At 51.3% G+C, this 123,197-nt stretch overlaps 2 protein-coding genes across 2 annotated transcripts; one reads left to right on the top strand and one right to left on the bottom strand.

Annotated features, from left to right (window-relative positions):
- The first annotated feature begins 7,717 nt into the window (after positions 1–7,717).
- GADD45A (growth arrest and DNA damage inducible alpha) lies at positions 7,718–10,719 on the top strand. The gene is made up of 4 exons (XM_031968905.1): positions 7,718–7,810; positions 8,246–8,347; positions 8,595–8,829; positions 10,337–10,719. Exons 1-4 carry the CDS (start codon positions 7,767–7,769, stop codon positions 10,448–10,450), a joined length of 495 nt encoding a protein of 164 aa, XP_031824765.1. The 5' UTR covers positions 7,718–7,766; the 3' UTR covers positions 10,451–10,719.
- An 8,439-nt stretch (positions 10,720–19,158) lies between these two features.
- Positions 19,159–122,601, bottom strand: GNG12 (G protein subunit gamma 12). The gene is made up of 4 exons (XM_031968904.1): positions 122,488–122,601; positions 76,445–76,496; positions 25,073–25,189; positions 19,159–24,083 (listed from the first exon to the last, which is right to left on the bottom strand). The coding sequence occupies exons 3-4, from the start codon at positions 25,163–25,165 to the stop codon at positions 23,958–23,960; spliced, it is 219 nt and encodes a 72-aa protein (XP_031824764.1). The 5' UTR covers positions 25,166–25,189; positions 76,445–76,496; positions 122,488–122,601; the 3' UTR covers positions 19,159–23,957.
- Positions 122,602–123,197: the final 596 nt, after the last annotated feature.

The raw sequence follows: 123,197 nt of genomic DNA, 5'->3' as shown, positions 1-123,197 counted from the left end.
GCAAGTGTTTACCTACTCCCTTAAGTACTACCCACAATACTAAGTATTATTTGAAGCAGCACCCACTTGTTAAGTACCAGATCATTTTTTTCCTGCACTATACAAGACACTGGACATTCAAATACAGAGACTGAAACCTTGCCTATCTTTAATGAGCTTAACGTTCTAATGAGAGGCAGCGGTTATAAAAATATACTCCATATATATTTTACATATTATAGATTTTGTATATAATATATATTAAATATATACATATTTATAATATATACATATTTACATATACATATAAAATATATACCTACATATTTTACATGTTATAGAATATATATATGTAAACATATTTGATAAAAGACAGTTAATAAATACAAGTAGACATAAAGTCATTAAGCACACGATCCTTTGGGAAGAAAGGGACAAGTGTTGGAAGGCTTGAGAAAGGCTTCCTGGAGAAGCTGGAGCCTGAGCTGGATCTCCAAGAAAGAGAGAAGTTTTGGGAAGGAGGTCGAGATGAGGGGAGAGCGCACACCAGACATGAGAGCTAGCAGTGCAGAGGGATAGATAGCAATCAGTGGCCAGCCTGGGGGATCTATTGCTGAGATCATGCTCACAGACCTTTCCTTTGGCAGTCCTCTCTTGGAACAGCCTTTGAAAACATCATTTCACCTCAATGGCAGAGGGAGACTTTTTGGAGGGGCCAGACAACAGCTTGTGAAAAAGCTGGGATCACCCAAAGGCCAATGGAGGGACATTCAGGAGATGCATGTGGCCTAAAATGTAGCACTAATGAACAACCCAACTAAAGGGACATAGGACCAGAAAAGGTGGTGGGTTGGTGAGCAGTGAGCAGGGATAACGTGGGGACACTCCCTCGGTGTCTATCTCATGGCAAGAGCCTGGAGGAAGCCTCTTAGTGCTCCCAGCTGATCCCCTGAAGAGGGTTTATTACAGTCACAGACACGAGTCTTGCAACACAAGAAGGCTTGGGACAGTTGAAATCTAGCTGGAAGGAAGAGCCACTTGAAAATGAAGGAAAAACATCATTTTCTTAAAAGCCTACTTTGCGTCAAGCCCTGGAAGATACGGATTGGAGCAGCAAAGTCTTTGCTTTCTAGATATTCCTGTTCTCGTTGGGGGAGGCCAGGATGTAAGACTGGCCCATCAGGTGGAAAGTCCCGGGACACTGACAGACGGTGAGAGGACAGGGCAGACGCCAAGACCCAGGGGTGCTGGGGGGCGCTGACCAGAGCCATGCTTGAGATCAGACCCATCAAATGACCCAAGTATGAAACACCCGGGAATCCCCCTAATGGGTTGTCGGCGTCTGCATTGCATATTGTAGTGGAGTTCTCCCAAGTGGCCCAGGGCACTCCCACAGCTACAGTGCCAAAGCTTAGGCCCCAAGTCTTAGACAAACAGAGCAAAAAGCGGTTTTAGCTGGGGGAGGAGGGTATGGAAGGAGAATAAAGAAATGCAAAAGGGTGGGGCTGCCTCAGATTATGAGGAGATAGCCGCTGTTCGCCAAAAGTAAATAACAGCCCTTGCCAATATTCAGCTCTCCACTGGGGGAAAAGGCTTAAAAGAGCGTATTGGTGGGAGTTTTGCGGAGGTCCCTCATTCCCACTTATTCCATGACTGAGGACCTCTTGCCCTTTGACCCATGCAGAGACTTCAGCTGGGAGTTCAACCAGTCACCCCCCCTCCCCTTGGTTGTTCAGTTGAATAACCTAGCAGCTTTTTATAAAAAATACCCAGTCCCTTGGCAAGGTAGCGGTTTGGGCAGAAGGAAGGAAAGTCCTCTGCCTGTACAAAAAATCACAGGAGACGCCCAGCCTGCTCCTTGGTGGAGGGGAGCTCCCGGCCCACAGAGGAGGGGTTCCTCCACCGGGGGAGATCCGGGCCGTGGGGTTTTAAGGGAGTTTTGTGGCCAGACCCAGATGGGCTTCTGTGGACAGTTTGCCTCCGAGATCTAAACCTGATCCTGCCAAAGCAAGTTGGGAGTCCTGTTGCTAGGGATAATGAGAGCAGCGACAAATTAAGCAGACTGGATTCCGACTTGAGCCGGCCGCTGAACAATGACCGCACCTGGGCTGCCAGTCGGGCCATCTGCCGCTCGCCCTGCGCCCGAAGCCCGCGTTCCCAGCATCTCCCAGGTGGGTGGCCTGCACGCGGCTTGAGTTGCCCCGCAGGACCAGCACGCCCTCCTTTCCTAAGCGGGCGGGGGCTCGGGTCCTCAAGCTGCGCTCCATGCAACAGGCCGAGCATCCAAAGAGCAGAAATTTTGAAACTTTCCATCAAAATAAGCCAAGAATCCAGTGAAACTGTTCACGAGGGAGGAGCACAATTAATGGAAAAGCAGCGTAGGGGCAGCTGGGTGATGCAGTGGATAAAGCCTGGAGTCAGGAAAATCACACTATCTGTTGTCACTTTACTCACTTTGCCTCAGTTTCCTCATCTGCAAAATGGCCGGAGAAGGAAATGGCAAAGCATTCCAGGATCTCTGCAAAGGAAACCCTCAATGGGATCCCAGAATCAGACAGGATTTAAAAATGACTCAGCAACAACCACGTGGGTAAGCTCAGTGGGTAGAGAGCTGGGCAGGTAGGGGTAGAGCATTAGCACTCCCGCTCCTAGAGGGGATTCCCGTGTCAGCTTTGTAGCTTCCTAACTTTGTGGCTAGAACCGCTGAGGGCCTAGAATAATTGGCTTCTGAGCTGTTCAGTGACTTGAGACCCAGGGACCGGGAAGTTTGAATTCTGCCCTGAGGTAGAGGCACCCGGCTGCCTCCACCCACTCTCTGGGACTTGTCCCCGATCCCAGGAAGGGAGCGGGAAGGGACCTCAGAGAACTAGCTGAAGCCCCTCCTTTTGGAGAAAAGCATGGAGACCCCAGGAACATCATATGAGGTGGCCAGAGTAGGTAGTCCCAGGATTCTAACTCCTTCCTCTCTATTCTGCTGCCCCAGAAATAGTCTTGTGAGATAAATATTCTTATAGATAAATTATTATGTCATTATATATTCTGACAATATAATAATAGATCGATATTATTAATTGCTATTAAATAGTATGACTTTATTCACATTAATAATTACCTAATAAATAATGATACATATTATTATAGATAAAAAAATGGAAGGGAGAGAGGTGAAAGTACTCTTGGCCAGAGTCAGCTCAAGCCTGGGGCCAGAAGCAGGCCCTGCTGCTCGGGTGTCGGGATCTACACACCAGCCTCCTCAGTTTACAATTTACTTAGGCCGCAGTTGGCCTACATTGCACGCCATTTCTGAAGTGCCACCGATAATTGGCCACGCCTCCTACACAGGTCAAACTATAAACAGCAAACCCCACTAAATTAGCTTTCCAAATCCCGGGCTCCTTCAGCTCCCATAGTGCAGCTCTCGGTGCAGGGGAGGATGGTGTTCTGGTGGCGGCACCAGCTGAGAAAGCAAAACCGGACACATTTCTGATTAGGGCTCAGCGCTCCTAATAAGGCCTCCCTTGTACGTCCTCAGGGGGTGAGCCGGAACATATGGCAAAAAGCCTCACGGGTCAACCTCGGACCGTCCTCCACAATCCATCACTTGCCAGGGGCCGATATCACTCGTGGAACTCATAACGGACTGTGAGATACACTCCGGACCCCGCATTCTCCTGCCACTCCAGATGACGGATGGTCTCTGTCGGCTACGTCCAGCTGGACCCGGCAGGGCGGTGGACGGCCAGGCCGGGAACCGTCCTGGATCCCAGGCAGACTATCTGGGTTCTTGTCAATCATCAGGACATGTGTCTTACAGGATATTTAACAGGTTCCAGACCCCGAGCTTGAAAAGGGACCAGAGATCCAGGTGAGGTCAGAGGAGGTCTGTCCATATAACGTCATATCTCCAGAGAAAGGAACGTCCTAAGGTTTTCAGGTGATGGAATCGGCTGGTACGAGTCAGCCCTGAGTAAGGCCGAAGACTGACAGGAGGCCCAAACCGAAGGGATAGTCAATGTACTCATTGTACAGAGGAATGGTTTTTTAATTATGTCAAACGTTCCCAGATCGGTGATTCCTTTTCCTAGATATCCTTCCTGGAGACCTGCGAGGGTAATCAGCTGGTGCATAAAATAGCGCCTTGTCAGCACTGAGCAGAGTATGACTATCGGTTATATTTTAAAACAAAATGAGATTCTGATTTTGCCATCCCCAGGAAAGGCAGGGTGGACTAATGGCTAGCAAGCTGATCTTTGGGCCAAGAAGAATGAGTTCAAGTCTACCCTCTGACTCATACTGAGCGCGTGGCTGTAGGCACTCTGGCCAAGACGGGCCGCTGGGTGGACAGCACAGAGAATAGAGCATTGGACCCACAGATGGGAAGATGTAAACTGATTTAGCCTAGGGATGGAACCCCCTGGGCAAGTCACGAAATCTGTCTGCCTCAGTTTCCTCTTCTGTAAAATGAAGATAATAATAGCCCCTAGCTCCCAGACCTGTTGTGACAGGGAGATAATCTATGTAAAGCACTATGTAAATACTGGCTAAGATTGTTATCATTATTTGATATTATGCTTTCAAACTCTAGCTTATGGATATTTTTAAATGCATAAAATAAAATACACGGATTTACAAATGAGACAGTGATATAAAAATACACTGATCAGAAGATCCATCTTTTTTAGTTCTCAGATCCCCAGGTTAGGGACTTCTGTGCTCCAAGGACCTGTTCTGGTCCTGTGAGCTTCCTCATTCAGGATTTCCCAATACCATGAAACCACACACCCTGTTGCCAGACTATTCCCATCTTAATTCACCGCCTTTCCAGAAACCTGCAAGTCTTATCTTATTTCCTTGTCTCAGCCCCTTCCTGTTTCTTTCATGTCACCACTAAAAAACAATTTGCATTTCTCTCTTCCTAAATTCCCCAAGAACCTCAGTCCTGGGTTTCTTCATCAGCTTTCATATTTTTACACTTGCATGGTCCTGAGATATTTGCTCGTGGCACAGATTGCAACCCGAGCACGTCCCTTCCTTCTTATGCCATCTTCCCATAATGCTCCCGCAGAGGGTGTTTTTATGGGAAGAGAAATCATCAATCCTTAACTTGCAACTTACAGAAGTTGCTTTCTCTAGGGTGAATGACGCTCTCGAAGGTGAAACGATGTTGTCAGAGTGAAGGCGCTCCGCCAGGGCGGATCACTGCTCCCTTGAGACTTCATCCCCAAACAGTCTGTGAGTCTTCCCTGGAAGGCAGGGATCCCCCTGTCTCTGTAGCGGCCTGTTCTATTTTTGGCCAGCTGTAATAGATGGGAAGGACTTCCTTCCTCAAGGACGAAACCTGCCTCCCTAAACCTCGGCCAGCGGGGGTCAAGCAGAGAAAGTGGATTTAGATTCAGATCTTCCTGACTGGACCCAGAGTATTGACCCACTCAATGGCTGGCTCCTCCCAAGTCATCCCCTGCCCCGGTGAAGGTTCCCCCTGGCTCCCCCTGCCCCTAATGTGATATAGATCATTCAGTCAAGTTCCACCCTCCGTGACCCCATTTGGGATTTCCTTGACAGGGATACTGCAGCCGTTTGCCATTTCCTTCTCTGGCTCATTTTGCAAAAGGGGAAACTGAGGCAAACAAGGTGAAGTCTCTCAGGACTCATTGCCATCATTTAGTGAAGTGGGTTTCTCCGAGACCCCAAACAGGGCATGTATTATTGGTGGACTGAACCACAAACTGGGCACAGTTGGCTCCTTTGTAAAACGGGTATCCTAACAGCACCCATCTTCCAAGGATGTTGTGTGGATCAAAATAGATAATATATGTGCAAACCTTAGCGCACCATAAGGATGCCCCCTGACACTTAGACCATCCTGTGAAAACCGCTATGTGAATCAGGAGGCAGCCGAGCGGGGCACAGCGCCTGGCGCACAGTAGGTATTTTAAAATGCCTGTTGGAACCAATGGAATCGGCTCGGACTCCAAGTCTCAGACACACTACTCCCGGTGACCGCGGGCTGACAAGTCACTTAGCAATCCCAGGGACTCAGTTTCTTCATCTGTTAAAAAACGAATGGGACGGATGAGAGGGTTCTCCATACTTTAGTTACTGCCTCTCAGCATCTGTGAAATGGGCACGATAATAATAGCACCTACAGAAGGGGAGCTTGTTGGGAACAAAGAGGGGCATCCCCGGGGGGGGGGTTCGGTAGGAAAGGGGGGGCCCAGGCTGGACGAGTGATGGCCGGTCCACTCTGGGCAAGTCGCATCCCCTCAGTCTGCCTCAGCTACCCTATCGGTAAAATCAAAATGGCAGGTGTGCCTCCCTCCAGAGTCCTTCCTCAGGGGCTTAGTGCTCGCCGATATCATTGAGACAGGGGTTCACACGCCACCCCTGACACTTCTCAGCTGGGCCGGTCCCTTCATCTCTCCCAGCCTCAGTTGGCTCCTTTGTAAAATGGGCACCATCTTCCAGGGTTGTTCCAGGTGGATCAAAGCGGACGATGTATGTGTTTTGCAAACCTTAGAGCGCCCTAAAAATGCCCCCGACGCCAGCTGCCCGACTTTGCCGTTATTATTATGGGGTAAACAATCTGTGTGAGTGCCGCGGGTCAGGTCCCCCGCCGCCCCTCCCCCAGGCTCCCCGCAGTCCCACCGCTTCATGATTCAGCGCCGGCCATGGCAACGACTGACCGAGAGAGCGGGCACTTGCCCGGCTGTGCCCTGCGCGGGCATGTGCGCCCCCCGCCCCCAGGGGCGGCGCGGGAGCGGCGCTCACGCACGCCCGGGGCTCGGCTGCCCGGAGGGGCCGGGCGTGCGTCCCGCGGGGGCTGGCCTGCCGCAGCCGGCCCGGGGAGCTTGGAGGGCCAGAGGCGCCCTGGGCCGGCCCGGCCCGGCTCCGCATGCACCTGGCCCGCCGCTCTAGGGTTACGAGCCCGGCGGCTGGGCGGCCCCCTCCCCACCGCCCGGGGGGGAGCTGGCCCCCGCTCTGCGGCGCCCCCCGACGGCCCGGGCGCTCTGCAGCCCCTCGGCTCGCTGCAGCCTTCCCAGAAGCAGCCCTCGCTGCAGCCCCCGCGGCCCCAATCAGCGCCCCACCAATGAGCCCCCTCGCCCAGGCCGGCCGCCCCCTCTTTCTTTCACGTGGGACCTGCCCTAGGCTCGGGAGGCGGGGTCCGGAGAACCAGCCTTGCAAACAAAAGGGAGCGAGACCGGCCCCAACGTGCGCCGGCCAGCGAGACACCTGAAGCCTGAGAGGCTGCACTTTAATTGACAAGCCCCACCCCGCTCCCGGACCCCGCCTCCCGAGCCTCCAGGGACCAATGGGAAGGCCGAGGCAGCGGGGCTGCCCACCTCTTCCCGAGGCCTTCGGCTCCCTTGGCCCCACCTCCTACGGGCCCCGCCCCCTTCCGCCGGGCTTTCTCTCTCCGGCGGATCCTCGGCGCGAAGGTCAAATTGCCCGAAAGGGTTGATTTGCATCTTCCAATGGGCCCGTCCCATGCAAATGAGGAGGGAGCTGGTTGGCTGAGTGTCGGCAGGATAACTCCGGCGAGCCGGGCTCTTTGTCCTTCACTGGCTGTGGGGCCGCTGCAGTCGGTGGTGCGGCCCGAGGGGCTGGGGAGCCTGCGATCCGCCGGCGGCGGGGAGGGGGCGGCCCGGGGGCGGCCGGTGCGCGGCTCCGGGAGGAGGACAGCGCCGAGCCGGGGCCCCGGGGCTCCGGGCGGCGGCGGCGGCGGCTGCCGCGGCGCACGCCGCGCCGCGGGGGAGGGGAGGGGACGGGACGGGACCTGCCAGTGCAATATGACTTTGGAAGAATTCGCGGCCGGAGAACAGAAAACGGAAGGGTGAGCGGCTGGCGGCGCTGCCGCCCGTGGCCGGGGCCGGGGGCCGCGGGGGCGCGCGGGGCTGGGGGGACGGAAGGTGAGGGCGCCGGGAGGGGGGACCAGCCCGGGGCGGCCGGCGCGGGCCCCCCGCCCCCTCCCGCGGTGGCTTCTGCGGTTTGCAGCGGGGGGTGTGGGCCGAGCTCCCAGGACGGGAAGTGTCCCCGGGGCGGGGGCGGGGGGCGGCGAGTGGGGAATGGCACTTTTCTCCCCGGGCCAGTGCGCGTGGGACCCGGACGCGGGCATGCTTGCGCGGGGGGGCTTGCAGAAGTTGGGTCCCCCGGGGAGGCCGGGCGGCGGTCTGGCCGGGGAATTCTGTGCGGGGGCCTGGGGAGGGGGCGTGGGACTGGACGTGCCCCGCGGTGACTGACGGCCCCGCGTCCCTTTGCCCACTGTCAGGATGGACAAGGTCGGGGACGCCCTGGAAGAAGTTCTCAGCAAAGCCCTGAGTCAGCGAAGCATCACGGTGGGGGTCTACGAGGCGGCCAAACTGCTCAACGTGTAAGTGGCGTGGGGGCGCGCACCTGCCCCGTCCCGCGCCGCGCCGCGCGGGTCCCCGCTTGTTCGCTCTCGGGGGCTCCCCCGGCTTGGCGTCTTTCCCCGATAGGGTGGCTCGGTGCGCGCGTGTCCCCGCGTCAGGGAGCCGGCACCTGCGCGGGTGTGTCCCGGGAGCCCCGGCGGGGAGGGGGGCCCGCGGCCCGGGAGCCCCCAGACCCTGACGGGCTGGGCGCCCCCTCCCCGGCCGCAGGGACCCCGATAACGTGGTGCTGTGCCTGCTGGCGGCCGACGAGGATGACGACCGCGACGTGGCCCTGCAGATCCACTTCACCCTGATCCAGGCCTTCTGCTGCGAGAATGACATCAACATCCTGCGGGTCAGCAACCCCGGGCGCCTGGCCGAGCTGCTGCTGCTGGGCCCCGGGGGCGCGGCGGCGGCCGCGGGGGCCGAGCCGCCGCCCGACCTGCACTGCGTCCTGGTGACGGTGAGCCGCGGGGGGAGGGGCCGCCCCGGGGGGGGGGGTCGCCTTTGCCCCGCGAGAGGGGCCGGTTTCGTCACCCAGGCTTTGCCGGTCCGGAACATGCCCCGACAGGTTCGCTGCTCCGCAGGCCTGTCGGGAGAGGTCCCGGCTGGGCATGAGTCAGCACCCGGGCTGCAGCCTCCATCTGTCTGCCCGGCCTCCCTCCCTCCCTCCCGTGACTAACTCCCTTAGCAGCGCCGATTAGATAACGCCAAATAAATTCCTGGCTCCCCCTCATTAAGGAGTCACCTCCATTCTCTGCCAGTCCGAGCTATTAATAGGCTCGCCGGGGAGGGGAGCGAAGGGGCAGACGTTGCTAATTCCCTGGAAGTCCATTGGGGAGGACAGTGGAAAATTTCCCTGAAAACGTGCATTTTTTGAAAAAGGGCCGTGTTTTTTTAAACCTCGATGCCTGTTGCAGTTGGAGTTGAGAGGGAAGATCAGAGGAGTATGAATTTGGAGCTGGAACTGTAACCTCCGCCCTCCTTGATCTGGGAAAGGGCTGCTTCCCACTTATTGGGGGCCTTTTAAGTACCAATGTTTTTGAAGCGGGCCGGTGGGTAAACAGCTCGGCCTTGGGCTGGCTCGGCTTAGATTCACTTCCCCTCCACCCCCCCTTCTTAAGTGCAGGAAGCAGGTATGGAGCTTGACTAGTAGGAAACGCAGCTAATGCTTTGAATGTGTGAACTCAGGCGTGGGGCCGCCCTCTCCCCAGTCCCTAAGGAGAGACTCGGAACTCGTCTCCAGGTGCCTTGGGGGACCTGAAAAAGAGCCAGCTCCCAGGCCCCGGCCCGGCCAGCTCCCAGGCCCCAGCCCGGCCAGCTCCCAGGCCCCGGCCCGGCTTTCATGTGCAAAGGGAGGGACCACCTAGCACTTGAGTCCCGGCTCTTGTTGTGTAAAAGGAGGTCATTCATATGGACAGATACTTATCACTGTGGCCAAACCCTCTGCCCTCCGTGGCCTCTGCGTTGCTTGGAGCCGCGCCAGGAAAAGCATAACGCTGGCGGGTATTTAGGTAGTAGTTTGCAAGGGCTGGGAGTGGAGGGAGTGGAGGCCAGCCTCGCCTTCCACTCCTGGATTTCCCCTCCGCCTGGAAGCCCCCTGAGAATGGAGACTGGGACACAAGGCATCTGGGAGTTTCCCATAGTCACCCCCGCGAGGCAGCAGGGTGGGCGGAGAATTGTGGCTACCACCCCCTCCAGCCTGATGTTAACTTACTGTGACTCTGGAGGAAATGGACCTTTCCAGGTTCTTCCCCCTCACACCAATGTCATGGTTATTATTAGCAAGCCGGGGTTTGAAAAATGCATCTCCGGTTTTGAAATAAAAGCATTCCTAATGTTATTAGACATGAATATCATCACGTTATTCAAAATAATATGATGATATTATTAAGTTTTACAAAGTATTAATAAGATAATAATTGGATGAAAGCATTCATGATTGAATGAAAATATCCATCTCTTCCCAGAATCCACATTCCTCTCAATGGAAGGATCCGGCCTTGAGTCAACTTATATGTTTCTGCCGGGAAAGCCGATACATGGATCAGTGGGTCCCAGTGATTAACCTCCCCGAACGGTGATGGCCTCCCACTGACAGTAACCGAGTCCAGTTGCACTGAAGTTTTGAAATCCCTTTGTAGTTACTCAAGCAGTTACTCCCTACATTGATGCAAGGATTACAGAAATTGATGTTCAGTAGGCTGACTGAGTCCAACTACAGTTCTTGGGGACCGGAGACTGATGACTTTGCAGAGGGAAAGAGAAGAGATTGAAGACAGAAAGCTGTTTGGAAACAAGTGAAAGTCAAAAGGAACCAAAAAAAAAAAAAAAAAAAAAATTGGCAAAGAACCATGCTGGAAGGGGGAAAAAATGTATTCATTTAGGATGGTTGAGTTACATTGCGATAAACCAAATATGCATTGTTGCAGTTTAAATGTACAGCAGTAGTTTGGGTATTTTTTGGTTTATATGCCCTTAAAATGAAAGCGCAAAGGGGATAATGATATTTTAAAAACCATATTTTATTGTATTTTGATGGGATGTTTAAAATCTTGGAGTTTTATTATGAATTGTACTAAGTTATTTTATGACATGAAAGGTTATTTATGCGATACATTTTTGGAATACAGTACCTGCAATAAACTGGTATAGAGTAATTGCACTATTCATGTTTTGGACTTGGTTTTTGTTTACTGGATTTTTGCTGGGGGAGAGAGAGTCAACTCCTCCCCCCAGCTCCAACCCGAGGAGGAGGGGTGAGGGTTGTATCTTTGAAAAAGTAGCTAAGTACAGGACTTCCGGCTCTAGCTCTGGGCTTAATCTCACCGGTTGCAGGGTTGGTTTATCTCGGGAACATTAGGGCCTAGGGGTAGCCCTGGCGAGGATTTCTGGGATTTCTGGGCCCTGCAGCAACTGCTTCCAGATCATCAGCCCTCTGCCCTAGCAGCTGTGTGCATGGGCTACAGGAGCTTTGGTTAAATTATATGTGCTGGGGGAGGAGGAGGGAGCAAGACTAGAATTGGAAAGACTTAAGCCCCCAGATCTCCACTGAGTTTGGGGAGTAGAGGTGAGCAGGCCCAAACTGACGCTAGAGAGTGACTCCCAAACCTGCCCGAGCACTGAGCTCATGCAAACTGGTGCTGGAGAATACCTTTGGAACCTGAGGGAGCTCGGAGCTAGTCCAGACTGATGCAAAACAACACCTCCCGAACCTATTGGAGCTAGTCCAAATTGAAGCAAAAGGATGACTTCCAAATCTCCGGGAGCCCTGAGCTAGTCCGACTGGTGCAAAAGAACAACTCCCCAACCTGATCTCTGAGCTAGTCCAAAGATAGAAAACAGCTCTGGAACCTAATTGAGCCCTGAGCTAATCCAATCGATGCAAAAAGAACAGTTCCCCAACCTGAGCTCTGAGCTAATCCAACTGGTGCAAAAGAACAGCCCCCCCCCCCCCACCCTAACTGAGCTCTGAGCTAGTGCAAACATACAAAACAACTCTAGAAAATAATTGAGCTCTGAGTTAATCCACTGGGGCAAAAGAACAGCCCCAACCTAACATCTCTGAGTCAAGTCCAAAGATGCAAAACAACTCTGGAACCTAATTGAGCTCTGAGCTAGTTCAACTGACGCCAAAGAACAACTCCGGAACCTATCTGGGCTCTGAGCTCATCCAAAATGATGCTAGAGAACACCTCCCGAAGCTGACCAAGCTTCCCAATTAGCCTGAGGGTGGCTGTGAGCTTGGGCTGCTGGGTACTTCAGCCCAAGGAGGCTGTAGCCTTGCAGAATAGTCTTTCCCCCATTGCCCAACCTATGTCTCTCTGCTCCTTTTCCCTCAAAAAAAAAAAAAAAAAAAAAAAAAAAAAAAAAGCTTGAGGAGCTGGGACTCGCCAGCAAACAGCAGCTCCCCGCCAGGCCCCCGCCTCCCCGCCCCCCTGCAACATCAGCAAAAACTTGGGCCTGCGCTGCTCCCCTCCCCCGTGCACATGTTTCCACGGCTCACATCTGCTGTAAAGCAGGCTTTCTTCTGTTGATCGTAAACTCAATTAGTACAGGGTCATACCCAGAGCTGGTGCTTGGGGTATCCTGGCGGTTTCTTGCAGTTTACTTATTCCCAGGTGATTAAGGCCATAAGTAAATAAAGCAGCTGACGTTTTTAACCTATGACTAAATCGAGCAGGCTCCATGTTTAATGTGGAAGGGCCTTTCCCCCAAGGCGGTGTTCCCTGTTGAGGTGGAAGGGGTGTGTGTGCGGGGGAGCAAGACACTTCATTTTTCTTATCTAGAGCCGGATTTCATGGTAGGGCAATCCCAGTGTGGAAAATCCCTCGACCAAGGCCAATCGTTCATCTTGGTGGGATCCAGATTTGGAGGTGGATGAGACCTTAGAGCTACCCCCGAGAGAGGAGGAAATGGGTCCCAAGTCACAGCTAAGGAGAGGCAGAGCTCAGATTCCAAAGCCAATGGTTTTTCTTTTTTTATTTTTAATGGATCAAATTAAAACTCAAATACAAAACAGAAAAAAAGAGACAGAAAAAGCCAATGGTCTTTCTTTTTTTAAACAAACGCAAAATAGAAAAAAGAAAAAGAAAAAATAGACAAAGAAAAAGCCAATGGTCTTTCTTTTTTTAAACAAATGCAAAATAGAAAAAAGAAAAAGAAAAAATAGACAAAGAAAAAGCCAATGGTCTTTTTAAAATGTATTTTTAAAAACCTCAAATTACAAAATAGAAACAAGAAAAAGGACAAAGAAAAAGCCAATGGTCTTTCTACACTGCCCCTGCTTTCCGGCTTAGAGTGATGCCCAAAGACTCGAGGGGAATCATATCAACAAATACATACATCACACAGCGCTAAGCATCTACTGTGTACCAGGCATAAGGCAAAAGCAATATCTCTGACCCAGGAAGTTGTCTTGGAATAGCAGAGAAAACGAGCCAACGACTAGATAAAGTACATACGGCATAAGTGACTTGTCTAGGGTCATACTGCTAGGATATGTCTGACTCAGAACTTGAACCCAGGACTCGACCCTCCAATCATAAAGTTACCCTGGATAGCTCAGAGGAGAAATTAAGACTTTATCAACGATTGCTTAGAAAAGACAGTATTTGCCATTTTTGTATTTGGCCCGGTTTATTTAAGGACTGTTTCAATAGTTATATTTTTTACATTTCTTTCAGTTCGGCACTCGTCCTCCTATTTCTTAGTAAGAGCTGAGGAGACTCCCAGCCCTGAGTAATCTCCTCCAGCCAGCGGATGGTAAACACGGCCACAAAAGATTGCCTATCTCCGGGCTGTCGCTCCGAAAATCATTGCCCAAAGCCGAGGGGCGTCGCGGGCACTTAAACCCTTCTCCCTTTTTAATCCGGGCTGGGAACCCAAGTCAGGACCCGAATTCCTAATTAGTGGCGGACTGTAAGCAAGCCCCAATCAGTCCCGTAGCACTTTCCCCTGGTGGGTGATGCAGCGTTAATGCTTCGGGTTAATCTCCTATTTCTAATGGGATCCAGTCCAAAAACGTGTCTTAATTAAAGCAGCCCAATGGGACGGTCTGTGCCCTGGAGGAGCCTCTGCGAGGGCAGAGTTTCCCAAGTACGGACAAGAGGGGCGTCGCTGTTCCCTGCGGCTGGGAGCTTTTCCAAGGCTCTCCAGCTTGGTCCAAGAAGACTTTGCTGGAATAAAAGCCTTGGGAAAGGCATGATCCTAAATCTGAAATCCCCTGGGCAGGAGCTGCTGCTACTCTGGTTCTGGCCTTAGATGGGGCTTCTTCTGCAGGACGGAAAATGTCTTGGATGAAAGGGGGGTGACTCTGCTCTGGGCGATCCCATTTGGCAGACATACTGGAGTGGCTGGCCATAGGAAACTGAGGCAGATAGAGTTAAATGCCCAGCGACACGCAGCTAATAAACATCTGAGGCTGGGTCTTCACTCCAGGGCCAGAGCTCCATCCACTGAGCCACCTGGCTGCCCTTGGGCTGCAGTCAGACTTTTGTTAAGTATTAAGATCTGCTAAGGGAGCAACAGATCTTGGGGAGAGAAGCAGAGGAGACCACATAGGCGTATCTGTCCTTAGAGACTGTAATTTAATAATAATAATTTCATTTAGAGACCTGTGACCCCAAAGCATCACTGATTTAGGCAAGGAGGAACCCCTGAGGTCCACCTCACCCCCTCATTCTATCCAGGAGGAAACTGAGGCTCAGAGTAGGGCCCAAGTCTCTGGGGCACACCAGTGGCACAGGTAAGAAGGGAAAGGTCTGAGATCAAGGCCTCTTGGCTCCCAGTCAGTACAAACTTAAATCTTTTAAAATTTATTTATTCATTAATTTAAAAAAAATACTACCTCTCCATCCTTCTGTCCCCCAAGAAAACCCTCCAAAGAAGCCCCTCTGGACAAACTCCCCCAGAGGCCATTTCTAAAAGGGTCGGTGGGCCACCTTCACTCGTGCCATTTCCACCTTCTGTTGATGTCCCTGCTCCCTCAATCAGCACACCTTTATTAAGAGGGTCCCAGGGGCCAGCATGTCCCTTTGCCAAGCCCAGGGATGCCAAGAAGAAAGGCCCTGGGGTGCTCCCAGACTTCCAGAGGGGCACATGTGTGAATCACAGAGGTGTTAGGTACAGTGAGAGAGGAGGCCTTGGAAGTTTGGGGCTGCAGCCAGGCCTCCCCAAGCCAGGGGACTGTGCTGCAGGTCTTTGCCATCTGTCTGGGGTCCCAGGCACAGGTGCTCCAGGCTGCCCAGCTGGGGGCCTCCCGGACCTCAGGCTCGGCAAAGGGCGGCTCCTTATCAGCCCCTGACTTTAGTCTGGCTCTTCCTTCTTAGTTTCATTCTTTGCACATGCAGGGAGATACAGGAGGGGTGGTGATAAGGGCCGAGAAATGCTGACTGCCAGTTTTTCATTTGCAGAGAGGGTGCTGGACTCCACCGGGCTTGGAGATCCCCTTATCTGGCCTCCTTTGATTGCCTTTAGCTGCATTTTTAAAAGATTCCCTATGTACACGGCCAGCTGGGAGCAAGAAGGGAGGGTGGGCTCAGTTTCCCCTTCCCACGTCCTCATCCTTCCCTCAGCCCCCAGTCCGCTCCCTTAGCAGCCCCCAGTCTGCTCCCTTAGCAGCACCCCCCCCCAACCTTCCTACAGAGAAAACGGGGCTGTCTCCAGCCTCCGGGAATGTGCATTTCTCTGGGGGGGGGGTGCACCAGGATGAACCACAAGCCTGTTTTTTTTTGGGGGGGGGCGTTCTCCGTGCCAAGCTGCTCCTGCAGGGATTGGGGGATCAGAGGAGGAACCCCCCTCAGGGCATGGCAGAAAATCCAGTGGGGGGAGGGGGCGGAGAGGGGGAGGGAGACGGGGGTTGCACGCCTGGCCCCACTGAGCCTGCCTGGAGGAGTAAGCGGGAAAGCCAGGGAGATTTCCAGTCAGCCCAGGGGAAGAGGGAAGCTGATTCCGGCTAATCTAGGGCAGATAAGAGGCTGCTGGGAGGCCGGCCTCCAGTCCCTCCTGGCTCACCAGGCCCTGGAAAAGTAAGAAATAGCACTGGGCTGTTGGGGAGGGCCTGCAAGGGACCTGGGCGGCCACCTGCACCCCCTTTTGCAGATGAAACAATCGAGGCTCATGAAGAGCCTTCCCTCACCCCCCTCAAAAGCCCTCTTGCTTGGGAAGCCCCTTGCAAGCCTTAAAGCCCAGCTAAATGCTGGATATATTCTGCTATGAATGCCCAAGAGCACCTGGGAGGAAGTGGCAGGTCGGGATTTGAACCCAGGGCCACCATCTCCCGCCGAGTTCTGAGGTCTGAGACACAACCTTGCTCTCCTCCGGAGGAGCTCCATCCCGCCTTCCTTGGCTCTGACGCACATAATGGAGAGCCAGCAGCGGGCATGGAGACCCCTCTTTCTGGTTCTCTCAGCCAAGACCCCCATGAAACTCCCCCTTGGGGGGCACTTATTATACACTTGCTGAATGACTGCGGGACCACTGGGGGAAGAGGAAGGTAAAGTCCCGTCCGCAGCCTCCTGGGGTACCGGAGACGGGAGGGGCGGGGGCTCGGCCGCAGGGCTCTCCCTGGGCCCCCTCCCCTCCCCCTGGGCCCGAGCTCCTGCCCTGCTGATGATTCGGTAGCAGAAACGTCGGGAAGTCATTCTTTAAATAGCTTTGCCAAGCCCATAATTACACGCTGCCGAGTACAGAGCCTTCTCTCACTCGGCGTCCCGAGCTCTGGGCCTTCTGGCCCGACGTTTGGGGCCGGCCGGGCGGGGCCAGCGGGGCCCTGGAAGCCCCAGGGACGGCTCCATCCTCGGAGAGCCGTCCCCGCTCACCCTCCGACGTCCGGGGGACTTGTGCAAGGTCGCCGCGGCCCCCGGATGCTCTGCTTGCTGGGCACCGCCCGGGCACATCCCAGGGGCACCGAGAGGCGCGCGCCCTGGATTTGGGACAGAGCAGCAGAAGCTGCACCGGGCGGAGTTCGAAGCCAGCCTCAGATACCTCCCAGCTGGCTGACTAACCCCTGTCTGCCTCGGTTTTCTCCTCTGAGAAATGGGGATTCTAAGAACCGCGCCTGCCTGTTGTGAGGACAAAAGGCGGCTTTCTTTAGCGAGCCTCTGCAGAGCTTTTACGTGCCGGGAAACGGGTGTCTTTGTTGTCGTGGTGACCAGGACGCTGGCTTTGGGGTTGGACACCGGGGATCAAGGCCCCACTCTCCCCCTCGCTAACTGGGGAGCCCGGCGGGGAAGGCCCTTGGGTGTAAAAGGGGGGGAAGCGGGCCAGGGTCCCCTCCAGGCTGGGCAAGGCCCCCGGGGGGAGCAGTGAAGGCTGGAGCCCTGCCCCCCCCCTTACCCTTGGGCCTTCCCGCCAGGACATAGGGCATAAATGGGGATGGCGCAGACTCCCCGAAAGGAGGCTGGAGTCAGAGGCTCGGGGCTCCTGCCTTTGCAGCTCTGGGACTCTGGGCAAGTGCCTTCTCTTGGACCCAGGGATGGGAGAGGCTTGTTCAAAACAAGGCCAGGAGGAGGGGGCTGGCGAGGCCGGAGAGCTCCCTGTGAAGGAAGGGCCGGAGGCCGGGAGACCTCCGGAAGGCAGGGGGACTCGGCACGTGGAGCTGGGGGAGGCTCACTTGACAGAGGGGGAGCCCGGGTTTCAGTGACTGGCCGGGCTCACAGGGAAGGGGGTTCTGAGGGGTTCTTGAGCCCAGCTCTCCCCCTTGCTTCTTCATTCTGCACCCCCCATGGCAAAGGAGGGAGCCGTTCCGTGGCAACGAGGCTGGCTCGGGATCCGGGGCCTGGCCCCCAGAAGGCCTTGGGGAGCTGCCTGATACTGCAGGGGAGGCCTGGGCTCGCAGGGGCCCCTGGGGCTGATTCTGTGACTCTGCGACTAATCCAACAAGAAGCTTTTCCCGAGGGGGAGGGCCGGGCCGGGGAGAGCTGCCGCCCCCTCCCAGGCAGTGACTGACACGTGATCGCAGGCTGTCGAAGGGGGGTTATGCTGAGGGGGGAGGGGCAGCTGCTGCCGCCCAGGGTGGGGAGGGGCAGGGGGCCCGGGCAGCCATCAGGCCGGCCGTGGCGAGCCAGAGGAGCTGGTCCGGCCCTCAGGGCTCTGGAGCAGGGAGCGGCGGGCCGCTGGAGGAGGCGGCCCTGGAAACTGAGGCAGGGTGGCTCTGGGGAGAGCTCTCCCGCAGTCAGCCCCGGGGCATGGGGGCGGGAAGGGGGACGGACGGAGGAGAGGGACCTTGTGCTGGGAAGCTTGAAAAGCCCCGGCAGATGGCTGGCTCCGGGGGGAGGGGCCGAGATCCAGGGCCGGGGAATCGGCCCGGCCTCGGGGCGCTGACAGCCTGGGGGACGGGGGGGGGGGGCAGGGAGCGCTTCCTGAGTGCCGGCTCTGGGCCGGGCCCGGACCCGCTGATTCCCGGGAGGCAGAAGCCGGGGCAGAGCTTACGTTTCAGGGTCCCTCCCCGCGCGGCCACCCGCTCCCTAAGAGCTTCACAAAGGCCCCAGGGCCTGAGCCTCAGCATAAACATCACGGGGGTCCCCCTCCGAGAGGCCGCAAGACCCGCTGGGGATTCAGCCCCGGATTCGAATCCTGCTTCTGATCCCTTGTGACTTAGCCCCTCCCGTGGGGGCCGGTAGGAAAGTGCTCCGGAGTCCTCTCCAGCTACAAAAATGCCATTGTTCCGCTTCCCATTGTCACTGCCCAGTTACTAATTTTAGCAAGAAGTGTAACTGCCGCAAGTCCCCTCCCCCCCCCCCCCCAGCTGGCCTTGTCCATCAGCCACAGTGAGTAACGGGCGCTGGGTTTCAGGAGGACCCGAATTCAAATCCCGCTTCTGTGTTCGCCATTACTTGTACCAGCCGCGCGAGCCCGGCCCTGCCCCCGCTGGCTCTCCCAGAGGTGAAGGGCGTCCATGCCAGCGCCCGTCTCCGGGGCGGCCGTGAGGTCCCGGGGCAGCGGGAGCTGGAATTCCCAGGAGACCCCGCCGCGGGGCCCCCCGCCCGCCTAAAGTGCTGCGGGGACACGCCTGGCACGTGCGCGATCTGGGTGTTGCCCCCTCCCCACCGGCTTGGAAGGAAAGCGGGAGGGGCGATTGTCTTGGCTGCCCGGCCCGGGCCGCGCTCAAAGTGGCCTTCTCCCCCAGGGATGGAAGTGGGGGGAGAGGCTCCGAACCACGGGGGAGGGAGGAGGGATGGTCCCGAGGGCGAGGGTTGCGGCCTGGGGCCGGTCCATCTGTCAGCCCCGGGAAGGCCAGGGACCCCTCCGAGAAGCGCCGGGAACAGAATGAGACAAGCGGAGGCCGATGCAGAATAGAAAGCCGTGATGTTTTAATTCGTTTGATTGGTATCCGTGCTATTGAACATAGGAGCTGGGAGAGAAACGCTTCCATCTTTGACAGTCTTTCGGACGATGATCACAGCGTCAAGGTTACGCACGACACAACATACAAGGGGCCAGAGAAGGCTCTGACACGGCTGAGTCTCAGGGACTAGAAATCAAAGGCAAATTTTCGGGGACACCCAAAGGACACGCAGGGGAGTCACACGAACAATACAGAGAACATTAAGCAAGTCACGGAGTCCACAAAGTCGGGAGGGAACAAAACACCATCATCGCCACGGGAGTAACAAAGGCAGGTTTTCCAACTGTGAGAAAATAGCGGCAGGAGAAACACTTTCGGGGGCCGTTAGCGCGGGCGACGTGAGAGGGGAGCGACATTTAGATAGCAGCAGCACAGCGAGGCTCACAGCACGAAGATGGCGGCGGGAGAGCGAGGGTCGGGGGGCCATGGAGCTGTCTGTCCAGTTGGAACGACCAGAAGTCACCCGGTTCGCCCGTCCTTTCTCAGCCCGGGGGACTGGGGCCGGATCGGGAAGCGAGTCACCCGGTGCCGGGCAGTCCCGGCTCGCTATCCTACTGCCTTCGACTTTGGAACCCTGGGAAACCTCTCTGAAAACAGTGCTTTAGAGCGCGTGCCCGGGGGGCACCGAGGATGCGGCCTGGAGCCCTGGCTCAGGGGGCTGGGGAGGGAGAATCAGATTTATTCCGTTTGGCCCCGGAGGGCAGAAGACAGATCAGTGGCGGCCGGAGGCCGGGAATCTCTTCCCACCACCCATCAGAACGCTCCCAAAGCGGAAGGGTTCGCCTGGGAGGCTTGCCCGGTCGGGCAAGGACCGGGTGACCACACTTGGGGATGTCGTCCCGGAGCACTTTTTCCAGTACGGCTTGGCCGAGATGACTTCTGGGATCGTTTCCAACTGAGACAGTTTATGATTCAGAGAAAAGGATGGTTTGATTAATTTCCGTACCACTGCCAATAAGCCAGGAATTATAGATTTCGATCTGAAGTTTCCAGATTCGATTTTCTCATAATTATTCGAATTAGAGCTTTGAGAATTGTTACTCACTCACTTAGTCATATATTCATCTTTTGGTATAAGGGCGGACAGCAAGGAAGGATTAATTTATGTTAGAATTCACTTCCTAAGCCCATGAATCTTTTCGAAGGTTTTAGCTCAAAAGAAAAAAGAAATTCAGGGTAACCGGATCGCTAAATGCCATTTTTCTCGTTTCATTTAAAATCGAGAAAGTTAGCTATAACAGAACTGAAAAGACAGCTGAACATATCCTCCACCATTTGTTTTTCTAGCCTCTGCCTCAGGTTTAAAGATGCCTCTGCATTTCCATAAATCTCTATGAATCTGTTAAAACATATGCACATTTATATACACTAAAATATTGGTATAAATTTTTCTTCTGGTGGTTTAGATGAAAAAAGTATAAAAATTGTCTCAATTGGGCTGAAAGCAAACACCAGACCTTTTCTCTAAAAGGTGAATATGGCACTTTTGATTTTAATTCGCCCAGGGAACTTAAAAACCAGATTTTGTAGGAAAAAAGAGCAAGCAGACACAGTGTATCACTTGTTAATCGATTATCTGGTACATAAAATATTTCCCCTGTCCAAAAGGTGTTTCTGTAAAAGATTTTGGGACCAATAAATTCTATTTAGCACATGGTCATGGCACTGAGACCTCGAGTTTAAATAAAAACTGTACAGACGTGTTGGAATGATGGAGGGAAAGGGACGAACCGAGAAAACAGCATATTGGCAAAACTACCATCAAAGTTCATACGTTGAACCCACGCTGTAGAAAGTGCAGTGATAACCAAGCCAGAGGGTTACAGTTTATATATACACATCTGTGGGCGTATATCTCTGTCAACATTACGGTGTCATACACCCAGACATCTGCCCCAAATCATCACAGCAGCTGCTCCGAGAGCGGCTGAACCTTACAAGGGGGATCGAGCCGGTTAAATAAAAGGGACTTCTGTACTTCTGTTTAGCATAGACATATATATTATCTTTCCTCATATAATCTTTTTGGTTCTAGGTACATCAACAATGTTTTTGGTTCTAGGTCCGTCAACACTGAATTATTACTTCGGTCTTGGTCCAGAAGCCAAGGTCTAGATCTGGGGTCATTTGGCTTTGGCTGCTGGTTGGGCAGCTGAGCCCATGCTTGAAGGCCTGGAGGCTCTCCAGCAGGCCAGGGGAGGAGCAGGTGGAGCGGGGTAGAGGGGCCAGACCTGGCCGGGGCAAGCCCAGTACTAGAAATAAGAGATTAAAGGATCCGTTTAACACTACGGAGTAAGGGGCGACTACCCTCAGTGGCGGGGTCCCCATGGAATCAAGCTCTACTGCACTTTTTGCAACAGGCTGCATTCTACATGATTAGTGGTTAAAATCAGATTGGAAAATACGGATTAAGTTGGGAAATGGTCGTTACAAAAATAAGATCATTGAAGAAGAGGAGAGTGTGAGGAGGGGGTCGGGGCCGGGAGAATGGTTTTTTCCCCATCTACGCAGCCGAGTTAATGCTTTGGAAGGGGGGGGTAACCCTTTTGCTTTGGACATGGGGAGGGGAGGCCCTCCGTTTACTTGGGGATGGGACAAACCATAGCACTGAGCAGCGGTTTTCAAAGCTGGTAGTGAGGGGTGATGGCGAATCCCAGGCACGAAGGGCAAAGCTCCCAACCTCCACAACAGTCGCCACAAGAAGGCAGGGGAATCTGTCTGATGGCCACGATCAATCCAGATGTGGAGGGTTTTTCTCCCAGATAGAACAAAGCACTCCTCAAAGGGGCTGCTGCCTCCAAGAGCGTCTGCTAAGGGCCCATTAGACAGAATCCCCTTGGCTGGCTTTCCGGAGCAGCGTTCGTGGCCACTGGGATTCGTAAAGAATTTTTCTAACAAGTCGCATTTCTGGAGAGCCTCCAAGGCTCCCAGCTCAAGCCTGTGAGGGGTCAGAGTGCATCAGCCTCCCAGAGTGACAGATGAGGGAAGGGGAATTGCCATGCGTCTAGCGCAGTCAGTGCACAGTCTGTGTCCATAAGGACCCTCCTGACCTGCCTGGAGGGGCTGGGCCCAGAGGGGGCCATTTAAGTCCAGCCAAAAGTCCCCAGGACGTCCTCTGCTCAGCTCTGCAGTGACCTGAGTGGGAGGGGGAATGAAAGGTGACTTCTTTACTTTGTATTTCTATTGGGGGGGTTGCCTTCTCTCACACTGCTTAGTCTTGCCTCCAGGAAGAGCAGGGCAGGGTGGGCTGCTAGGAATGGGACACTCCACCAACATCTTGGGCCTTTTCTGCCCGCGGTTCTACAAACTGGGATTAGGTAAGGGGAGGAGGAGAGGAGACCCACACACAGGTAAGATTTAGGGAAGAGGAAGGGAGGGAGGAGAGAGAATGGATGGACCTACAAGAGGAAGGAGGCGGACTCCCCCAATTAGCAGGCTAATTGATTTCCTTTTTTGTAGAGAAAACCACATTCATGCAACCTCCCTTCTCTGGTCACTGGGCCCATGAATACACTTCCCCTCCTTCTGCTTGACCTTGGAAGGTTGAACGAGGAGCAACAAGGGGAAGCAAATTTAGGTTTGAGGTTAGGAAAAATCTCCTAGCCCTTTGGGTTATCCCAATGGGTCACCTTGCGAGGTTCACCTTTATGGAGGTTTTTGAGCAATGACCACTTCTTAGTGTAGATGGGGAATGGGCTGGATTAGACCGGGGTTTTAACGAGGGTCCATAAACTTGTTTTTTTTTTCCTATTTTGATAATTTCGGTATAACTGCTTTCCTTTGTTGTAATCCTATAAATTTTATTTTATGAATTAAAAACAAAACTCTGAGGTGTCCGTGGTCTCCGGCAGAGCAGGCGGATGACCTGTCCGGAGGGGTGACAGAAAGGATACGTGTTTAGGCACGGGTTGGACAATCCGGCTCTGGGATTTTGAGATTCTGTATCCTGACTGCGCTGGGTCCGTAAAAGCAAAGGGGGCCCTCACAGCGTAGCACCTCGAATTACAAGAGGGGTTTGTTTTTCGCTCTCTTAAATTGGCACCGTTTATATTTAGGCCGTGAGGGCCAGAGAAGCAAACAAGAGGGTGACGACGATGAGAAAGTGATCAGAATTTGGTATCGTGAAAACGACTCTTGGGGGGCGGCCGTCCCCGTCACCCCGAAGCCGTAGGCGGAGGCCTTGGTGGCCGGCTAGAGGCAGAACTCGGGGGCGGGGGGCTAGAAAATCTGCACTTTGAAATGTATATATACAAAGTCATATATACACGCCAAACACATGCGAGACTTGGGGACTGTACAGAGAGGCACCGGGCCGATTACGGGTGCTGAGGGGGCAAGCGTTTTAGAGACCCGCGGGCCTGGGGGATCTGGAAAGAGGAGGAGGCAACTTTGGTCTTCCCTCAAATCAAAAAGCAGATCACTGGACAATGGATTTACACAGAAGCCGAGCCCAACCAGCATCCCTCAAACCGAAGCCGACCTAAGAGAAGAACCACCTGGAGTCATTTCAACTGAAACCAAGGACAAACGGACCGATTCCCATCCATTTTGTAAAGGGTATGCTCTAAAGAGAGGGAGACTTTTAAAAACAAAGGCTTTAAAACTCATTTTTTGTTTGTTTGTTTGTTTTTACAAGTTAAAAGCATTTTCGTTTTTAGCAGTGGTTACCAAGTGAGCGGAAGGTACGTTTCTTCATGGAGCTGCTTAGATCATGGGGGCGGCACCGGGGGCTCCCCAACGCCCTATAAGATGATGCACGTTTTTTTATCCTTGAAGGGGTTTTCTGAAGTCGGGATTCCCATGAGCAAAGGATCCCCCCGGGCATGCTCCTCGCAGTAGGACATGAGGTCCGCAGACGCCTTGGACACCTGCAGGACACGCGAACCACAGGGAGAGGAAAGAAGGAAAGAAAGAAGTGTAGAAAAAAAAAAAGTCAGTCTTCAAACTTGTAAAACTCGTCTGGATCCGGGGCAGGAGCTGCCGAATTAAAGACAATGCGGCCGGTATGTGGGCCGGAGTTCAAAAAAATGAAGGTTTGGGCCCAGAGCCAAGTTACCCAAGGCCTGGGTACAGTACAGAATCCGCACGGAGGCACCAGCTGAGCCAGGCCCGCTGGGTCCAGGCGTCCCCCCAGGGTGCCCCGGATCCCACTGGGAACGGGCCTCCCGACCTGGGTCTCTGGCTCCAAGGCTCCCGCCTCCCTGGCTTCCCAAGATGATGCGTTCGGATCCAGCGACTGCTCCTGGGGCTCGTCCCCACCGGGGACCGCGGGACCCCAGACTCTGGCCCAGCCCCAGAGTGTGCAGGTGAACAAAGCGAGCAGGTTTGTGCCCGAGTCACACGGGGGAGACCCGCGCCCCTGTGCCTCTGACGGGAAAGTCCTATGTTTCCACTGCCGCCGATTCTCAATGGGAGGGAATCTCAGGTCACCTAACTCAAGATGGAGAAACTGAGGCTCGGGGCCATGGGGCAGCAAAGTTAGGGCTGGAACCCAGGGTTCTGAGCCCTAAATCCACACCTACAGAGCCTCTCATTGGGCGGATGAGGAAACTGAGTCTCAGGGTGGTGAAATCACCTGTACAAAGTTACCCGGGGAATGATCCTGGCATAGCCAGGAGCTTTTAACCCTCACTATTCCCCCCATTGCTTCTGAGGGGGTGGGGAGCAGGGACCCCCGTATTCCAGCCTTTCTGGGGGAGCCCCCAAAATGGCATTCATGAGATGAAAAGCCAGGGGCGGAGACCACACAGTCCCCCAGACTGCCGGGGCTTCTTCCAGGAGGCCCGCACCCTCGTGGGGTTTTGGGGGAGCTTTGGGGGAGAGCCGGGAAAGGCGGGCGACCCCGGAGCAGCCTTACCTTGATCCTCTCTATGGACGCCTCCAACCTCAGCTGCTGCACGGTTCGCCGGGCCTGGGCCACGCTGTTGGTGTTGGTGGTCTTGCTGGACATCTTCGGGGAGGTTCTGGACGGGATCTGAAGGGAGACAGGGGCCACAGGGCTTTAAAATGGCGAGCTCGCTACATTCTGCAGAATCCAGAGATGGCGGCATCTCTCCCCCCCGCACCCAGCAGGCGCCTACTAAGTGCTTTGCTGAATGGAAATAAGTGGCTCAAGCTTGCTTCCCACAAACCGAGGCTTCTGTTTTTGCATTTGGATTGGGACCCGGAGAACCCGAGCATGAAGCTTCCTGCGCTAACTAAGCAGCTCGGTGACCCTGGCTAGGTCATTGTGCATTCCCCAGGCCTCAGTTCCCCAATCTGTAAAATGGGGGTTGGTCTTTTAGGATTACTTTCAGCTCTAAGTCTAGGTGCTGAAGAGCCACCTCTATAGAAGGAGACCCTGTGGCCGGCAGACTTCCGAGTATTCAGGCCCGGAGAAGAGCCCCAGATGTACTCAGGCGAAGCCGGGGCTCCCCAGGGGCTGCCGGGAGCCTCAGACGAGGTAAAGCCCATAAAGGCCTTTAGAAACCTTAACCACCAGTTATCGTCATTTTACCCACGTGCCATCTGTTGGGATTTCATTCAAAAAACATTTATTCAGCGCCGGACGAGTCCTGGGGGGACCCGACCTCCAAGCGGGGACACAGAGGGTCCCAAAGCGGGGGGGCGGCAGCTTGGAGAACGAGACCCGGCCCCTCCTGCCCCCTGCTCTGGGGGCCGGCCAAGGAGTGGAACAGAAGTATCCTGGAGGCCCCTCCTCAGGGCCCTTCAAGGGGACCACGCCCTGCCCCCACAGGAAAGGTGGGACCTGGACCCCACCTTTGGCCCCATCTGCAGCATCCGGGGATTGGCCAAGGCTGCCAAGCTGGCTCAGGGAAGCGGGGAGTCCTTAGGTGGGGCTCCCTGGAGGCTGGGCCAGGAAGGAGCCAGCCAGGCAGGGCAGGGAGGGGAGAAAAGGGGGTGTCCCAGCGAGGAGGCTAGAGCAGCGCTGGGGACGCCCCGAGAGATCACCGGCTGAGGCAACCGGGCCACACGACCAAAGCTCCCACCACCCCGGCTTGGGCCTTGGTGGGTTTTTAGGGGTGGGGTGGTGTTAAAAGGCCCTTTCGGGAGGAAGAAGGTTTTGGGGCCCGGAGGAACAGGTTTCCTGCCACGGGGTTTTGGGTGTTTCCAATTGGGGGAGTTAGAGAAAGGTAGAAATAGTTTTGCCCTTAAGGGAGTTTAATGTTTAGCCTTGGGAGAGGTTTGGGTCAAGGTGGGGAGGGGAAAGGAGGTGTTTATGAGAAGGGTTTTGGAGGACGGGGTGGGGGGGAATATATATATATATATATATATATATATATAATTATATAATTTTTAATTTAAATTAATTGTTTTTCCCTTTTCTTTCCTTTTTTCCTTTTTTTCCCCTTTTTTTTCCTTTCCCTTTCTTTCTTTTCTTTCCTTTTTTTTTTTTTTCCTTTTTCTTCCTTTTTCCTTTTTTTCCCCCTTTTTTTTATTTTTTTCCTTTCCTTTCCTTTTCTTTTCCTTCCCTTCTTTTTTTTCTTCCTTTTCCTTCCTTCCTTCCTTTTTCCTTTTCCTTTTTCCTTTCTTTCGCTTTTTTCTGTGACCTTGATGTACCCAAATATTTCCAGCAGCTCTTTTTGTGGGAGCGAACAACTGGAAATCGCACGGACCGGAGACGCCGTCCATAGGGACGGACACATTGAGCTTTCTGATTGCCATGGAATGTTATTGTATCATGAGAATGAAGAGCAGGAAGGCTTCAGGAAAGTTTGGGGGTTTAATAACGGAAAAGGGTGAGAGAGTTTCAAAAGCCGGGAGACGGCCCGGGGAAATCTGTTTGATCAACACCCTAGTGGGAACCTTGGGGTTTAAATGCCAAGGGTTGCTGCCTTTCTGAGAAAGAGCGGCCGGAGCCAGAATGCAGTCGGAGCCCGGAGGCTAGAATTGAAACTTCCGGGGCTTGGAGTTCCAACACCCGGGGCCGAGCCCAACACCGGGGCCGGAGCTCCAAACTTGGGGAGCCCCGGAACACTGTGGGGCCGGAGCCTGAAATGTGGGCCGGGAGTTCAACACTGTGGGCTAGAGCCTGAATGTGGCTGGAGCCCGAACGCTGTGGGCCAGAGCCCAAACACCGCGGGGGTTTCAAACCAAGGGCCGGACCCCAATAGGGGCCGGAGCCAAACATCGGGCCGGAGCCCAACCACCCGGGCCGGAGTTCCCACTGTGGGTTAGAGCCTGAATGGTTGGAGCCCGAACACCGGGCCGGGAGCTCCAAACCGCGGGGCCGGAGCCTTAACACCCGGGGCCGGAGTTCGGCCACCGGGCCGGGGCTTCCGAAACCGTGGGCTAGAGCCTGAATGTGGCTGGAGCCCGAACACCGCGGGCCGGAGCCAGAACGTGGGCTGGAAGCGCGCTATCAGGGCTATATTTTTCTCTGGGTTTTCAGAACACTAACATGGCGATAGTCTTACTGCTTGTTTACAATCTGTATGAAACTGTTTACTGTCACACAGGGGAGGGGAGGGCAGGCCAGGGGAGGGGAGGGGGGGAGGGAGAGAACTGGGAACTGAAAATTTTAAATTTTAAAAACTGAAGGTTAAACAGCTTTTACCTGTAATGGAAAAAGGAAGGCGCTCGTGTGAAGCCCTAAGTGCAGAGGTCCCGGGACCTCGGGGGGGGGGGGGTTCCAGATGAGGAAGGACTTAGGGGTCACTGGCACCGAAAGGTTGGGTTCCCCTGCCCTGCCTCTGTCGGACAGCGCTGGCCCTGGGCCCCGAGTCCCCCCGGTTTCCTCATTTGTAAAATGCAGGCACTGGACTGAGTTCCTCTGGGGAGATTCTAACCCTCTGCTCCCAGCACTCCCAGTGCCCCCAGCTGGTCAGGGTCTGAGGCAGGATTTGAATTCAGGTCTCCCTGATTCCAGGCCTGGGCTCTCACTCCGGCTGCCCCTAATGCAGGAGACACAAAAATTAAAACAGATGCCCCGGGGAGCATCCAATGGGGAGGGAAAGGCAAAAACAGGGGGGCCCACCCTGGGATACATAGGCAGGGAGGACCCGAGGGAGGGCAGCAGGATTTGGGGGGCCCAAAGGAAGGGGTGGCAAACCCAGGGAGGCTGGGCCCCATGGCCTTAGGGAGGGGCACTTGCTCCAGGCCCGTCTGCCAGGAATCCTGCACGGCAAGCAGGCCGGGGGGGGGGGCCTGGCTCGGGGTCTGGGGTCCCAGCGTGCTGCTGGGGTGAAACGAAGTGCCCATGGCTCCTCAGCATCAGAAGCAGGACCCGAACCTGGGAAGCCGGGAAGCTGACGCCAAGGCCCAAAAGAGGGAGAATAACTCTCCAAGTTCCAGGGTCCGGCACACAGTAGGCGCTTAATACATGCTTGGGACTGCTCCACTGCTTTGCATTCTCCTCGGAAGGGCCACAGCGGCCAGCTGGCTCTGTGGCCTTCTGGAGGCCCTCTCTAACCCACGAGCTCCTCAGGGGCCCGGGTACCGCCGGGTGTGCCGGGAGCCTGAGGAGGAGCGGCGGCAGCCAGGAGGGGTCCCCGGCTTTTCTCAGCAGCGGCCGCCGGCTGGCTGCCGGTCCCCCGTGGTTAGCTGGCTCAGCACCTGCTCCGGGCTCTCTGAAAGCTGCCCGCGTGGAAGAACAGGCTGGAACATTCTCCCGGCTCGGAGCTCACCATGTGGCCCCCGGCAGCCTCCTGAACCGGCCCATGCTGCCCTCTCCCAGCCTCCTTCCTTCTCCCAGGAGGAGGCTGGAACTCCGGGGCCTTGGAAACCTCTAAACCAAAGAGAGCTAGGCTTTGTTACAGGAGGACGCTCCCAGCCCCCGTCCTGGTGCAGTCCCTGAGCTGCCGGGGTGTGGCAAGCAGCGGGATCGGCCCGGAGCCGGAGGTCCCAACCCAGGGGCTCCCGCTCTGCCACACTGAAGGGTTTCTTCATTACCTCCTTGGGCTCTGTTTGGGGTTAGTGACCGGGGAGGGGGCGGTTCTATGGCATTCCACAGCCTGAGCACCTGCTGGATGCAAGGGGCTGGGAGAGGAGGAGGCTGCATCCAGCTTGCAGCTGGCCACCTGCAGGGCACCACGTGGCTGCAGAGGGGTCTTCCAGTGCTCCGGCTGGGATCTGGTGCCTGGTACACAGTAGGCGCTTAATAAGTGCTTAGTTACTGATTCTAGCGCTCTCTCATGGACGTCTCTTGTAAAAGGAAGGCGGGAGGAGATCTCAGACTCCAGGGCTCAGAGACACAATCAGTCCCTGCCCTCAGGGAGCTTTTGGTCCAGCCCCAATTTGTACTTTGGGCTCTTCCAGTTCCACCCAAGCTATTTATAGCCTTTCATGTGGTGGTAAACAAAGTGGCCTGGCCACTGCCAGGGCTCCCACCCACCCCTGGGGCCGGGGAGGAGCGGCTCCCACTGGAGGACTCCGCTGCCCGCGGCCCACAGGGGGTCTGACCGCCTCCCGTCTCCCTGGCTGTGTGGAGCTCCAGGAGGTAATTATTATTTTTTTAAATAAAGCTTATTTTCAAAACCCAAGCCTAGTTTTCCAAAGGTTCTCCCCCTTGCCCCCAACGCGGCAAGTCGTCCCATATATGTCAAAGGGGTGCGGTTCTAGCCGATTCCACAAGAAAAATAAGACCTAAAGACCCTCTGTCGGGATCCGCACTCGGGCTGGTCTGGGTGCTCTCCCCGCCACGGGACCCCCGGCCCGAATCCAAGGACTGTAAAGGACGCCGCAGCCCTCCGAGGGCTCTCTATCTGCCCAGGTGTGGGTGCGGGTCGGCCCGCCGGCTGTGTCCCCGATAACCCCTGCTGACTCATCTACACCTTGCAGGGCCTCAGTTTCCCCAAATGTTCAATGGGGGAACAGGACTCTGTCTCTGAGGCTCTCCCTGCGGGAAACTGTGAGGCTGGGACGGGAGCTGCTGGGCGGAAATCAGACTCCACAGGCATAGCCCCGTCCCTGGCCCGCCCCAGCGCCGGCTCCTTCGTCGTTCCCGGGCGGCGGGCGCCAAGGAGGATCTGGGGGCGCCCGGGGGTGCTGGTAGCACCCCAGGTGTAAGTTAGGCCTGAGGCGGCTCTAAGTCGAGCCCTTCGTGGGACCGTGGCCCTGAATGTTTGGAAGATCCGAACCCGAGACTTCTGGGTCCGGACCAGCTCTGGGTCAGCTCAGCCAGGGATGAGAACGGCTCCGGGTAAGGGTGTCCAAGGCGACGGAGAAACTGGACGGGGCCACAGCGTCCCCGGGCTCGAGGCCGGCCGGCGGCTCCAGAACAAGGCCGGGAAGGCGACCTCGGGCGCCCACGTCTGCGACCCAAGTTTTCTACTGAGCTGCATTGGCTACGACACTCGCGTGTTCTGGGCCCCTCCTGGGAGCGGGGCCACAGGGGGCGGGAGGAAGGAAGCCGGCCCCGACCTTCTGGCCCAGGACCGGGCCCAGCCCCAAGCTGAGGCCTCCAGCCAGGACCAGGGAGGGGGCAGCAAGCCCTCTGGGGAGGAGGCCCAAGGGAAGGGAGAGCCGCGGGGAGTCCTCCTGGTACCCAGGCCCCCCGGGCCCCCACCCCGGCCCTGATGGATCATCCCTCCGACTTTCAGAAGTCCTGGTTCCGCGCTTGCCCAGACGACCACTGGGAGCCTCAGTTTCCTTATTTGTAAAATGAGAATGTGGGAGTGGGAAGTTGGACTAGATCATCTCTGCATCTCTTCACATGTTCCTGCATCTATTATTTATTTGTTTGTATAAAGAGACAAGAGAGACAGAAATAGAGAGAGAGAAATAAGAGATAGTGACAGAGAGACAGAGACAGACGCACAGTGTGTCCCACAGAGGGAGCACCATGGGGAGGGGGCTCCGGTTCCCCTGACTGGTCCCCAGAGGGCCCAAGGCCTGGGGAGAGGCGCTCCCTCCGTGGGACCTCCCTGCCCCTCTCTTCCCCTGGCAGGCCCCCCCCAGCTACCCCAGGGGCGGCCCCTACTGTGACCCCCCCACACACACATGCAGGGAATCCACAGTCACCGGACCGGCCCCGGCAGCTCTGACACTCAGCTGAGAAGGGCCCACTGTCGCTGGCCCTGGGTGGCCCTCTCTCCAGCCCCCGGCTGGGCCCTGGGGGAGGGTGGGGGGAAGCTTCTGGCCTCCGAGCCACCCGGGCTGCACGAGGAGGGGCCCAGCTTCCCCGGGATCTGGTGGAGGAGCCCCCGCAGCCCCCACCCCCCAGGACCCTGACCCGGCCTTGCCGCCGATGTGGAGATCCACGTCCTAAGGGCCTCCCCCGGCTGTGTCCCCGCCTGAGCTTTCCCACAGCTCCCAGGGCCCAAGGCCTCCCTGGGTGCCGCTCTGGCCCACCCTCCTGGCCACGGTCCCGAGCGGCCCCGGGCCTGGCGAGGCTTCCCCGTGTCCCTGAACCCAAGAAAGCCCCGCAGACGGCTCAGGGCCGCCCTCCGCAGCTGCAAGGCCTGCTCCCCAGCTCTCCCATCAGCACTTTGATGTCTCCTCCTTTGAACTCTGGGAGACGCCCAGAGCTAGAGCCGGGTGTAAACACTGACTGGAAGTCGGGCCCTTTGGGAGCTGGTCCACCAGCCCGTCCTCCCCCGGGCTCCGTGACTGCCCCACCCGGCCATGCTCTGGGGGTGCAGCCCCCTCATTGCCATGCCCCTCGCCGTCGGGCACACCGGCCGTCCTGTACCCCAGCTCCCCGGCTGTCCCCCCACTGGCTCTCGCTCCTCCTCGAGTCCTGGCTGAAGCCCCCCCAGTTGGGAAGCCCTTCTGTCCCCCCCCCAGGGCTTTCGTCCCAGGATCGGCCCCAGCCCGGCCCCCAGGCACCCCCGGGAGAGCTCGCCCCCTTCTTTGCTTCCCAGGCTCCACCTGAGCTTCCTCACCTGAACAAAGGCTCGGGCCGCGGGAGCTCGGGTCCTTTATAAGTGGGGCGATGACGATGGCTTTGCAATATTGCGCGCAGGGATGTGGCTGCCTCAGTTTCCTCCTCTGCGGCAGGAAGCAGCCATCATCCCCTCTGGGAGAAAGCCCCACGTGGGGTCCCGGAGGCGGAGCCCCCGTCCTGCCTCCATTCCCCTGCTTGCTCAGCCATCCTGAGGGCCGCCCGTGAGGGGAGCTGGTCACAGCCTCACAGCCGGCTACGGCCCCATTTCACAGAGCACAAGGTTGAGGCTCCGCTGCACTTGCACACCTGTATGTGGCCTGTTTACTCAGGAACAGGTTCCTGCCCCCCCTTCCCTCCTCAGGGCTCCCTGAAGCCCGGACGCTGTGGCTAGAAGTTAGTCACCTGCCCACTCTGCTTAAAAGCTGGGCCTGTTTTATGGGCCTGCACGGTGAGCCACCTTTGGGGAGCCTCCTGGGGGCCCCCATTCCAGGACTCTGTGTGCCCCCCAGCACTCACCGTGGCCAGGTCTGAAGGAGAAAGGCCCAAGGACACGGGCACAGGGACACCGCTTCTGGGGGCTGGGGGGGAAGACCCGGGGGCGTGATGAGCACCTTTGTGCCCCTGGGGGCGGGGGCAAACCGCTGCCTCTGCCACAGCCCTGTGGGTCTGGCCTGGGGGCTCAATCGTGGTGGCCCCGCTGTAAGGGAGGGAACCATGGGCCTGGGGAGAAAGCGGGGCAATCTGGCCCCAAACTGGCAGGTACCGGTGCTGCAGGGGCCTGGCCACGGGAAACCCGCCCACCCACTCACTTGCAGCCGCTCTGAGCTCACTGTTCTCATCTGCAAAGTGGGGATAACCATCAGGAGGAGGTTACTGAGACCCAAGGTCCGCATCATTACTAGGGTAATTATCAGCCACAATAAGAACTCGGCTTTTTAAGGGTCACAAACCCCTCTGTCTCATTCAGTTCTTGCAAACCCCCTGACTTAGGAAGCAATGTTCCCCCATTTAGAGACAAGGAGACAAGGCTCAGCCAGGGGACGACTGAGGCAGACGTTTCTAGTCCTATGGGAACATCTACATCAACACAGATCAGAGAAATGCAAATTAAGACAACTCTGAGACACCACTGCCCACCTGTCAGACTGGCTGGCATGACAGGGAAAGATAATGCAGAATGTTGGAGGGGATGTGGGAAAACTGGGACACTGATGCATTGTTGGTGGAATTGTGAACACATCCAGCCATTCTGGAGAATGATTTGGAACTATGCCCAAAAAGTTATCAAACTGTGCATCCCCTTTGATCCAGCAGCGTTTCTACTGGGCTTATACCCCAAAGAGATACTAAAGAAGGGGAAGGGACCTGCGTGTGCCAAAATGTTTGTGGCCGCCCTCTTTGTAGTGGCCAGAAACTGGAGACTGAGTGGATGCCCATCAGTTGTGGTATATGAATGTTATGGAATCTTATTGTTTGGCAAGAAAGGACCAGCAGGAGGATTTCAGAGCGGCCTGGGGAGACTTCCAGGAGCTGGTGCTGGGGGAGGCAAGGCTCTCTCCTCCTTCCTCCCCCCCCAAAGCTCAGCCCACTCCGCCGCCTCTCTCTGGGACACTGGCTCCTTAACCCACGGTGTTTGAAGCTGCTGGAACCCCAGGCTCCTTGTCTCCCCCTCCCCTATTCCTAAAAGCCTAAAGGGGCCACCATGGGGCAGACCCAGCCGGGTTGCCAGGAGCCCTGGGAAACCACCTGCCTGCTTCTTCCTCCCCATCTTCTTTCCTCCTCTTCCTTCTTCCTCCCTATCCCCCTCTCCCCCATCCCTGCTGCTGCCTTAGAAAATTGGGCAATGTGTGGGATGCTCCCATGCAGGCTGCGGGTGCCAGGGGCGGGAGGGGGCAGAGCTGTTGAGGGGAAATAGCAAGGGAGCAAAGGGCCTTCCCCAGCCCTGGGAGCTGCAGAGCCTTCTCTCCCTGAACTGCTTCTTGTTCTGTGGGCATGATGCTCGTGCAAAGTACTTGTGCACAGTACTTGTGGACAATGCTTGTGCACAGTGCTTATGGATATGATGATGCTGGATGTTTGTGCAAGGTGCTTGTGCATAATGCTTGTGCACAGTGCTTATGGATGATGCTTGTGCACAGAGCTTTGCCCAGTGCTCATCCATGGTGTTTGTGCACGGTGCTTATGGGCAGTAATAATCACCATGCTTGTGCAAGGTGCTTGTGCACAGTGCTTGTGGGTGATGCTTGTGCAAAGTGCTTGTGGACAATGATGATGCTGGATGCTTGTGCAAGGTGCTTTGCCTGGCGCTTGTGCATGGTGTTTGTGCACAGCACTCATGACAGTGATAATGCTGGATGCTTGTGCAGGATGCTTGTGCACAGTGCTTACGGATGATGCTTATGGTCAGTGATAATGCTGGATGCTTGTGCAGGGTGCTTGTGGATGATACTTGTGCACAGTGCTTGTGGGGGATGCTTGTGCTCTGCCCCGTGCTTGTGCATGGTGTTTGTGCACAGTACTTATGACAGTGATAATGCTGGATGCTTGTGCAGGGTGCTTGTGCATAATGCTTGTGCACAGTGCTTATGGATGATGCTTGTGCACAGAGCTTTGCCCAGTGCTCATCCATGGTGTTTGTGCACGGTGCTTATGGGCAGTAATAATCACCATGCTTGTGCAAGGTGCTTGTGCACAGTGCTTGTGGGTGATGCTTGTGCAAAGTGCTCTGCCCGGTGCTTGTGCATGGTGTTTGTGCACAGCATTCATGACAGTGATAATGCTGGATGCTTGTGCAGGGTGCTTGTGCATAATGCTTGTGCACAATGCTTACGGATGATGCTTATGGTCAGTGATAATGCTGGATGCTTGTGCAGGGTGCCTGTGGAGGATGCTTGCCCACAGTGCTTGTGGGGGATGCCTGTGCTCTGCCCCGTGCTTGTGCGTGGTATTTGGGCACAGTGCTTATGGACAGTGTTCGTGCCCGATGCTTGTCCACAGCCCTACTGCATCAATCTACCCTTCCATTGTGAGGCAGCTCCTCACCTCCCTATCTATCTCTGGCACTTAGCACAGTGCCTGGCACACAGTAGGGGCTTAATAAATGCCCACTGCTTGACTAGATGACTGCTCAGGCTCCTGAATTAGGTGGCGGTCAGTGAGTCTGACCCCCGGTGTTGCGCAGGAGGAAACAAAGTCCCAGAGGTGGTCCTGGATCAGGGCAGACAGCGATTCCAGACAAGCCTGGAAGAACTGAGTTCGAATCCTGCCTCAGGGGTTTCCCTACGGCCCCTGGGCAGCCACTTTGCCTCCCTTAGTATGATTACTTGTTAATCACCATGATCAAATAACACATGAACAGTAGGTTAATTATTAAGAAAATAACTATAAATTAATCATTAGCCTTAATGCCCTCATTAGTAAAATGGCGGACACCAGGGCCCCCTGCCTCGCAGGGAGGGGAGGTGGGTGAGCCTTAAGCTCCGCTCTTTATCTTCTCTTATCTTCCCGCCATTGTGGCCCTGGGGCCCCCGGGAGCCGCCCCCACCCCCAGACCGGTCCTTCAGCAGCTTTTAGCTGAGGGCATTAAAGAGAACGCCCTTAAATGGCCTCAGTTGCCTCCTCTAGCACTTCCCAATCACCGGGCAGGGGGCTCCCTCCGCACCTGCCCCAGGCAGACTAGGGTCCTGCTTAGCCCCAGAGCAGGGGTGGCTGCGGAGAAAGAGGAGGCACTCAGAGGTGGGAGGGGCTCCTTGGAGGAGGCGGGGCCTGGAGGCTGAGCAGTAACCAGGAGGCGGGGCCTGGAGGCTGAGCAGTAGCCAGGAGGCGGGGCCTGGAGGCTGAGCAGTAACCAGGAGGCGGGGCTTGGAGGCTGAGCAGTAATCTGGAGAACCCAGTGATGGCAGCTGCAGGCTTATCTAACAGCTGCGCAGGGACCTGCTGCACGCGGCCTCAGGGTGCGGAGGATCACTGCTAATGGCTGTTGCAGAGGGCCAACAAACACACAGAGGCTTGCACAGAACGCGCTGGGCGGAGGCTCCCCCGCAGCCCCGCGGCTGCTGGCCCCCCCCCCCCCCCGGGGCTTCCTGGCTCTCCCCCGGGGCGTCCCAGCACATCCTCCACTGTTGGAGCCCCCGCTGGGGCCTTCCCGCTCTGCTCCAGGGGAGGCAGGGGAACGAGCCGCGCTGAGCTTGGTCAGCCATTATTACGGGCCGTGGTTCTGGACGGAAGGGAGGCAGGGTCCCACCACAGAGCGGGTCGTGTTTGGCCCTCGGGGGAGATCTGCAGTGTTTCACAGACTGAGGCTGCGGAGGCGAGGCTCCTGCCAGGGTCCACAAGAGGCTCCGTCCCCGGGGCTTTCCCAGACAAAGAACGGCTCTTCAGGGGGGCGGGGCCTCTCCCCGGGTTATCTCTGGTTTCTCCTGAATGTATCGCCCTTATTTGCACGGTCTCTCTCTTTTCCATCTTTCACCCCCTTTTGAAGTTCTGAAGCCCAAAAGTCAGGACCAGGTCCGGGAGGGGAACGGGGAGAGTCTGCTCTGCTCCGTGACCTCCCACAGAAATAGGGGCTCCAGGAGAGACTCCCCCATGAGGGAAGGGGGCAGGGAGCCTTCTGGAGGACCTTTCCAGGGGAATCAGGCTGGCGGGCCTAGATTGACCCAGGGGGAGCAAGCTGGTGAGTGTAGACGGTTCCGAGGGAGTGGGCCGGAGGGTGTGGACCTGCACGCTGGCAGGTGGCAGATGTAGACCGGCCTAGAGCATGAGGGCAATCTCGGAATTGTGGGAACAGCGCCACCCAGAGAGCCCACCAAGGAGCAGCTGGGGGCAGGAGGATGGCTGTAAACAAGGACGGCGCAGCCAGGGCCGCCCTCAGTGGCTTTTGCTCTCAAGTAAGGCCGGCGGGTAGAGAAGGCAAGAGGTGCTTCAGCCAGAGCACATGGGCCAGAGAACTAACTCCCACGTGCAAGAAAGCCCATTCTTTTACACCAAAAGGCTCGGTGGGAGAGCCATTGCCAGGAGACCGTCCCGGCCCACGGAGCCCGTTTCCTGTGGCCCCCAATGCCCTGGGGAGAATTCCAAAGACAGCGGGAGAGATCTGGGTCCCTTCCACGGTCTCTTACTCAATCTCAGCTGGGCACTCGCTGCTTCACGGCGGTCCACGGCTGACTTCTTCCCCAATGACCCCTCTCCCATTCACCACTGGCTGTTCCGAGCCTTGTCTTCTTCCCTTCAAGCCTCCTGCTCCATCCCACCTCCCATTGTTTCAGGTGAGGATCTTGCTTTAGCTCATGACCCCTTGAAATCATTTCCCATAATTCCCTTCTTCACAATAGAATCTGAAGAAGTGACTTTTCTCTTTAAGGTCAACCCCTTAACCATAAAGTCAGACCAACAAGCATTAATTAGGCACCTGTTGGGTACAGGATCCTGAACCTGTGACCCCATGCCCTCCCCATCTTTGATCTCTCTTGGTTTCCAGGCTCGCCTCAATGAGCCTGGCGTCCCTGACGGGGCGCCCCCCCAGTGGCCAAGTCTCCTCTCCCCAGGAAGTAGTTCATCATTCTTTGTGTCTGAGCTGCCACAGCACAGTGCCTGGCCCGCAGCTGGTGCTTAATAATAAATGCTCACTGAATGATTGATAGGGCTGAAAGAGACCTGAGAAGCATCCGTCATCAGAGTCTCCCATCCGCCACAAGCATCCTCAATGAGCCTGGAGTCACTGACGGGGAGGGAGAGGGAGAAGGGCCTGAGCATGTATGAAACGCCTACTATGCGCCAAAAATCGTACACACACACCTTTACTAACACTTGTACGTGCTTTACAAATGTCTTATACATGATCCTTATGATGACTCTGTAAGGTGCTCCTGTTATCCCTGTTTTACAGTTGAGGAAACTGAGGCAGAGAAAGGTTGAATCACAAGCTAGTGAGTGTCTGAGGCCAGATTTGAACTCAGGTAAAGTTCTCCACATTCTCAGCCTCCCCTCCCACAAGCCTTCTCTTTGGGCCTTTTGCAGGGCAGGAATGAGTCCTTCGCCCCCCGAGGGGCACCCACTTTGGTTCGGGTCCCGTGCTAACAAAACCTGCCGTTTCACCATTTTTCACATGGGTAGCTTTGCTTTTTGCTCCCAGTCTCCAGGACAGGGTCCCCATTTTAGAGATGTGGTCACTGAGTCTCAGAAAGTCCCTGAGATGGCCAGTCCCAGGTGGGGCGGGGATTGGACTCCACACTCAGCCCCGTTCCCCCATGCTTTACTATATTTTCACTCTTGGTAATTTTAGCTGGTTCTGAAGTGACAGGGTCAACAGCTGGAGTGACAATCTGCACACCGCCTGTGAGTGTGAAAAGGATATAGGATTTCATCCAGGGGGACAGCCTGCGCCCATCCAGAGAGGGCCTCCAGGAGGCCCAGAGAAAACCCATAACTAAGGGCTCACGGGGCCCCAGAGCAAGCCTGCAGCCGGCTCCTGAGGGCCTCTGGGAGCCCCAGAAAAAAACCCATAACTAAGGGCCCTCTGGGAGCCCCAGAGCAAGCCCATGGCCAGCTCCTGAGGGCTTTCTGGGAGCCCCAGAGCCAGCCCACAGCTAAGGCCCACTAAAAGCCCCAGAGGGAGCCCCGGCCGGTTCCAAAACGTCCCAGGCACAGTGCGAATCCAAGTCTCCCGGGCCAAGCCAGTCTGGGGGTGGTGTGGAGCCCCCTCCTCCAGGCCCAGGTGGGGCAGACGCCAGGAGCTCAGGGCCTGAAGAGCCGGGGCTCAGCTTCCTGCCGGACACTCCCTGGGGAGCAGCCAGAGCCCGAGGCCCGCTTGCTTCTGGTCGAGCTCAGCTGGTGGCTTCCCGGGACAGAAGTGAGCTGGGACCCACATTGTAAGTGGGCAGCAGTCCCTCCTGACCTTCCCCCCCCCCCGCCTTCCCCCCTCTTCCGCAGCATGGAATGCCGGCTTGGGGGGCCCCCCAGGTCCAGGCCTCAGTCAGTCGGACAACAAACCCTGATGTGCCTCACTGAACTCTGAGGCCTGCAGGACTGGGCCCAGCCTCATCTCCTGGGGCTCACTTACATCCAGCCCACAGACCAGTCATCTTCCTTCCTGCCACTGGCCAGGACACCCTGTTTCTGCATCTGACAGGCGAGGGCGGCCCTCGGGGACCTCTGAAGTCCCACAAGTGACCTGGGAAGCTTTGGCTCTGGGATCCCACCTTCCTGGGCCTCAGTTTACCCATTTGTAAGAGGAGGGGGAGGGGGAGAAGGCCTGTGCTCCAGCTGGCCCTTCCAGTGCCCCAGAGCGAGTCGGATCCCCCAGAAGAGAAGGGCAGAGCTGGAACAGGGGTGGCGGGAGCCTGGACCCAACAGCCCCAGTAAAGTCCAGAGCTTAAAAAGCCCCCGGGTCAGCGTTTTGCAGGCTCTGGCAGACAGGCGCAGCGGCTGGGAGGGGGCTGGCACCCCTCCAGATGCCCTGGGGCGGCTTGCAGCCCGGCCAGAGAAGGGCCATTGTTTGCAGACAAACAGGGGGAGGAGGGAGCCGCCCTCCCCCCTCCCCTACAGCAATGATTAACCAGGACTTTAAAGTGCCACTTTTCCCAAAGAACTTTCCTTCCTAAGGCTGGGGAGGGCACGTGGGCCCATTTGACAGAAGAGGAAGCTGAGGCAGAGGCCGGACAAGCTGGGAGGGGCCTTGGGGCCAGCAGGTTATGGCCTCACGCCATGGGGCAGCTTGGGGCCGGCCTATGTGGCATCAGGTCCCGGCTTCCCCTCCTGTGCTCCCAGGTCTCCTGGAAGGGCTGCTGGGGCAGCCTGTCCCTCCCGTCCCTCCCCCTCAGCCTCTGAGCTCAGCAGCCTCAGTTTCCTCATCTGTAAAACAGAGGGGGGGCCAGAGAAGCTCAAACCAGTAGGGGAAATGATCTATATTCCGTCACATCCGTCTCTCCAGCCCCTTCCAGCCCTAACAGTCTGGGAAAGCAGGGCTCCGGGTGCAGGAAAGATGCTGAGGCGAGGCCCCTGCGGGCACTGCTGGACCCCGTGGTCGCCGCTGGCTCCTTGTGGGCACTGCCGGCCACACGCCGAGGCTCCCACCAACCCCAGCAAAGACGCTCCCGAGGCCGGATGCTAAGCAGGGCGTCCCTGGCTGCAAGGGCGGGTCTGCATCGCTCCATTCATCCGCTCAGCTCAGCTCTCCTCTCTTCTCTCCATCTTTCCCTTCCTTTCCCTTTGTTCTCTTCCTTCTCTCCATCTTTCCCTTCCTTTCCCTTTGTTCTCTTCCTTCTCCTCTCCCATCTTTCCCTTCCTTTTCCTTCCCTTCTTTACCCCCCGTCTATCTCTCTCTCTATTTCACAGGAGGAGACCTAGCCAGACTGTGGGACATTGAAGACAGAGAGATCTCGCACCAGACTCTGGTGCTCTGAAGCTTTGGACCAGTCTCTCAGCTCTTCCCTGCCTGTAAAATGAGGGCAGACCGTGAAGGACCCTGGGATTTCCTCGGTGGGACCGGTCACCTATAACTCGCCCTCTGGGGCACTGGGACAGTGAATGACCTTGCCAAGAGGGAGGGGAGGCAGGACGGGCGGGGCAGGACCGACCCCCAGGCGGGCCTGCTCTGCCCCATGTTACCTCACCTGGGGGCCTGGGTACCTGGGCATTTTATGCCCATTTTGCAGAGGGGAAAACCCAGGCTTGCAGATATCAAGTAAAAGGCTGAGCCTCTTGAGGGGATGCCCAGCGGGGAGATTCTAGAAGTCCAAAGGCTCGGAGGGGTGGGGGGTCTGCTGGGGGAGCTTCTGAGACACAATCAATGAGCTCTTATTATGGGCAAGGGGTGGACCCCGGGACTGCCCCTGGAAGGGCCCTCCCCATTTTACAGATGAGGGAGTAAAAGTCACCTAAGCAGTACAAAGTGGGGGAGGAGCTGGAACCACCACAAAGCCAGTGCCTTCCCCACCCCACAACCCTATCCCGGGGAGACACAGCCCAACCTCTGCCCAAGGACCCCTAGGGGTGGCCGTAACCCGAACCTTTTTAGGGTCTCGCCCCCCCGGGGCCCTTCCCCCCAGGCCCGGGGCCCCCAAACCCGGTTTAAAGAAAAGGTGGCTTGGGCCCAAAAAAGCAAAAGGGCCCGGGGCTTTTGGGAGGCCGCAAAGGGCCCGGGCTGGGGGGGGCCGGCTGGGGGCCCCGCTTTGGGGGGCCGGGGCCCTTTTGGGGGCTCTGTGAGGGCCCGGCTCTGTGGGGCCTTGGGGCCCGTGGGGCCGGGGGCCCCCTTGAGGCCCCTCTGGAGGCCCGCTCTGTGGGGGCCCCGGGCCTTGGGGGCCCCCCCGCTCTTGAGGCCCCGGCCGGAGGCCCCGGGGCCTTGGGCCCCCCTAGGCCCCTCTTAGGCCCGCCGGGGCCCGGCTTGTGAGGCCCGGCCTGGGGGGCCCGGGTCGGGGGCCCGGGCCCGGGGGGGCCCCGGGCCCAAGGGGGGCCGGGGAGGGCCCGGGCCCCGGGCCCGGGCCCGGGGGGGGGCTCAAAAGGGCTTGGGCCCGGGCCCGGCCCCCCCCCCTTTTCCCCCGGGCCCGCCCGGGCGCCGGCCCGTGTTGCCGGGAGGGTGGGGGGCCCCGGAGGCCCTTTGGGGGGGCGCTGGGGCGGGTTCGGGGCGGAAAGGGGGGGGTTTGGGGGGGGGAGGGGCCCCTGGGGCCGGGGGGGCCCGGGCTCCCGGGCCCGGCCCCCACCCCCGGGGGGGCCGGGAAAGGGCCCTTCCGGGGGTGGCCGTCCCAAACCCGGGGGGGAGGGTGGGGAGGGCCCCCGTCTACTCCGGGGGGGGGGCGCCGGGGGAGCCGGGGTCCCGGGGGCCCCTGCCCGGCCCGCAACCGGCCCGGGGTTTGGGGGCTCGGGCAAGCCCCTCCTGTTGGGGCTCGACTTTCGGGGGTTCCCGGGGGGGCCCCGGGGGGGGACGGGGGGCCGGGGGGGTCCCGTCCCTTCGGGGAAATTTCCACCCCCTCTTTCTCGGGGCGGCCCGGGGGGATCCTAGCAAAACCCCCGGACAAGGCCAAAGCCGGGGAACTGGGCAGCGGAAGACCCCGGCCCCGGGGGCCCCGAGACGCCCCGCCCGGGGCACCCCGGGCCCTGGGAGGGGCCCCGGCCCCGAGGGCCGGGCCTGAGGAAATGGGGAGGCCCGGGGCCCTTGGGACCCCAGGGCGCCCCCTCCCCAGGGCGGGGGGGCGCGGGCGGGGCCCTTTTTCCGGAAAGGGCCGAAGCCCCGGGGGGCCCCGGCCTCCGACCTGGGAAGGGTTCTCCCGGCCCCCCCCCGAACCGGGGCCCAAGGCCCACTGGAGAGGGGAGGCCCGGGGAGGCCCCCAGGGGGTCCCCAGGGGGGGGCCCGGGAAAGCCCAAGGACCTGGGCAGGGGCCCCGGGGCCCGGGGAACGGGAAGGAGCGGGGGGGGGGGGGCCCGGGCCGCCCCCCCATTTTCCCGAGGGGGCGGGGCCTGGCCGCCCTGGGCGGGGCTTCTTCCCGCCTCTGCTCCGGGCCGGGGATGAGTCACGGGGCTGCCGGGAGGCTCCGGGCGGGGCCGATGCGCCCCGTGTCCGGAGCTCCTGCAGCCTCCTCCCGGCTGTTTCCTCCCTCCGAGTCCTGTTTGTCTTGGAGACCAGAACCTGGGGGAGGAGGCGGGGTCGGGGCGGGGGCGCCCCCGGCTCCCCGCTTCCGGTGGGGTAAATGCCCGACAAGGGGAGGGGCCGGGGCGAGGCCGCTTCCGGACCTTCCTGGCCAGGCCGAGGCCTCCCGAGGCCCAGGGGCCCGGTGTCGGAGGCCGGGCGGTCCGGGAGGGTCCCGGAGCCCGCAGGGTCAGGCCCGGACGGTCCGGGAGGGGCGCCCAAGCCAGAGGGTCTGGGAGGGTCCGGAGGGTCCCGGAGCCGCCCCCGGCCCTGACCGTGCGGTCCGTCAGGCAGGAGAGCATTTATTAGGCCCCTGCTGCATGCCGCGCAGACGGGACCTGGCACAGAGCCTGCCCTCCCGGAGCTTACGTTCCACCCGAGGAGAGTGTGTGGGGACACGGGCGTCTACCCCGGCCACTACAGGCCGCAAATCCGCGAATGAAGCCCCCAGCGGCTCCGGGAAAGCCTTCCCCGGAAGGGGGCGCTGCAGGGAAGCTCCGAGTTCTAATCCCCCCCCCCCCCCCCTCCCCCCGACATTGCGGGGCAGTCCCGGCTGTGTCAGCGCCCCGTGGGAACACTCACAACTCCCCACTGCTCCCTCCTAGGCCCGGAGGCGGCAGTTTCCGCCCCACTGATGCACACATCCCCGTTCTAGCCCGGCCTCGGCTCACCGGTGACCCATTTCATGGAGAAGGAAACTGAGGCCAGGGCTGAGACAAGCCAGGGCAGGCCCCCTTGGTCCACAGTCCGTTTTGGGTGGGTCTTCCGGGCGAAACCGGAAGTGGATCTGATTTCAATCCCGCCCCGCCCGGCGGCGCTGAACCTCACAGACCCTAAGTGGGGGTTTCCCACAGGGGTCCCGGAGGGGGTTTATTATGAGGAGGAGGATGATGGGGAGGCCCTGTGTCTTTCAAGTGTTCTTACTGCCCCCAAAATCCCGGGAGGGAAGTGCCGCTAACACCTTTTTAAGAGGGGGCTGGAGGCAGACTGGCTCAATTTCCTGTCCCGGCTAGGCCCTGGGATAAATAGGCTGGAGGATGGCCTGCGCCCGGCGTTTTTCCACAGACGGGCCCGGTTGGGGAGGGAAAAGTGAGGGAGGGAGGCGGAAGCCCAAGTTTTACAAAAGCCATTGTTGAGAACCAGCTTTACCTGTATTTGGAAAAACAAAATACTCTCGAGTAACTTTGAATTAAAACCTCCCAGCCGCTGCAGAGCGACCCCTTCCTGTCTCAGAGAATCCCAGAGCTGCAGGGGTGCCCCCAGTCCCGGCCGCCCCCCTCCCACTCCCCAGCAAGGGGGTCTCCCTCCCTGAAGAAGCTGGCCCCGAGCGCTTCTGGACATGGCCAATTATGGGGAAGCGCTCTCCTTCCAAGCGGAGTTCTACCCTTCGGCACTGGCGGCCGCCTCTGGTTTCTGTCCCAATTGAGCCTCGTCCCGCTTTCCTAGGAAATCTCTGCCGACATTCAAAGGCCGTGATGACGCGCTCCCTAATCCTTCCCTCCTTCAGACCCCCCCCCCATCCCCCAGTCCAGTTCCTCAGAATCATAAAACCGGAGGCCACAGGGGTGGACGGAGCCACGGATCTCGTCCAGCGGCTCCCGACGTGACAGGGCTTTGAGAGTGTTTTATTTCACGGCAGCCAAAAAGATCCATCACCCGGCGGCCCCACAGCCTGGGGGGAGCGCCCTGAACTTGGCGAAGCTGGTCCTGGTCGGCAGGTGCTGACCCGCCCCTCTGCAAGAGAAGGCAACTGGGGAGGGACGGCCCTGAGGGGCGCTTCCAGCCCCCGGCGATGAGCCCGGTCTAGAGGGCGGCTCGAAGGCCTTCCCCCCAGGAGTGGCCAGCAGCTGACCTCGAGCGGGGGCAGCTCACCCCAAATTCACAAGAAGTGACCATAGCGGAGACTCTCCCCTCCTTTCTTGCTAATGGGTCACTTCCTCCTAAACCTCCTTTGGGGGTTACAGACTCATTAGGACAAGAGCCCAAGTAAAACTCAATGCTGAAAATAAACAACCTCCCTGACTCCACAGTGAAGTGCCCCGAGGAGTAGCTAGTTCTTGCTCCCATTAGCCGGCATGTCCAGTATCTGACACTGATCTACACACGTGCGCACACACACGTGTGCACACACACGCCACCGAACATTTAACATCCGAGGGCATCTTCCTTCCAGCATGGTGAGCACAGAGCTCGCAGGTGGGCGGGGGAGTCCCGGCTCAGGGACACCGGCCAGTCCCTTATTTCTGAAGAACTCAGTTCCTGATCTGATACAGGAGGGAGCCTGCTCAAGCTGGTCTATGAAATCACTTGATTCCAAGAAAGTTATCTCAGTTTTTTCCCGTTTTTTAAAGTAAGGGACAAAGGCCAGGGATCCAGTTCCTTGTTGCACTCACTAGTATGAAAATATAATTCTTTTTTTCTTCTTTTTTAAATTAGTTGTTTCATTTTTTTTTCTGGTTACATATAAAAATAAAATTCTTTAAAGATGGAGATGGGATTTTAAGGGCATCCAGTCAACACAAAAGTCTCCTTTCTATGGAAGGATGGAAGCAGAAAGTGGGGGATCAATATGTCTAAAAAGGGAAAAGGGAGCCACAGAAATGAGGAAGAGGGTGAGAAAGAACAGCAGAAAAAGAACAGCCGAGAAAATCGAGGCCATAAGTAGGAGTGATAGAGGAGGGATGATGGGGGGATTTCAGTTCAACAGAGACAAACACACAAAAACCAGCTCTTCCTAATTTGGAGGCACCACAAATGTAACCCAAGTCTCCGCAAAGGTCACGAGTCATAGATTGTGGGCTGGAAGGGCCTTCTAGATTGGGGCTCAATCTGTGTACATTACGTTACATCTTTTCAAAACTATTAAAAGAGAACTGCTTTTCTTTAGAATATGATCTCAAGACAACTGCTTAATTCTTAGAAACTGTTCTTTGCCTTATTTACAAACATTCTCCTGAGAAATTCAGTCACCCAGTAAACATTTATTAAGGGCTGACTGTGCTAAACACTATTATTCAAAGCAAAAGAGATCCCCAGCAGCCCAAGAAGCTCCAAAGTCATGGGGAGACCCAACAATCGAGTGATTTAGGGTGGGGGGAAGGGGCTAGAATTGAGAGGGGTCAGGAGAAGCTTCTTATGGAGGAAGGGTGTTAGCTGGGGCCTGAAGGAAGAGGAGGGAGGGCATCTCAGGCCAGCAGAAGCCATCACCTGCCTAATGGTTCGGTGGAACCCTCACCCATTGACCAAAGAACATTCATTAAACACCTGGGTTTACAGATGGAGGCAGAAGAGCCTCTGCCCTCACTGGGACGTGGTGGGGGAGAAATGACATAATATATGGACAAAATGTGGCCAGCCTGAAGAGCTATGTTGTTATTATTATTGTTGTTGTTGTTATTCATAATTATATTGCAGTCACTGAATTAGCAAAGAGCTAATTAGGAGGGAGGCCAGGACCTCATTTCTTAGCCTGAGTTAAGCAATACATGTTATGTCAGGGCCCTTAACAAGGTTGCATGAAAAGTATGCAGGGAAAGGACACTCAGGGGAACGGAAGCTCCCTGAGGGCAGGTGAGAGAAAACTCAGAAGACAGTAAGCTCCCTGAGGGCAGGCCCTGTTCAAGCTGGCTTTTGCAGCCCCTGTTAAAGGCTGTTGACACTTCCTAGTACTTGCTCAGGGCATGGGATGATGGACCCAATTTGGGAGAATTGAAGAACTGAATTCTAGGGTCAGACCCCATCCTCCCCACTTGGGAAGTGTCATAGTGGTCATGTTCGAAAAGGTCAGGAAGCAGGAGGAAGATCTTCAGTGACAGGGGAGAGGTCCTTCTGGTCTTCCTCACCCCTTTCTTCTGTCCTTTCTCCTCCCTTTTTGTCTCTTCCTCTGCACATTTCTTTGGATTTCCATTCCCCTTTGCGGGGAACGATCCCACTGGATCCCCCTTCCTGCTCCCCCCCCCCCCCATTGGGATGAAGGCAGCTCTCAGGTACTTTTGTGATGCTTAAACTCTCAGGACCTTTTACTCCACCTGCATCTTCTGTCTTTCATACTCTTTAGTGTTAGAAATAAACCCACCCTCCCTCTCCATCTGAATTCCCTTCCCGTGTTCCAGGGGTCCGCACGCCTGCCCTTCCAGCCAGCGCCTTGTGGCCCAAGGCCGGAGAGGTGGATTTCTACACGTCGGGATCAGCATTCCTCCTGGTTTGCCCTTCACGCCACACGGTTCGGAGCTACCTGGTTCAGGGTGTCCTGAGGGACCTGGGAGAAAGCTCTCCCTCGATAGCACTATCTTACTCTGCCTGGACAAGTTACCGCTTAGTCCGAATAGTTTTTCAGAAGGTCTCCGATTCAGAGGCAGGAGGGACCCTGCACGCCAAGCTTTTACAGACCAGGAACCGAGGCCCAAAGAGAGGTTCCAGGGGGAAGCAGTGACGTTGGCAAAACCCAGAGCCTGGCTGTTGGGCTCCAAAGTCAGTGGTCTCTCAACAATTCAGCCCCTCTGGCCTGGACTCACTCCTGGGGAGTTTAGAGCCCGCCCTTCTGACCGGAGGCAGGCTGGGCACAATCCTTTATGGAGGGAACGCTAGGGGTCATGGGTTCTCCCACCACAAGGGCGGGCGAAGCTCTGAGCCGCGACATCTGTTACCAGCTCCCTTCCGCTCCCGAGGAATGCCAGATTCCAAATCATCCTCCTAGTCAAAGATCCACCCACAGACTGGGCCCAAATTAGCCCAAGGAACAAATGGGCTCCTTCCATGTCCCAGGTCACCGAAAACTCTCAGCAACTGGGACTGAACGTCGAAATCCAGGCTTGCAAACTCAGGCTGAGCTCTACCCCCTTCCTGTGTCCCTCCACTGTCCATGGGAGGCTCCAATGAAGGCTTGGCGGAGGCTGAATTTAATAATCATAATGGCGAGTGGGCGACAGCAGCCTCAGACTTAGGGAGACTCGTCTTCACGGCCCCCCATGACACCCACTGGAGGGTCCAGATCTGGAAAGGGAACTCCCTCTACCATCAATATCTCAAGCGTGGTCAAATAATAATTAGTAACCATAACTAATGTTGATATTGTATTTTGAGTTTTTGAAAAATCCTAGCTTTTTCTGAGCCTCAGTTTCCTTATCTGTAAAACGGGGCTAATCTAATCTCTAGGATTTATACCATATCATACCTGTACTAGTATTTCCTGTACCCCTAAAATGCCATCCGCACACTCTACCTGCCCTCTGGAACTTGCTTTCATCTTAAATCTCCCCCCATTCAAGCCACTTTCCCAGGGCCGGAGTCTCAGTGGATTTGAGAGATGGAGAGGGAACAAATGTCCTCACTGGCCCAGGGCAGGAATGTGGCTCTGGACCGTTCCCAGCCCATACCCAGAGCATGCCGCTGGCACCTGACAAACACAAACAAAACACAACAAGAGAGCAGACCGGCGGATGCCGGGCCATGGGACAAAGGAACCAGACCCCCAGAGGGAGGAGGGCAGAGATGTCCCCTTGGTCCCAACGGGCTCGGAAAGCCTGGAGCATGCAGGGGGCTAAAGGGATACCCTTGTGCAGGGGTTTCTGCCCTCTCAGGATGGCGAGGAGGGAGAGAAACAAGATAATTTGGTTTAACTCCCGCCTGTAAATGGAGGAGTTATATCCTCCAGAGTGCCTTGTTTTGGTGCAGGGGATCCAAGCTGAGATTTGGATCTAAACCCCTCCCGGGACCCTTATGACCCTAGGCAGTTTCTTCACCTGTCAAATGAGGGAGTTGGACCATGGGGGGCTTTCTAGCTCTAACCCCTATGAGTCTAAATATGTGCTGTTTCACTTTGGTAAGATGAGGAAAGCACGGCCCTGGAGACCTGGCCCCTTGGCCTTCCATGACCTGTTTCCTTATCTGTGAAATGAGGGAGTTGGACTAGCTGACCAATTCTTGCTCCATGATACCTTCTGCAAGGTCTTTCAGACTAATATGTACCTAAATATATATAATATTACATATATTATTTCACATACTATATATAATTACTAAATAAATGTAATAGATAACAGAATAACTGAAGATTATTATATATAACTAAATAGATAATACCATCTATATTATATATAATAACTAAAATATTATAACAGGATAAGTGAAGATTATTATGACTTTTGTAAAAATGGATCCATCTCTTTTAAACTCTGGCTTGCTCACAATCCCACATCTGAGGCAACGGTGGGATCCAATGGGCTATTTTTCTATTCTATGTCAGGGTCGACAAGTTGGGAAAAAAAAGGCCTCCAAAGTTGTGTCCGGCAGCTTGAGAAAACTCAGAACTCTCCACCACAGAGTGGAAATCTGAGAAGCATCTGGAGAAAGCAGCTAAGGACTCTGTGGGGCCGAAGGCTTGCTCTCGGCTTCCTGGCAGGTGGAGCATTTTAATCGTACAACATACCATACTGGGGGGAAGTGAAAATCCAACTGGCCAAAATGCAAATTTGGCGACCGGCCTTTCAGTTGTTGGGTTGTTATAAGGAAGGTATCTTGTCGACCTTAAAGCACTATATAAATCTTATTATTCATCTTATTAATTATTATAAAATTATAACTTACAATTATATATATGTACAGATATAGATATATATACATATATGTACATATGTATACAATCTATTTTAATTATAATATAAGTATTTAAGAAATTCATGAAAATTCAGATGGTGCATTTCCCATAAGTGTGAGATTTTCTGTAAGACAGAAACGTGAGTGCTGGTTTATATGTTTATAGCTAAAAGAAATAAACTCTACAAACTGTTAAGTCACTCAGTCTGCACAAGAACACAGGACAATAAATCTAGAGGCTCAGCGACCACCTAATTTAACTCCTATTTTTACAAAGGAAACTGAGGCCCAGGAACAAGCCCAGAATAACATGGATAGTAAGTATCAATGGCAGAATTTGGACCCTGGTCCAAGGCTTGTAAGAAATTATATAACTTGACTAATGGCTAGTTGGAGGCTGAATTAGAACTCAGGTCTTTTATTTGTATACCACTTGTTTTTGACTTTTCACTTGTCAATGGCAGTAAATGTGTTTTTAAATTTTTCTGTTAGAATCAGATGGTACTTTTTTTTTTTTTTTTTTTTAAACAACTTCACAAGTCCTAGCAATTCAAGAGTAAGATAAGAAACAGGTTGTGTCTGTGAAGAGCCAGGTTATAAGAAATCCCAGAACTTAAAGAGCCTCAGCCAAGAACCACTCAACGTTAATTGAGCATTGATAAGGAAGGAAAGGAAAGCTGGGAGAGAGAGTGGCCGAAAGTCTGACTGTACAAAGAATGATCTTTTTTCCTGTTCGGGATAAGCTATCGGTCAAGTTGTTACTGATGATAAGTGCTTGGGGATGGAGAGTCATGCTCCACGTGTCTCTGTTGGGCTTTGAGAGAGAATGAGAGGATTTCGATGTTATCTAGTCATGTGGAAGAAATTAAGGTATTTATTTTGCTGGAAAAAGAGACAAGGAGATGTAAGGGAAGCAAGGAGATGTTAGAGAAACAGAAGATTAAGATGAATACCTTTCTCTCTGAAAACATAGAGTTAAGAGCTCTTCTTCCTTGGATAAAACCCCCACAAGTCAGGAACAAGCAAAAGTCAGGGAGTCAGCCAAAAGATGCCGAGAGCAAAAAGGGGAACAGGAGGGAAGTAGCCACTCTTGCCTGTTAAAGCTTAGTAAGAAGGGTGCTTAATTTGTACTTAGGTGTTTACATTTTTTCTTATTATTGCATTTCAACAATCATGTTTCTACAAATTCATAAAACTAATTAGTGAAATTAAGAGATTGCTTAAAGATCTGTAAGGGAAACAAGAAGCTTTGTTGGCAGAAGTTGCCAGTTTGCTCCCAATCCCCCCCAGTGTTTTTAAAGTCTCCTTGAGAGTTATCAAAGCTTATGGCAACTGGCATGGCTTGGGTACCAGCTGCCGGGGGAATGATGGGAATGAGAAGGGCAGATATGAGTGTGTGTTTACCTCCTCCACCAAAAAGACCCAACAAAGGGTGAGGGTTGGGGACAGGAATTCGCTCCCTCTGCTTTTGCTAAGAGTGAGGCTGGGGAAGAAGAATGAGTCAGTGAGATCTTGGCAGCTGCTGGAGCTCCCCGTCTCTGTGTCATGGACAGGGATAAAGAAGTGACTAACAAAACAGCTGCAGATGCACGGGCTGGCCCGTGGGGAGGCCAAAAAGGGGAGGGCAGCAACAGAAGGTGGAGCTTCAGCACAGCCTCCCTGCCTCCCATTCATGATGCTAGGAGCCTGGATTTTTCAGGATGGTTGTTTTCTTTGCCAATGTGTGTATCAGTAATGTATGAGAGAGTTAAAGAGGAGAATGATTGTTAATTGAATTTCCATGATTTACTATGGATGAATGACTTCATTCATTTGACAAGCATTTATTAAGCGCCTACTGTGTGCCAGGCTACAGAAGCAAAACTGGCCCTGACCCTTGGGGCTGAAAATAGAAACTTGAGATTCTGAAGGTGAAGAGGGAGAACCTGTAGGGAAATAAGCTCCTGGAGGGAGGTACAGGGAACAGATCTGGCCAGAATGGACAGTGAGTCCAGTGAGGAAGGCTAGAAAGCCCAGAGGAGGGGGTGGGAAGCAGGCGGCAGCAGTCAAATACCACAGTGCTTTCAACACCAAGCAAGGACAGGTATTTCTCCGCGCCAAGGCCGCTTTACTTTGCTATTCTGTTCCAATTAAATACTCTGCTATTAGACTGACTTTCTGCCTGGCTTGTTGGCAAAGCATGTCCTGGATGGCACACAGAGTGACTGACTCTTAACCCCCCTACTGAACCCAAGTCACGGTGGGATTCTAAAATGGAGTATCCATGACAGGCTTAAAATGTTATTTGAATTAAAAGGGTCTGTGGGGTGTATTTAATAAAAAACAAAACATTATTTCCCTCCCTCATTTATCCCCAAGGCTGCAGATTCCTACTGTAGCCATGAATAAATAAGTAGCTGGGTGTGGCTCCTAAAACGATTACTAAAATGTCCTCAGGAAATAATCAAGCTGAGTCTGCCCATTGCCTAACACTTCCCAGTCCCTTACAATCTGACTTCTCCCATCATCACTTAACCAACACGGCTCTCTGCAAATTAGTAAGGAGTTCTTAACCTTCAGATCTGAGGCCTTTTCTCAGTCCATGCACTTCTTAGCATCCCACCCTGCGGAGCATCTCATCCTCCGGGACACTTGCCCTCTGAGCTTTGCTAGCCTGCTTTCTCTCTGGTGCTCCTGCCGGCTATTTTCTCAGGCTCCGGGTTTGAATCCTCATCCGGACCCTTTCCACTCAGTGTGGGGAGACCCCAGACCTCTATCTTGGGCCCCCTTCTCCTTTCTTTCTATATTCTAATCTCTTTAGCTCCTTTAGACTCAACTCTCATTACTAGGCAAATAGGACTACCAGTTCTAAATAGGGCATCCCAACAGCAATAATAATATAATCCCAATAATAATGCATCCTATGAAATTTATAAGAAATTATAATTTATCTGTTAGCCTCCCATTGGAAACTATTTTACATTTATATATTTTTTAGAGTCTACATTTGTTTTATATTTAATTTTCTGTGCACATGTTGTTTGGATTTGAGTTTGCATGCTGCATTAGGAGGGAAGAAGCATTTATAGAGTACCTTCTGTGTACCAGGCATAGTGCTGGGGCATTTCTTACAAATATTAGACAAAGATTTTCTTTTTGCTTTTCTTTGTATCTCCAGTGCTTCACACATAGTAGGTACCTAATAAATGTTTACAGACTAACCCTGGCCAGTCACTTAACCCTTTAGTCTCAGCTTTTTCTTCTGCAAAACGTGATAAGAAGAGCACCTTTTAAAAAAAGAGCCTCACTTGTTGTGAGGATAAAGTGGAAATACACATGGAAGGCCGTTGTAGACCTTATATCAATGTCATAGTTATCAAATTTATTGTATTAAAATTAACTCAGCCCACAATTATTATTATTGCTTCCCCCCCCCCCCCCCAAGATAAGCTCCTTAAAGGCAGGAAATGTTTCCTATTATGATACTTGTCTCCTCAGAACCTACTGCAGTACCTGACACACAGTAGGCACTTAATAACTGCACATTGTGTTTTTCTAGGTAGCTTTTAAAAGCAAATGCTGTCAAATAAAGGGCCCGAAAAGCCCTACTTTTGTATAATTAAAAGGCTTCCACATTTGCCACCTAGTTACTGGGTGTTGGGGCCGAACTAATAGCCTCAAACGCAACCGTGACAGCATCTTGCCAGACGAGGTTGCTCAAGAATGTGGGGCATTATTCCCATCACCACTTAGTGGGAGCCACTTTTCAAAGGCGTTTCTGTCTCCACTTCATCCTTTGTAGAGGAGCTGGCGCTTCCTGGCCTCCCTGCTCCTTATTTAAGCTGTTTGATCTGGAGGGGGAGGCTCGCCTGGGGATGGGGCCAAGGGGAGCCGCAGACCGGGAAGGGCCCGGGGAGCAGCTCCTGCAGGGGCTCTGGGAGCTTGCTTTAAAGTATCCTGATGCAAAAAAATATAATTAAAATAGTCTGATAACTATGTTCCGGTGTGTTCCTTTGTCATCTTAGGAAATGTATTTAATGCATTTAAAAACACTCCACTGAGGATCCACCACTGATGGCGCAACAAGCAAGACCGGGACCTCTCCATTTTACAGATAGGGAAATAGAGTCAGGAGGGAGCAACGACCTAATCAGCAGACAAGAGTGTTACGAGTCTCAGAGCTGCGATCGGAACTCATGAGCCGCCAATCCAGCGCCGACCCTAACTCCCCCCGCCTCATTCCGGGCTGTTTCCCGACTCCGAGCTCCTTCTGCAGCGGGATGCCCTGCGCGTCCAAGCGAGAGTCCCCCGAGTGTCAGGCTCGGACGCCGGGGCCACAGCTCGGAGTGGGGGGCTGCGGCAGGCCCGGCGGGCCCATCACGGAGAGCTTGGCGCCGGCTGCGTGAGGGACCCTGGGGCTCCCCGGGAGCCAGGGGTGACCGCAGCCGGAGCCGCCTCCGTCCCAAATCTCGGGGGCGCCCGCGGAGGGGAGGCGGCGGCCAGGTCTGAGGGCGGGCCCCGGCAGGGAGGTGACAGCGGGCTGGGGAGGCCGCCCCGAGAAGGAAGACCTAGCCCAAGCCGGAATTCCCGCGCTCAGCAGGCAGACGTCCCGCTCCCCGCGAGCCGCCGAGATAATTAAAGGCCCGGAGCAGGGGCCAATCTCGGCTCTTTCACATCGACTCCGCAGTAAATGACTTGCTGACAGAGGCAGAATTGACCTCCTCCTTAATTAAAAAAACCCTCCCACCCCCGCTGTCCCCGGGCCGGCCCCAGCCCCCAGCGCGGAGCGCCCCGATCCCCCAGAACCAGAGGGAGCGGGACTGGGCAGACCTTCCCCCGGCCCGGGGGCTGTGGCGGGCCCGGCAATCTGGGCGCCCAGTCTGGGGGAGGCTTCCACGAGGGGGCTGGGAACGCTGCGGGAGGCCGAGCGCGGGCCCGCAGGACGCCGGCCTGGGTGAACACGGGCACTCGGAAGCACGGGCCCCTCCGCGCTGCCCACCCGGGGCTTCCTTGGGGGGCCACCGCCCAGAGGAGCCCCGCCCATGTGGGGCGGGTGAGGGGAGAGACAGGGAGGCTCCCTCCGTGACGCTGGAGAGCGGCCCGGCCCAGCCACCCCAGGGCCCTCCTTCCACCCTGGGCCCTCGGACACTTCGCAGAAAGTCTCGGCCGGGCCGGGGCCTTGCGGGCAGAGCAGAGGCTGCCGGGCGCTCTCACACACCCGGAGGCTTTGGGGGCCGGGGCTCCTTCCTCTCGGCCTCCTCAGACCGGAGTTAGCCGGGGAGCCCGGGCAGAGGCTGGGCCGCCCAGCCGGACACCCGCTCCACCCTGGCCCAGGCACCGGCTCTGTGTCCCTGGACAGGCCACGGTCCCGGCTCGGCCGCGGTCACCTCCTCCATCAAATGGGGAAAAGAGCAGCATCGGCCTGGGGGGGCAGCGAGGCTCACATGGGACTGGTCAGGCTCTGGGCCAAGGGCCAAAGGGGACCTGAAGGCCGGCTCTGGGGGCTGCTGGCCGGGACCCAGCTCTGGGGTCTCTGGGCTGTCTCTGCCTCCCCCCTCCCTCCCTCTCTCTGTTAAGAAGTGGGATTTCACTGACTTGGCGCTCCAGGTGGGGAGAGGTCCCCCCACTAGTGCCAGCTGCATCCGTTCTATAACTCAGAATCTGAGACCCCCCCCCCCCAGGGGTTGCGTGAGCTGGGTCCCTGGCTGGGAGACCCCTGGGGCGGGCTGGAGCTCAGGGCTTCTGACTGTGGAGCCCGGATGGAGAAGGGGCCCCTGGGGAACCGGGGCTTGACTGGAAAGGGGTGAGCTGGTGCCGAGCAATGAGCCTTGATTAAGCACCTACTGTGTGCTGAGCACACAGCTTGCTCCTCCACTCTGGAATGAAGAGGTCCCGTTTGGACCCTCCCTCTGAGGATGCTAATGTCGCCTCCTGCCTCAGTTTCCTCATCTGTGAAACAAGAATTACCCCCCACCCCCCCCAGAGTACTTGTGGGGAGTGAGTAAGAGGAGCACTGTAAAACAGGCCTGGCGCACAGTAGGCCCTACCTGAGTGTTAACTGTATTTTCGAGGCCCTTAACTTTGGGGCTGCACTGGGGGGGGGCGGGGAAGGGGGGGCTCTGAGCTCCCTCTGGTTCTACCCTTAGGACCCACGGCTGCCACAAGCCTGGGACGCGCCCTTCTCAGTCCGCCTCCTGGAACCCTGGGGTCGGATGCCATCCATGCAAGGGGCCCTTCCCTCCAGGGGCCGAGAGAGCCAGGCCTGAAACCCAGAAGCCCCGAGTTCTAATCCAGCCTCAGACACCTGCGAGCTGTGTGGCCAGTCACTGGCTGCCCCGGGGTCCTCATCTGTGACATGGGGACAATCACAGCCCCGAGCCCCCCAGTCACTGTGCCGAGCCACCGTCCGCAGCAGAGCGCCCGGCACCCAAGCCTGACCCACCGCCATTGTTACCATCACTGCTCTTATACTGGCCCCCCTGAGAGAAGGTGAGAAGGCTGAAGGGCCGGCTCTTGGTTCTGAGCGTTCCCGGCCGGGCACAGAGCCGGGCACACGGGCCGTCGCTGGCCTTTGTTACACGGATTGGGGGCCGGCCCCAGTCTGGCTCCGGGCCCTCCCCGAGCAGAGCCAGAACGGGAGGGGGCGAGGCCCCGGGGGCTGGGTAAGGCTCTGCGTCCGAAGGGGGGGCGGCTGCTTCCGGGCCGGTCCGCTGGATTCTGGGGAGGGTCTCCTGCAGCCCCGCCCTCTGCCGGACCCCCCCCCCCCGCCCCCCAGTCTTAGAAGGAGCTGGGTTGGCGGCCTGGAATGCGCGCTATGCAAACAATGCCGGCAGGATGTGTGTGGGGGAGCAGCCGGGCTGGGGGGGGGCACGGCGGGGGGAGGGGGGAACTGGTGAGGGGAGGGGGGGCACCAGCAGGAGGCGGGGGCTGGGGGGAATTCCACCGGGCCCTCTGAGGCCGCCCACCAGTCTTCAGAGGACTGTCTGAAGGGCCTCGGCCCGGAACCGAGGAAGGGAGCCGGGGTCTGGGGCAGGACAGCACAGCAAGGACCACCCGTCCGTGGGATGGTCAGAGGGGCCGAGGGCCCCGGGCAAGCAGCACTCATTAGGCACCGAGAAGTCCCTCCGGGGCGGGGTGCAGAGAAGGCACCGAGTCTCTGCCCTCGGACAGCGGCGGGACCGCCCAGCCAGGGACAAATGAGCACTCATTAAGCGCCCAGAAGTACATGGGGGAGGAGACAAAGGAGGCCGGTGCCTGCCCTGGCCCAGCCAGGGACAAACAGGAAGGATAATTGGGAGGACGGGAGGAGGCGGGGACTCGGGAAACTGGGGAGCAGCCGTGGGGGCAGGAGCAGCGGGGGAGGGGGTGAAGCCCCGCCCCCAGTGCCCGAGGCCGCAGAGGGGTTCAAGGGAGGCCTTGACGACAGGTGTCCTGGGTGGGCGGTGCTCGGACCGGCCGCCCCTTAAAGGGAGACTGATGCGCCCTAAGCCCCCTCTCCGCAGCCTCTCTGCCCGCGGGGCCCGAGTAAGAGGAAACAGACAATTATTAAGCGCCTACGAGTACCAGGCACCTCACTGAGCACGATGCGAATGTTCTCTCATTTGAGCTTCACATGAGCATTATTCGTGTTTCAAGAACGGCTCCGGGTCGCTCCCTTAAGCGTCTAGGGCTGGATTTGAATCCAAGACTCTGGTTCCAGGCCCGGCGCCCTGCCCACTGCACCGGCCCGCCCCCCGCGGGGGGGGCCGGCGCCGGGGGGGGGGGGGGGGGGGGGGGAGAAGGGCTTCCCCCTCCGCCGCAGCTTTGTCAGGGTCTCCTCCCCGGGCAGCAGCGGCTGGTTTTGCCTTTCTCTGTAGCACTGAGCGCCTGGTCAGCAGAGAGCACATAATAAGTGCCTGCTGACTGCACACTCATAGAGCCAACTTTCAGCAAGCACGGCGCAAGTCTGTTTCCTAATCCATGAAACGGAGGCAGGAACATCCGCTACCATCTGCAGCGCGGGTGCCCGGCACACAGGAGGCGCCTAATGCATGCGGATGAGTGACTGCTTGGGGGAGCCCCAACACGAGTGCCTGAGGCTGGGGACGCAGCGCCGCCCCTCCCCCCAAACCTGCCTCTGGCCGGGCACTACTCGGTGGGCGTCGGGGCCTCTGCAGGCGCCGGGCTCAGGCATTTCCCTGGGGGCGGCCCGCGAGGGCCAGAGGCGGAGGACGGCCCTCGGAACCCGGGGCCGCCCCCCCGCGGCTGAGCGCGCGCCTGCAGGTGCAGACGGCCCGGGCGGCCTTCCTGCCCCCTGCCGGCTCCCAGCCTGGCCCCTCCGCTTGGGGGAGGGGGGGGGGGGCCAAGCCTGCAAGAACCGTCCGGACCGGGTCGGCCTCACCCGGTGACCTGCGGGGGGTCACACACGCGGCTGCCGGGCCGGAAAATGGGGGGCCCCACCTGTAGAAGTGGGGACTCCTGCCCAAAAGCTCCGTCTCCGCTCCCGCGGCCTGGGAGGCGCCGGGAAACTGGGGCGGAGGCGCCCCCTAGTGTCCGCTGCTCGGCGGCGAGCTGCTTACCTGGGCAGCGGCAGGCCCCCCCCATCCGCGCATGTACGTAGCTACGTCACCGTCCCCGCCTCCCCATCCATCCCTCTAGGACCCGTCCGTCCCTCTGTCGGCCCCGCCGCCGCCCGGTCCCCGCCTCCCTCCACAGCCCGGAGGGAGCGTCAGGGCCTGGGGGGCCCCCCGAGCACTCGCTCTGCCGCCTGTGCCCGGGGGGCGGCCTCTCCCTCGGGCGGCCCCCCCCCCGGGCCCCCCCCCCCGCAGGGCCTCCAGCCCCCCCCCATCCAAGGCCTTCTTCCAAGCAAAGTCTAACGGAGGCTGGCCAACAGCGACACCGTGTGGCCAACGGATGCTCCCCGATTCTGAGGTCCGGCCCAGAAAAGTGAAGCTGTGCCTCTGGGAGCGGGCCGGGAGGGGGCTGGGGGGGGGCTGGGGGAAGGAGCCCAAGCTTCCGAGGCCTGAGGAGCGCGGGTGACTCAGGCGGAGGGAGCTAACACTCCCAGGGCTCTGGGAACCGTGACTCCGAGAAGCGTCTCTGGCCCCGCCCCGCTAACGGAGGCCACGCCCAGCAGCAGGAGCTCCCGCCTCCCGGGAGGAGGATCCGCCTCCCGGCCTCCGCCAACGTCTCTGGCCCGACTTCATTGGGAGAGCCCGTATGGCTGCTCCGCCTCCTGCACCTGCAGCAGACGCTGGGCCCGTGCTGCTTCTCCCCGGGAGCTCTGCGAAGGGGATGGGCAGGGTCCTGCGGGGGCCGTTTCACAGTGGCCGCAGCCACAGGGTCCGGAGCCAGAATCTCACGGCCTGGCCGCCGCCCTGCCGCAGGGGGGGTGGGGGCTGGGCGAGGGGGCCCGGAACAAAGAAGGAGCAGGGAGCAAACAGTCACCAAGCACTTCCCACACGGCGGCACCGGGCAAGGGGTAGGGACCCCAAACAACGGGGAGGCCCCTCCCCTCAAGGAGCCCACAGTCTGACAGATGACACAGAACGCGGATGCCCACACGCGGCTTGTGACAGACAATCTGTTGTCTCTATTGTTTTATGTGGCGAGATGCGTCAGCTATGTCTTATGTACTAATGTATATGCTGTGATCTAACTGTCCATCCGTCTTCCTGCCAACCCATCTACTTACTCGCCGCTTCTCTGTCCTTCTGTCTACTGATCTACGTACACATCCACCTATCCATTTATTTTCCTCGGAATCCATCCATCCATCTGTCTACCTATCTACTACCTGATGTGTTTATCCCCCCCCCCCCCATTTATACATCTATTCCTTCAGCTACCTATCAATCCATCTACTTCTTTGTCTGTCCGCTTATCGACATCTATTTGCGCACACATCTATGCATTCATCTAACTAGCAATTCACCCACGACCTCTCTATCCATCCATTCACACGTCTGTCCGTCTATTCTAACTGAGAGGGAAGACACTAGTGATGGGGGTGACTAGAAAGAGGCTTCTTGCCTCTGGTTTGGGCGCAAAGGTGGCCAGGAGGGGTGTGGAGAGGAAAAGCACCCAGGCATGGGGGGCTGGGTGAGGAACCTCCAGGAGGCAAAACCTGATGCTCCTCCTGCTCCTCCGCACGAAGTCCCGTTGGCGTCGGGCTTGTGTCCTCCAGTCCCCAGACACCCCTGTACAGACTACTACAGCACCTTGGACAGCCCCGTAGGGGACACCGTGGTGCAGTAATAACCAACTTGCCATTTCTTCTATGTGGGAACGCTCCCCTTCACCAATGCTGATAGCCACCCACCTGTAATTTATGGCAGCACCTGGGATCAAGACCTGGAGGAGACGGCAGAGGTCTCTGGCCACCTGCCTCCTTTTGCAGTGGTCTGAAGTCCGCAGCTAGGGCCGATGTAAACAAGGATCGGACCCCAGAGCTTCTGATTTCTATCCATCGAGTGGGCTGCCCTTCGAGTTGTGTGGAGAGCAGAGGGGTTAAACGCCCGCCCTGCAGCACCCAGGGAGAGAGTAGTGATCCGCCACTGTGCCTCTCATCAGAGCTTCAGCGTGGGCAGCTTCCAGCGGGGAAAATCCCTCTCCCCTGCAACCCTCAGTTTCTCTGGAGTGTAGCCCGGGGAACTTGGAGTTTACACAGGGACTCCTCAGCAGCGTCATCCTGTGCACTTACAGATGGGGAAGGAAAGGATTCCCCCAACTCACAGAACTTAGCTAGGCCCCACTTTGAGTTGTGGCTTAAGTCTAGCCCTTTCTCTGACTGTCTCTGTCTTTTGTCTATCTTTGTCTCTCTATGTCTGTCTCTGTCTCTCTCTGTCTTTCTATCTCATTCTCTCTGTCTGCTTCTTTATCTCTATTGTTTTTGTCTTTGTCTCTCTCTCTGTCTTTGTCTTTATGTCTTTTGTCTATCTTTGTCTATTTCTGTCTTTGTCTCTGTCTTTTTCTTTCTGTGTCTTTGTCTCTATTTCTGTCTCTCTGTATCTTCTGTCTATCTCTTTCTATCTTTGCCTTTCTATCTCATTCTCTCTGTCTACTTCTTTATCTCTATTGTTTTTGTCTTTGTCTCTCTCTCTGTCTTTGTCTTTATGTCTTTTGTCTATCTTTGTCTATTTCTGTCTTTGTCTCTGTCTTTTTCTTTCTGTGTCTTTGTCTCTATTTCTGTCTCTCTGTATCTTCTGTCTATCTCTTTCTGTCTATCTTTGCCTTTCTATCTCATTCTCTCTGTCTGCTTCTTTATCTCTATTGTTTTTGTCTTTGTCTCTCTCTCTCTTTGTCTTTATGTCTTTTGTCTATCTTTGTCTATTTCTGTCTTTGTCTCTGTCTTTTTCTTTCTGTGTCTTTGTCTCTATTTCTGTCTCTCTGTATCTGTTTGTCTATCTCTTTCTGTCTATCTTTGCTTTTCTATCTCATTCTCTCTGTCTGCATCTTTATCTCTATTGTTTTTGTCTTTGTCTCTCTCTCTGTCTTTGTCTTTATGTCTTTTGTCTATCTTTGTCTATTTCTGTCTTTGTCTCTGTCTTTTTCTTTCTGTGTCTTTGTCTCTATTTCTGTCTCTCTGTATCTTCTGTCTATCTCTTTCTGTCTATCTTTGCCTTTCTATCTCATTCTCTCTGTCTGCTTCTTTATCTCTATTGTTTTTGTCTTTGTCTCTCTCTCTGTCTTTGTCTTTATGTCTTTTGTCTATCTTTGTCTATTTCTGTCTTTGTCTCTGTCTTTTTCTTTCTGTGTCTTTGTCTCTATTTCTGTCTCTCTGTATCTTCTATCTCTTTCTGTCTATCTTTGCCTTTCTATCTCAGTCTCTCTGTCTGCTTCTTTATTTCTGTCTCTATTTCTTTCTGCCTTTGTCTGTCTTTTGCCTCTCTTAGTTTCTGTCTCGCTGTCTCTCCATTTCTGTCTGTCTATTGTCTATCTTTGTCTTTCTCTGTCTCTATCTTTGTCTCTGTCTTTCTCTTTCTGTCTCTCTATCTCTGCCTTTCTATTTCACTCTCTCTGCTTCTTTATCTGTATTTCTTTCTGCCTTTGTCTTTGTCTCTGTCTGTTTTTCTCTGTCTCTGTCTCTCTCTTTCTCATTCTCTGCTTTCCTGAAGGGCTCAGCTCAATACTCCCCCCTGAGAAAGCCCCCTCCCCTCCCCGGCTCTTTCTCACAGTGACAGAGAAAACTAGCTGACCGAAAGTCTCTTTCCTGCGACCTCCCTTCTTTATAAAAGCAGAGTGAGCCTCTTGCGGGTAGGAAGTGCGAATTATCTTCCTCTATTCTCGTCACTTAGCCCCCCCCCCCCCCCCCCCCCCCCCCCCCCCCCCCCCCCACAGTAGGTGCTTCAAATACAGCTGCTGACTGAAAGATGCCGGCTCTGGGAATTCAGAGACAGGAACACAGCCACCTCCCCTCAAGGAGCTTAAGGTTCACACCAGTCGCATGCTGTGAATCAACAGAGTATGCACACAAAGTAATAGAAGGCGATGGTGGGGGAGATCCCTGGGGTCCTCATGGAGGAGGCGTCGCCTCAGCCAGGTTCTAGGAAGCTGAAGTGAGGATGACGGTGGCTCCACATGGGACCAGCCAGGGCAAAGGTTCAGAGGTGGGAGATTAACCATAGGACTTTCCCGGCACTTTCCAGTCTCCATGTCGAGGACACATCCCCTCCCCAGCCATTCCCATTCACAGAGTCACATCATGGCAGGCCGGGGCTCGGCCATTCTTGGGGAAGCCCCTCCCTGGGGTGGGCGACCATCCCCTCTCCAGGCTGCCCTTCCCAGGACGTCCAGCCAGAACTGCTTTGCAGCCCCCACCCCGGGTAATAATCCCTTTTTTTGCACCTCCAGCATCCTCTGCCCTTCTCCACCCTGGCGTGAGCCCGGCCACCCGCCACTGGTGGGTACGGAATGGCGGAGAATGCTCTGAATTGGAGAAGACTGGATCAAGGGCCCTTGTGATTAAAGGAACACCAAGAGGCCATTACCAAATGGCGTTGCCTTCCCAGGGGATTCATGGCCACTTTCAACAACAGAAAGGGGGATAGTGCTGACAAGTAGAGAGATGCCGTAGTTTCCCCTTCTATAAAATGGGAGAGTTGGATGATACTAAGGTCCCGTCTGTACGGCTGTTAAGAGTTGGGGGGTTTCTTGCTAAAGGGGGAAGGGAGGACTTACAGCAGAGCCGCATCCCTCACCCGCCTTCCCAGAATTAGCCTGGTGGCTCCTCCCTGATCTCCCTCTGGGCTGATATCTGAGAGGAGAAAACTGAGACTCCCCCAGAGCTCATGCCCCTGGGGTAGTTAAAAAACCTCAACCCTATTGCCTGGAGCAGTGGGTTCCACTATTCCTGGAAAAAAAAGCAGAACCAGTGGGGAAGAGGGAGAGGGAGGAAAAAATTTAGGACCATGAAATCGGGATATTTGCAAAGATGAGCATCCTCAAGAGTCGTCGAATTCTGGATCTTTTTTTTTTTTTTTTTTTTCACTTAATCTGTGCTTCTTTCACCTCTATTTTCTAGAGAGGAAAGTGACCCCTGGTGAACAAACACTCCCCCCAGGATGTGAGTCCTGCATCTCCAAAGGCTCCTCTCCGGGTTCAGCGGGATGGCCAGGAAGCACAAAGAATGGAAAAGGGGCCCTGTGCTAGTCAGCGAAAAGGAAAACATGCCCCACGCCAGTTGGAGAAGGCCACGAAGGTCCTCGTGGGTTCCTGGGCCCTGCCACCAATAGGAACAGGGTGTCTGTGGTAAGAAGGTCGGTCCCAAGAGGGAGCACAGACCCACCCAGAGGTGCAGACCAAGTCCGGGTCCAGGGAGGATCCGAAGAGGCAGGAGCTCCTGGAAGATCATCCGCCTGCCAACCATAGGATCGGATACTGTTGGGCAAGAGGGAGGAATATGAGGAATCCAAAGCTGTGAAGGAAGGATGGGTATGTGTGTGTATGTGTGTGTATGTGTGTGTGTGTGTGTGTGTCTATGTGTATATATACACATAGACACACACATACAGAGAGGGAAGAAGAAGGAGGAGGAGGAAGGAAAAAGAAGAGGGAGGAAAACGGAGAAAGGGGGAGGAGGACGGAGGAGGAGGGAGGAGAAGGGAGGAGGAAGATGAAGAAGAGGAGGAAGAAGAAGAGAGGAAATGATAAGGAATGAAGTAACGGGAAGAAAAGGAATGATATACTCAGCAATGAGAACAAAAAGATCACCAAATGACAGCAAGAACAGATGAGGAAGGGATGAGAGGGAGCAGGAAGTTGTTTACACTGCCTGTCACTGTGCCACAAGGTTCAGTCTGGCCATAGCAGTGGGGAAGAGGCCCCCTCCCCAGAAATACCCGGGATGTCGGGGCAGGAGCATCCACAAGGGAGAGACGGCGGCGATTGTGGCGGGACCAGGGCTCCATTTGGCACTGCCTTCATTCTCTGACTCTGGGAGGAAATGGCTTCAGCTGCCTAGGACTGCAGATTCAGGACTTTGCACCCCCGTTTCACAGGAGCCCGGAAGAAGTAGTGAGCAGCCCACCGCCACCGGCCAAAGAGCTTGAGGCACGATTCAAGTCCAGAGCGCCTCCTCTCCAGGCCAGCTCTCCATCCACTAGGGCAGGTGCCCGCAGGAACCACTTGGGTAATAAATACAAGTTGTCCCGGATGTAAAACTCCTCAGGGCTCCGTCCTGTCCAGGTCTAACCCCTTGCCCGGGAACTGGTTTTTCCCTGACAGATGATGATCCCTGTCTCTGGCTGAGCTGCCTTAGAACAGTCTCCCTGAGAAATAGAACCATTCCTGTCAGAACAAAGTCACCGGATTTCATCTCGAAGCTTCCTATTATGGCCCCAACCTGTGGAGAATGGAGCAGGTCAGATCTGCGGCCAAAACCCGACTCATTCACAAGGTTTCTGCTCACACAAGTAGACAAGAACACAGGAAGACTTCCCTTCCCCCTCCCATGGCCCGGCTCCTTGCATCTGATTCCCATTTTTCCTTTTAGAAAGAACATAAGATGGTGAAGGGTGGCCCCTGCTTAGCCAGGCCCGAGCCCGGCCCTCCTGCGGCCAGGATGGCAGCCAGGACGCGCCGGAGCGGAGATGAGTTACAGCCCGCAGGTTGGGTGGCCGGCCCCTACTCTGGACTCTCCGGGCCGGGGCTGGCGGGAGGGGAGCGGGTCTCAGGTCATGGGCAGCAGCACAAGGAGCCACGGGGAGAGACAGAGCAGCCACCCCCCCCAGGATTCTGCGGCTCAGCCGAGGCAGCGGCCGCTGGAGAGGGCAGAATGGGCATTATTTATCGCAACAGCCGCAGCTCTGTCCCCCCTGGGACCAGACGGGCCGGAGGTTCTGCCGTTCTCAATGACAGCTTTCTGCAGTCTCATTGGGATTCCTGCTCCTTACCCACCTGCCCTCGTAAATCACAGTTTTAATATAATTGGAAACGGCTCGAATTTTTAAACCCATTGTGACGGTCTCCTGCCGTCGCCCCCAGACTCGGGGATTTCAGAGGGAAACAACAATAATTCTGCTTTCAAATCCAGGATTATTGATAATGGAACAAAAGGCCTATTTTGTGTGTTCAAATAGGAGAACTAGGGCCTGGACAAACACTGTTCCTGTGTGGTACTCCAGGGGGCAGAGCTGGGCCACGTTTCACTGACAGGGGCCCTGGTCTCTGCAGAGTGGGCAGGCTCCTCTGCAGACTCTGGAGCCCGCCTTCCTGTGGGGCTCCAGGGCCGGCCTTTCTCTGAGAGCTCCTGGGCTAGCCTTCCTCCATGGGCTCCTGGGCTAGCCTTCCTCTGTGGGTTCCTGGGATAGCCTTCCTTTGCCGGTTCCTGGGCTAGCCTTCCTTTGTGGGTTCCTGGGCTAGCCTTCCTTTGCCAGTTCCTGGGCTAGCCTTCCTTTGTGGGCTCCTGGGCTAGCTTTCCTCTGTGGGCTCCTGGGCTAGCCTTCCTCTGTGGGCTCCTGGGCTAGCCTTCCTCTGCCAGCTCCTGGCCTGGCCTTCTTCTGCCAGCTCCTGGCCTGGCCTTCCCTTCCCTCCCAGCCACATTTTCATGCAGGGTGAATAGCCAGGTGCTCTCCGGCCTATATTTCTGCCCGTCCCATGGCATAGGCCAAGAGAAGGGAGCATGGCACAGGACCCGGCCGGGGGAAGAAGGGCTGAGTGAGCTGGTCCGCTCTTCCTCTTGCTCTCCCATCCTGCCAGGGTCAGTCTGGGCAACCCCCCGAGGTCTTCTTGTGCCCATCCTCCCGTGGGAATGCTCCCCTCTGGGCCCAGTGAGGACTCCAGGCCAGGCTTGGTCTCCAGCCTCCACCAAGTACACATGGGTTACAAAGAGTTATAGGAGGACCAAGTTCATATCCTGCTCCTGGCATCAGCCGGGGCAAGTGACCAAAGCTCTCTCCTCAGTTTCCTCATTTGTGAAATCAAGACATCTGCATTTACAGTTAAATGCAAATAATCTATAGAATAAAATTATCTGTGCTTTTAGATAACTACAAATTATCTGTAAAATAGCAAAATTATCATAGGTAACTGTAAATAATCTGTGAATTAATAAAATTATCTGTTTTTAGATAACTACAAATTATCCATAAAATAACAAATTTAAATTTGTTTTTAGATAGCTTTAAATTAGTAAAACTATCTGTTTTTAGATAACTATAAATTATCCATAAAATAAGTTATCTTTGTTTTTATAATTGTAAATTATCTGTAAATTAACCAAACTATTTGTTTTTTAAGTTACCCATAAAATAACAAATTTAAATTTGTTTTTAGATAACTGTAAATTATTTGTAAATTAATGAAAGTATCTCTTTTTACTTAACTACAAATTATCCATAAAATAACAGCATTATCTTTGTTTTAAATTATTTATGTTTTTAGATAACTACAAATGATTGTAAAATGATAAAATAGTTTTGTTTTTAGATAACTGTAAATTAATAAAATTATCTGTGTTTTTTTTTAAATTACAAATTATCTATAAAATAATAAAGAGCCCTTAAGGCAGCCTGAAGTATGGGCCCGGCACACAGGCAATGCTAAATAGACATTTATTAAGTGACTGACTGACCCTGATGTTCTGTTCAGTAATACCCGGAGTGCCCAAGGGGTCAAATCGAATAACGTATTTATGTCAAGTGCTCTGCAAATTTTTAAGTGCCGTTTATTATTTATATTAATTAATGACATAATTGACATTGATATAATATACTGATTAATAAGGAAGTGAGGGTTGGGATCTGCCCGAGTTCCCCTGCTCCTGACTCAGAGGGCAACGAAGGGAATGAAAATCCCTTACAAATCCTTCCTTGCGGGTGGGGATGATTTTCTTTTTGAATTTCGGCCTTTCCAGCCTATGAGTGTCAGGTACATAGAGGTCTGATAAATGGTCTTTTTTCATTCATTCATTCACTCACTCATTCATTCATTTGAGGCATTTTCCTTAGAGACTGGACTTCCCTGTGACCTGCCCAGATGAGAGCCACAGGCTGGGGGCTTGCTGGGACCCCCGGCGCCTCAGGGCAGACGGCAAGTCCAGGCTCAGTCTGCAGACCCAGGACCCCGATTGTGTGTGTGTGTGTGTGTGTGTGTGTGTGTGTGTGTGTGTGTGTGAGCTCTGACCCCCTCGTTCTCTGGAGGCGGAGTCCCCGGGTCTCTCCCGCCCCTGACCATGCGCTTGTGTCCTGGTGCCCACGCTCAGTGAGACTCAGGGCAGCGCTTGACCTTGGCCTGCCTTGCCGGCCACAGCTTCACTTGGAGAAAGCCGTTGCTAAGACACCTACTGTGCGCTGGGACCGTCTGCCCCAGAGCCGGACGCAGGCCCGAGGACGTCGAGTCCGTCCCTGCCGCGGCAGAGCGGGGCATGAGTGGCCGGCCCGTTCGAGGGACGCTGGGGCTCCTCGGGCCCTTGTGGCTGTGAGACCCCGACAGCCCGTTAAAGCTTGATGCAATCAGCGCTAGAGCTGGAGCTGGAACCCTCCCGGAGTGCCTGAGGCAGGATGCTCGGTCACCCTGCCAATAAAGGTCAAACCGAGCACTGCCGGGGTCAGGGGCGGCACTGAGGATGCCCCCTCCTCCAAGAGCTAAAGTGAACCGCTAGGTTGGGCATTCAAAGCCTCGCATACAGCAGGCAATTAACAGATACATGAGGCTCCCCGAGGGCCAGGTGGCCGGCAGCACTGACCCTGTGCTGAAACACTAAGGGGGGGGCAGAGGCAGGGCCGGCTCAGGGTCACCGGAGCTGACTCCGTGGGGGCCATGGGGCCTGGATTCAAAACCTGCGCTTGTCCCCCCACATGACTCTCATGAGGCTCCAAGCCCCTCCCACACTGTCCTCCAGGAGCCCGTCCACTCTGGCAGCCAGGCCCGGGCTTCAGGGTGTGGGGAGAGCTAAGCTGCCCCAGGGGGCGAGACCAGAGTTCCAATCCCCATTCAGACCCCGCCTGTTCACGAGTCACCGAACACTTCTCAGTCTGTTTTTCATCTGTCAAAGGGAGACAACAGTAGGGAGGAGGGCCCGGTGCCTTGTCCTGCAAAGTAAGAGCTGCGGAGTGCTGGAATGGCCTTCAAGGCCAGGGTCCGCCCCAGCCCCCGCACAAGAGAAGGAGTTTTCCTGGTATGTGAGGCCAACGGCCCTTAAACCAGATGGGGCAGAACACGCGAGATCTGACAGAGATACATAAAAACATACATTAAATAAATACAAACTAAATGAACCCAGACCAAATGCAAATTAAAATGTGAAATCCTCTGCTAACCTCACAGCACCAGACCTAGGCGAGCTGCTGTCATGGGTAATACTAATTATCCGCCTGCTATTACCTAAGTTACCGTGCTGATGGTGGTGACGGTAACGCGAGGTCTGCAAAGCCTCTGGACCGGGGGAGACTGCCCACGACGGAGCCGGGAGGGGGCCGGGCAGGGCGGGAGTGGCGCTCCAGATGGACGGTGGGGTCCTCAGACGGATGGTGGGGGCCCCAGACCCTCCGAGCACAAGGGGAGAACATTCCCGACCCGGACCCAAGGGCGGACAGCCGGAGGGCTGAAGAACGAGTTACTGCAACGAGTCCTTCCTTAGCCACCCATGGCTTTCTCAACGGATAGAGAGCAAATGCTATTATCACATATTACTATAGTAAATATGTTATATATCACAAATATGTAAATTTCTCAATGGATAGAGACCGAATTTTGTTATTATATAGTATTTCAATAAATGTTATATGTAATAAATATAAATATATACATTTCTCAATGGATAGAGACCAATATTTATGACTTATTTATATTTGTTATATCTAATATCTAATATATAAATTTCTCAATGGCTAGAGATTGAATACATGGTAACATCCAATCTCTATCCATTGAGAAACTTAAATATTTATAACATTTATTATATATAACACGTTTATTATAATATGTGATAATAACATTCGATCTCTATCCATTGAGAAATTTAGATATTAGATATTAGATATAACAAATATAAATAGGTCATAAATATTATATATTTTTAAACATAAATATAGAAATTTGTTAATGAATAGATTATTATATACAATAAGAATAAATATATAACAAACAGAAATATATACATTTATAAATATTATAAATATATAGATTTCTCAATGGATAGAGATTAAAAAGTATTATGTATTATAAAATGAATATATTACATACAATAAAAATTATAAATATATATATTTCTCAATGTGTAGCAATTAAATATTATGTTATATTATACATGCAATATGTAGTATAATGTTATAAATATATAGTTTTATATATTTTATAATTTTATATATAAATATAAATTTCTCAATGAATATTATATTATTATTGGGTTAAATTATTATACATTATATATAATAAATGTGATAAATATATAAATTTACAAATAAAAATATACATGTTTCTCAATGGACAGAGATTAAATAATATATGCTATTGTTGGGGGGATGAGGGGTAAGAAACTGGATATTGCAAAGAGGCCCTCATGCTAATTAAAAAGGTAGAAAATAATGGTATCCGGAAGGGAGCAGTGCCCAGAATCAGAAGGTCAGCTCCGAGGCAGGACTTAAGATTGCAGCTGTGTCCCCTTCCTCACTCACCACTCACCCCATGCTGGGCTTGGCACTCCATACCAGGAATCCAAGTACTAAGAATAAAATCATCTCATCCTCCCTAATGAGGAAGACAAATAGATTTAATATGTGTGTGTATTTACATGTTCACAAGAGCATTAATATAAAGTAGATAAAATAAAAATACAACCTATACACTAAAGCTCGGGGCAGATGGGGGGTAGTGCCAGTGTCAGGGCAGTATCTTCCCAGGAACGGAGGCCTATGTGGCTGAGCCAAGGACAAAGGAGCTTTCAGGGATGGAGAGGCCAGAGAGACAGGGTCAGGCGGCCGTAGGGGCCAGCGAGGTGGAGGGGGAGCCATTGGGGCCGACTCCTGCCCCCCGGCGTGACTGGCAGGCTTTGCTACTGCACTGCAAAGGTGAGTCACCGTGAAAGGTAACTCTAATAAGGTGATGCTATTAAGTAATTAATGTTATTAATAATAACAATAATTATTTAATATGTTAATATTATATAATATACAATAATTATTATTATACACAATATAGAATAATAATGATAATTACTTCTTGTTAGCGGTGCAAAGTCGAGGGGGGGGATTTGCATGTAGACACTGCTGCTTCATAATGCAGTTTCCAGGAACATCTTGGCCAGAATATACAAAAATCCATATATTTATAATATTTATACATTTATAAAATATAAATTTATGTATTTCTATTTGTTATATAACATATTTATTTTTATTGTACATAATAATATCTATCCATTAATAAATTTCTATATTTATGTTTATAAATATATATTTATATGTGTTATATCTAATATCTAATATACAAATTTTTCAATGGATAGAGATTGAATATATAATAACATCCAATCTCTATCCATTTGCAGGCCAGTCCCAGGTCTGGCTGGACATCTGGCGGGGGCTCCGACAGCACGGCTGGTACGGCCGCATTTCTAGGTTTGGGGAGGTGGCGAAAGTCCTTGAATCAACGAATGACAGATTTATTGAGAGCTGCCCATGTGAGGAGCACTGGGCTAAGGGGGCTACCAAAAATGAGGTGGTTCCCAACCTCAGGGAGTTTACGTTCTAATGGGAGAGAGACCCTGGCAGGGAACATGGCAAGGACAGGAGGTGGCGCTGTAGGGGAATAGACAGACACATTCCAGGGGCAGCATCGAACTGATCCGGGGTCCCCAACTGGAAACTGGAGAGAAAGGCAGGGAAAGAGCAGCTGCCGAGAGGATGCTGGATACATGAGGCCTAATGGGACTCCCACAGCCAGAGTATGTGCTCTCACCAATGAGAAGAAGGCCCCGGGCAGGAATTCCAGAGCTCAAAGGGCTAAGCTCTCGGGACCATCACTGTGGCACAGTGCCTGGAACATAAGTGTATTTAATAGATGCTCTGTCTCTCCATTTATCTTTCTCTCCATCCATCCATCCATCCATCCATCTCTATATCTATCATCTGTCCTGCTGCTCTCTATCTCTATCCATGCATCTAAGATCAACCCTCTCTCTATCACTGCCTATTCATCAGTCTCTGTCCATTTATCTTTTTCTAAGATCATCTACCTAAATGTTACCTGTCCATTGGTCAGTCTGTCTATCTGTTGGTCTGTCTGCCTATCCTTGTGTCTGTCTGTCCTCTCCTCCAGCTCGCCAAGCTTTCCTTAAAGGCAGCCGCACACATTCGCCCATATACACACCCATACACACCTGCCAGTATCTGGCCACTGTACCACAGGTCTTTGTGAAAGCTGAGAGGGACACTGGAGTAGAACCTTTGGGTTTCTTCATCTAGCTGGAGAAGATCTCTGAAGGACCCCTATTATCTCAGGGCTGCACTTACTGAATGACTCCAAACCCCCCAGGCTCTGGCAGAGGCCTCGGAGGCCCACCCCTACCCCACAGGCATTTCCTCTATGATACACCCCACACAGGGTCCTCCATCACTTATCCTCAAGGCAACACAGCCCCCACCCTGAGTCAATAGCCAATCTCAGTCTGCGAGCCTCAGACAATTGATCTGTTTGTTGAGAGCTCCGCTTTGTGACGCCCTGATATCGTCTCGCTAACTCCAACCAACAGATCAACTCCAGGAACAAATCGACTCCTGTCGATCATGCTGCTCCTCTTCCCTCCATTTCCAGTCTTGTTACATCTTACTCTCCCCTCCCTCATCATACAATCAGGCGCCGGGTCTCCGCCATCTCTCAACTGGAAGACTTCCTCCGAGGCCCCATTAGCCCATTCAGACTTTCGACAAGAATAGAGGAACGGGAGCCCAAGGGAAAGCCCAGCCCCGTCCCCCATATATATTTCAGACTCTGGTAGAGGAAGCTTTTATCCGCCCAGAACCTTGGGGAAAAGAAAAGTGAATAAGATCACACACGCAAACACAAGATATAAAGTGGCAGAGTCAAAATCAATAACCTCTCATTACCTATTTGGTGTTCATGGTGCAACACTGGGAAATCGGCGTTTCCCCCCACTCCGATTCTGGGGGAGGAGCACAGCTCCCCAAATGTCGAGGATGCATCAAATAATCACTTACATGTTGTCCCCACGCTATCTCTACCACTAGTCTATGAGCTCTCACACAGTCATTGGCCTTTCTTGGTACTCCCAGAATTTGGTACTCAGTCAGTGCTTAATAAATGCTCAACGGCAGACTGAATTGTTGAGATAATACAACATACTGCTTGCTAAGAGACGGCAGGTTCTGAGTTCCAAAGCTGATGGGAGACGGTTTCCTGGGCTCAGAAGAGCCGGAAGCTCGGGATTTAACTTCCAAGAGCTCCAGCAGCGATCAGTGGAGGCATTTATGTCTTGCAAACTCAAAGCAGCCTCTCTGCCACTTGCACTGATTTCTCTTCCTCCTCTCCTCTGGAGCCGAGCAAAATAAACACGACTGTCTTTCAAAGACTCATCCCACCTCCCCCAGACATCACGCCTCCCCAAGGGCTTCTCCCTTTAAAGATGCACACTCAGTGACTTTAACTCACCTCCATCCGATGAACCTTCCAGATCTGCCATCACCTAATTGCTCCTTAAGGACAGGTCCCAGATTCTCTGTGTCTGTTCTTCATCCCACCAATGGGAGACAACAGCAGACACCCCTCCATTACAGTCTAAATTAATTTTTTAAACTAACAAATCTATTTTCTCTCCCCCCAACTTCCTCCATTGAAAAAAGTCAAGCAAAATAAATTCAAACAGCCATGTCCAAAAGCCATTCGGTTCATTCTGCTGCCTCAGTTTGTGGCTTTTCCACCGGGAGGGAAGTCTCAAGTGTCCCCTTTGGAATCACATTTGGTCAGTGCCGTGATAAGGTTCCGTACGTTCAGAGAAACCTTCTCAATTTTCTCTGAGACCATCATTTCCTACAGCACAATGGCCGTTTTTGCACCGTGACGTTCTCCCAATGACAAGTACCCCCTTACTTTCCAGCATCTTGACAACACAAAAGGGGCTGCCTCTTGAGAACCACCATGTTGGCTACTCTCTCAGCCTCCCCCCTCTTCCAGTCTCTTCTCCTGGGTGGTCCACTCTGCTCCCCAGCCCTAGTGATGGTCCAAGGACAAGGAAGACACCATGTTCAAGCAGTTTGACCCCCCCCCAAGAAGATTTAAGAAGGCCTCTGCTTTCTGACTGCCTGGGAGGGAGAAGCACCCAGAGTTTTCAACACTTTTAGGGGGAAGGATGGGAAAATCTAATTATCCATTTCTGCTCTATTTGAGAACAGCTGGCAGGTGCCAGGCTTTCTGTCCCAATGGCCATCAGCGTGGCCCCACTGGCCCTTGTCTATCCACTCTAGAGGAAAGGGGATAAAATCCGGACAGCCACTGACCAAAGCTTTTGTTAGCCTTGGTTGGTCCCTTCTGTCCATGCTTAACTCTTATGACCCGACACCTCCCAGACTGAGCTTGTAGGTCCAGAGATAATTAAAGCTCACAGCAGGAAGGCCTGGTCAAGTCCATGCATCCCTCGTTGGAAGAATATTTTTAGAAGTGTGATAATCAGGGCAGCTGGGTGGTGCAGTGGATAGAGCACCACCCTTAAGTCAGGAGCACCTGAGTTCAAATCTGCCCTCAGACACTTAACACATCTTGGCTGTGTGACCCTGGGCAAGTCACTGAATCCCAAATGCCACAGTAAAAAAACAAACAAAAAAAACCCCCTTATAACCAAATATATGATTACAGTCATCAAAGATAATAAAGGATGGTAATATATTTGAGGACAGATTTGATAAATTTGAGGTAATTTCAAAGATATGATGGGGCACAAATATTATGTCAAGATCTCTGTGACAGAGGCAAGGGAATATGAAAACATCTGTGATTTCTCTGGGTCACTGAGTCATTGGTTATCGTGAATCCTTTTCTGGTTTGTTTATAATAAAAGGAGGTGGTACAATGCAATTAGGGGCTAGGGAAAAGAAAGGTGCATTTTCCCTTCTGAAATCCCTACATGGAACCCTTTCGGTGCCATGACATAGAGAGGCCTTGGAGATTACCTAAACCAACTCATTCATGGACCAGTGAAGGAACCAGGGCTGAAGCTGAGATCTGAACCCGGTTCCTTTCTCTGACTCGTGTTAACTGGTTGAACCATACCAAGCCTGTGTTTTATCTCAGCTGGCTGGCTGACTCATTCTGTGTCCAGGCCCCTAGGCTGGTGCTCACGCTTGGACATTGGCCTGAAACACCTCCATGGAAATCTTGGCTGCCTGCCCATCCCAATCTCCCAGACTGTTAGGCCTCCTTAAAACCACACTGGATACTGGGGTGATGCCCTTGTGTGGACACTGCTCCACTTGGGTTTAAAAAGTTACTTACACCCTCATGCTTCATACTAATTAGTTCTCTGGCTTTGATCCTGTATTATCACAACTTATGATTCTTCTAAGATCTTTATGGATCAACCTTTTTCAACCTTAAGCCCCCAATGGGGCATAAAAAGTTCCAATGGCTACATGACCAAAATATTAAAGATCCTATCATTCGAAAGTAGAAAATGACCAGGAGGAAAAACTATGACAAGGATGAAATTTCTTAATAAATAAATAAGGGACAGAGGTGATCATAAAAGCTGAACTAGAAAATGTCACTTTTATAAAACTGTAAAAGCCTTTATGCAAACAAAATCAATGCAGCCATAATAAGAAGAAAAGTAGTCATTTGGGAAAAGCTGTCACAGTAAATAACTCTGCTAATGGTCTAATATGTAAAGGGATGAGATAAGAATATGAGGCATATCCCTTTTCTTATCTTTCTGGTCTTCTCATACTTTATCTTCTCCCACATATTCTACCTCTCAGGGATACGAGACTATTTGCTATTTCTCAAACTTAACATTCCATCTCCTCCAATTCTAAATATCTTCTCCTTGCTGTCAGTCTCCCATGCCCAAAATATGCTCCCTTCTTCCTTTATCTATTCTTTGGCTTCTTTTAAGATTCATCAAAAGCTCTACTTTCTGCAAGAAACCTTTTTTTTTGCCATCCACCTGCTAGTGTTTTTCTAGTTTCATGATACATATGTTATATTACAGAGTTGCAAATGCAGAGTTCAGAGAAACTTGGGAAGTTCTGTATGAACTGGTTCAGACAGAAGTGAACAGAACTAGAAGAATAATTTACAGGGAGATCACAAGGTAAATAATAAACAAGAGACTTGAGAATTCTTTTCGATGAAGTGACCTACCCGGACTTTAGCAGTCCAGCAGGAAGCAGACCACAGACATGCTTTTAGACACAATGTGTCTTTGTTTTTTACTTTATTATGTAACTCTTTGTTACAAGCATGGCAGGGAGGTGGGATGAGAAGTTTTTGAAAAGTGACAATGTTGTAAAAAAAATTAATGAATCACTCAAAGCAAAAGAACCATGTCTATGCAAGTCTGCTTTACTCTGTTATCCCCCAAGCCCTAATATCCCAGACAGGGATGTTGTTCTAAGAGAGAAGAAATTCCTTCCCACTCACAATCACAATACAAAAGGAAAAGTCTCTAACTGTAAAAGTTCCCGCTGAAACGCATCCTTTTCCTACCCCCAAAATAGGATCATCCCTAAAGAATTCAATTAGTGCCTTGCTCATCGTGCCACAAGCAAACAGATCGTAAGAAGGGGAAATTTCAGGAGGACAAAAACATGAGTAAGAGCTGGGCGCGCTTCAGCCAATTCCGGGAGGAGTTCAAATTACTCGCTGTCTTAAAATGCAGATGTAACACGTCTGCAGTAAGAGGCCACGAGCCGGGGCTTGGGAATGGTGGGCTTACAGAAGAGCTTTCCAGGTAACAGAATCCCAGAATTCTGAGCTCCTCCAGACCAAGGCCTTCCAGAAGCAAAGCCTCCCTCTCTGAACCGTTATCCATTTTTGAATCGGGAATGGATGAGTTCTCAAGGAAGTCCATCAAGTTTTTGGATAGCTTTCTCTATCAGTTCTCTAATTTCTACCCATGCCTCCAGGTTCTGTCCATTGGGGAGAAGCGGAAAAAGTCTCATTCCTTTTATGCATTACAGCCCCTCAGATATATGAAAGCAGTGACTCATTCTATCTTCCCTGTCCCCGGAAGTCTCCTTTCCAGCTAAAAAGTCTTAGTTTTCCTCCATACATGGCATGTTTTCCAGCCTTTTTATTGTTTTGACCCTTTATCTTATGGACCATCCATCTAAATTGCAATCTTTTCCTTAAAATGTAACCCAGCCCCAACACAACACTTTAGATGGAGTCCAAACAAGGCGATACAGACTTTCCATTTTCTTGCCATTACTTATGCCTCTCTTAATTCAGTTTAATCTGGTTTCCATTTCACAACAGAGGACTCGGGAATGACCTTGTAGTTCCTCAGACCCTTAGATTCTTTCCCCAAGACAATGAGTGTTTCAGTCACTCCTTCCCCAGCGACCTCTGAACTGTATTCAAAGGTCTTTTGGTCACCAAGAAGAATGTACGTTTTTTTTTTTTCTGCAAGCATGGAAAACACCACAAATTATTCTAGGAAAAAACCCAAAGGTGAGTGAATAACCACTTAATTACAGCACAAGTCAAGCAACATTCCACTTGAATTCTTGAGTCACATGCAACTGCAGTTATTTTCTTTTAAAAATTAAACACAAAGGACTTACCGATAAGAGGCTGTCCGACACCGTGTTTTCAGGTTCAAATGGTCAAGGAAATCTGCAAGAGTATTAAAACAAACAGTCCAGAGTAAGCAAGCCAAGTTTTCAAAAATTGTACTTTCAATCATAAGAGACTGAAACAGTGTTAAGTGTTTCTACTTCAGGTTAAAGATTAGCAAAAACTGCATGGTCTATTTGAGTGTAAAGATATTTTCCCCTAGATACCACCAGTTCCTGAGGCATGTTGGTTTCAAGGTCACCTCTGTAACTCAGTCTTTTAAACAGTCAATCAACAAACATTTTTTAAAGAGCTTACTATGTGGCAGACACTATGCAACCATTTTTAAAAGAGCTTACTATGAGGTAGACACTATGCAACCATTTTTTAAAGAGCTTACTATGTGTCAGACACTACGCAACCATTTTTTAAAGAGCTTATTATGCGACAGACACTATGCAACCATTTTTTAAAGAGCTTACTATGTTCTTCTGAGGAGTGAGCGTGGGTAATGGGTACGAAATGGTGCTGACATCTTCAAAGTATCCAGAAAAGGAACAGAGAAGTTTGGAACAAATGATGGGGAGGGCTGTTTGGGACACACTGAGACTGAGATGCTTTTGGCGCATCAATGGTGATTGAAGAAGAAGGTCTGAGAGAGGTTAGGGCTAGATAGGAAGCCATGGGAAATCATCTGCATTGAAATGATGATGGAGCCCATGGGAGCTGATGAGATCAACTGATGAGATAATAGAGTAAGGCAAAGATCCCAGAGATGGCGGCTGGAGGGTGTAGTGGATAGCCAGAATACTGGATTAGGGTCAGAGAATTCTGTCTGTGACATTCATTAGCTGTGTGACTCTGGACAAATCCCGTTAGCTCCCTCAGTCTTAGGTTTATCATCTCTAAAATGGAAATAACAATAGTGCCTACTTCCCAGAGTTGTTGTGAATATCAAATGAAATATCATGTTTCAAATCTTACAGAAGCCATACCTATTATTATTTTGATAATATAATTATTACAGTAAAAATATCATTGATTTTTAAATCAGGGGACCTAAGTTTGAACCCCACCTCTCATATGCTGGGTTGTTGGAATCCTTACAAAGTGTTAACTCATTAGAGTTGATAGAGACAATAATTATCTAATTTAGAACAGTTCAGTATGATTGATCTGATCCTATGAGGAGATGTTATGGGCCAGAACTTGAAACAAGATACTAAGTGGAATTGAGGAGACAATGGTTAAATCTAGCTTAGGATTGATTTAATGGTATAACAAATAATGGTTTCCCAGTGATATAATTATTGGCGTGTACACAGTGTATAGCATATAAGCAAGAAGTTCTCAGGGCCAGACTCGGAGCACTCTGGGAGATTGAGAGCCAGAAGCCCTCTCTCGGAGGCAAGACATTCATTCCATCTTCCACCTTTGTGCTGGCTGGAAGTTGAAGAAAGCAGAGACAAAGGACAAGCTGCAAGAGCTCTTGGAATCAAGGAAGGAGAAAATAAACGTTTGGATTTTTATCAGCTGGCTGTATTTAAAGTGATTATTACTCTGAATCTAAACTGTCAATTTGGGTTGTGATTTATTTAAAGTGATTATTACTCTGAACCTAAACTAAGGCACATTTAGGGTTAAGGTTAGCGTCAGGAGTTAGGGTTAGAGTCGGGAGTCGCCTCCCGAAAGAAACCTGCTCCCAGAGAGAATGATCATATTATACAAAAGAAGAGAACATCACACTGGGTGACCCTAAGCCAGTTAATTTCCCTGAGAATGTTTGCTCACCTGTAGAAATGGAGGTGATCGTTTCTTTGTATTACCTTTTACTTTAGCTACTGTGAGGAAATTAAGTTCAATTCAATAAATATTTATTAAGTACCTACTATGTATCTGAGGCCCAAAGTCCCTTCCCTTAAGAAAAAGTAGCTTGTGTACTGAAAAGTGGGATGAGAAGGAAAGTAAAAAAATTCATTCTCAAAATGCAGCAATTGTTAGGAGGCAGCAGCAATCTCTGTTGCCTTTTCTATGACAGGATATCAGAAACAGTATTGATTGGAAAGGCCTGCCTTGAATTCTATAATTTACTCAGCTTTAATCCAATATGCATATGGGATTAAAGCAATCATACATTAAGGATACTTTCTGAAAGGTCTGACCACTTCTAGGCAAGCAGAACTCTTGGTTTTTTTTTTTTTTTTTTTTTTTTTTGTTGTTGTTGTTGTTGTTGTTGTTTTCCTTTCCTGGAAACCTGTAATCAATTTGCAAAAGCTAAAAGAAAGAAAACAGACAAAATCCCAGCTCCTTTAAGCTCCTGGGGTTTCAAATGACTTTCAAGACAAACATGTTTTAAAAGCCCATCTATTTCAGATGCCTTGAACATCGGCCACACATGCTCAGTCTCACCGCCCCCCAGGACCTCTGTTCACTCCCTGCCCCTAACTTAAACAAACATCTCTCTTTTCATATTGTCATTCAGGCCTACACAGAATCCCCTTCAGGCAGCAGCTAGAAGCATTAACCTTGAAATCTGTGTCTTTTCTCCCTGCAACAGGGGGAAAGACACAAACTCCCAGATCTGGGGCAGATGCTGACCTCTGGAGAGAGGCAAGGCACTTTTCTCGGCTCACGTCAGAGGTTGGACCATATCCCAGGCTGGGCCTAATCACTAACAGATTAATGCAATTTGCTCAAACATCTACCCTCACTATTACAGGCAGAATGGAACACACATCCTGAACCTCCCATGGAAAAGGCTGGCTGCCGAAACTCCTCGATTCCCAACTAGATTCTGCTGGCGTCTTTTTGAGCTCCTCCCATCCCCGTGCTGTTTAAAAAAAAAAAAAAAAAAGGATAATTTTTTTTCTAATATTAGTTCATTTTCAAAAATTCTATTTATTTTTGAAGGAATAAAAATCTGCCTTCTCTCCCTCCCAGGCCCACCCACTCTGAGAAAGAAAAACAAAGTCCTTGTGACAGATATGCAAAGTCAAGCAAAGGCAATTCCAAACTGGCCATGTCCCCAAAATACAGAGCTCATTCTGTACCCCGATTCCACCAGCTCTGGCAGGATGTGGACAGCATGTTTTCCAGCTCTCAAATTCCCCTTTCGTTTATGAGATATGGGGTCGAGGAGGTAGGAGGGGGGCAAAAAGGAGGCCTTGAATGCAGAGGACAAACCGGGCTGACTCTATCCATTAGCCACAATGTGTATTATGATTTTTCTGAGGACAGCTCAGGAGATCTGTGCTCTATTCTGTCTAGCAGTTCTGAGTCTCTGAGTCTCTGAGTCTCTTTCATGCTGACATTTCTAGCCTTACTCTCCTGGTTCATAAACACAAATGATGAGAGGAGAAGATCAAACTCAGAGATAAGAGAGGAGGGATCAGGGGATGGTCTTTATCCCCTCAAGCCAGCACAGAATCTGACATTCCCACTGCTTATCCGGGAGCCTCAGCAGTCAGAGGAGGACCCCCCCCTTCCTGGCTCGTGTGCCCTCCCAGGGTGCAGAGGCGATCCAAAGGGCCCAACACGGCATAAATGTCGGGGACCATCGTTACTGTGAGCATGCAGACATCACAGATCTCACGCAGTGACAGGCGGCACAGCGCATGGGGATCAGAAGCAGGAAGATTTGGATTAAAATCATGAGCTGCACTACTGTCAACACTTCTCATCTCAGTTCATCTGCAATCCCAGAATCTTCTGATCAATCAACAAACATTTATGTGGCACCTTCTGTGTGTCAGGCGCCGTGGTAAACACTAGGAATTTTAAAAAGGGGCAAAAATTCCTGTCCGGAAGGAGCTCACACGGGGCAGACGTGCCAAAAATTATGTACCAGTGGGACAAGAGCGAGATCGCCCTGGAGCACGCTCAGAGGGGACACTAAGAGGGCCAGGGAGGCTTCCTGGAGAGTGATTTGGGAGGATGTGAAGCCAGGGCAGCTGGGAGGAGAAGGGGAGGGAATAGGGGACAATGAAAATCCACAGAGACCCGGGAGATAAAGGGGCAAGTTGGAGGACTTCTGCCTGCCATCCTGAGCCAGGCAACCTGAAGAACCCTTCTAATAGATGCTGCCATCCCAAGTACTCCCAATCTCCAAGCTTCATGGGATGAAAAGCTTTCAAAGCGTAGAGAAATAATAGAAATAAAAATCATGTGAGAACAAGCCCAGGTGCGTATTATTTATCCCATCATCCTGTCTGCTACTTGAGTCATCCTGAGTGTATTCTCTGAGAGGGAACAGAAGATGATCTTAGATCACTGTATTTCTTATTCAACTACCAAAAAACGGCCATTTATCAGCCAGAACAATAATCTGTAAAAGATTAAACATAAAAGAATAATGGTAGGCTAGCAGTCTGTTCCCAGACTATTTCTATCTGAACACCATCAAAAAAGATGAGGAGAGGAGGCTGCACAATAATAACAGCTCGAGAACATACAAACAGCAATCAGGCTGAGACTTCAGGCCACAGGGCAGGGCTCTGGAGCAGTCACCCCGGATGCCTCTCACCACAGAATTATCTCCCCCCCACTCCCCAAAGTGGAAAAGAAGCTCTACTTGGTACAGCTGAAGAGCCTTCTCCACCTTCTCTCATTTTTTGTGCTTCTACTGCCAGCATTTAGCACAGCCTTGGCAAAAACACTTAATAGATGTTCTTTCCTCCCTCCCTTCCTCCCTCCTTCCCTCCCTCCCTCTCTCCCCCTTATACCTTCCATTTTCCCTGTTTTCTTTCTTCTTCCTTCCTTTTCTCTTTCCCTCCCTCCTTTACTCCCATCCTTCTTTCCCTCCTTCTTCCTTTATATCTGCATTGCATATATTTTAATGTTCTTTGTACTATTTCTTTCCCCACTCCACTCCCTCAAGGTAAGACATAACATCCATGAGTATAGAAATTGCATTTGTGTCTGTGAATCCTCAGCACTCATGTGAAGTGACTAGAACATGGCAGGCACTTACTAAATACTTTCTGAATACATAAGTGCTAGAAATTTGCTTGACAGACATAGTGGGTAACTAAATGCCCAAGGTCAAATAGCCAGGAAATAGAAGAGAAGGGCTTGAAATCACGACTTCCTTGAATCTAGGGACACTTGTCTTGCTTTTTTATTTTTAATTTTGTATTTGTAAAAGGACTGGCCAATGGGGGGCCCGTCCTTAGAGTAGACATCAAAAATACAGCGCCTGCTGAACCAGATGAAAATGTCACTGGGAAATATTTCACAAAATAAAAATATTCAAAACATGGAAAACATGACATTTAAAACTAAGTAAACAGGCCCCTGCAGGGAACCTTCTGTATGGATTGGTGGCTGCTGTTTGGGGTTGGGTTTGGCTCTGCTGCCTCAGAGTGTGCTGGGATTAGCCCTTACTGGTGGGTCCTGTGGTACCCGGATAGTCTTTCCTTCCCCTCCTGCTTCCTTCTAACAGGTGAAGGCTCAGTGAGCCCATTCTGGCCAGGAGTGACTGGACTGGGGGTGGGGAGGCTGGGAGGGAAGGCATGGACATAAGGCTGAATAGAAAAGGATTAACAGACTCCCCCCACTCTTAGTCCTTTTAATTTTCTTCTTTCTCTGTGTCAATCAAGACTTGAACTGGTCTGAGCTGCCAGGTGAAAGAGAGGGGCTTACAGCTGGCCACCAGATGGCCGTGAACGCATGGCGTCTCTGTGATGTTTGCCTCACTTGTGTTTATTCTTGTTTTATCTTAAGATAATGAACACCTGGAGATGGAATTAACCAGAATCTTATCTCGTGAGCTTCAAAAACATTGGAGCTGGTAACAGCAGCAGCCAAGTCCCTCCGAAGCCAAGAGGGCAGGTGGATGCAGGTCGGCAGGGGATCGCCTTATCAAACAAGACCTTGTACCACCATGGAGGCTGCTTTCCAGCCAGAATATGAGCCTGGTGGGGGCTGAGCCAGGAAGAACGAGGCGCCCCTCCGCTCATATCTTGTCTGTCTCACTACTTTATGTCTGAGCATGTTCATCCCAGGGACTTCGGGGATATGGAAGGGGAAAATGTGTCTCCCACTTTCTGGCTACTGTTCTTCTCAGTAAATACCCTTTGATAAAAGCCAATTGATGTCAAGTAAGTTGACTGATATTGGCAAACACTCTGTGTAGGGACTCCTGAGTAACAATATTAGAAGCTGCAGTAATCCCTAAGGATGACCCTAGAATACTAAGGATGGAATGGTCAGCCACACTTAGATGGCAGAAAAGGATTCTGGGAGTCCAAGGTGAGAGTTGTGTGTGTGTGTGTGAATACACATGGATTTTGTGTATATTTTTATGTGTGCATGTGTAGATGAATGCCCCCCCCCCCAATATAAGTCCTCTGAAGACAATTTTTCCCCCTTTATATATCTTACACCTGATACAATGTCCAACACATCATGACTGATTACTTGACTTATCCTGTGCTATAATTGTTAAAGGATGCCTTAGTGCAGAACATTGTCCACTGATTCAGATTAGGGCCTGCTGAGGAGCTGACGGTCTTAAGAGAGTTTGATTGGCACTTTGGGAGGCTCGGTGACCTCCCAGCACAGTCACTATGGGCCAAGGCTGAGACGCAATCAAGAGCTTCCCAACAAGGCCAGGTGTCTCACTCCCCTGCCATTCCAAAAATTATGTTCATTTTATAAAATTATTTTTATATGTGTATGTATATATATATACTAATAACTGCATACATTTATGTGTATCATTTTATGTGTGCATATATTTTATGTATATCATTTTATATGTGTATGTATATATGTATATGCATATATTTTATGTGTATCATCCTATGCGCATGTATATGTTATGTAATTGTATATATTATATGTGTATGTTAATAATTGCATATATGTATGTGTATATATTATGTGCATCATTGTATGTGTATGTTATATAATTGTATACATGTATGTATATATTTTTATATGTTTATGTTAATAATTGCATGTGTGTATCTGTATATATTCTAGGTGCATAATTTTATAGGTGTATGTATGTGCATGTTAATAATGGCATATGTGTATAGAGTTTGTGTATATCATTTTACATGTGTATGTATATAATTGTATATGTATGTGCAGATATTTTATATATGTATCATTTTTATGCATATGTATATATATACATAAAATTATATAAGTAAATATATATGTCATATATATATACATATAAATGATTATTAAGTGTGTTTCTCAAGGTAAGGTTATTTTAGCACTCCCATGCTTACAACTTGTACAGCTTTGGATAAATCATACCAGTTCTCAGTTTGCTCATCTGTAAAATGGCCCTTCCCAACTCTACCTCTAGGATCCTATGTGTTTTTTTTTTTTTTTTAAAGAATCTATTATTAGTTTCAAAAATGTGGTTTTGCTTTATTTTTCACTATTTAAATAAAATTAAGAAACACTATAAAGGAAAACTGGGAGGTTAACTAAACTCAGAACATTCTATTCTCAAGTCCTAAGTATACCCTTCTCTTAGCTCTTTTAATTCTAGCCACCATGTGGCCATGAGAGAGCTCCCGTGCACGCCCAGTCCTGAAGCCCACTTTTGTTTAAACCCTCTGGATTTCACCAAACAGAGTGTGTGAGACCGTTTCCAACCTTGGACACAGCGGTGAGATTCTGCACTTGTTTCTGCTGGGTTCCCGCCCCCCACCCCCTACTCCTTTGGAAAGTACAGTATAAACGCTCTCTCCCCTTCCCCCACGAATGTTGTGTCTCTCCATGGGTTGGAACCTCCAATGCAAATCCACCTACAGCCACGCCAGGGCACAGATACAACCTAGGGGACATCTGTCTCCTCCTAACCTGAAAGCCCCCAGGAAACCATTCAGGCAACTCCAAAGCAAAGATCTGACAGAATTATTAACCTGAAACCTCCCCATCGTACCCCGACTAGGGACATGCTCCGAAAAACACAGCAGTCCAGAAGGGAAGATTTCCATCTCCTCCTAAAACAAATCGGGTTCAAGATGCTTTGCACTAAGTTGGGCTTCAAATAACAAAGCTATAAATCGCCTGATCTTCCCCTAGCCCAATGGACAAATCTTCAATCAGCAACAGAGTACTCAGTGGAGGATCCAAGGATCCAAAGAACTGGATCACATCGTGATGCACTGGAAACATCCCTGGATTCAGAGTCAGAGAAACCGGTCCGAAAGGATGCTTTTTCCCTCATTACCTGAGTTACCCTGGGCTACACGCTTAGCTTTGTGGGTCAACAACAAAAGGACCGGCCCAAACAAGCTGTCCATCGGCACATTGGCGCTGGATGTTTCCAGGGAGCCCAGTAGAAGTGAAATGTACAGGGCCTGCTTAAGCCCCACAAACTACTTGCTTCAGTAGGAGTCTCCCAGCAGATTGTAAGAGTAGCTTTGAGTTGTTACTAAATCCTGTTTTACAATCATTCTGTTTGCGCAAGCTGTGTCTTCTGGTTAGCATTTCTTTGGTGTGTAGGAGTAAGTGATCTGTCCCCTGTTGGATTTGCATTTAGTATTTTTTATCTCCCCTTTTGGTGAAACACCAGAGAGGAGCCCCAAGTTACCAGGAAAGCTCTCTCCATATGCTGGGATTAGGTTTAATGAGTCGGAGTCTGATCCTTCTCATTACAGGACAAGCTCCGTTTCATGGAGTCCCGTCCAAATTAAGTGTCTAGGCACACAAGAGACGGGTACAGCACCTTGGCAATGGTATCTTAATGAAAAAAATAAAACAAGGAAATTTGTGGTAAAGCCTGAATTTGTACTGAGGGCAGGGACTATGTTTTTTTTTTTTTTTTACTAATTGTACTCTGGTGCACACAGTAGGTGCTTAATAAATGTTTACTAGGTTGAAGGCAACTTTTAAAATGAACAAACGAATCCCTGATAACCGTTGCCCCATTAGTCCTTGGCGTAGTAAATATAACATCTCCTCTGCTACTTAAAGGACCTTTGGTTTTAATCATGGAGATGTTTCGTCCACTCAAGCACACCAACATCCCTCTTGAGACAAGCCTTCAGTGCTTCTCTGTGGATCATTTCCTCCTTTCAGCTGAAATCTTCCTTGAGGGCAGGGGCCGCCTTTTCCTCTGCATCCCCTGGTTCAGCCCAGCGCCAGGCACTCCCTAGAAATTCCTGGTGACTGACTGACTCAAACAATGCGAGGGCCGACAAATCCATCACCCTTCAGTCAATGGGCCAAAGCTGGGCGATTTTCAGACAGCAGGCACGCTGCCCGGACCTGAAGCCTCCCCAACTTGTCAGAGGTCCTTCCAGAGCTTTCTCGTGACCTGACATTACCTCCAAATTAAAACAAAGCATCACTGGCCCCTGGGCCTAGAACTAGAAGGGACCCTGGTGGTCATCAAGCTGAACAGAGGAAGAAACTGGGGGCCACAGAGGGGAGGATTTGTTGGGGGTCGCCCTGCGGAAGCCAACCTGAACCCACTTCTGAAGCCCAAACCGGCTTCCTATCCATCACACTGCCCTGCTTCTCCAGGAGGACGTTAATCATCCAAATCCTGGCTAATTGGCATGCTGAGGGACTAAGGAGTTGGATGGTTAAACAACAAATCTGGATGACATTTAGTTCTCTAAGATGTATCATGCTTTTTTTTTTAATGGGGGGAGAGTTGTAGGAGGAAGGGAGGCTTTCTCTCCCTCAGCCACGAGACTCCAGAGTCATTCTACAAATATTTGGGTTATGTCCGCTGCAAAAAAGGAGCCGGGCTTGACAGTTAGGGGCAGAATACAGGAAGTGCTCGCTAGCCGAGAGCCCAGACCAGGAAACAACATGGAGTTTGCAGCTTTGGCTGCTGTCGGGTGTCTTGGTACAGACGTGTGGGAGAGGGAGCTTTCTCCACGCCTAGGATTCCTGCGGGGCGAAAAAGAGTTGGAACGAGTACTCGAGGGAGGAGAATAAATGCCAACGGGAGGGCTGCTCCCCCCCCCCGGCTCCCACAAATCTGAAAACCAAGGAGAATCAAGTGAGAAGGAAGGGAAGGTCCAAGCTCCCTTCTCCTTTATCCACGTCCATCCTCCCAGGATTCCTTGGACCACAGGGCACGTCGGGCCGGTCTGCTGATTTGAAGCAAGATCTTGTAGGCCATTGGATGGTGACAGGAAGACAGAGGGACATTCGGCAGGAAGACGGTCCGCCTCTGCAGCTGGCACGGTGGCTATCTGCGTCAGCAACACGGGGCAGGGCCTTGGGACCCCGAATGCCACGTGTGCTGGGCTTTTGTGAATGGAAAAGTCTGGGCTGCGGTCCCTTGGACCATTTAAATCTAGAAGACAATTTCATTGTCTTTTATCCACCCGGCACACAGTAAGAGCTTAATAAATGTTTAGGGAACAGTCAGCCTGGTGCTCCTCACTGCCACGGCCCAGGTTAAAAAGGGCTCCACTCAGCATCTGGAGATCCAATACGCAAGTTAGCAACTTCAGCAGCGAGTCCGATTGTGCAATAAGGTCATCCAATTCATCTGTTTTGCTGCCAGGCCACTGGGAGGACAATGGACACAGACCCTGTCTTCAAGGGGCTTACCTCATATTTATTTTACACGTATTATGTGGGCACGTATGTCTGCATACATGTAGTTATTTATCCACGCAGGTACATATTGTTTCTCCTAGAGAACGTAAACTCCCAGAGGGTAGGAATGGTCCCTTCTCTGAGCCTCACAGAGTACTGAGAGGGAGGTACACGTGGGTGAGTCCCAGACCTGGATTTGAGACTTTTTGATATGGGAACTTCCAGATGTGCCATCTCCCTCTACCCATGCAGGCGACCACTTCACTATAAGTTAATCTTAAGGCAGTTGTCTGAAGCTCTGATCTAATAAAGGACTTGTTCAGGGACACAGAGCCATAATTGTCAAAGGCAGAATTTAAATCTGGGTCTTCTTAACTTAAAATCTTATTTTATTAAAAAAAAAACCTAAAATTTCTTTGCTCTCTAGGGTACAGACAGTCCCTATTATTTGAATAGACTTGAGATAGATAGAAAGTGTCATCCGCATCTAAAGAGAGAACTATGGACACTGAATGTGGATTGAAGTATAGTGTTTTCACCTATTTTTATGTTGTTTGTTTGCTTTTTTTCCCCTTTCGATCTGATTTTTCTTGCACAACATGACAAATATGGAAACATGTGTAAAAGAAAATGCACATATTTAAGCTATATCAGACTGGTAGGGGAAGGAGGTAAGGGAGAAAAATTTGGAGCACAAAGTTTTATAAAAATGACTGTTGAAAACTATCTTTACGAGAATGTTGAAAACTATCTTTACACATGTTTGGAAAAATAAAATACTATTAAAAACCAAGGCCAGGGGCTGAATTTGGTGCTCTGGCCGGTTTGCCAAAGTTACCCCATGCTGCCTGGTACACAGTCGATGCTCATGAACGTGGGATGGGCAGATTTCTACTAATGGTAAATAACGCATATACAGAAAAGTAAGTAGAACCATTTGGAGAAATGCCCACAAGTGAGAAGATGGGAAACAACTTCTCGCCATATGAGTGAACGATTCAGCTGCTTCGTTGGCTAGTTTGCTTTACATAAGGGAAGGCCCAACAGGGGCAGGTACAACGTTTCTCCACATGGGGAAACGGTCTGTGTTCTATCAGTCTAAGCCCTGAGTTGACCTGGAGAGGAGTGTCTGATTGAGGACTGATCCCCAGGACACCCAAGTGGGGTTTCCACAATATACTTTTGAATTATTTCTCACTATGTTGCCTTTCCCAAGGCCTGTGCCATTTTGCATCAATAGAGGACTATGGAAAATTTGTGGGGTGCCCACCTGGAAGAGAAATATATGACCCCCATAAAGAAAAATGAAGCCCGACTAAAGAAAATGGCAGCAAGAGAGCAAAAGTTTGTTACCAAAACATTCACAGTGGGCAGGTAAGGAAGGGGGGGAGGGAATAATTGCAAAGAGAGAAGCTGCATTTCCGCTGAGCCTTCTGTTGCCAAGGTGGCCTGCTGCATCTCCTGAAAGTTTACTTTAGCACAGTATATGCTGATGAGGATAATTAAATAGAAACTGCAGGATTGCGGAGGTGGAAGGGACCTACCTATCAGAGCTATTCCATGGAGGTGACAAGATTTAGAGCTGCTGAGCCATCTAACACATCCAAGAAAGAATTCCCACTCCAACACCTCAGCAAACGTGGCTGACTCCAGGTGGCTCACAGATCTCTGCTACAGGGAAACTCATCCTTCCTTGAGAGCACATTTCATACTCAAACAGCTCCCATTGTAGGGTTTTTCTTTTTGTCTATCCCAAGGTGTCTCTTTATAATTTCCACTTATCGGACCTGGTCCTGCCTTCTAAGGTTAAATGGAAGTCACTGGATCCCTCTTCATGTGATGGTTCTTTGGACACTAAAAAAAGTTTAGTCCCTCCTGTGGCCATTTCCGTACCCAAAGAAAAGGTTTCCCTTCTTACAGCTAAAAAAAACCCCCAAAAAACAAAACCCTCCCCAGTTTCTTTAACTGCCTGGATTCAAGGCGCTTCACTTCATTCTTTGTTGCTGTTGTTTTCAGCAAAATTAACCAAAAGCCCCTATTTATTCCCATTTTTCTGGGCTGCAATTTCCCCTAAAATTAGTTCATCTACTGTTCTGAATATAATTTTAATCTTCTCTTGGAGATTATTCTGATTCTGATCATGCAGGATAATTAAACGGTTCCGTGCACAGACATTGTGGGGGGTTAATGGATGAGGTCATGTGGCAGAGGGGAAAGAACACTGGCTCTTAGTCAATGGTCAATAATCATTTATGAAGGGGCTCTTGTGTGTCAGACACTAACGAAAGACAGACAGCAAGGTCCAAACAGGAGAGAGGGGCGACAGTCAAGAGAGGGGAGGCTCTGGCATTGTTAGGGGATGCGGGTTTGAATCCCGGGATAGTCAGAGCCTTATGAAGCGAGTTTTATTGTTTGCACTTGACCAGATCTGCTCAGGGCACATAGCACCCTGCATCTTCCCCCCATCCAGCTCCTGAGGCGTCCCTCGGGCACCTTCACCCTTCCTGTTTCCTTCTCAGATGAACAGGATGGACCCACATCTCCACTTCCTTCCAATTCTAGGCCCTCATTAACCTTTAGGGCTGAAACCTGTGAAGATCCATCCAGAAAGGATGCACATAAAGTGCTCTGAAATCATGATAAAGACAGCGTGCCTTTCTCTAGGTCTGCAAAGAATCTCATTTAATCCTCACAGCCACTGGAGGAGGTAGGCACTATTACTGTTCCCATTTTACAGATGAGGAAATTGAGTGACTCAGTGAGCTCGGGGCTTCCAGATTCATCTTTCTCCTGCTTCAGACAGCTCAAAGCCTCAGGATGGGGCTGCCTTCCAGGGAGGGCTTTGGAGCTCTGCAGCCAGGGAACCCAGGAGGGCAGGATTTTCCTGCTCAGGGCAGTTGGTCTCCTAGTTTTCTGCCATCAGGCAAGCGCCACAAAAGGGCAGTGTTTGTTGTTGTGAATGGGGCCCTTTTGTCATGTGGCTCTCAATGCCCACTGTTCACAGGGTTTATTCTTAATCCTCTCCCCTGAGGATTTTCCCCACCCAATAGTGACTCTCAAGCCAGTCCCACGGGACCCACAGTCTCAGGTTTCCAGAGACACTAAAGAATGATTTTTCCACAGTCAAAGAGTCAGCATGTTGGAAGGGCGGCCTCCGAGTACTCTCAGGGACCGTCCTGGGCGAGTTCCCCCCTTCCCCCACTGCCTCTAGTACTCCCTTCTGCTTCTGCACAACTCACAGACTGCTTCTGGGAGGGGCGGAGGGTGGGTGCTGGAATGGGGTTCAGTAGCCCAAGTCACCGGTGTCTCACTGAGTCCGGCAACGTCGGGGAGATGGGGGTGGGCAGGGGGGCAGAGGGGCATCCGGCTGGCGAGGGAGGAGAGGGTGGGGCTGGGTTCTCTGCAGGTGAGTGAGGCTCACCGAGCTTCCAGCCTGCCCATGAAAGGAAGAACCCGTCTGGGCAAAGGTACTCTGAGGAGGAGGAGAAAGATAATGAGGCAAGACAGCGCTGGATGAGGATTATGTCGAGGCAGAGCGGTCACTGGGAAGACTTGGGAATCATGCTAACATCCGGCGCCAAGTTCTGAGTAGGCCCCAAGGTGCCTGCACTCGGACGAGAGAGACAAAGGGGAGGAGGTGGTTGGAGGAAGCCCAGGAGAATGTCAGGTTATCAGGATGGGAGCAGAGGCAGCAGCGGTTGGATCACGGTCTCAGAAGTGGGAAAGAGAGCTAGAACCTAAGCAGCAGTGAGGGACAGGCCAAGGAGACGGCCATCGAGTGACATGGAAGCGAAGGACAGCGGCAGTCTGGAGAGATGGTCATAACTCGGCGAGTCCAGCTCTGGGGCAGAGAGCTAGAACTCAAGCAGGATTCTAGAAAACAAGCAGGTCTCAGAAGTAGGACAGAGAACTAGAACCCAAGCTATAGTGAGGGACGGGGGCAAGGAGACAGCCATCAAGTGACATGGAAGCGAAAGACGGCAGCAGATGGCAGAGACGCCCACTAACTCGGCGAGTCCAGCTCTGGGGCAGGAATGGCGAGAGACCCCCTTCTGCTGGGGAGGGAGAACCAGAGAAAGATCCGCAGGGGGCTCCCCAGACTCTCAGAGCCGAGGGGAGCCTGACTGGATGCCCCTCAGGAGTCTCCGCCACCACACACACAGTAAAAGCGGAAGGTCTTCTGGTGAAGGCCGGTGTCTGAAGGATGTTCGGCTGACAGGGGCCATGACACCTCCCTTTGAGGACAGGAAGATGATCCAGGAGCTAAGTGGCCCAATGGAGATCAGGAAAACTTGAGCTCCTAAGTGAGGCCTGGGCCAACATTTCTCAGTCTCAGTTTCCTCATCTACAAAATGGGGATAATCTTGTAGGATTATTCTGAGGATTAAATAAATTAAAGCCTTAAAACACTATCTACTAATCGTGATGAAAAGGAGAATTTGCTTTCTTCTCCTTGGTTCCAGAGAACAAAGGGAGAAGCAATGTCTGAAGCGGCAAACAAGGCTGAGTTGTGATTAACCGTGGGAGCCCTGTGTGGGCAGTGCACACAGTAGGCGCTTAATAGATGTTTACTGATTGACGGACCAATTTTCCTGGTTTTCTGCTGTTGTTTGTTACTGGCCATAGGGCCAAGCCGATGAGAATTTAGAGCACCCAAGAGCTTTCGGGATCCCTCTGCCAAGCTCGCTTCCCCTTCATGCAGTTTTACCCTCTTCCCTTCTCACTACTTGGCTGAGGGAAATATTGTGACACAGTCCTTGGCTTGGGCGGGCGCCAGCTCCAGGGCTTCAAGAACACTGGGACGCTTGAGCTGCAGGAAAGGGCTCCCTCTACAAAGTCTCTTTTCACAGGCCTTCCTCCCAGCTGCTTATTCCCCTCTCCCCCACCACGTGAACATTCATAAATGGGAGCTACATAGCCCTCGAAGGTCGGAGACCCTTCACAAAGCCCTCTGTGAGTAACTGGTACTACCTCTGTTTTTACAGACAAACAAATCGAGGGTGAGGGGAGTCAAGTGACTTGCTTAGGATCATTTGACTAGGGACAGAAATAGCATTTAAGGCAGGTTTCAGTTACTCTTCAGTCCAGGAGGAAAGGGTTTCAGGCTGAACCAGAGCTTGAGGAATCAGTGGCCCTCTCCTAAATACTCTGATGCTTCCTTGTCCTGGGAACGCTCCCATTTCCAAAAGCATTCACCCAAGGTGACAAGACGACGAAGCCTCTAGGGTGGACTTCACCCTTTGGAACAGGAAATCATCGGGCCAGAATTGCTGTAATCAGCAAAGGAGCAGCAGGAAGACTGAGCCATGGACGCAACATGGCGGCCCAATCATGGGCCAGGGGTAAAATGGAGCTTTTGATGGTGATGGGAAGCTGGGTCCACTGGAAGGCTTCCAGGAGACACCCAAGACAGAACTCAAAGAGAGATGAAGACTCCCAAAGGCAGATCTGATCTCAATGTAAAGAAACGCTTCCTTCCAAACATCAGAGCTCCCGCGAAGGGGGATGAGACGCCATGTCAGGGAACACGCTCTTCCAGAGAAGGCTGGGATGCTCTCAGGTTCCTGCTCAGTTATGTCCTGTAAGCTATTACGGACTTGGGGAGTTCTGATTCTGTTACTACCCAAAGCATGGAAAGGAGGATGAAAGCAAAGAGTCAGGACCAGCTGAAGGGCCAGAAAAACCGGATCATGAGGAGAGCTCCAGGATCTCACTGGAGGACAGCTGGCTGCTCTTGACCCGTGTTCTAGAGTAGTGTGCTTTTCACCACGAGTTAATAGTGCCAGCCGGGCCCTTTCTGCTCTTACGGAGGATTAGTGGGCTCATTTAGGGTTAAAGTATATCTTTGCTCCAAGTATAAAAAAAAAGGATGCCCAAAGCCAGAAAATAATGTAAATAAAATTAAAGACCTATTGCAATTACTTTAAAAGAATGTTCATGTAAAAACAGGCTTAGAGATGAAGGACACGCTGACGCACAAGAGTGGGGAGGTGGCGGATAGTTCAGAGACACCTTATCTTGGGGCTTGCCCAAGAGCATGTAAACTACTTGAAGGTCTGGGGCTGTGTTTGTTTTATTTATCTCTGTATCTCCGGGGTCTAACATTGTCAGTCAATCATCTGCATTCTTAAATGAGCTTTCTGTATGTGTGCCGGCTGCTCCTTTAGGCTGCAAGCTCACTGAGGACAGGAACCATGTTTTGGTTTTTTATGTTTTTATAACTATTCTCAAAGTTTAGCACATGCTTGTGTGGGTGGTTAATACATGTTTAATGGACTGGATTACTGGATTGGGAGGTACTATGTGCTAGACATTATACTAGGGCAATCTTCAAGCAATATAGTAAAGTACTAGCAGTAGCAGTTATTGGGGTAGTAATAGCTATTGCTAGCACAACTACTGCTAGTTTACCATAATGCTTTAAGTACTATTACAATTACTACTGATATTACCAATTTACTATGTTGCTTTAGTATATTGCTCTAAGTACTACTGCTACTATAATAATTACTACAACTAATACCACCAAGTTTATCATATTGCTTTAAGTACTAATACTGTTATTACAACAATAATTATTACTGCTGCTACTACTAGTACAACTATCACTACTGCTAGTTTACTATAATGCTTTAAGTACTATTACAATTGCTACTAATGTTACCAATTTACTATTTTGCTTTAGTATATTGCTCTAAGTATTACTACAATAATTACTACTATCACCACCAGTTTACTATATTGCTTTAAGTACTAATACTATTACTGCAACAATAATTATTACTGCTACTACTACAACTATCACTACTGCTAATTTACTATAGTGCTTTAAGTACAATTACAATTACTACTAACATTACCAATTCACTATGCTGCTTTAGTATATTGTTCTAAATACTACTACTACTGCAATAATTACTACTACTATCACCACCAGTTTACTATATTGCTTTAAGTACTAATACCATTACTGCAACAATCATTATTACTGCTACTACTACTATAACTACTACCACTACCAGTTTATCATATTGCTTTAAGTATTATTACAGCAACTAACTACTACTACTACTACAACTATCACTACTGCTAGTTTACTATAGTGCTTTAAGTACTATTACAATTACTACTACTAGTACTACAAGTACTACAATAGTACTACTACTATTACAATTTACTATGTTGCTTTAGTATATTGTTCTAAATACTACTACTACTACTACTACAATAATTACTACTACTACCACCACCAGTATACCATATTGCTTTAAGTATTAATACTATTACAACAATTATTACTGCTACTACTACTACTACTACTACTACAAGTACTACCACCACCAGTTTATCATATTGCTTTAAGTATTATTACAACAACTAGTAGTTACTAGTACTACAACTATCACTATTCCTTGTTTACTATATTGCTTTAAGTACTACCACAACACTAATTACTACGAGTTTATTTCACTTTATTGTTTTAAGCACTACGACTACAACAGTATTACTGTTATCAATACTACTATCATACCAGTTTACTATATTACTTTAAGCACTATTACAATAACAATAATTACTACTACTACCACCACCACCAATTTACCATATTGCTTTCAGTACTAGTACAACTACTACAACAACTAGTAGTTACTACCACTACAATTATCACTACTACTAGTTTACTATATTGTTTTAAATACTTCCACAACACTAATTACTGCCAGTTTACTTTATTGTTTTAAGCACTACTTCTGTAACAGTAATGATTATTACTAATATTACTATCACCACCAGTTTACTATATTTAAGTACTATTACAACAACAATAATTACTACTATCACCACCATCAATTTACCATATTGTTTTAAGTACTACTATAACTATTACTAGTATTACAATTAGTAGTTACTACTGCTACAACTGTCCCTACTAGTAGTTTATTATATTGCTTTAAGTACTATTACTATAACAATTACTACTACTACTACTACTACTACCGTTCTACTAATTTACTATATTGCTTTAAGTGCTATTACAATAATTATTACTATGGCTACTACTGCTACAACAACCATCACTACCAGTAGTTTACCATATTGTTTTAAGTACTATTGCTATAACAATAACAATAATTACTATTAGTACTACCAGCTGTTTTAAGTACTACTACTACTACTACTACTACTACTACTACAACTACTATTACTATTATCACCATCACTACTATTTCTTATAGGTGTATCTTGAATTTAGGTCTTCTTGAGATTATGTAGAACATCCTATACCACGCTGCGTTTACATAGAAATAGAGACTAGATCTGCCATTTCCTTGGTATGGGGAAGTCCTCGTTCATGAATTCTATGTAATATTGTCTGGAACAATGAGAGGTTAGAGGACCAGCCCAGGCTCCCAGGCCAATATGTGTCAGAGACGGGAGTTGACGTGGGCTTTCCCTTTACCAACGCTCTTTAAACCCCAGGCCATGCTGGCTTTTCTCCCTGTATACCACAACTCTATGGGAGCAGTTAAAAATGGTCTGCTGTTCCCACCTGAATGTCTGAAACTATCTAAAGGACAGCAAAATGGAAGTCCAGGAACTCTGGAGTTAGAAGACCTGAGTTCTAATTCCACCTTAGACACCAGTATGATATTGGGCAAGTCATCCACTGTTCATCTAACTGTTCCGAAGGACCCTCTCACCTCAGCCCCCCAGGTGCCAATGGTTGCTTTGTAAATCCCAGTGCTCTGGTTTTTCCCAATAATTTTCCTTGACCTACTTGCCAATAAAGTATATAGCAAAATGCCAAGTCTAGAACCCCTCGATACTTTCTCATTGGATGAGATTTGGGAAATATTCAAGTAGGGGACAGCTGCATGCCCAATTCTTTTCCTGTGGGATGATAACGAAAGACAAGCTCGTGTTCTTTGTAAAGCCGGACACAGAAGGGTGTTGTCCTGCCAGGGGAGGAGACAGGGCCGGCTCTGTGTGTGTCTCTGAAAAGACCAGCCCAAGAACGGCCTTCTTCCCTACTCCCAGCTCTGGGGTGCTGCTACAAGCCCTCCACACTGGGCTGGCACAGATTGGGGCATCTGCCCAGCCCCCACCCCCAGCTGCCCAGTGTCTGTGTACCCGGTGGGTCCCGGCCCTGCCCCACCCTTGGAAACTGCCCCCTCTGTGATTCCTGCCTTTGATCGAGCCCGGAGGACCTGAGGTCTGTTATTCATTCTTCCTCCTTGTGACTTGGGCAAGGGCCACCTCCAGCACAGACACAAAGAGATTTCTCTCTCTCAGAACTGTGGGACAGTGGAAATGAAAACAGCTCTGAAAAAACGGGCAGAATGATGATGCGGACGCTTGTACTTCCTGAGCAAAGGTCCCAGGGGTTTTATGGCCACTGGGGGAAGGGTAATGGAAAGAACGCGGGACAGAATTAGAGAATCATCATGGAACCCTAGAACAGGAGGCGTCCAAGCTGAGGCATCTAGGGACGGCTTCTTAACCTTTTTTGTTAAGACTTCATGGGTGATCTGGGGTAAGCAAGACCTGAATGTGAATCCAGCCTTGGAAACTCACTATATTACTATATAGTTAATTAACCCCCACTTCTTTCATTTCTTCAGCTGAAAAGTGGGGATAATAGTGCAAAAGGGGAGGGAACAAACATTATTAAGTGCCTACTATGTGCCAAGTGCCATGCTGAGGGCTTTACAAATATTACCTCATTTGAGCTTTGCAACAGTAGTAACCAATGCGCTTATCATCCTCCTTATATATGCTATATACATCATATATAACACATACACCCTATTTACTATGTACATCGCATATAGTATAACATATATATATATGTTGCCCCACTTAGAGTCACAAAGACTCATTTTCCCTGGTTCAAATGCAGTCTCTGACATTTATTTGCCATATGACTCTGGGCAAGTCACTTATCCTGTCTGAGTCATCTCAGAGGAAGGAATGGGCATGAGAAGGAAATGGCCAAGTATTCCAGGATGAAAATGATTAAACAACAACAAATAGGTGGAGGAAACTTCTGAGCGGAAAGTTCCCTATTCGGGGCTATTCAAAAAAATTACAACCGATGACCAATATTTATCTAAAGCTTTAAGACTCTTTCCTTACAAGAAACGGCAATTTCATTCATTTAGGAACCTCAGCAAGCACGATCAGAGCAGAGCAAAGGATCTTGGAAGCTCTTAGGTCTAACATGGCCCTGGTGAGGACCCAGAGATCCCGAGACCTTTAGGAGTCTGGGAGCTGAACTCAGGGTCTCTGACGCCAAATCCTGTGCTCTCTGCACCAGGTTAGGTTTCTTCTTCTTTGTTAGAATATAGGCTTCCTGAGGGCAGGGGGTGTTCTGCTTTTATTTTTGATTGCTCAACGTGTAGCATGGTCTGGTATACAGTAGGTGCTTTACTTTAAGCTCTAACTTATTTAGATATGAAATATAATAAATGTGCATCTTAAATTTGACATCCAAAACAGTTCTTTACAATAATGACCATGCAAGATCCTACTAATCTTAGATGAAGGATTTTACATGGGGGATAAAAGAACATTTCAAATCAGGTGCTCTGGGTTCCAATCCAAGCTCTGTTATTCCTCCCTCTGCCTGGATCTCAGTTTCTACACTGGTAAAAATCAGTTGGTTCCCTCAATAATCCTTAGAGTAGTCCCTTACTACTCTACATCTGTGATTAGTACAAAGCAAATAAATTCCTCAAAGTGGGGGGGGGAGGAGTTTAATTGTTTTCTTTGCATCCATAGTGTACACAGTAGGTGCTTAATAAGGATTCTCTTATGTGGTTCCTAGCAAGGACATATCCTTTCGGAATGTAAGCTCCTAAAGAGCAGGGGCTTTCACTTTTGTTTTTGTATGCCTATTGCATAGCTTGATGCCTGGCATACAGTTAGTGTTTAATAAATGTTTGCTGACTGATTGACAGCACGGTATCTAGCACATAGTGGGTACCCAATTGTTCTTAAAATGCTCGATCTAGTCTCGCTGTATTTAGAAGGTAAGCAAGCTGTGTTCTGGTACCGGCTCTGTGAGGGTGTCCCTCAGGGTGGGCCACTCGTCTCAAACCTCAGTTTCCTACAGAAATGGTCAACGATAACCACGTGCCTTCTTGTCTGTGGCTCTCTCTAATGCAGCATGAAAGGCCCTTCGAGCCCCAAATTTCAATATTTCTTTTTCTATTTATCACTTTAATTTGAGCTCACAAATCATTTTGGTAACGGGGCCCAATGTTAATTAACGCAGAGACCGCGAATGTCCCCCTCTGCTTCCATCCGGGCACTTTCCTCGCCAGTTCCCACGGGCCATCCTGACCCCGACAAGGGCATCGCTCCATTACGTGAAAAAACCCTGGTCCTGGGCCTCAGTGAGAACAGAAACTCAGAAACCGAGCAGGGAGAAGCAGCGTGAAGCTACAAATTCAATCAGCTGTGAAGAAAGGGGGAAAATGTATTTTGAAAAAACATAAAAATAAAACCTACCACTTCCAGGCAGAAATCCAAGCAGAGCCACTGCAGGCCCAGGGCTTCCAACAAATACTTCTGGAGCTTCCTTCCTGCGGTGCCTTTGACTTTGGAACAACAGCCTAAACTGATAGTGCGTCCAAGGGCTGACTTTTTGAACTCACTGTACTTTGTCCAGAAGGGTTCCTGATCTCGGAAGGGGAAGGAAGGGAAGGGAAGGCGGCGGGGAACTTGTCGTTCCATCAGAGTCGATCCACCGGCTTTGAAGGAGAAAGACAATCTGGGCGATCCTTACTTTTAAATGAGAGAATCACAGAATTCTGGAGCTGGGGAGGGATTCAGAATGAATCCTTGTGGACTGTTGGGGAGGGGCTAGGAAAAGAAAGGCCGAGGTATGGCCCTGGGCCTAGCAAGGGCCCTTCTGGATCTCTGTCACCAGAGGGAGCAAGGAACAGCCAAGAAGCCGGTGTCCCACCGGCCATATTTATGTTTCATTGCCTTGGCTGTTTTTGCTCCTCTCCAAGATGCTGGAATAAGATAAGCTCCTCAGGTCAAGGTGATTCCTCCAGCCAGTCTGCACAGCTTTCTATGCAAAAAGCCAATCAAAGGAGCACCGGTGAATGCACTAGGCTGGGGGCCAGGTTCCCGACTCATAAAGGAAACCGGTTGTGGGAGGAAGAGTGAGGGAAAAAGGATGGAGAGAGGCTAGGGAAAAAGGAAGGAAGTAAAGAAAGAGAAGGAGGGAGAGAGGAAGGGAGAAAAGGAAGAAGGAAGAAAGGGAAAGAAGGGAGAAAGGGAGAGAGGAGGGAAAGAAAAGAAGGAGGAAGGGGGGAAAGAAAGGAGAAAGGAAGAGAGAGGATGGAGAGAAAGGAGAAGGAAGGGGAAAAGGGGGAAAAGAAAAGAAGGAAGAAAGGAAGGGATGGAAGAAAGAAAAGAAGGAAGGAAAGAAGGAAGAAAGGAAGGAAGGAGAAAGAAAGGAGAGCGGAAAGGAAAGAAGAAAGGAAGGGAGATTAAGAAGGAGGAAAGGAAAGAAGGAAGGGAGAGAAGGAAGGAAAGGAGGAAAGAAGGGAAAGTAAAAAAAGAAAAGGAAGGGAGGAAAGGAGGGGAGGAAAGGGGGAAAGGGAAGCGAGGGGGGAAAGAGGGACAAAAGAGCAAGGAGGAAGGAGGGAGAGGAAGAGGAAAAGATAGGGATGAAGGGGCCCAAGAAGAGGAGAGAGGAGAGGAAGATTAGACATGGGAAAGGGAGGTTGGTGCTTTCCCCAAATGGAGCCCAAGAGGTTTCTTCCCAGGGACCCAGGAGTTCGGAGAATGAGGCAAGTGAGCCTGCTTAGAGGAGAGGAGAAGGGGGCCCACACAGGGCAAGGCTAGAGGTTGAATTCTGAAAATTACCCCAAGTTCCTCACCCATCTCTTTTCCTTCCTAGAAGCCCCAGGCCGGCCCGGTCCTAGGAGGCCGAGCGAGCTGCCGCCTGCCAGTGGAGGAGTTTTGAGGCGTGGCCGGACCACCAGGGTAGGAGCTGAACTGGGCTTCGGGCCCCCCGCCCCCTTCCTTCTTCTTCCATAGCTCCTGCAGGAAAAGGGAAACCCCGCCTTCTGGCCCGCTTGAGGGAGGCTTCTAGGAGGAGGACTGGAGGCCAGCCCCAGCTTGGAGGAGCTCCTGCAGGAGGAGGACCGGAGGCCGGGCCCTGGCTGAGGGGGAAGCTCCTGCAGGAGAAGGACTGGAGGCCGGGCGCCAGCCCAGCCTCATCCTTCCCAACAAGCGGCGAGATTCCGGGAAAGCGGCCTCCTCCTTTCTGCCCGTTTTCTGCCCGTTTCCTGTGTGTATTTTTATCCAGTTCGAGGCCATTAAAAAGTCCCTGGCCATTTTCACTCTCAGTTTCTCACCAGTGACTGGTTGTTCCTTCACCCAAGCACTGCCAGGAAAGGGGCTGGGGCTGGGGGAGGGGTCCCGGGGCTCCGGGGGGCAGGATCTGGGTGACAGTCGCTGGCTGGGTGACCTGGGATAAGCCGCCTAATAACTGCTCTAAACCTCAGGTTCCTCATCTCAATAAGAGGGGGTTGACCAAATCAGGCAACTAATAAGCATTTATTAAGCACCTACTGTATGCCAGGCACTGTGCTAAGTACGGGGACAAAACATGAGGCAGAAGTCAGTTCTTGGACTCAGGGAGCTAACAATCCAGTGTCCTTCCCTCTGTCCATTCATCTGCGTGGGGAGGGAGACATTCACACCCGTCTCCAAACTGCCTCTTCCCCTTAGATCATCCAAAGGATCGTGGAGTCCTTCCCACAGACGCTGCCTCTTCTGGCAACCAGGAAGCTGCTGGTCCCACTGCCAGCTGACCCTCCCCACCTTCTCTCAGGCTCCTTAGGTCTCCCAGAGACATCGGGCTGCAGGCGATCACTGGCTGGGCCTGGGGACCCATCCCTCCCTTCCACACCCTCCTGGCTCCCAGCAGCTTCCTCCTTGGGAGGAGGCCAGGCCAGGCTCATTCTCACCCAGGGGGCGGACCATGGGTTATGGGAGACAAACCCCCCACCCCCTTCCGAGGCAACCTGCTCTCTCCAAAGAAAACAACACTTTGGGGGGGTTCTATTTCCCAAATGGCAGATCAGAGGCTTCGATGGGTGCTCTTATTTTCAGACTCTCTGGGCCCCGTCCCCAGGGGAGGCTGCTCTCTGACCTCAGAACTATCACCCCTTTCACTGATTATCCCCCCTGCAGGGAGGCCTTAACTGAGGCCCATCGAAGACAAAACTGGGATTAAACCTGGGAACCAGTTCACAGGTATAAAGCAGATCACTTGGGGGAGCCAAGGAATGGCAGGTGCCTGTGGAATGGCCAAGGCCGAGGGGGTTCCTGGAACGTGGAGAGTCAGAGGTTGGGGGTCCCTGGAATTTCTAAGAAGGGATCCATTCACTCTCCCAGAAAGCTCCACGACAGAGAAGGTGAAGGAGCCCCACAGTAGCCCCCACCCCAGAGGGTCCCGATCACACAGGGAGGGGCAGCGGGGCTGGATTCACACTCGGGACCTCGGGCTTGTTAGCGGTCACTCTTACCAAGGCCTCCAGCACAGGCTCCTTGGGGAACTTCCTTCAGACACTTTCCCCCAAGATAAAGCTGAGGGGAATGATCTGTTGGGAGCCTCCTGTTCTTGGGGTGGGGGAAGGGGGAGGGAGGCCATGAAGCACGCCGGCCCCACCCCCGCCATAAAGATCACACTCTGGCTGAGAGAGTGAAAGCAAAACCCGCCTTCCACCTGGGAGCTGAGCTCACCTGGGCCCACAGAAGGGTTCGAGGAAAGAAAGACGGCGCTGCCGGTTCTCCAGGGCAGACGGCCCACACGGATGTCCCGCTCTCCCTGACCCCACGGCTCCCCCAAACTATCCCTCTGCCCAGGCACCCGGACGCTTGCCTCAGGCTCTGCCGGGCCCCTGTCCCCTCAGGCACCAGCTCCCACCCATCCCACAGCCTCCGCCTTAGCACAAAACTTCCACCCCCTCCCGGGGCTCCTGAGCAGCCTTCCAGCCTCTCCTTTCTCCAATTGGCCCCCTCCTGCCAGAATCGTGGTCCTAAATCCAGTCCCATAACCCCCTGCCTGGAAATCTGAGGGCCCACAGAGTGACCCCAAGTCCTCAGCCTCGTTACCCCCAGGACAAACTAAAATCCTGCTTGGCAATGGAGGCCCTTCTGGCCTCTTCCTTCCTCTCCACTCTTCCTCCACCTCACCTCCTTTTCTGGACACTCTGAGCCATGCTGCCCGGCCCCTGTGGCTCTGGGGGTCTTCTCTGGCCGTCCCCATAACGAGAACTCTCCCTCCTCATCTCCTGCACTTTCTCTGAGCTCCAGCTAAAATCCTACCTATTTTTACAAATTATTTTCTTTATTTTTCTGGTTACACATGTAGATTAACTTTTTTTTTCTGAGGTAATTGGGTGGGGTTAAGTGACTTGCCCAGGGTCCCACAGGCAGGGAGTGTAAGTGTCTGAAAGCAAATTTGAACTCAGGTCCTCCTGACTTCAGGTGCTCTACCCATTGCGCCACCCAGCTGCCCCGATAGTAACTTTTAAAATATACATTTCTTTTTTCTTCTGCAGTTTTTATTTTTTTATTAAACCTTTTTCTTTTCAAAATAGACGCATGGAGAATTTTTCAACATTGACCCTTGCAAAACCCTGTGTTCCAATCCCCCCCTTTCCACCCTCTCCTTGAAGCCAAATAATCCAAATTATGTTAAATACCAAATATGCTTTCCTTATGAATCATTTTGAGAGAAAAATCACAAATGGGGAAAATCATGAGAAAAAAAAAAAGAAAAAAGAAAAAAAAGGAACAAAATCCCCCTTCCAACGGAAGCTTGACCTTCCCTCTTAATTCTGCTGGCTTCCCTCTGCGGATCCTTTTCTATTTTCCCGTAATGAGCTGGGGCGGGTTGTTTGCCTCCTGCCCCTTCTGTCAGACCGGGAGCTCATCAGACGGCCAGAGTCCCCCCAGACTTGGAAGGAGCCTTGTCAAGCCGGGGCTGCTTCTCTTCAGCCCTGCCTTTGGGGGTCCCCAGCCCCTGAGTTCTCCTAGAGCTGAAACGGACCTTTCAGAGCCTCCAGTTCCAGCCTCCTCATGTCCTAGAGGAGGAAGGTACGGGGGTTCCTTGGTCAAGGTGACATGGCTGGCAGCCGCCGCAGGGCGAGTACCAGTTTCAGGTCCCCTTCCGAGGCATCCCCCTGACACTGTTCTGGTCAGCCTATCGCCCCTTCCCTGCCGTTTTCCAGTCCCCACTGCCATTTCTTCCCCCTTCCCTGCCATTTCTCCTCCCTTCTTTGCCATTTCTCCCTCCTTTCCTGCCATTTCTCCCCACTTCCCTTCCATTTCTCCCTCCTTCCCTGCCATTTTCCATTCCCCACTGCCTCTCCCATTCTGCTCTCCCAAGTTACTCAGCACCTCTGGTGATAGAGAGCGACAAGGATCATTTTGGGGAGGTGTCTATGGGTGGGGAGGCGAGGCGTGATCCTAGAGCCTCACACTGTGATTCCTGCTTGTCCAGTTGTCCCGGCTTCTGGGAAAACTGGAGGACCCAGGGCATGGTCAGAGTGGGCTTTTATAACCTGGGTCATCTCCACAGGGGACAGAATTGGACGAGATTTCTCCCGCCTCCTGGCCCTCTGGGAGCTCTGTCTCGGTAGTCTAGGCCCAGTCTGGTATGGTGCCCCCAAAACTCAGATTCAAGAATCTGAGTCAGGAGGACCTTCAGCATCCCCTCTATGACCCACCTGACAATCTGCTCAAAGCCCCTGGGCAGCCCGTTCTCTGCCTCAGAATTCACAGGGAGATTTTCCTTAACACGGACCCAAAATCTGCATCTGGAAATCCCTCCTTCCTAGATGTTCTGAGCTCCGCCCTCCGGGACCAAGCTCTCTGACTCCTTCCATCCTCTTCCTGTGGGTTAGACTAGAGACCCAGAGCCTGGTGGTCCTTCTTGAGACAATCTCTGGTTTACAAACGTTCTCCCCAAACTGTGAAGCTGAGACTTGAACAGGACCCACCATAGGTGGTTGAAAAGGGCACAGAAGAGGCTGATGAAGCCCTTCGTCCCGAAGGCTCCGGCCCTCTGAAAGTGACCAAAGCTGCCGGAGCAGTTTTTGGTTTGCCATATCAAGGAATGACCCCCAAATCCTTTTATCAGGCAGACATATCCTGCAGGCCGGGAATATGCCCCCAAGTTTCAAACTCATAAAATCTAGTACCTTTGTATTATATTTGATGCATGTTAACAACATGGCCCTAACGGCGGCTCTTCTCCACAGTGAGGTGATTCAGGCCAGTTCCAACGCTCTTGTGATGGAGAGAGCCACCTGCCCCCAGAGAGAGGACTGTGGGAACTGAACACGGACCACAACATAGCATTCTCATTCTTTTTGTTATTGTTGTTTGCTTGTATTTTGTTTTGTTTCTCACTTTTTTCTTTTTGATCTGATTTTTCTTGTGCAGCAAAATAAGTGTATAAATACGTATACGTATATTGGATTTACATATATTCTCACCATATATTGAACATATCTATTGGACTACTTGCCATTTAGGGGAAGGGGAGGAAAATTGGAACACAAGGTTTTGTAAGGGTCAGTGTTGAAAAAATTATCCTTGCGTGTCTTTTGAAAATAAGAAGTTTCAATAAAAAATAAAATTTTAAAAATGGTCCTAACTCCAATGTATGTATATATGATGGTTTGCACTTTACAGAGACTTACAGATATCATCTAATTTGGTTCCTACAACAACCCTCTGAGTCAGGCAGTTTAGGTTTCAATCAACAAGTGTCTGCTTGTGTTTCCTATAGAATCGATGACAGACTTAGAGATGGAAGGGGTGGGAGTGAGGGTGGAAAGAGCTACAAAAACAAAGAGCGAATAAAGCTGCATTCTATCAGCTGTGACAGGCGACCCCAGGTACGGGACGGATGCCACATTGGGACCCACTGGCTAAGCAAGGCAGGTGCTAACAGTCATCAGAGGAGGTGTGACAGAGAAGGGGGCACGAGCCGCGAGAAGAAACGCCTCAGGAATTCTGGGAGATTGAGGGAAGGTGGCCCCTGACTGAGAGGGCTGGGGAAGGTGGAAGGCAGAGGCGAGGAGGAGCAGGGAGACCCAGGGACAGAGGATGTAGAGCACTCTCGTGAAGTACGAGGAGATTCTTGGGTCGGGGGATGACGGGGTCAGAACTGCCTGAGAGAGATTATTTGGGGGGAGGAGGATGCACTGGGAGCAGGACACCTGGAGAAGAGCCTTCCCCAATATTCTGAGAGCTGGGGTCAGAGGCAGTGACCACCCGATCGAGAGAAGGGGGCAGACACCATACCGGTGCAACAGACAAGACTTAGCAGCTGGTGGGATTCGGGGAAGAAAGAGTCTAGGGGAGCTGGGAGCTTATAAACCGAATGACTGGAAAAATTCGTGGGTTTGATGCTGGGTTTGGAGTCAGAAAAAATTGTGTTCAAATCTAGTTTCAGACACTTACTAGCTGTGGGATCCTGGGCAAGTCACTTCTCCCTGCCTGCCTCAGTTTCCCTCATCAGCCAAATGGTGGTAAAAACAGCATCTACTTCATAGGGTTGTTGTAAGGATCAAACGAGATACTCATTGTAAAGCATTCAGCCCATAGGAAGTGCTATGTGGTTGCCAGCTATCCTCCTCCTCCTCCTCATCATCATCATCCTCATCATCATCATCAATGGCAACATCCTCAAAAGAGAGCCTGGAGGAGCTACAATGTTTGGGAGAAGCAAGGCTGGGCGAGTAGCACTTGCAGGATCCAAAGGGCCCCGGGCCCACATCCAAAGGGAACCCGGGGGGGGAACAAAAAAAAAACGGAAGGGGGGGGGACCCGGGCCCGGTTTTGGGGGGGAAAACAGGGAAGGGGGCCCAAAGGGGGCCCCCCCCCCCCCAAAAAAGGGGGCCCCCCCCCTTTGGGGTTTTCCGCCCAAAAAAAAACCCCCCCCGGTTTCCCCCCGGGGGACCACCAAAAACCCCCCCCAAAAAACCCCCCCAAAAAAAACCCCCCCCAAAACCCAAACAATTTTTAAAATAAATTTTAAAAAGGGGGGAAGGGTTAAAAATTTTTCCAAAACCCCAAAAAGGGGGAAAAAAAAGAAAGGGGGAAAAAAAAAAAAAAAAAAAACAAACAAAACAAAAAAAAAAAATAAGGAAAAAAAAAAAGAAAAAAAAAAAAAAAAAAAAGAAAAAAAAAAAAAAAAAGAAAGAAAAAGGGAAAAAAAAAAAAAAAAAAAAAAAAAAAAAAAAAAAAAAAAAAAGGGAAAAAAAAAAAATAAAAAAAAAAAAGAAAAAAGGGAAAAAAAAAAAAAAAAAAAAAAAAGAAAAAAAAAGGGAAAAAAAAAAAAAAAAAAAAAAAAAAAAAAAAAAAAAAAAAAAAAAAAAAAAAAAAAAAACCCAATAACCAAAAAAAAAACCCCCCAAAAAAAAAAAATTTAATTTTAAAAAAAAAAAAAAACCCAAAACAAAAAAAACCAAAAATTGGGGGGAAAAAAACCCAGGGAAAAAAAAAAAAAAAAAAAAAGCAAAAAGGGGGAAAAAAAAAAGGGGGAAAAAAAAAAACCCCCGGGGGGGAAAAAACCCCCCAAAAAAAAACCAAGGGAAAAAAAAAAAGGAAGGGAAACCCCCAAAGGCCCCCCCACCCCGGGGCCCCCGGGGAAAAAAAACCCCCCTTACCCGGCCGGGCCCGGCCGGGGGCCCCCAACCGCCACTCCCCAAAAACCACCCCCCCCCCGGAAAAACCCCCAAAACCCCCCCAAAAACCCCCCCCCCCTTCCCCCCCCAAAAGGGCCAAAACCCAAAAACCCAAAAACCCAAACCCCTTTTTTTAAAAAAAAACCCCCAAAAAAACCCCAAACCCCCCCCCCCCAGGGGAACCCTCCCCCCCCCCCCCCCAAAAAACCCCCCCCAAAAACCGGTTTAAACCCCTTTAAAACCTTTTTCCCCCACCCCCCCCCCCCCCCAAAAAAGTTTCACAAAAAGGGGCCTTTCCCAAAAAACCCCCTTAAAAACCCCTAAAAAAAAAACCCCAAATTTCCTTCCTTTAAAAACCCCCGGGGCCCAAAACCCCAAAAGGGCCCCCCCCCAAAAAGGGACCCCTTTTTGGGGGCCCCACCCCCGGGGCCAAACCCCCTTCAAAAACATTTCCTTCCCTTTTTTCCCCCCCAAAAAAAAAACCCAAAAAAAAAGGGGAAACCCCCCAAACCCCTTTGGAAAAACCCCCCTTCCCCAAAATTTCCCCCAATAAAATTTAAAAGGGGGCCCCCCCCCAAAAAAACCCAAAAAAAATTTTTTCCCCCAAAACCCCCGGGGCCCCCCCCAAAAAAGGTTTAAAAAACCCCCCCCCCCAAAAAACCTTTCCCCCCTTTTTAAAAAAACCCCCCAAACAAAAAAACCCCAAAAAAAACCCCCCGCCCTTTCCACCCAAAAAAGGCCCGGGGGAAAAAAAAACCAAAAACCCCTTATTTTTTTCCCCCCCTTTTCCCCAAAAAAAATTCCCTAAAAAACCCTTAAAACCCCCCCCACCCGGGTTAACCCCCCATTCTTTTTTTTTGGGAAAGGGCTTTTCCCCCTTTTCCCCCCCCGGGGGAAATTTAAATTTTTGGGGGCCCCCCCCCGGGCCCCCGGCCCAAAGGGGCCGGGCCCCAAAACCCCGGCCCCCCGGGGCCCCCGGGCCCCCAAACCCGGCCCCCGGGGGACCCCCCGGGCCCCCCGGGGGGCCAAAGGGGAACCGGGCCCCCGGGCCCCGGGGGCCCCGGGGCCCCAAACCCAATTCCCCCCCCAAAAAAAAAAAAAGGAAAAAAAAAATTTTTTTTTTTTCCCCGGGCCCCCTTTTTCCCCCCAAAAAAAAAATTTTTGGGCCAAAAAAAACCCCTTTGGCCCCAAAAGGGCCCCCTTTCCCCAAAACCAAAACCCCCAAAAACCTTTTTCCCAAAAATTTTTTCCCCCAACCCCCCCAAAAAAAAAAAAACCCCTTTGCCCCCCCGAAAAAAACCAAAAAAGGGGAAAAAACCAAAAAAAAAAACCCTTTTTTTTTGGAAAAACCAAGGCCCCTTTAAAACCCGGAAAGAAAAAACCCCCCCTTTTTCCCCCCTTTTTTAACCCCAAAAAATTTAAACCCCCACTTGTTAAACCCCCCAAATTCCCCCTTTCCCCCCCCCTTTGGGGAAAAAAACCCTTTTTTAAAAAAAATTTTTAACCCCCCCTTTTTTAAATTTTAACCCCCAAATTTTTTTTTTAAAAAAAAATTTTATTAAATTTTTAAAAAAATTTTTTTAAATTTTTTAAAAATAAAAAAAAAAAAATTAAAAAAAAAAAAAATATTAAAAAAAGGGGGAAAAAAGGTTTAAAAATTTTAAATAAAAGGGTTTAAGGGAAAAAGGGGCAAAAATTTTGGGGTTTTGTTTTTTTTTAATTTTTCCCCTTTTTTCCGGGGTTTCCTTTTTCCCTTTAAAATTTTTTTTCCTTTTTTTTAAACCGGGCCCCCCCCCCTTTTTTTTTTTTAAAAAGGGGGTTTCCTTAGGGGGGGGGTTTTTGCCAAAAAACCTTAAACCTTTTCCCCCTCCCCCTTTTTTCCTCCCAAAAATTTTTGGGAAAAATTTTTCCCCAAGGAAATTTTTTTAAAAAGGGGGGCCCCCAAAAAAGGGAAACCAAACCCCCCAAAAAGGGGGGAAAACCCCCTTAAAAAGAAGGTTTTAAAAAGGGGGGGAAAAAATTTTTTTTTTGGGAATTTAAAAATTTATGGGAGTTTTTTTTTTTTTTTTAAAAATTTAACCGGGTTAAAGGGTTTTTTTAAAAATCCTTAAACCCGGGAAAAACCTTTTTTTAAAAAAATTTCCTTTTTTAAAACCCCCCTTTTTTTGGAAAATTTTTTTCCTTCTTGCCTTTTCCCTTTTAAAAAAAATTTTTTTTTTTTTTAAAAATAAATTTAAAATTTTAAAAAAAAAAGGGGAAAAATTTGAAAAAAACCCCCCTTTCCCGGGGGGGTTTGGGAAAATTAAAACCCCCCCTTTTTAAATTTTTAAAATTTTAAAACCCCCTTTTTAAAAAAAAAAAACCCCTTTCCAAAAAAGGAAAAAAAGGCCGGGAAATAAAATTTAAAACCCCCTTTTTTCCCTGGCCCAACAGCTTTCCCCCTTTTTGGTTTCCCCCCCCCTTTTTTTCCTCTTTTAAACCCTTTCAAAAAACCCCATTTTTTGGCCAAATTTTTTTTTTTGGCCCGGGTTCCTTTTTAAAAGGGGCCCTTTAAAAACCCCTTTTTTTCCCTTTTTTTTTAAATTTTAAATTCCAACCCCCCTTTTCCCTTTCCCCCCTTCCAAATTTCCCCTTTTTTTGGGGGGGTTTTTTTTTTTTTTTAACATGCTTTGTGTATCATCCACAGAGAAGATGTGTATTAGGAGAAGCTGTAAGGAGGAGATGTCTTCATACTGATTTCTTCAAAGCCATTTTACTGCAAAATTCATCAGAGTTTATTTATAAGATATTTTCTCATTCTTTTTTTGAGAAAAAAAATCTGATCTTGAAGGTGATCATGGTAATGGCTTTGGAAAATGGCCAGTTTAATACTATTGTATGAAACCTATTTATAAATCATACATTAACAGCTGGCATCAGATCCTACTTTCTCCTCCTCTGGATTCAGCAGTGACACATCTTTTTTGGCAATCTTGCTCTTTTTTTCCCTTTCATTTTCATCTTAGAATATTGATTACATTCTATCTGAGTTCGTATTAGAATATTCTTGAGGAGCTGTGTTCAAAAATGACTTAATCCAGAAGAAAAGTCTGATGAAATGCACTGTGTTTGCATTGGGCCAGACAGATGCAAGGACAGCAAATGCCAACTGCCTCATATAATAATGTGAACAAAATAACCACTCATATTTATATAGTGCTTTAAAATTTATACAACACTTTCCTTAGAACAACCATATGAAATGGACAGTGTATTGTTACTGTCTCATTTTATAGATGAAAAAAACAAGGCCTGAGGAGATCATATAGTTAACTGCCCTCCCCTCTTCCTCTCTTCCCTGTTTCGAGAGCCGGCATCCCCACCCTTCTGGTTCCCCAGGCTCACAACCTAGAAGTTGTCCTGGATTCCTCACTATCTCTCAGCCCTCACAGCCAAGCTGTGGAGAGCCCCATCAATTTCAGCTCAGCATGCTTTCCCCTTTGCATCTTGTAGATTTCACCTGGGTTACATCTCTTGTGGATTTCACCTGTGCAACATCCCTCATCAATTTTACCTCTGTAACATTTCTTGGGGATTTTTACCTCGGCAACATCTCTTGTGGATTTCACCTCTGCAACATCTCATCAATTTCACCTCTGCAACATCTCCTGTGGATTTCACTTCTGCACCAAGTCTCATCAATTTCACCTCTGCAACATTTTTTATGGATTTACCTCTGCGCAAACTCTCCTCAATTTCACCTCTGCAACATCTGTTGTACCTTTCACTTTTTCATCCTCTCTCGTTATTCACCGTCTGCAACATTTCTCCAATCTGCCACCTTCGCTTTTCTAACACTGCCCCCACCCACCCTTCATCATCACCTCATGCGGGGATCTTACTGTAATAGCTGCTGCCGCTGTCTCTGTCTACCTGCCTGCTTCAATTCTCTCTCTATTCCAGTCCATCCTCCATTCAGACACCAAAGGGATTTTCCTCAGACACAGTTCTGATCATGTCACCTCCCTGCTCAATCTTTTCCAGAATCAAAGCCATATAGGCCCTCCAAGCCTTTTATTACTTGACCCCCTCCTACAATCCCAGTCTTCTTAAATCTCACTTCCCCATTTGTACTCTTCAATCCAGTGCCCGACTTCCTGGCAGTTCCTCAAGCACTAAATGGCCCCTAGGCATTTTGACCAGCTGTTCCTTATGCTTGGAATGCTTTTTTCCCTTATCTCCATCTTCAGCCTTCCCTGGCTTCCTTCAAGACTTTGCTCAAAGCCCCTTCTACAAAAAAGTCCTTCTAGGTCTTTATTGATGTTAATACCTTCCCTCTAAGACAATCTCCTATTCAAACTGTCTAAATCTTATAAGTACATAGCATATCATCTCCTGTATTAGACATGTGAACTCCTTGGGAGCAGGAGAAAAAGCCAGAGTACAAAGGCTAAAGTTCTGGGCCTTAAGTCAGGGAGATCTGTGTTCAATTCGGTCTCAAACACTTAGGATTGGAAAGGAACAAGCATTTCTATAGCACCTATGTCTAAAGCTAGATCTTCCTGACTCCAGTCCCAGGACTCCTCGCTGCCACACCGAGCTGGCTATTACTATGATCCGGGCAAGTCATTTTGCTTGTTTGCCTTATTTTATAATAGCACCTACTTCACAGGGTTATTGTGGGGAGCAAACACTGCTTGTTAACTGGGTGAACTGAGTCCAGGTTAAGGTCTCTTTCGGTAACATTTTGTTAATCTCAAAAGAAACCAGAACTAGGTAAACCCTTCTAATTCTAATGATCTAATGAAGGTCAAAGCAGGAGGGCGAGGCAGGAAGTCAGAGACAGGTTCAAAGGAGACAAAAGGTCAAGTCCATGGAGGTGAGTACAAGCAGATATGCAGGGGCCAGTGGATGGACTGGCGGCAGTCAGAATAGGAAGAGAGCCAGCAAGAAGGAAGAGGAGGAGGAGGGGCAGGAAGCGGGCTCTCCTCTCTAGCCAAGGCTCTCTTGAATGCCGGCTGCTGTACTGACCACCTTGGGCCACGGCCATCAGCATCACCTGAAAACTCCCAAGTCTCCCAGAGCATCCTGGGGCAGAGGCAGAGGCCTGGGCACCATGGAAGGCTTCAGCATCCTTCTGCATGTACTACACTAAAATGGCAATGCTTGAGGGATCATCATCAGATGTTTACATACAAAATAAGAATGCTTTCGCAAGAGGACCTTGCTCTAAACTGTACATGCCTGAAAAGCCATATTCAAACCTGATTTTCAAATTCAAATCTGAAGGCTGGAAGGTCCCCCCATCTTACCAGAGCCGTGTAAGGTCCTTAGCTTCTTTCCAAACACAACTCAGGTCCCACCACCTACATTATTCCTTCACCTGTTGACCCCTAGTTCCCCCACTCAAATTTTATATAGTTTTGCATTTATTTGTCCTCAGTGTTAAGTTGTCTCCCCCAGGAGGATGTGATCTCCTTAAAAGGCAGAGACTATCTCTGATTCTGACAGACTGACTGTGTGACCCTGGACAAACAAGTCCCTTAACCTTTAAGCCCGGTGAGTCAAATTGAAATGGAAACAGATCCCTGTGGCCAGCATGTTGACTTAGAAAACCACAAATTAACATTATCTGAGTTTTACTGTATTTTTATTTATTTTGTTAAATATTTCCCAATAATATGCTAATCTGTTTGGGGTACCAACTCGGGGATTTTGTAGGAGTCTGCCCCTTCGGCCCCTAAGCAATTCTCTAAACCTATCATTTGCAAAGCTGGTGCCCTATAAAGGTAGAGAGCTTTCTCACCCGGAGAGAGTTTCCTGTACCGATCTAATCACAGCTCCAGCCTCCATCCTTCTCCCATAGTGATTCTGACACACTGTTGAACTGAATAGAAATTTCATTTTAAATGCTATAGGGAAACTTGTTATTTAAAAGGAATTCCACGGTTAATCCTTAAGCAAATGTACCTGCATGTCTGTAAATTTTATCTATTTCTCTATTCGCCTTTCTTTGTATCCCCAGAGCTGGGACAGTGTCAGTCAAACATTAAGAGCTTAGTGTCTATCTCAAGTCGTTAAGTATTTATTAAAGCGCCTACTGAGTGCCAGGCTCTGTGCTAAGTGCTGGGAATGAAAGGAAAGACACGGTTTCTCCTCTCAAGGGGCTTACAATCTCACGGAGGAGACTTATAACAAGTTAACCAAAATGTACAAACAAGCTCTCTAAGGAAACAATTAAGGAAAGTTATTTTGTAAGTGTCAGCTATTTATTATGTTATTATTCTCTGAGATACTCAATAAAGGGCATGGAAAGAGCGGAGGAATTCGAACAGGAAAGATCCTAGAATTAAGTGGGGCTGCAAAGGCTCCCTGCAGAAAGGAGGATGGTGGTTGGGGCTTGAAGGAAAGCAGGAAGCAGATATAAGAAAAAATCTGGCCGGCCCAGGGGCCACGCCGGAGATACCCGGTGTTAGGAGATGGAGTGTCTCGTGTAGGGTGGGAGGGAGGCTCAAGTGGGCCCACATCTGGAAGCCCTCTGCAACCTTCTCGCCTGACAGAGGAGAAGACATGGTTTGTCCAGGTCACAGCAGGAAGTCGAGCAAGATTGTCAGGATTCAAATCTGTGTCCTCCTCCTAAGTAAATAAAGACTTGCCAAGTGGAACCCTGCCAAGGGCAATGTCCATCCACTCATAGATGAGAAGCGATTCTCAGGCTGACAGCCTCTACTTTGCATCCTTTCTCTTGGGTTGGGAGGAGGAAAGGGCGGAGGGTACTTAAGAACAGACACCAGTTTAGCTAAATTGTGGACATTATTTAAACCCAAGCCAATTTCCCACAACCCACTCTCAAAATATCGAGCGGCAGCAGGTGAGGCTCCATCTGCAGGGCCGAGTCCAAGTAAGAGATCATCAGACCATATGTTTAGAGCTGGAAAGTCACAGAGACCATTGAATCCAACCTTTTTGTACAGATGAGGAAACTGAGGCAGAACAAGGCAGGATTTGAACTCCCTTCCTAAAGGCAGACCACTATCCAGCCTATGCTAGAGAGATTCTTGTCTGACTTTGGAGATGATCTTTAATCAATCACAGTTCATCAAGCAATGAGCATTTATTAAGTGCTCCAGGGAATACAAAGACAAAGAAAAAAAATGATCCCTGTTCACAATGAGCCTACAAGACAAGTGCACATGGACCATATGTGGAATAAACATAAAGTGAAGAAAGACAAATAGCTACAAAGTAGTTAAGGAGGAAGTTTGGGAGGGAGGACACCGTAGTGGAGGGGTATCAGCATAGACTACAAGGGAAAGGCAGATGTGAGGGATTAGCTTAAAAAGAGAGAAGGACTTGAGCTAACAAGAGGCAGCATGGGATGGGGGGGATTCTCCACTTCTGGGCATCAGGGACCCTTCTGGCAGTCTGAATGAGCCCATAGAAGTGTCCTTGGAAAAACTCTTCTAATATTTGAAGAAGTGCTCAATTTAAGTCAGAGATGATGAAAATAAAGACGTGATCCTCCCCTACAAGTTCATGGACTCCCCAGGACCCCAAGTTAAGAACCTCTGGTAGAATGGGACAGAGTACTGAGCCAAGACTGAGAAAAGCTATTCTGACTTGTCCAGGAGCACACTGCCGGTATATGCCTGACACATGATCACCCTCCCTCTCAATCAGCAAACATGCCAATTACAGACGATCGTCGGCTTTTCCGGAAATGGAGTCTTCAAGTTCACTTGTTCTATGTTGCTCAAAGTCTCAAAGGTACCTCTCTTTAATAGTTTAATGCAAGCTTTTTAATGAGCTGGCAGTCTTGTACCCCCTGGGACCCATCCCAGCCCACCAAGGTTCTTTCAAATTAATTTGGCCAGGAACAGTCTGCAACTGCTGTTGCAAAAACCTTGCTTGGAAATGGGTGGCAACCAGACCCTAATGGTTAAGAACTTAAAGCTATCCCATAAAGCTTAGCATGAGAAGTGAAGCATCCTGGGGACATGGGACATATCTCTGAAGAGATGGGGAAACCAAGGGTAGGCAGAAGAGAACACAGGCGGACCCAGCCTCTCTGGGTTTTTTTATACTTTACCCTACATTTAAGGCCTTTCTCTACCTCATCTGCTTGTCCTGGTCCCCTTTTTCCACGGAATGAGAAGGGAAGGAGTTTACCATTCTCAATGTTTAGGGTGAGAATTTTAAGGGCCTGTCTCCAAGTTCCAGAAACAGTGTCAAGAGGGCAGGGAGTCCTCTTGAGGATACCGAGTCAGTGGGGATAAGCGAGTTGAAGAAGCTTTGAAAAATCCCCAGGTGAGGGAAATTAAGGGATTTAATGAGCTTATAGTTCATTATAGATATGCACATGTGCGTTCAATCACATACACTTCATCGGGACTTTGCATTCTATTTTAACATTGACTACACCCATACATTGTTGGTGAAACTGTGAATTGGCCAAACCATTTGGGAAATCAGTTCTGGAATTCTGCTTAAAATGAGGCATAAATGCCCACATTTTATGACCCAGAAAGTAACCCAAAGGAAAACAGAGACAGAAAGACAGAATCCATTTTCACCAATATATCCAGAGTAGTACTGTTTTGAGCTAGCAATGGAAGAAAAAATGCTTATGAATATAATAAGAATGTTAATAAGATATAATAAATACAGGGAAGCTGGAAAAAACATAAATGAATTTAAATAAACAGATGCAAAAGAACATAAAAAGAAAAAGAGACACTGGCTAAAAACAATTACCCATGGAAATGGGGGGAGAGCACAGAATGGAAGACGTATAATCCAGAGCTGTAGAATGAGGAGCCATTAGTTTGGCATTAGAGAAAAGGGGAAAAGTAGTCCCCTCCCGTCATGGAAGAAGTGAAGGGCTATGGGTATGGAATACAGCATCCACTGTCAGATGTAGGAGGGGATGAGTATTCTGTTCTTTTGAAAAGGAGAGGAGATGGGGCATATTTGGAAATTAAGGTGATTTAAAAACAAAAGATATTGTCCAACAGCATCAATAAAAATAGGATTCAAAGTAAGGCAGCTAGGTAGTACAATGGGTAGAGTGATGGGCTAGATTCGGGAAAACCTTATGTCAAATTTGATCTCAAGATACTTAAAGGCTGGGTGATCTTGGACATGTTACTTAACCTGTGCCTCAGTTTTCTTATCTGTAAAATAGCATAATAATAGCCCCTATGTTGCAGGACTGATGTGAGGATCGAAAATTGTAAAGTGCTGAGCGCAATATGTAGGTGCTACATAAATTTACTCTTGTTATTTCAAACAAAACACTATCATGACAATGTTAAAAATAATTACCCATGCATATGCTTTGAAAATAAAAAGCTTAAAAAAAACCCCACTATCACAAGCCAGGTAATTCTTCTTGCCTCTCTGGCTTCAAGATCTCAAGCAGTACATTCTCTCAGAAATCTCCACGTATAACCGAAAAACACGAATTTCTAACTGGCATCTATTTTTTTGCCCTCATTTCCAACAAGAAATGAAAATAGGCTTGAATATTGTAGGCTCGGGTGAAGTTCTCAGTCCATTAAAATATTAAAACAATCCGTTATGCAAATACGAGACAAAATTTCCCATCACAAAGTAGCCCTTGTAAGTTTTTCCCTTTTGCCTTTAAAAAATATGATCCTGGGATGATCAGTCAGACATCACATATATTCTGGCAAACTCAGCGATGCGGCGGAAGGATCTTGGGTGCGACAGTGGCGGAAGTCCCGGGTTCTAGTTCTGCCTCCCCCTCTAACTCTCTAGGCCCCAGTTTGCTCATGAAGAACGAGAAGCTGGCCTGTCTCTAAGGTCCGGGCCACTGCTAATATTCTAGGAGCCTACAGCTAATTAAATTCCTGTTTGCATCCCCAGGGAGTCCCTCTGAATAGTATTGGACACTTAGGAATCATTCATAAAGTACCCAAAGCCACTACTTCCTTTCTCATACTAGAATTAATTAGGATGACAGAGAAGTCCCTCAGCAGTTTCCAAATAGCTCTTTTAAACAACTGTCTTGACATTTCTGGAAGTAACGCAAACGAAAGGTCGGTGGCCGGAAAAGTAGCTGAATTTTGGGCCATGCAGCTTGGACCTCAGTTTCCTCATCTGTAAAGATTTCCTAGGATCCCCTTCCCAGCTTCTGAATGCAGTAAGGGCTGACTTCATTCACTGGGTAAGTAGATCATATATATTAAGGCGAGAGGGACCTAGGAGACTATCAGCCGTCATTTTGACAGATGGGGAGACTCAATAGACCTGTGAGGGCAGTGGTAGCCACAAGGGTGGGACTGGTCCCACTTTTACATGGTCAGGACTTATTTCTTTGGGGCCTGCCCTACTTCCTTTCCCAGCTCCCCAAAGTCTGTGCTAATGAACGTGACTGTTTGAAGAGATACTCTCATTTGGGAATTACCTTTTAAATTGGAAAGATAACACTTGATGAAATGGCCCTCTATTCTCTTGGCTGAAAAGCCAACTTCAAACTCAATGAACAATGAGGCAGAACTCTATTCATTACGTGGTACCGCAGTGCCACGGGGATGCCAACAGTCCATCATGCAAATGTATCCGGCGTTGGGCACCGGCTCCAGAAGCTGAAATCTCTTGTTTTAGGCAATCCGGGTGAGGTTCAGAGGGAACCTCGTTCCCCAAGCTGGAGTCTGCTGCCAGGCTGCGCAAGGGCAGTTTGGGGTTCGATTCGGCCGAGTTTTCACTTCCCACCAGGCTTGCCATCAGGGATCACGTCCCGCCCCGAGAGGATTGCCTTCCCTAATCTGTTTATTTCATCAGAGCTTCAGGAGATCGGATTAAATAGACATAAGGAAACTGGACAAACCAGGGACCTTTTACAAAGGGCACTAGAAACCCCAGGCTGTAAATAATCTCATTCTGCATGTGAAAACCGAGGTTTTATTTTTAAACAAGGAAGGAAAAGAAGCCCCTAATATTCCTAATTATGTCCCAGTCTTTGACTGGAAAGTGTCAAAGACCACTACTCGAATTAACAAGCATTTATTAAGCACCTACTACATATCAGGAACCCCGCTGTGCCCTGGGGACACAATCTGAAGCCTAATATAGTGTCCGGATTTTTAGTGTACCATTTAAAGCTCTTTACTGCCAGCCCCTTAATTCAGATCTTTTGACACAAAGAGGCAGCCAAGGCTGGACTATCTGCTGATTCTCCCGCAGGCCACATTAGCTCCCATCATCTCCCTGTCTTCGTCTTGGATGTTCCCTGCTTCTAGAATGCTCTTCCTGCCCGGCCCCCAAAGCTCAGAATGGTCAATCCTGCTTGCCCTTGAGACTCAGTGCAAATTCCACTTTGCTCAGAAGAGCTTCCCTTCTCTTTCTCATCTTTCTGTCCCCTTCCTACTCTTTTCCTCTGAGCTGTCTTCCATTTACTCCATGGTTACTTGGATGTGAGCTCCTTGAGGACAGGGACAAAGTTCTGGCCTTTCTTTGTCTCCTCAGGGCTCCGCCTAGTGCCTGGTACACTGTTAGAGCTTAATAAGCGCTTCTTTTTGTTGCCTCCCAGCACTGACCAGTAACGGGAGGTCACCAGCACAGAACTGGGGCCATGACAACCACGTCCAGAAGAATAATGGGACACCATCCTTCATCCCCCAACCCAGCCACCCACACAAGCTGGCTCATCTGCCACCCACCCCATTGCTGAGCTCCCCAACTTTCAGCCTTCCCAGGGCCATCCGCCCTTCCCGGTCATCTCTCTTCTCAATGGGTGGAATCTTTCCCCCTGCTGGACTCCTTGAGCATAGGAAAGGCCTCTCTTTTTTAGTCTTTTTATCCTCAGCCCTTAGCACAACACCCGGCCCACAGTCAGCACTTAATTAATAAACACCATTTTATTCAGAATTAGAACAAAAATGCCACCAACCACAAGGTTCTCAAATTCAGTCACAAAGAGACAACAATAACCATGAAATAACAATAACTAGACACCGTGTAGCACCTGCAAAGTGCCTCGCTGGAGTCTCACCCCATTTTACAGATGGGGAAAAGTCACCACATTTCCACAGATTTTTGGGAACATGAACACCAATGTGAACTCACCAATGTAGAGCTGGAAGGAGCCTTACTGTCATGGGCAAAAAACTGGGTGTCAGGAAATTGGGGATCACGAAAGCCCAGGTTTAAGTCCTTCCCCAGTCACAAATGATGGGAATCACTTCACCTGTGCAGGTCTCAGCTGTGTCCCTTCCAGTTCTGAATACCGGGGCCCAAGCCCTGGCTACCGGGACCCTTCGTCTTAGAGGTTGCAAAGCGCCAGCCCCCAGCTCCCAGCATCCCGTCCCCCCACTCCCCCAGCAATCCTCCTCCTGCTCATCTGCCTTTCTTTCTGGGCAGTCGGTTGAGATATTTATTAAGCACCTACTAAGTGCCAGGCACTATGCTTAGCACTGAGGGGGGAGGGTAACAAAAAAGGCAAAAGCCAGTCCCTGCCCTCCACAGACATAATGGGGGAAAACAATAAACATCCAAATCCGTGCAACCAGCCACAGAGAAATAGGAAGAAGCAGACACCATTAATGGAGGAAAAGCACTGGGATTCGGAGGGGATGGGGAAGGTTTCCTGTAGACACAGGTGGGAGGCTCCTTAAGGGAAGAGGCCGGGGGCCGATGAGGCAGGGGCAGCTTTTAGGCGTGAGAGGCAGCCAGGGAAAACAGCCTGTGCTGAGGGATGGCGTGTCTATTCATGAGACTGTCACCGAGCAGAGGACGTGCCATGAAGAAAGGTGTGGAAGGACCAGAAAGGGAGGAGGGGGCAGCTGGAAAGGCCTTGAACGCCAGAGGACTGGGTTGCGGATTCTGCAGCCAGCCGGGAGCCAGCCGAGTTATTGAGTCTGGGGGCCAGTGAGGGGAGAACGCATGGGAGTGGGGAGGGAGGGAGGGAGGCAGACGGCCCCGCCAGGCGGCTAGTACAATAGTCCAAGCATGATGTAATGAAGACCTGCATCAGAGTGGGGGCAGTATGAGAGGAGACGAGGAGCATCATGGAGAAATGGTGCAAAGGTGCAATCAACAGGCCTGGACAACAGATTGGCTCTGGCTGGAAACAGAGGGGGGTGGAGGTGGAGGAGGAGCCCCAGACTCTGGCCCTGGGGGGGGTGTTGTCACAGGAACAGGGAGAGGGAAGGCTTTAGGGGAGAGAGAAGAAGCCCCTGCTAAACGTCCCCTTCTGCAAGATTCCTTCCCGAATCCCCTTTCATCCTAATGCCTCTGTTGATTAGCTCCAATTTAGCCAGCTAATGGCTTATTTGTACCCAGCTGCTGTCTCCCCTTCACACCGGATTATCTTTTGCTTTCTCAGGAGCCCAGCCCTTAGCACACAGTAGGTGCTTAATTAATGCTTACTGCCCCATCCCTCTAGCCCAAGGTCATATGATAGGAGAGGCAACGGCTAGCTTCAAAGCCAATTCTTCAGCCATGAAATCCTGGGCTCAGTCCAATGTACCAGATTTTTTTTCAGTGGTCTGAAAAAACAGGATCGCGCAAGTGACTCCCACCAGCCCCCGGCTTTCATTTTCTCCCCCTTTTCCTCCCCTTCTGGGGGGCTGGTGTCCATTTCATTGTTTTGATTGACCTGTCATAGCTCCTTTGGATGGTTTTAATGATTGATTGGTTTCCAGATAGCAGCTGAAGCCTCCAACCTGTGTGTGTGTGTGTGTGTGTGTGACACACACACTCTCATATATTCTCTCCCTCCTGTCTCATTGTGTCTCTTCTGTTTCATTCTCATTCTCTCTCTCTCATTCAGCTGAATCCTCCAACCTGTGTGTGTTTGTGTGTGTGTGTGTGTGTGAGTGAGGGACACACACACACACACACACTCATATATTCTCTCTCTCCTTCCTCTCATTCTGTCTCTCTCTTCTATTTCATTCTTAATCTCTTTCTTTTGTTTCTGTCTCATTCTCTCTCTCTCATTCAGCTGAATCCTCCACACACACACACACACACACAATTTTCTCTCTCTCTCTCTGTCTCATTCTCTCTCTTCTTTGTCTCTACCTCATTCACTCTTCTATTTCATTCTCTCTTCTCTGTCTCACTGTCTGCTCCCTCTCCAGGCCTTCCTCCTGGCTCCGATGAAAGAGCTCCTTTCCTTCACAGGCAGGTATTTTGAAGAGGGGGCCGCTGGAGCTTAATGCACCTTTTAAACCCAGGGTGGGAAAGCACCCTTTTAAAATAGGAGAGGAGGAGGCCCGAGAGCAGAGACACCCGTGGAGATCTGGCCTTCTGGCAACCTCCGAAAAGATTCATTATAGACAATATATTCAGTCTGGGCTATAACTGTGCCAGGAAATGTAAACAGCCTGTCCCCAAAGGCAGGAGGTGGGGAGAGAGGAGTAAATGATGGGAAGGAAGCTGATCCTGAAAAGTTTATCCAACTCCCCACGTTCGACTCTCCAACAAATTCCAAGTTTCTTTCCCACGCCAGGCCCGCCATTTAACAAAAACAGGGACCGTGAGGGGCAGGAAAGAACAAAAAAGCGGCCTCCGGGGCTGCCTTCCCGAGGGCCTCTCCCGCTCTCGGGGCCCTCCAGGCGGGGCTGTTTTCAGGCTAGCCCCTCCGGGGAGCCGGGCTCGGGCCGGGGGAGCCCTCGGGGCGGCCCCGGGGCCAGGCCCGGCCTCGTCATTTTCACCTCTCGGCCGGGAAATGTCGAAAGTTTCACTCGGGAAAATCTCAACTGCAACTAACACTTCCCTTTCCTCCCGGGGAGAATTTTATGAATGATCCGAGTAAAGCTTCCCAGGCAGGAGCACACTGCGAGGCTCCGCGTAAGGCAGGAGGGCCGGGAGGGGGGAGGCGGCCCCGGGCGGCCGGGAGAGGCTCCTGATGGCAGCGGAAAGCTTCCGTGGGCCATCCCCGCCGCCCACCCCTCCCGGCCCCTCGGGCCGGACCGCCCGGGCCAAAGGCAAGCCCAGCAGCCGCCCCTCGGGAGGTCGGCCGGGGTTTTCTCCGCGCCACCGCCTCCGTATGGTCGGGGAGAACACGCGTGGCCTCCCCCTCCCCCCTCCGAGCCGATCCCGCGGTGCGTGGGAAGTCCTGGGTTCCTGTGTCCGTGGCCGGCCTTTACCACCACCCCCCACTTCCCCAGGCCTCGCTTTTCCCACGCCAGCCTCTGTCCCCGGATGCTCAACCTGGGTGTCCGCTACGCTTGGGTACCCTCCTCCCCGGCTGCGGGGGAGGGGGGCTGCGGAAGGGGGTCCAGAACGCGAGAGGGGCGTGGCACTCCCCAGAGACGCCCTACGTCAATCTCTCTCTACCGCAGAGTGGTCCCCCTCGAGCCCCCCGGAGGAAGGGCAGCGCCCTCCCGGGGCCGGATCTCTCGCCCGTGGCCCCAGCCTAGGGTTAGGGGGCATCCCGGTGGAGGACGCGTCCAGGGCAGGGCAGGGCAGCGTTTCTGCTTTCCCTTCCCCATCCCCCCCCCCCCGGCGGGCACCACCCGGCCGGGGTCCGGGGCTCCCCCAGGCCGGGGCGCCCCCTCCGAGGCTTTCCGCCCAGCTCCCGCGCCCAGGGCGCACGCACGCCCTCTCCTGGCCTGGGTCTCGGGGCGCCCCGTGCGCGAAGCCAGTCTCCGCCCTTCGGGACACTCATGCCTGCCTGCCTGCTTTCCTTCCTTCTTTCCCTCCCTCCTTCCATCTCTCGTCCGCCCCAGGATTCCGAGGCGCCCCCGCCCCCCAAATCCCTGCCCGCTGCCGCGCCCCGCGCTCGGCTGCCCCCGAGGGGGGCCCTCGCGCCCCCCGGCCGGCGTGGCCTCGCTCACCTCCCTCCGCAGCAGCTGCCCAGGGACTGTGGCTGTCCGGGCGACCAGAGACTGCTCCGACCTCTCCGCCTGCTCCTCCGGTCCCGGCTCCGCCTAGCTCTGGGGGAGGCGGGGCGCACGGACAGACGGGCGGAGCGGCGGCGGCGGCGGCGCCGGGCTTAGCAGCAGCTTTGGCCCAGGCTCACTTGCCCCCGAGGCTCCCTCCCTCCCTCCTCCTCTCCCTCCCCCGCTCGGCTGCAGAGCCCGTGCCCAGCGCGCCCCTGGCACCAGGGCCCACAGAGACCCGCAGCACGCTGGGCTGGGCACAAGTGGGCGAGTGGGGCTCCCATCCGGCAGAAGGAGCACCCGGCCCGTCCCTGGCCAAGGCTGGCCCCCTTATTTAAGGGCCTGCGGCCCCGCTCCCCCCCAGGCCCGATTGGCTTTTCTCGGGAGCTGGCTCCAGATGTGTCACCCACCCTGGGGCGTGGAAGGTCCGCCTGGGGCCCCGTCTCCGGGCCGGGCGCAGAGCCAAGCCTCCTCAGTGGCAAACAGTCCGTTCTGGGGTACTGGGGGTGGCCGTGCAGGCTTTCCCCTCATTGAGGCACCCACCACCCAGAAGGAGCGCCCCCTAGGCTGGGGGCATGTGGCTGGCGAGCACAGTAGGCGCTTGGCTAAGTGACTGCTTGCAGGGATGGGAGAGGGTGTGATGGGAGAGGGAGGGCAGGGCCCGC

The sequence above is a fragment of the Sarcophilus harrisii genome, chromosome 4 (assembly GCF_902635505.1).
Source record: "Sarcophilus harrisii chromosome 4, mSarHar1.11, whole genome shotgun sequence".
Classification (NCBI taxonomy): domain Eukaryota; kingdom Metazoa; phylum Chordata; class Mammalia; order Dasyuromorphia; family Dasyuridae; genus Sarcophilus; species Sarcophilus harrisii.
Note: the sequence above shows the minus strand (reverse complement) of the source record. Positions and strands in the feature narration are given on the sequence as shown.

Excerpts from the sequence above, each read along its gene's own strand:
- GADD45A (XM_031968905.1), top strand. The coding sequence starts at position 7,767 with ATGACTTTGGAAGAATTCGCGGCCGGAGAACAGAAAACGGAAGG. Across the intron at positions 7,811-8,245 it reads GGAGAACAGAAAACGGAAGG|GATGGACAAGGTCGGGGACG; the intron begins GTGAGCGGCTGG and ends GCCCACTGTCAG. Across the intron at positions 8,830-10,336 it reads TGCACTGCGTCCTGGTGACG|AATCCACATTCCTCTCAATG; the intron begins GTGAGCCGCGGG and ends ATCTCTTCCCAG.
- GNG12 (XM_031968904.1), bottom strand. The coding sequence starts at position 25,165 with ATGTCCAGCAAGACCACCAACACCAACAGCGTGGCCCAGGCCCGGCGA. Across the intron at positions 24,084-25,072 it reads CGTCCATAGAGAGGATCAAG|GTGTCCAAGGCGTCTGCGGA; the intron begins GTAAGGCTGCTC and ends CGTGTCCTGCAG.